This window comes from Pan paniscus, chromosome 6 (genome assembly GCF_029289425.2).
Source record: "Pan paniscus chromosome 6, NHGRI_mPanPan1-v2.0_pri, whole genome shotgun sequence".
Lineage (NCBI taxonomy): Eukaryota > Metazoa > Chordata > Mammalia > Primates > Hominidae > Pan > Pan paniscus.
This window is the reverse complement of record NC_073255.2, coordinates 155,030,766-155,174,944: the sequence shown is the minus strand read 5'-3', so window position 1 is coordinate 155,174,944 and position 144,179 is coordinate 155,030,766. Positions and strand designations below refer to the sequence as shown.

Genomic DNA, 144,179 nt, shown 5'->3' with positions numbered 1-144,179 from the left:
CAGTGCATGTATACAATAAAGTATTATTCAGCCTCAAAAAATAATTGAGAATTAGACTTGTCAATTGCCACAACATGAATAAGCCTGAAAGATATGCTAAATAAAATAAGCCAGACACAGAAAGAAACATATTGCATGATCTCTCTTATATGTAGAATCTAAAAAAAGACAAAAGCATTCAAGTATACAGAGATAGATAATAAAGCAGTGGTTACCAGGGGTGGAACAGGAAATGGAGAGATACAGTTCAGTGGATACAAAGTAGCAGATATGTAGGAGAAACAAGTCTAGAGATCTAATGTACAACATGAGGACTATAGATAATATAATTTCACTGTACATGGGATTCAAACTAAATGAAAATTTAGCTGCTCTTGCCACAAAAAAACACAAAAGATGAGTAAGTATGTGAGATGATGGGTATGTTGATTTGCTATACTACAGTAACTTTTTACTATCCACATATATCCCATAATATCATATTGTATGCCTTAAATCTACACAATAAATTCATTTACTATAATAAAAAAAGAAATGAGCTAATACATGTGAGGTACTTAGAATAGGACGTGACATAGAGTAATAATTCAGTAGATGTTAAGCAATAGCATTCATTAGTATTATTAAAGTCGTTCTTCATCACCTAGTGGGTAAAAACCAAATTTTTAAATCTGCTATTCAAATCCTTTTTTGATCTGTCCCACTTGTCTTTTAGCCTTTCTTTCTGCTATTTCATTATATTCAGCTTGGCTTCTAATCAAAATGTCACATCCAGTAAATATCTCATAAATAGCAGGCTCCGTACCTTTGATAAAATTGTCTCCTTTGCTGGTAATGCCTCCTATCATCGCCACATCTAGATTCTGCTCAAGTCAAGATCAAATTTTACCTTCACTGCAAACCAAGAAAGGAACTGTCATGCCCCTTACTCTGATGGCTTGCCCTCTGAATCTGTTTTTGGAAAACCCAATCTTATTTAATAGTTATGTGTATGTATACCTTATACCTTTTACATAATTGTCCTATACACCATAGTATATCTTATACACTGTGAAGATAATCAGTAAACATGTTCTAAATTAATAAATCATATTTTAATATAAAGACATTGGCTTTGCAGAGTTCAGCCCCTTACTCTATTAAGTGACATAGGCTATTTGCAATTGTACCTTCTATGATATTTACTATCTTTATATGAGTTTAAAATTTACTCTTTAATATACATGTGAATGCTAAGGAGAAAATTTGTTTTTCCAATAAGAAAAAAAAAAGGAGCTCAAAGCAAGTTATTGGATCAACAGAATATTAAAATCCAATAAACCGTGTTAATATAAACACACATTTAACTTTTAGAAAGTATCTTGAACCCCCATCTTCAAATGATTGTTTCTAACAAATTTTATTCTGAGATAGAAATAAAAGTAAAAACAGTATTCTTCTTTGATATAAATTATCACAGAAATTTGGGTATACTTTCTGCCTGTTTTAAATGCTGGTCATCAAATGACAGAGGGAAAATGACAAGAACATTTTCAGTCTGAATGAGCATAGAATGTAATTTCATGAATGTAAAACACTTTAAAAAATTTAAAAAGTCAATACACTAATTAAAAGTGCAGTTGGGCATGAGTAATCCAGATAGCTAGCAATATTTATAGATGCAATCTTTACATTGGACAAGCCAAATAATATATCCAATGTACCAGAACTTTTTTATTGTTAAAGATTAATAGGAATTTTCAACTCCTTTTAGAATGCATTCAACATTTGTGAATGGAACAAAATAATCATTTTCCAAGAGGGCTTTAAAATCTCTTAAGGATGAACATCCCACTATAACTTTACTATGACAGTGATAGGTAGTAAGAGCTCAATCATTGATATAAAGATGTTAATAATGGTAATAATTCATAATGTAGGTATGTTTCTACTGTTTAAATCAGCTCTTTGTTTTACACATTTTGTTGCCAGAAAGCTGAACAGTTTAAAACCATTTAGAATTTTCATCTCCATATATATTAAATTCAGAAGGAAAATGGGTAATTAAAATTGATTAAAGATGTGCTCTAGATATGATATCAAAAAAAGATTAGAGAGACAGAGACAGATGCATTTATCTGAATTACTAAGATAAATAATTTCATATGCAAATTTGTCATTGCCTCAAACTATCATTTACTACTTAATGCAAAACAGTTTAATCAAAAGCCATCCTTTGCTTTTCTCCTGTCCCATCAAAGCTTTTCCTCTTCTTGGGCAAACACCTCAGGTAGTTGTTGAAGTGAAAAACAACAACAACAACAAACCCATGTTTTTATGCATTGAGCTGAAATGTATATTAAGTCCTACCCTAAATAAAATTGCGAAGTGAAACTTGGCACCCTTCAAATTTTCTAATGCTAAATGACTCTCCTCCATCAGAAACACCAACATCACACTGAACACAATTTAAACTCCGTGTTTGAATTTTAAAAAAGAAAGAAAAACTTCTAATACTCCACTGAGTACTTAATTTGGGTGGGCTTAATTTAAAAGATTTAGAAAAAAATATATATTTAGCCAACTTCATGAGACATATAAAAGGAGAGAGATGTGTAACTATAATATATATAAGAAATATTACTTTATGGCTATGGATATTTTAATATGACTTACAGAATCCATTTTTATAACTTTAATCTTTACAATTACTACTATATATAATTTGGAGTAAAAAATGTGCGTGATGTGGTTCTGTTGGGACACACATCAACTCTTTTTTTAATAAAAAGAAATTATTATAATTAAACTTTATTAATTTTCTCTTCCACAAAGTTGGTATAAATTCTGAGACTGTACTCAATTGTATAGTTTACAAAGTATTTATCTGAGGAAAATAACTGCATATTTGTTTTCCTTGCAGAGTTTAATTTTTAGAAAAACATCACTTACACAACAGTAAGTGATGCTAGAGGTTACATAACCCAGAAAAATGATAGTAAATGCCAGATACCATAGGATTTGGGGAGGTGGAGTTGGCTGACATACACACAGCAGACTTCCAGGGAGAAGAGAGCTATGCAGAAAAAGAGCTCCAGACATCTGCATAGGCATCCTCCTCATTATTTGCTGAGTAATGACAGGGCATACACACAGTTAAACTCCCAAAGTGGGGCAAAGAAAAACAGAGGAGTCTTAAACTCAACAATTTCCACACATTATATCTCCAACTGCCCAGTATGGAGAGTTTTCAGTCATTCTCCAAGACATTCAAACATTCAGTGGGATCCCCAGAATGATCAAAGACTATAAATATGTAGAGGCCGGGGGCTGGGAAGGTATATGCATATATATAAATACACATTTTATCATAGAACATATTCATGATATATATGTGTGTATGTGTGTATATATATTATGTATATCTATATGTAAACATTTTATATACATATATACAGAAAGAGAAAGAACGAATAAGCAGTTATCTATTTAATAATCCAAACTCCAAAAAAAATTATTCTCTAGGTTACTGAAATTCTTCCTAAGCTGCTATTTATTCAATCACTGTTGTGTTTATAGGCTTTTTTTCCTTTCAAATGAAAACAGTCCTGGTAAGCATAATTAAGCCATTAACACCTTGGCCTAGTTGAGTTTCTGAGATCACAGAAGAAAAGCCTTTATGAGACGCTGAATAGAGGTAAGTATTTTACCCTGACAATCAGGGAGGACCAAGTCTCCTGGTTCCAGACTATCTATCTATCCAAAGGCATAGTTTTAGCTCTGCAAATGTGATTAGATTACACTCTCTACTAATGAAGAGAGCTTAAGAATTGCAATGTGCCACATAATCAATTGCTAATTTCTAAATGGAATTTTAACAGCATGTGGTCATTAAGTTTTTATAATCCTTAAATTAGTTGAAAAGTGAACAAGTCAGTTCCTGACCATTTTTTTTATGTCTACATGCCAATCAGCCATACAAATGAATTTTGAAACAGAACTAACCATTTTTTGGTTTCCTACTAATCAGGATATCATATCTCATCCCATCTAGTCTAATCATCCTGCCTTCCTTCATATCTGAGACTATTTTCTGTGAATCAGTTTTTGTATGCCAAAAAACTCATAAACGCCCCCTCCAAAATTTTAAAAGGATATTATACAAAGAAAAAAATTACACAGCATTGCTTGAAAAGTCCATAACTATTTACAATTGAATAATTTAATAAACAATATTATTTATTGGGTATGTGCTAGGTGTATGGCACAATTCTGACTTGCCTGATTCACATACAAACCTATAGGGAAGGCACTATTATTTTAATACACACTTTGTCAACCAGGAAACTGTGATGAGGCAATTTTAAATAACATTAACTAAGGTTATTTTTGTATTTAATAGCCAAGTAGATACAGTCATTCTATCTAAATTTCCCAGTGTTCGAAGTATTATTTTGACAGAAAAACCCTCTCAAAATAGAAACTGATAACTGCTAATACTGTAAGAAGTTGAAATAGTAATTATCCCACAGCTAATCAAATTTGAAAGTGGAGACTGCAGCACAGTGGGTTTTTTCAATCTGCTTGCTAAAAATCAAGCCCAGGCTCATTTTAACCTTTAGGAAACCTACAATCCATGGTGTCCATCAACACTGTCAAAACAAACTTTCCCAGCAGAGTAACGGAACTCTGACCAATTCTATCAGCTCTTCATCACTCAGGAAGGATTGCTTTCACAAGTGTAGTCTGATCTCTGCCCCACCAGTAAGAATATCAGACCATATTTATGCCAGAAGATCTTTAAATAATTTTGATGAGAAACATTTTCACCAACTGCAGTCTGATATCTAATCTTTGGCACATTTCCTTATAGATAAATATCAGCATAATGTTGAAAAAATAATTTTGCAAACAATTTAGTAATTTTTACCTATTGAAAGTTCTAATCTATTTGAAAAATGATCCCATGGATTGTACTTTTAAAAGGGCTAAGAATGCAGAACTTATGGATGCTGTAGATAATTTGTTTTTGTGTTTGTCTTTTATATTCTTCAAACTCTGGGATCATTATCTGTTTGCCTCAACATTGCAGAACAGTGAGCTAACTCAACATAGACCAAAATTAGAAGTGCTACTATACAAAAATTGCAGTTTCAAATGTAAACAAATATAAAACATTTTGAGCAACACCTATGTGGCAACTTCAATTCTGTATGCTCTTTGGTACTTTACCTAGGTTTTTAGTTTTGTTTCCTAAATACTGATAGCCCCAGATTGCAGACCATTTCTCTTAAGCAAGCTCAAGATAATCTACAGTACAATAAAACTTACATATAAAGAAAGTTTCTGGATATTACCATGAAACTTTTTATAATTGGATTTTAGCTGCTACTTAAATTATTGGGTATAAATTCTTCTTTTACTAGAATGAAAATTGGACAGTTATTATCTGTAATTCTCAGTCACTCAGGTTCCAGGACAGGACTCAGGCTGATTCAGAAAAGCCAATAACTCTGCTCTCATGGCAAACACTGTTCAACTCTGAGGAAAATTACTCTCCTTATCACTTGACCGTGTATCTTCAAAACAAAAGACAACTGAGTTTAAACGCCATAAAAGTTTAAGAATTGTACTATTGCTAACACAGGTGATTAGAATTGTTGAGAAGATTTGAGTGTTGAAACATTTAGGAAAGAGGACAGACAAATTTGTTAACGTCAAATCCTTCCTCACAAAAAGCATGAATGAAATGAATTCTTGCATGCGATATTTTCTGATAGTGCCAAGTGTCCATTTTCTTGCTTCTCATTTTGTTTCGGAAAATTGTTTGGGTTATCTCATTGTCAGGAAACAATTGTGTTTCTAGAGATAGTCACAAATTACAGCAGTATTTGCAACATTTATACATGGCAGCTGGAAAATATTTTGCAATTGAAACAATTCATATTACTATTTAAGTTGTATATATGTAAAACTCTCAATAAATTAGGTATTGATGGGACATATTTCAAAATAATAAGAGCTATTTATGACAAACAGACAACCAATATCATACTGAATGGGTAAAAACTGGAAACATTCCCTTTGAAAACTGGCACAAGACAGGGATGCCCTCTCTCACCACTCCTATTCAACATAGTGTTAGAAGTTCTGGCCAGGGCAATCAGGCAGGAGAAGGAAATAAAGGGTATTCAATTAGGAAAAGAGGAAGTCAAATTGTCCCTGTTTGTAGATGACATGATTGTATATCTAGAAAACCCCATTGTCTCAGCCCAAAATCTCCTTAAGCTGATAAGCAACTTCAGCAAAGTCTCAGGATACAAAATCAATGTACAAAAATCACAAGCATTCTTACCCACCAATAACAGACAAACAGAGAGCCAAATCATGAGTGAACTCCCATTCACAACTGCTTCAAAGAGAATATAATACCTAGGAATCCAACTTACAAGGAATGCGAAGGACCTCTTCAAGGAGAACTACAAACCACTGCTCAAGGAAATAAAAGAGGATACAAACAAATGGAAGAACATTCCATGCTCATGGGTAGGAAGAATCAATATCGTGAAAATGGCCATACTGCCCAAGGTAATTTACAGATTCAATGCCATCCCCATCAAGCTACCAATGACTTTCTTCACAGAATTGGAAAAAACTACTTTAAAGTTCATATGGAAACAAAAAAGAGCCCGCATCGCCAAGTCAATCCTAAACCAAAAGAACAAAGCTGGAGGCATCATGCTACCTGACTTCAAACTATACTACAAGGCTACAGTAACCAAAACAGCATGGTACTGGTACCAAAACAGAGATATAGATCAATGGAACAGAACAGAGCCCTCAGAAATAATGCCGCATATCTACAACTATCTGATCTTTGACAAACCTGAGAAAAACAAGCAATGGGGAAAGGATTCCCTATTTAATAAATGGTGCTGGGAAAACTGGCTAGCCATATGTAGAAAGCTGAAACTGGATCCCTTCCTTACACCTTATACAAAAATTAATTCAAGATGGATTAAAGACTTAAACATTTGACCTAAAACCATAAAAACCCTAGAAGAAAACCTAGGCATTACCATTCAGGACATAGGCATGGTCAAGGACTTCATGTCTAAAACACCAAAAGCAATGGCAACAAAAGACAAAATTGACAAATGGGATCTAATTAAACTAAAGAGCTTCTGCACAGCAAAAGAAACTACCATCAGAGTGGACAGGCATCCTACAAAATGGGAGAAAATTTTCGCAACCTGCTCATCTGACAAACGGCTAATATCCAGAATCTACAATGAACTCAAACAAATTTACAAGAAAAAAACAAACAACCCCATCAAAAAGTGGGCAAAGGACATGAACAGACACTTCTCAAAAGAAGACATATATGCAGCCAAAAAACACATGAAAAAATGCTCACCATCACTGGCCATCAGAGAAATGCAAATCAAAACCACAATGAGATACCATCTCACACCAGTTAGAATGGCGATCATTAAAAAGTCAGGAAACAACAGGTCCTGGAGAGGATGTGGAGAAATAGGAACACTTTTACACCATTGGTGGGACTGTAAACTAGTTCAACCATTGTGGAAGTCAGGGTGGCGATTCCTCAGGGATCTAGAACTAGAAATACCATTTGAACCAGCCATCCCATTACTGGGTATATACCCAAAGGACTATAAATCATGCTGCTATAAAGACACATGCATACGTATGTTTATTGTGGCATTATTCACAATAGCAAAGACTTTGAACCAACCCAAATGTCCAACAATGATAGACTGGATTAAGAAAATGTGGCACATATACACCATGGAATACTATGCGGCCATAAAAAATGATGAGTTCATGTCCTTTGTAGGGACATGGATGAAATTGGAAATCATCATTCTCAGTAAACTATTGCAAGAACAAAAAAACCAAACACCGCATATTCTCACTCATAGGTGGGAATTGAACAATAAGAACACATGGACACAGGAAGGGGAACATCACACTCTGGGGCCTGTTGTGGGGTGGGGGGAGGGGGGAGGGATAGCATTGGGAGAGATACCTAATGCTAGATGACGAGTTAGTGGGTGCAGCGCACCAGCATGGCACGTGTATACATATGTAACTAACCTGCACATTGTGCACATGTACCCTAAAACTTAAAGTATAATAATAATAATAATAATAATAAAGAAAAAAAGAAAAAAGAAAAAAAAGAAAATTATAAAAAAAAGAAAACGGAACATGCATGGATCTATATATTTTAGTCTTGATGGGCATTGAATGAGCCTTCCCAATTCTCCACATCCTTGTCAATAATTGTGAGTCTTTTGAATTTTAGCCTTTTGGTAATGGCTTAATTTCAAAAATGTATACCTTTCCTTTTAATGGTAAAGGGAAAGGTGTAAAATAAGAATTTGGCCTCAAATATGGAAGGATTCATGGCACGAAAAGAATGTTTCCAAATTTAAGACAAAATTAGTCTGAATTTGTTACTAGATGAAATTGTCTTAACAATAGCTAGAGCTCTGATATTCATTGGAGCAACTCAAAGACAGAATATGATATTTTATGGCTCTACCTGAAGATGAAAAAATCTTTAGTGAATATCAAATTTGAGCTCATAACAACTTGCAGACATAGAAAAAGAATGTCAACTACCCATTGTGTCTAGGAAGTAACTAACTCTTCAATAAATGGTGCTGGGAAAACTGGATACCTGTATAAGTCCATGCTCACACTGCTAATACAGACATACTCAAGACTGGTTAATTTATAAAGAAAAGAGGTTTAATTGACTCACAGTTTCACATGGCTAGGGAGGCCTCAGGAAACGTATAACCATGGCAGAAAGGGAAGCAAACACATCCTTCTTCACATGGTGGCAGGAAGGAGAAGTGCAGAGCAAAAGGGGGAAAAGCCCCTTATAAAACCATCAGATCTCATGAGAACTCACTCACTATCACAAGAACAGCATGAGGGTAACCCCCCCATGACTAAATTACCTCCCACCAGGCCCCACCCATAGCACATGGGGATTATAGGAACTACAATTCAAGATGAGATTTAGGTGGGGACACAGTCAAACCATATCAATATCCATTTGCGAAGAATGAAACTAGTACACTATATCTCAACATATACAAAAATCAAATCGAAATGGATCAAAGACATAAATCTAAGACCTCAAACTATGAAACTACAAGAGGAAAACATTGGTGAAAATCTCCAGGACATTGGTCTGGGCAAAAGCATCGTGATCAATACCCCACAAGCACAGGCAACCAAAGCAAAAGACAAATAGGATCACATCAAGTTAAAGAGTTTCTTTGGAGCAAAGAAAATAATAAACAAAGTGAAGAGAAAACCCGCAGAATGGGAGAAAATATTTGCAAACTTCCCATCTGACAAAGGACTAATAACCAGAATATATAAGGAGCTCAAACAACTCTATTGGAAAAAAAAATCTAATAATCTGATAAAAAAATTGGCAAAAATTTGAATAGACATTTCTCAAAAAAGACATATAAGTGGCAAATAGGCATATGAAAAGGTGCTCACCATCATAGATCATCAGAGAAATGCAAATAAAAACTACAGTGAGATATCATCTCACCCCAGTTAAAATGGCTTATATCCAAAAGACAATAACAAATACTGGTAAGAAAGTGGAGGTAAAGGAATCCTCATACACAGTTGGTGGGAATGTAAATTAGTATGACCACTATAGAGAACAATTCGAAGGTTCCTCAAAAAACTAAAACTAGAGCTACTAGTTGATGTAGCAATCCCACTGCTGGGTATATACCTATATTATTCTGTTTTCACACTGCTGACAAAGACATACCTGAGACTGGGAAGAAAAAGAGGTTTAATTGGACTTACAGTTTCACATGGCTGGGGAGGCCTCAGAAACATGGCAGGAGGTGAAAGGCACTTATTACATGATGGCAGCAAGAAAAAAATGAGGAAAAAGCAAAAGTAGAAACCCCTGATAAACCCATCAGATCTTGTGAGACTTATTCACTATCATGAGAATAGCATGGGAATGACTGGCCCCCATGATTCAATTACCTCCCCCTGAATCCCTCCCACAACACGTGGGAATTCTGGGAGATACAATTCAACTTGAGATTCAGGTGGGGACACAGCCAAACCATATCATTCCACCCCTGTCCCCTCCAAATCTCATGTCCTCAAATTTCAAAACAAATCATGCCTTCCCAACAGTCCCCCAAAGTCTCATTTCAGCATTAACCCAAAAATCCACTGTCCAAAGTCACATCTGAGACAAGGCAAGTCCCTTCTGCCTATGAGCCTGGAAAATCAAAAGCAAGCTATTTACTTCCTAGATACAATGGAGGTACAGGTATTGGGTAAATACAGGCATTCCAAATGGGAGAAGTTGGCTAAAACAAAGGGCTTACAGGACCTATGCAAGTCCAAAATCCAGCACAGCAGTCAAATTTTAAAGCTCCAAAATGACCTACTTTGACTCCATGTCTCATATCCAGGTCATGCTGATGCAAAAGGTGGGTTCCTATGGTCTTGGGCAGCTCCACCCCTGTGGCTTTGCAGGGTACAGTCTCCCTCCCAGCTGCTTTCACAGGCTGGCATTGAGTGTCTGTGGCTTTTCCAGGTGCATGGTGCAAGCTGTCGATGGATCTACCATTCTGGGGTCTGGAGGATGGTGGTCTTCTTCTCACAGCTCCACTAGGCAGTGCCCCAGGAGGGACTCTGTGTAAAGGCTCCAATCCCACATTTCCCTTTCTCACTGCCCTAGCAGAGGTTCTCCATGAGGACCCCGCCTCCTCGGCAAATTTCTGCCTGGGCATCCAGGCATTTCCATACATCTTCCGAAATCTAGGAGGAGGTTCCCAAACCTCAATTCTTGACTTCTGTGCACCTGCAGGCTCAACACCACATGGAAGCTGTGAAGGCTTGGGGCTTCCACCTTCTGAAGCCACAGCCCAAGCTGTACATTGGCCCCTTTCAGCCATGGCTGGAGTGGCTGGAACACAGGGTTCCTAAGCTGCACACAGCACAAGGACCCTGAGCCCAGCCCATGAAACCACTTTTTCCTCCTGGGCCTCTGGACTTGTGATGGGAGGGGCTGCTGTGAAGGTCTCTGACATGGCCTGGAGCCATTTTCCCCAAGGTCTTGGGGATTAACATTAGGCTCCTTGCTACTTATGCAAATTTATGCAGCCAGTTTGAACTTCTCCCCAAAAAATGGGTTTTTCTTTTCTATCACATTGTCAGACTGCAAATTTTCCAAACTTTTTTGCTCTGTTTCCCTTTGAAAACTAAATGCTTTTAACACACCCAAGTCACATCTTGAATGCTTGGCTGCTTAGGAACCTTTCCCACCAGATACACTAAATCATCTCTCTTAAGTTCAAAGTTACACAAATCTCTAGGGCAGGGGCAAAATGCCACCAGTCTTTTTGCTAAACATAACAGGAGTCATCTTTGCTCCAGTTCCCAAAAAGTTTCTCATCTCCATATGAGAACACCTCAGCCTGGACCTTATTGTTAATATCACTATCAGCATTTTTGTCAAAGCCATTCAAAAAGTCTCTAGGAAGTTCCAAACTTCCCGCATTTTTCAGTCTTCTTCTGAGCCCTCCAAACTGTTCCAACTGCTGCCTACTACCCAGTTCCAAAGTCACTTCCACATTTTCGGGTATCTTTTCAGCAACTCCCCACTCTACTGGTACCAATTTACTGTACTAGTCCATTTTCATGCTGCTGACAAAGACATATGTAAGACTGGGAAGAAAAAGAGGTTTAATTGGACTTATATTTCCACATGGCTAGAGAGACCTCAGAATCATGGTGGGAGGTGAAAGACACTTCTTACATGGCAGTGGCAAGAGAAAATGAGGAAGAAGCAAAAGTGGAAACCCCTCAGATCTTGGGAGACTTATTCACCATCAGGAGAACAGCATGGGAAAGAGCTGCTCCCATGATTCAATTACCTCCACCTGGATCCCTCCCACAACATGTGGGAATTCTGGGAGAGACAATTCAAGTTGAGATTTGGGTGGGGGCATAGTCAAACCATATCAATACCCAAAAGAAAGGAAAGCAGTATATTGAAGAGATATCTGCACTCCCATATTTGTTGCAGCACTGTTCACAATAGCCAAGATTTGGAAGCAACCTAAGTGTCCATCATCAGATAAATGGATAAAGAAAATGTGGTACATATACACAATGGTTTACTATTCAGCCATAAAAAAGAATGAGATCCTGTCATTTGCAAAAGCATAGATGGAACTGGAGATCATTATGTGGAGTGAAATAATCCAGTCACAGAAAGACAAACATTGCATATTCTCACTTATTTGTGGGATCTAAAAATTAGAACAACTGAGCTCACGGACACAGAGAGTAGAAGGATGGTTACCATAGGCTGGGAAAGGTAGTGAGGGACTCTGGGGGAGGTGGGTTTATGAGTACAAAAACAAATAGAAAGAATGAATAAGACCTACTATTTGATAGCAAAACAGGGTGACTATAGTCAATAATAACTTAATTGTACATTTTAAAATAACTAAAGGAGTGTAATTAGATTGTAACATGAGGGATAAATGCTTATGGGGATGGATCCCCATTTTCCATAATGTGATTATTTCACATTGCATGCCTGTATCAAAACATCTCATGTACCCCACAAATGCATACACCTACTCTATATTCACAAAAATTAAAAAGAAAATAGAAGAAAAACAGAACTAATAATATCACAAGTTCAATTATACAAAAGGGAAAAAGAGAGAGAATTAAAGGTGAGGGGAGAATTGGACAGAAGGAAAAGAATTCTGGAAGTCCTAGATAGTAGTTCACAAACTTTAGTGTGCATCAAAATCACTTGGAGGCACTAATTACTGGGTTATATTCCCAAATTTCTGAATTAGCACATCAGGGATGGAGCCAAGAATGTTCATTTCCAACAAGTTCCCAGATACTGTTGATGCTTCTGCCCAAGGACCTCACGTAGAAAACCCCATAGGCTTAAGGAAGTGAGCTGTGAGTAGGGGGAAGACAAAGGAAATGGATAACACCAGGAAAATTATAATTGCCCTCCTAAAAAGGCATTACATTAATATTCCATCAAAAAAACTGATAAAAGGCTGTGACTGGTAACTTACAATATATTGGTAAAGTTTGATTGTTATTACTGTTTTAAGTAAGTAGAATTAAGATGACCATATATCTAGGCTTGTCTGAGAGAGTCTTAATTTTCTCCAATTTCCCAGCATAACAATTAGCAGCACTCCCTTTCTTTCTTGAGAGTAACCCAATTGAAACAATAAATTATATAGTTACCTTCCTTTTTCATAAGAATGAAATACAAAATATATGGAAGCTGTAAGGATGCTTCTTCTCTGTCTGCCTGGGCAAGAAATTAAATGAGCTGGTGCAAAGAAGCAACAAAGATCTTTATCTACTTAATGCCCTTTCAAAGGATCTTTGAAAAATACTGAGTAGCAGACACTGCTCAAGATAAAGAGACAGTACTGTGTACACCAAGCAGAGAAAAAACAATGAGTACCAGACTTGGAGCCAGGATGATTAATAGCTAGGTATTTCTTAGCCCAGAGAAAAGGTATGCCTTTTGGTGGCTGGGCCTTCTCAGGACACTCTTATAGGCAGGAAATAGCTATTAATCTCCAGATATTCTGACTCTGGGCATCTGAGAGTCAGAAAAGAATCTTGTTTTTCTACCAACAACTCAGGGAATTCAGATGTATGGAATCCATTGACCATAGTTTGAAGAGCACTTCAATCAACTTCATCAAAGTTTGATGTGTTACTCTCCCCAGTAGAAATGACATTTTAAAAGCTTAACCCAAAGGAATGAATTTATAACAAAAGAAATCCAGAAATCAACTAAATGTATACCAGAAGAGCACACAGGCACTCCTTTTCTCCACATAGAGAGGCCTATGTTAGGCCCAAGATCTCAATTCCATCCTTCCAGTACCAAAATAGAAGGGCAGGCTGGAAGAAGAAGGTCATCACAGTGGATAGAACCTGGAATTAGAGCATCTGTAACTACCTCGCCTCCTTCATGAAATTAGAAGTTCTCTAGTACTATCAGTAAATCATGGTGGAAGAATCCTTTAATTACTTCCATAAAATTCCTCAGGTCCCAGAACATCAAGCATTGTAATTTGGGTTGGAGGAGTCCTCCACAGTTGTCATGGGAGATATGATAGCATATTATAATCTGAAGGCACCTTGAGTGCTATAACCTGAAATTTCCTTTATTCAGTAGAATTTTAATCAAGTTTTCTCTGACTTGATTTCTTTTTTTTTTTCTCTGTAATGTAACCCTTGGGCAAGATTCAATTCTGACATCTTAAGGTCTGAATAAATATGCATTTTCCATTGAATTGATGATATAGCTATGCTGAGTGTATCCTTGACATTGTATCACCTTCTTGGTCATACATTGACATTATAATGTTATTTACTACAAAATTACATTGACAGCATCTTAGGAAAACTGAGAGAGCATTTTAGTTGCAATCAAAGAGAATATTGAAGCACATTTTGACAAAAACGACTTGGAGGGAAAAAAATAACACTACCAAACAGTGCTTCAACAAAATCGTCACAGATTTCAGAAAACAATTTAACTATATGAATGCTAGTTAGCAGTTTATTCTGGATCAATGACAGATAAGTGATTGAACTTTATTGAGAAAGACTTCCTCAAGAAATATAAAAGAGAATTTTGGCTGTCTCAGGAAGCAAAACAGAATTGAGAATCCTCTGCTTTTATTTTCAAGTACAAGGTAATATGATCACCTTCTCTTCACAGATTTTGCCAGATAACTATAAAAATTATAATCCACATCATAATGAATATTTTGTAAGTACGCATCTAGAAACATATATTTTAGTATAGAGGTAAGCCACAGAAGTATAGCATTTTGTTATTTTAATTTTAGAATAGGCCGGCAACCTATTTAATCCGAGAGCTTCATTTTGGACACATTGTTCAGGCTTATATTGTCAATATTTCCTCTTAGATCTGCATGTCTATTTCTCTCACATTACATCCCACTAAGTATTTTGGGCAGTGGAAGGAAAAACGAAAAAGTAAAATCATAGTAACTAGCATTCACAAAATGCCACCTATACACCAAACACCATACTAACCAAGCACATTACATGTAAAATCTCATTTACTCATGACAAGAACCTTATGAAGAAATACAATTATTATTCACACTCTACAGATAAAGAAAGTAACCACTGCAAAGGACAAACACTTCTCTATAGACACATACCTAGTAAGCAATGGAGTTGGGATTTGAACATGTCTGGCTCCAGCTATCACTCCTCTTGGAAAGAAAAGAAATGGAAAAAGTGAGGCCAGAGCGTGTGGATGGTGGAAAGGAGTCAAATACATCTACAAATGCTCCCAGCCCATCCTCATGGTTGCCATTCCTCTTTCCAGTTGGAAATCTGGTGGAATGGAAAGGTCTCTGACCCAAAGCCATGATGAGTGAAGCCAGAGGGAGATTTACTAGACCTTTATTGAGAGATGTTGCTGAAGTTCATCACCCAAGCAGTGATCTTCAGGGCAAGGAAATACAGTGATCCCACCAGAAATCTAGTGGACAGTCTGAGGGAGAGCCAAAAAAGTTTCCAACCTGTAGACAGCTGGGCAGGAGTCTCTCTGGTCTCTCTGAATAAACATCAGAGACAGCAGCAGCTGGGCTTCAGAGATTGGCTCACAACCAGTAAATTATGCAGATCCATTAATGTTCCATCATTGGTAGCCATATTACTTTAAGAACTTAGATGAGGGGTGTTTTTAGTTCCAAATTCTTCTTTCTTACTGTTAACTAAAATATTTGTCAAGATCTTCTGTCCATAGTGAAATCCTGTCAAGTAGCGTCCAAATTCAGTTCTGAACATCATTGACTTCTTTCCTAAAAATATCATTTGCTGAGTGACCAAGAAAATGTGAACAGTATTTGACCTGAAACTATTTAGGATAAAAATTATGTAAACTGCTTTCTTAATCAATTATTCAATACTATAACGTAAATTAACTTTTTTGTTGATATGAGTGCATAGTATACCAAAATAATCACACTCTCAGCCTCGATGTCAAATGATCCCAACATTTGTTCACTAGAATCTACTTCTAAAAGAATCACTCATTTGCATTATTTTTCAATTATAAACTTATGAAGGTTCAATAAAACAAGTGATTTTCAAGGGACTTTCAATTAAATGAACTTGCTTAGTTGTGTTCAATTAAGCACTAGACATGGAAGATGGGTGATTTTCAATATAAGAAAATATGCTACCAATGTGTTGCTTTGAGTCTAGGTGAAAAAAGTCATTTCTTAAATAATTAACTTGAATACAGCTATCACTTGAATCCCTGAATCTATTGCTAGAAATAATTACTGGTGAATTAGCTTTATATTTGATAATTTATAATATGGAATGTATATTATTCCATTTCATATATATGTGTGTGTATATATATGTACATTTATACATATATGTGTATGTATACCTACACATATATATGAAAGAAAAGAGAATACACACACACACACCTGTTTTAATGGCTCTAATAGGTTATAACTATATTGACAGAACATTTCAAAAAATATAATAACATGGAAATATGTGGTTAAAGGTCATGAAAAGATCATAGAAAGAACTACAAGTTACTGTCTCAAACTTCCCCTTTCCTTAATTATCCAATTCACATTCTTCATCATTTTTTCAAACTTTTCTTTATCTTTTCTAGTTCTTTAGGTGGTTAACTTCTCTTTCCTAAACAGTTTTGTATCTAAATTTTATTGTGTAGTTGGCTTTCATATATAGGCTATTGAGTTTCTAATATGATAAATAAGGATGATCTTCCCCATACTCTTTCATCTACTTCTTCTGCTAATATTGTTTTGTCACTGCTCTGACTAATTGAGTATGCAAATTCAAACAAGATATGTAAACCTACATTTCTTATTCTGAAAACCACAACCCCTTGACTTCTCATTTGATAAGCTGATGTTGCCAGCAAGGGTCAGTCAGGTGGAGATTGATAGGTACATAAATTTTCTCCCTATCAAAGAAAAGTGCTAAAATTATATTTCCTACTATATAGGTCCAAGACTATGACACCTGTGCTCCACAAAAGAGAAAGTTTTAGCATGAAGTTTAAATAGATTATCCTTGTCTTATGTCTTTATCATCTCTGAATTTTTTTCTAAGCTCTCAATCATTCTATATTCTATTAAATCTCCTTTTATCCCTGGAGAACTCTCTACCCAGATCTTCTGATCTCCTAATTGGGTCTGAGTTTCCTGGTACTTGTATTAACTCATCTAGTTATTTCCCAGAAAGCTTATAGTCCTTTTCAAGTTTTAAAAATTTTGACAGCTCTTTTAAGGTATAATTGACATGCAATTTTACATGCAATTAGATTTTTATATTTAAATATTTTAGACTTAGAAAAGAGTTGCAAATATAGTGCAGAGTTCCCATATATCCTTCACCTATAATCCTCTAATGTTAGCATTTTACATAATCCCATGCAATGATAAAAATTTTAAAATTGACATTGGTACAATACTGTATTACTCAGGGTTCTCCAGAGAAGCAGAACCAATAGGATATGTAGAGTTATGTAAGAGGGGACTTATGGGAATTGGCTCACGTGAGTATGGATGCTGACAAGTCTTACAAAATGCCACCTGCAAGCTGGAGAACCAGAAATGCCAGTGGCATAATTCAGTCTAAATCCAAAATCCTGAGAACCAGGGGAGGCAATAGTGTAACTCTCAGTCCGAGGCAGTAGGTCTGATAAATCTGCTGATGCAGGTCCCAGGGTTCAAAGGTGTAAGGACCAGTTCAGCTGTCCATGGGCAGGAGAACATGGATATCCCAGCTCAAAAAGAGAGAGGATTCACCCTTCCTCTCTGCCTTTGGGTTTCATTTGGACCTTCAATGGTTTGAGAGATGACTGCCCACATCGATGATGGTGGATCTTTACTTGGTACACTGACTCAACCCAGAAATGTTTTTACCAGCTATCTGAACATTCCTTAGCCCAGTTTAACCATCACAACTGCATAAAACTACTCAGGTGATGGATGCATTAAAATATCAGAAGCAAAGATTCCTGTACCCATACAGTTATTTTTTTAAATTAACCATTATGAACAGTATTTACTAAATTGTGGATTTTATTTAGATTTCACCAGTTTTCCCACTAACATTCTTTTTCTGTTCCAGTATCCAGAATCCAGCATTGCTTTCAGTTTCCATAGTTCTCTTTTAACCTATTATAGCTCCTAAGGCTTCCTTGTATTTTATAACTTTGACTTACTTAAAGCTTAACTGTCAGGTATTTTGTAAAAAGTTCCTCAGTTTGGGTTTTATCACATATATATCTACATGTGTGTGCCTCATCATGTATATGCTTTGATTTTAAAATACAGAACCAGTCTTGCATCTATTGGATGAACTGCCCTTGGTTGTATCTCTTTTTCATATTGCTGGATTCTATCTGATAATATTTTGTTGAAGATTTCTCTGTCTACAATCTAATCTTTTTGATGTATCATTTGATGCCTATCATTAATAGGCTTTTTTTTAAAACCCAGCCAGTAGTTCTTCAAATATCATTTTTTCTTGTTCTCTTTCTCTATTTTCCTTCTCAAATTCTAATCATGTATATAGTAGGTCATTTGATACTGTCCGAACTTACAGGAATGCTGTTTGGAGTTTTGGGTTTAGTTTTTTTGCTTCTTTCCACATTTTATGTTTGTGTTTGAATAACTTTTTATAGGCCTAATTTCAAGTTCACTGATTCTTTCCTTGTCTGTCTTGATTTTCCTAATGAACCTTTAAAAGACATTCTTCATCTCCTTACTGTTTTTCATTTCTAGCATTTCTATTATTTCTTCTAGTTTTCATTTCTCTACTGAAATTAATCACCTGATAATTGATATAACACCATCATTACAGTGTTTAACATATTAATTATAGTTATTTTAAATTTTCTTTAAAATAATCCAAATATCTGTATCACATCTGAGTTCAATTTTTACAGTGGTTTTCTTTCTTCTGATGCAATTTTTTTCTTGTTTTTTCATAAGCTTTGCAAATTTGTCAGGTATCTTATGCAGGACAGTAGAGACTGAGGTAACCAACTTTTTATCCCTGAAACTGGGCACATTTTTTCCTCTGCTATGCCTTTAATGCCAGAGCTTCAGGTAATCTAATTAGGAGATGGACTGTTTGAAGTTTGTTTCTGCAATGGTTACCGTCATTGCACACAGTCTTTAAATTTTTCTAGAAATATCTTTTAAAAAACAGCGTCTAATTTGTTTGGTTTTGTTTTTCAATGTCTGGCTCACCCTCAGCTATTAGTCATCACTCTGCTCACCTCAGAGTGTATCATACAAACTAATTGCTATTTAACACTTCTTAGCCTGGTGGTAAGGAGTTCAAGGTAGTCTTTTTTGTTAAGAATAAACTTGTTTTATCCAGATGCAATGTCCCTTACCTCAATATGTTTGCCCTGTTGGTAATTTAAGTATTTCCCTGCCCCTTCACCAGAGACAGGTTTTTCTAGTTCTCTTCCCCAACTGCAATCTGTTTTCACAAGTGTCTTAATAGCAAAAGTGTTTTATTTTCCCTGTCCCCATAGATTAAGGCTCCTGTCCTACAGAGTTCGAAGAAAAGTGCTCTGATAGAGTTTAGTGCCCCTTCTACATAGTATCTACTCTTCCCCACCCAGATTTTTACCATAAGGGAGACTTTTTAAAGTTGTCCAAATCTTTGCTTTGAGTCCCAGCAGGATTCATGGAGTGAAAAAAAAACATGCAATAGGATGAAATGTCCTCTCTCATTAGTACAGCCTTGATTAGCCCCCAGCATTTTACCACTCTTTCTAGTTAAACTCTTCTTTCCTATATCTGGCTATATCTTTCCCAGTAAACCAATGCTCATGAATTTTCCATCCCTGAAGTCAGGAGTGTCTCTTTAAATTGTCAGGCAGTTGGTTTCTCTGTAATCTCAGCACTCCAAAGTCATAAACTTACTGTTTGTCCATTGGAAGATGATGGTGGTGATGATTAAAAAGATAGTAGGAACACTTTTTTCATCTCTCTATATCTCCAAGTGGAAAACTGATTGTGGTACTTTTTGATTTATAATTGTGTTTGCCAGAGTTCATACTCAGTAACTTAAAGAAAGAAGGGGAGGACTGTATGGTGTGTAAGTATTCCAAATACTTAGATGTCTGAGTATAATTGTGTTCTTTATTCACATTTGATTGCAGTTTTGCTAGGCTTAAAATTCTAAGTTAAAAATTATTTTCCCTCTAAACTCTGAAAGACTTTCTCAGTTGTCTTCAGCATCTAGTGTTGCTAATGACAAATCTGATCCCATTCCAGTATGTATTTCTTTGGTAGTGGCCTAATTTGGCCTTCTAGAAAATCAATAGTCTTCTATTCATCCTTAGAACTCTGAAATTTAAGAAAAATAGCTTCAGATTTGCATTTTTTTTATCCACTGTGCTTAGCATTTTTTCAGTAGTTTCTTCAATTTTTGGCTGCTTTTTTTCAGAGCTGTAAGTTATAATCCTTGATTTCTTGTTTGTCTTTTTATAAAATTAGTTTATGCTTATGGAGTACAATGTGATGTTTTGATCTATGTGTACATTGTAGAAATATTCTGTCATACTGACATATCCATCACCTAACCAAATTTTTTTATGGTGAAAATGTTAAAAATCTATTCTTTTAGCAATTTTGAAATATACAATACATTTTTATTAACTTTCGGTTAACATGCAGTGCAATCGATTAGTAAAATGTATTCCTCCAGTCCAACTGAAAGTTTGTACTCTTTGATCTACATCCCGCCATCCTCACCCCTCCCTGATTCATTCCTCCACTTTATTATCTGATTCTATGAGTGACTTTTTGGATCCCACATGAGAGAGACAGGAAGCAGCCAAATGCGTACGCAGATAGGGGTGGGTCTGTAGTGAAACCCTACCTCCAAGCTGAAGACAGTTTAAAGCCTGAAAGCCCAGCTACAAGTTAAATCCTCAGACCAGATTGAGAAGTTTTCTTCCCGTTTGGCATGCTTTCCTCTGATTGTTCCCCATCCTTCACCTATTTTACGTACACCTACCCTTTCCTAATTGGTTTTCTACACTGCCATGCCCACCTTTGAGCAGTGTCTTCGCTTCAATCTTTTTTCCATACTCACAATCCAGTCAGCACACACTCCCCATTCTAAGCCCATAAGAGGCCCCGGCCACACAGGAAAAGCCTTCCTGCCTTCGGGTAGGGGAACCACCCCCTGTATCCCCGCTCTGCTGAGAGTTTTCCTTTAACTTAATAAATTCTACTCCACTCACTCTCCAGTGTCCATGTGCCTAATTCTTCCTGTTCATGAGAAAAGAACTTGGACCTAGCTGAGCTAAGGAGCAGAAAGACTGTATCACACGTGTAAGTGACAAAATACAGTATTTCTTCTATGCATAGTTTATTTTACTAAGAATATTACTAAGGAGAGTGTCCTACAGCTCCATCTATGTTCCTGCAAATGACAGTCTTTCCTTCTTTTTTAAGGTTGCATAGTATCCCACTGTGTGTATGTAAGACAACATCTTTATTCAGTCATCCATTGATGGATACTAACATTTCTTCCATATCTTGGCTATTGTGAATAATGCAGAAATGAACATGGAGATGTCTTCAACATTTCTATTTCAGTTTTTTTGCATATATACCCAGAAGTCAAATTCTTGGATTATATGGTAATTCAGATTCTCCCTCTCTTGGTAATCTAAGCATGAGCTATAGAAGAACTTAAAGAGCTGATAAGAGGAGCTGAAAATATGCACACAAAGAGAGGTCATGAAATATCAGTATCATAGTGGGCCACAAGTAAAAATATGATTATGTGTATGTTAAAATTAAGCCAAAACTGAAATAGATAAAAGATGTTTTTATAATAGAGAGTGAAGCAAATGATTGTAGTAGAAGCAGAAATGAGGAAGAGTATATTCCTCAGTGCAGGAAATGGAAGCTCTCCTACTGATGAACGCTAAAGCTTCTTAGATTTTCTTGGAGCCTCAACTACTTTCTAGTGTCTATGATCTCTGGTTTATTTCTATACAACATTCTTGTCCTCATTCTCATATGCAATATAACCACAGTTTTACAATTCAAGATAAGCTGGGTCTGTTTCTAGCTACCAAAATAACCTAGCGCATTTCCTCAAGTAGACCATAAGTGGTTCAAGTGTCCAGTTCTTTGCATGCACCACAACATCTGAGGTTTAAACACCGGAGATTCTTGATGTGTTCATTCAATGGTTCTAGAAACTAGAAAAGAGATGATGCTCCAATCTAGAGATTAGAGAAGTGGTGAGTGTACCTACAATGTTTCATACTGCTATCAAGTATTAAAGTATTGCTCTTGATATACACACAACAAATTGGAGTTTACTTAAAGCACAAATTGTGACAGGCCATAACTTCTTTAGCTGGTTATCACAAAACCACCATACTCTGAGACCTTCTAAAACATCCCTGTGGTGAGTCAACAGAAGTCTATAAATCTAGTTAAGATGCTTGGATTTGTTCTCCCTCAGAAGACAGTAACACAAGACAAGCTGCAGCCTGAGGTCATCATGCATTTGATTCATGACGTTTTTCTTGTCAGGTTATATCTGCTAGGAATGAATAGTCTGAGAATTTCTTACACAAATGTAATGAAAAATATAAAGTGTTCATCATAGGAAAGAAATGGAAATGATGAAGAGAAAAAGAATTTCTACTCTAAGCTTGTGATGTCAAAATGTTTATAATAAAAAATAATTTATATGATGTTTTCTGGTATTTGGCTTAAACATAAATGTCTTATCTTTAATATTACTTTAAAATATAACACTAGTGCCAGTGAAGCTGGATTATCTATATATTCAAGTCTATTTTACCTTAATACATAAATATTTTATTTATTAAAATACTGTTTTGTTATTAATCACAAGTGAAAGCTCCTGAATATAGTCATAAGTTTTGCTTGCTTTTTCAATATTCCATATGTGTAAGAAGAAATTTACATAGACTATTTGTGGTTTCAAAGTAAAAAAACATTTTCTAATGAATATCACATTTTATTAATTTTTAGTTCAATATTCAGGATTGATTTTTAGTTTTCAAAGTGATGAGTGGGTTTTTTTCTTATTATTACAATCCACTAATAATAGAACCCATCTGTTTCTTAAATAGGTTATGTAGGAAATCAACTATCTTTACTTCAAGTATTATTAAGACAAAAATACAATGACTTAATATATACTTATAAAGGCGAATTAATAAAAATTTTCAGCTGGTCTAACAAATTGTTTTAATAGTGATAGTTTGACTATAGCATGTTTTTTTCTCCAAGGACATGTTCTTTACCTTAGACCTTGAAATTGAGAGAAATTCACTATGAATTAAGAACACTTGTCATGAGGAACACAGAAATAGTATTGATTGAATTGTTATGTGGTAAACATTTCTATAGGCTTTCTCACAAACTATAAAGAGAATTTCCAAAATAATATTGTGACATCTTTCCTTGGAAAAAAAAGAAATTGAGTCATATTTAATATCTTTACATTTTGATGTTAACTTTTGATACTACTAGAGGAAACTAAAGATAAATCCATACTGCTCCACCAAAAAAAAAGTGTCAGTTAAGAATATTACTAAGTCTAGACTGCATAAGTAAGATAAAACAGCCAAGTCAATAACAGATCTCTTCTTCTTTAAGAAAAAAAAATATTCAGTAAAAGGTTTCACTTCTCACATAACTTTGAGGGAGATGCATTATCTTTCAGAGTCATAACACCAAGGGAGCAAGGAGCCTAAATGTAGGAGCCTGGTGGTGAATTGAGACTAGAGCTGTTAGCACACTCTTCCTATTTGGAAGAAACCTAAGACCACACAAGCCAAGCCATTTGGTCTTCTAATGTTTAGCCCTAGAGCGGGAGCAAGCCCTATATTCATGATCCCAAGAAACATCAATCATATACAAGCCACTCCTATCTGGAGGACAAGCAGACCATGAGGCTATTCCGCTTTTAATAAAGGATGAGAATTGTATTGAATGAAGCAAAGGATTAGTGCAAGTCACTCTCTCTAGAGCATTCAATAAACCTTTCTCCTGCCTTTTTAAAATTAATCCATTTAAGTGAGATAGAGTTGATTAAAATAAGATCTTTCCCAGAACTCTTTAATCTTGCTTCTAATTTCAGGGACTCCATATACCAACAACTTCTGAAACATTACTTACAACTATCTAATATTGATAGTAGCAGGACACAGAAAAATCCCTAGGCAGATGGGGCAGGTCCCCAGTGAAATCACACCTTCAAACCAAGGACAGTTTAAAGCCTGTAGCCAAGCGATAGAGACTTGTATGGACTGGATTGAGAACCTCTCTTCCCATTTGGCATGCTTTCCTCTGATTGATCCCTACACTTCACCTATTTTGCATACACCTCCCCTTCCCTAATTGGTTTTTTAACATTATCATGCCCACATTTGAGGGGTGCCTTTTAGGTTTTTTTTTGTATACTCACAAACCAGTCACCATGCACTCACCCATTCTGAACTCATAAAAGCCCCAGACCCAGCCACAATAAGAGAGGGACTGCCTGACTTTGGGTAGGGAGGACTACCCACCTTCAAATGGAGGACTACTGCTTCGAGTCCCCTCTACACTGACAGCTGTTCCATTGCTCAATAAAACTTTTCTCCATCCTTCTCACCCTTCGGTTGTCAGTGTAACCTCATTCCTCTTGGAGGCAGGACAAGAACTTGGAACCCACCAAACACGAGTACAAAAAAGTCTGTAACACTGTGACCCTCTGCCCTCTGCTGGCATGGGGTAGCTGACCCATGTAACAGGAAGCAGTGATGGCACTGGACCAGCCCTGGAGCCACAGGCCAGAGTGGGGCAGTAGGACTGAATGAGCTGTAACAGAGGAGGGCTGGCAAACACCGAGCCCAGCTGCAGGCTGAGCATGAGATCCAGGCCAGGGCACAAGTTACACACAGCCTGCATAGCCAAGTGGGCGGGGTACCTCCAGCAGCAAGTCAAGGGCCGAGCAGGGCTTGGGCAGGGATATCATGGGCCACAGAGGTCTCCAGCTGGTGAAGCGGCACCAAAAATATCCTGCATCAATATGGTTAGTACACTGATACAAAAATTGAAATAATTTGCCCAAGATGACACTCAGGAAATGGCAAGAAAGAGGACTGGAACTCTCAGCAGCCTAATTCCAAAGTTCTTGCTCTAACCCCTTGCTGAGTTTTAGTACCACAGCATTAACTATAATTATGTGGAGACAATGTAGAGAGGGAAGAAATTTCTCACCTTCTCCTGCAATTTCAATAAGTTATTTGAATTCTTTGTGGATCCTCCTCTTGACTTCAAAGTATTGGGGTTGATTTGTGTGTTTTACACCTGTATGCACATGCAAACAGACGCAAACGTGTGTGTGTGTGTTTCTGTGTGAGTATTTACAAATACATGCCATTTATTGAAACTATTCAGTATGGACACATTCTCTCAGCATTACTTTGAGTTGAGAGCAATTGAGGAGTAGAAACAAAGAAAATCTGCTTTTCCTCCCCTCTCTATCAGAAAAAGCAAGAGTATTCTTAATCACTGGAGACAGTTCTAAACTCGTTAGACTAGAGAAAGCACCAGTGGAATCTATGCAGCAAACCTTGCTAAAATAACCTTCTTTCATTGGTTTCTACCATATACTTGCCTTCTCACAGCTGCTGTCTCTAAAAACCAGAAGCATTTTTCTTTCCCTTGTAATTCCTCTACAAATGTATTTTTCTTTTGTTAAGATGCTTCATATTCCCCAAGTCCTAACCCCTTCTTTGGGTTACTCATCCACTGAGTACCCCCAGTTGCATAATGCCCGCTAATAAGCTTCTTATTAGCTTTATTTGCTGTTGTTTTTCTCTTGTTAATTTGACTTTTGTCTGTCTAATTTTCAGAGTCCTAGTCAATGAACCCAAGATGAGTAGAGGAAAAACTCCTCAACACTTACATTTCTTTCTGAAGTCCTCTTGAGTCTTAAACAGAAGAGAGGGCTCGTATGCATGAGCAAAAGGATTTTTTAAATCTTAGAATAAGGATTTAAAAAAATAAACATTTCCACTTTCAAATAAACATCCCTCCAAAAACCTTCAAAGTATTAAATCATGGATACATTAGATATTGCATAGGATAAAAAAGATGAACCCTTTATGATTAATCATTCATCACAGTATTAAAAAATGAGATGCTATAAATATGCTCACAAGGTTATGCATTCTAATACTACATACTGAATGCTTTTCCAGAGAAAAGTAAGAAAAGTGAAGCATTAAGCAATAAAAAAAGAAAACTATAAGAGCAGAGATGGGAGTATTAATAATAACCAAAGATATGTCAATCTTTTGGAAGTCTTGGATAATACAATTTTATAGTAAATCTCTATCTATATCTAGTAAACAATCTTGGTTTTCAATTTAAAACCCTATGTTTATGCCAACAGAACTGACAAGTCCTACCAAGATTAAAAGAAAATTATTTGTCATTGAAGACCTCTCATCTTGCTAAGGAAACAGAAATATTAAAGATAACTTACTAAAAGTTATATTCAGAAACACCATCTATTTAACAATATTGCATTTGGTTAAGAAAAAAATTACAAACTTTGAGATCTTCAAAAATAAAAAATAAGAAAAAATCATTTCTTCTGATTCACTTAAAGCTACTTTCTGCCATTCTGCTTTCAGAGTTTCAACAAATGCATAGGCTGGGTGTTCTGGCTTACACCTATAATCCCAACATTTTAGAAGGCCAAGGCAGGGAGATCACTTGAGTCCAGGAGTTTGAGACCAGTCTGGGCAACATGGCAAGACTCTGTCTTTACAAGAAATTAAAACTTACCCAGATGTCGTGGCACACACCTGTAGTCCCAGCTACTTGGGATGCTGAGGTGGGAGGATTGATTTAACCTAGAAGGTTAAGGCTGCAATGATCCATGATTGTACCTCTGCACTCAGCCTGGGTTACCAGAGTGAGACTCTGCCTCAAAATAAATAAATAAATAAATAAATAAATAAACAAACAAACAAAAACATAAACTAAATACATAAATAACATCATCAATATCTGCATACAATCAAATAGTTTTACTATTTAATTATAAATTCAAAAACATGAATTAAATATTTAAGTACCTTCTAAATGTGAAGAATGTAAGGCTCCAAGAGCCTGGTACCTATGGAGAAAACAGAAAATGGCTGTCAGAAACAAATCCCAGGAACACTCAACAGAGACTACACTGAAAGTACTAGAAATGTACATGAACACAGAACACCCCCAAGAAAACTATATAAAATCAATTAAGAAAAACAAAAAATCTAGCTGGGCTTACAGTAAAATCAGCAGTAATTATTAAGCCAGCTTGCTCTTTGGCGCACTTTCTTATAGGTAGTTGCTGTTTATTATGTACCCCTTGTCACAGGATATTGTGTTTTTTTGTTTGTTTGTTTGTTTGTTTTATAGGTAAAATCTAAAACAAATAAAATAATAAACTTTAAATGTTCCCTTTAGATTTTGCATATTAATAAAAGTTGCTTGTCTGAAGGGCCCAGCAAGGAACTGACTCACGGAAGAATGCAATATCCACATTCTGATGATTTTATCCCCCTTTCCTCGACCAATCAACAACCTCAACTTTCCAGCCCCTCATCTTCCACAATCCTCTTAAAGATCCTTGAGCAGCATCCCTTGAGGAGACAGATTTGAGGCTTGAGGATTCCTCCCATCTCCTTGCTTTTTGGTCTTGCTATTATTAAACTCTTTCTTTGCTGCAATCTCCAATGTCTCAGTATGTTGATATGTTTCTGCAGAGCGGGCATATAAACCTGACAGTTCTGTAACAAACGTATAATCTGAACCTCTAGCCTATGAAGAAACACTTTTCTTAGCCATTCTACAAAGTCCAGAGTGTGATGTTTTAATATTAATTTAGACAATAAGCTGGCAATCTCGTAAGCATGTAACATCTATTGACTTCCTATTATGAATGAGGTTCAATGCATAGCTCTGAGGATTCAGACATAAGTATGGAATGAATACTGCCTTATAGGAGGAGATAATCTAGTAGGAAAACAAACTCATGGAAAAGATAATATTGAAATCATAATGCAAAAGACGCTATAGCAATCATAATTACTGATAATAGAAAATGGCATCATTGTAATTGAAACATTTATTACATGTTTACAATGTGCAAGGCACAATGTCAAAGCAATTTACAAGTATTAACTCACTGAATCCTCTATGAGACAAGTACTATTATTATAAATACCTTATTTTACTGATAAGGAATGGGAGGTTGAAGAAGTTAAGGTTATCCAGAAAGTAAAGGACAGACTATAGAATCAAACCCAGTCTGAGGCCTGGACTATCAAACATGCTGTTGTTGCCAATGAGTAAGAAGTCTATGGAAGCCTAGGGCAATGGAAGGGGAGAAAAAAATATATGCAATTTCTTTTCTCAATTCTCATAAGTTCTTAGCTGGGATACCTCTGTAACAAAAGACAGATTAGTGGAAAGGAAAGGTTTACAAATTTATTAACGGGCTTATGGACATGGGAGCCATACTACAAGGTATGAGGCTCAAGGGAGGGGTCAAATAACTGAAGTTTTCATTACACCCTCAGGTTACAGAAAGAATGCAGCTTGGAGGTCCTGGGGACAGGGAAAGGTGGTATCACAGGTTATGAGAGAGTAAAAGGAAGAAAGTATGTCAAGCAAAGGCTGTCTTGTTACGCACACGAAAATATTTCAGGTAATCTCAGAGCTGCCCTCAAAAAGAATAGATGGTAGCTTTTGTAAGGCTTCTCTGTCAGACCTTTAGAAGTATGAGACTTTGAGTCTCTTTTTTCTGTGAGTTAACCTTTCCTAGATCCAAGGGGGACCTCAGAGAAAGCCTGTTTTCATCTGTTGCTTACTTCATTTCACTAACGTAGATTTCCTCTACAGATGCAAATGTCCCACAAACCAGGCTATGTTTCAGGACTATGTTTATGTTTTGCAGCCCCTCTGAATAGCCATATTAAAACAGGCCAAAGAAGTATATTGTGGGGTAAAATATTCTGGTTTTCGTCACAAGGGTACTTAGAATCAACTGGAGTATGGGAAAGGTTTTCTGGGAAGAGGGTATTCTGGGAAGTAGGAACAGGGAGCAAGAGTGTGGAGGTATGAAGTAGTCCTAGAGGTATCTGTCTCATTAATATAGCATGAACTATGAGGTAGCTGGTGAGCTGAGTGAGGTTGGGGGCCTAGATGGATCAGGGGTGGTTTGGATGTTTTATCTTTTTCTTGTAGGCTACAGAGAGCCTATAACAAAATTTCTAATAGGGGAGTAAATAATATATTTGCATTAAGAGAGATCTGCTCAGTAGCTATGTGTTAGCAGCATGGGGAACAGTTTGAAGTAGGCAAGACTGGAAGTGTCACAGGTGTTTGAACCAGAGCAACTCCATCTTCAATAGGTGCTGGGTAAAATAAGGCTAAAAACCTACTGGTCTGCATTCCTAGATGGTTAAGACATTCCAAGTTGCAGGATGATGGCACAAGATACAGGCCATAAAGACCTTGCTGATAAAACAGGTTGTAGTAAAGAAGCTGGCTAAAACCCACCAGAACCAAGGTGGCAATGAGAGTTAGCTCTGGACATCCTCACTAATACACTCCCACCAGCACCATGACAGTTTACAAATGTCATGGCAATGTCAGGAAGTTACCCTATATGATCTAAAAAGGGGAGGAATGAATAATCCACCCCTTGTTTATCATATAATCAAGAAATAAACATAAAAATGGGCAACCAGAGTCTCTGTCTATGGAGTAGCCATTCTTTCATTCCTTTACTTTTCTAATAAACTTGCTTTCACTTTACTCTATGGACTCACCCTGAATTATTTATTATGCAAGATCCAAGAACCCTCCCTTAGGGTCTGCATCCAGACCCCTTTCCAGTCACAGAAGGGTAAGATGACAGCTGAATAGAACCAACAGCAGAAGGCAGTGTTATTAACTTTGGGTTTTATAGCCTAACACATCATAAGTGCTAAGGCTATGTTAAACTTTCACACTTCTCCTTCAGATAGCCCAGCCCTTAACTGATATGCCATTAGTCTAAATATCATGCATTTCCTCCCCCTTCCCCCAATCAACATAACATAAATCTAGCATAGGGATTAGATAATTCTTTCAAATAAGCAAAAGATATTAGATATGTCTTTTATCATATTTCCAGACCAAAGAGAAAAGAAGAAAGTTCAGATGCCCAACACCCCAGTCCATTTTCTCAATGCTGGTGCCTGCCTCCCCAGCAAGAAACAAAGCTCCTAAACTCATGGGCACCGGGATGCTGGGGAAATGACTAACATGAAAGGGAGTTGGAAACTTAAAGTGCTAGATAAATATTAACACAAATGATTACATAAAATTCTGCATATTAAATATTTATATTTACCATCTGTTTGATCATTCAAGTTGTTGCTTACGAGATTGGCAGAAAAATGGAAAAACTAATTCTTTAATCAGTATGTGAACATCATAACACAGGCCTTGGAATTAAAAATACAAAAATGCTGCAGTCAGAGAGTATCCCTTCATTCTTGAAATTCTAAAACTACTTAGATGTTAATAGCATCTCCTGACTCTATTAAAGGTCGAATAAAACTTGTGAAGAAAAGCTCTCTTTTATACATATATTTGTTTCCTTTTATTTATGACAGCAGAGTTTTCATTAGCAACACAAGAATGCGTTCTCAAGAGTGGATTCTTTTCACATAGTTTTGTTTTTTAAAGCATCTGCCTTAAGTAACTAAATATAATTTTTTAACTTTTTTATATGACACAATAAAAATCATCTAAGCTATTAACCTTTGGAAATATAATTTGACCTAAGTACCAACTGGTTTCTCATTACTTTAAAAGTATATTTTGGCCAAAAAGGTAATTACCACAACTGTGTTATTTTAGATAGTTCTATGGTCTGAATGTTGGTGTTTCCACAAATTCATAGGATGCAACCTAAAACCCAATGCAATAGTATTAAGAGGTGGGGCATTTGGGATGTGATTAAGTTATGAGGGCCCCACTCTCATAACTTTTTGGTACTCCAATAAAAGAGGCTCAAGGTATCTCCCTTGCCCCTTCTACCGTGTGAACTCACAGTTAGAAGGCGGCATCTTATGAGGCAGACAGCAAACGCTCATCAAACACGAAATCTGCTGGAACTTAATCTTGGACTTCCCTGCCTCTAGGACTGTGAGCAATAATTTTCTGTTCCTTATAAATTACATAGTCTAAGGTATTTTCTTATATAGTAGCTCAAGTGGACTAAGAGAGATTTTCTAACGTATATCTATCTTTATTGTTTGTCTTAAATTACTATTCCTGTTTGTTATATATAACTCCTTCCACTAAGATTCTTTAATATTTTTTGTCACTGGATGATAACATGCCAAATAAAATGTGTACTAGTTTAATGTTTTCACGTGGTTAACAAAATAGGTTATGTTTAATGCTTGACACCAAAGTATCCACATATTGATAATTCCCTACATATATCAGGTTTCTGTGACAAAAAATCCAGTTGATGGGCTATGATTTTTATTTTTTAGTTAAAATATTATTCTATGTCACATATACAACATGTTCACTAGCTCCAAATCAAGGACAGGACAGCCTCAGTGAATAATTATTGATAAATATACTGAATCTGATTTCAGTGAAGCACTAGGTAAAATATTCCTGTCGTCTTTCTGTGTGTTTATTACTCTTTACGGAAATACAACCTGTCAAATCCTAGAAGCAGCAGTAGAAAAACAATAGGAATCCCCTCCTCTCTGGGCAGGGCATCTCTGAAAAAAAGGCAGCAGCCCCAGTCAGGGGCTTATAGATAAAACTCCCATCTCCCTGGGACAGAGCATCTTGGGGAGGGGGCAGCTGTGAGCACAGCTTCAGCAGACTTAAACGTTTCTGCCTGCTGGCTCTGAAGAGAGCAGTGGATCTCCCAGCACAGTGCTCGAGCTCTGCTAAGGGACAGACTGCCTGCTCAAGTGGGTTCCTGACCCCTGTGCCTCTTGATGGGGAGACACGACCCAGCAGGGGTTGACAGACACCTCATACAGGAGAGTTCCAGCTGGCATCTGGTGGGTGCCCTTCTGGGACGAAGCTTCCAGAGGAAGGAGCAGGCAGCAATCTTTGCTGTTCTGCAGCCTCCACTGGTGATACCCAGGCAAACAGGGTCTGGAGTGGACCTCCAGCAAACTCCAGAAGACCTGCAGAAGAGGGGCTTGACTATTAGAAGGAGAACAAACAAAAAGAAAGCAATAGCATCAACATCAACAAAAAGGATGACCATGCAAAAACCACATCCAAAGGTCACCAACATCAAAGACCAAAGGTAGACAAATCCATGAAGATGAGGAAAAACCAGTGAAAAAAGGCTGAAAATTCCAAAAACCAGAATGCCTCTTTTCCTCCAAAGGATCACAACTCCTTGCCAGCAAGGGAACAAAACTGGACAGAGAATGAGTTTGACAAATTGACAGAAGTAGACTTCAGAAGGTGGGTAATAACAAACTCCTCCAAGCTAAAGGAGTAAATTCTAACCCAACACAAAGAAGCTAAGAACCTTGATAAAAGGTTACAGGAACTGCTAACTAGAATAACCAGTTTAGAGAAGAACATAAATGACCTGATGGAGCTGAAAAACACAGCACGAGAACTTCATGAAGCATACACAAGTATCGATAGCTGAATTTATCAAGCGGAAGAAAGGATATCAGAGATTGAAGATAAATCTAATGAAATAAAGCATGAAGACAAGATTAGAAAAGAAAAATGAAAAGGAATGAACAAAGCCTCCAAGAAATATGGGACTATGTGAAGAGACCAAATCTACATTTGATAGGTGTACCTGAAAGTGACGGGGAGAATGGAAAGACACAGACTGGCAAATTGGATGAAGAGTCAAGACCCAACAGTGCACTGTATTCAGGAGACCCATCTCATGTGCAAAGACACGCATGGGCTCAAAATAAAGGGATGGAGGAATATTTACCAAACAAATGGAAAGCACAAAAAAGCAGGGGTTGCAATCCTAGTCTCTGATAAAACAGACTTTAAACCAACAAAGATCAAAAGAGACAAAGAAGGGCATTACATAATGGTAAATGGATCAATGCAACAAGAAAAGCTAACTATCCTAAATACATCTGCACCCAGTACAGGAGCACCCACATTCATAAAGCAAGTTTTTAGAGACCTACAAAGAGACTTAGACTCCCACAAACAATAGTAGTGGGAGACTTTAACACCCCACTGTCAATATTAGACGGATCAATGAGACAGAAAATCAACAAGGATATCCAGGACTTGAACTCAGCTCTGGACCAAGCAGACATAATAGACATCTACAGAACTCTCCACCCCAAATCAACAGAATATACATTCTTCTCAGCACATCATACTTATTCTGAAATTGACCACATAATTGGAAGTAAAGCAGTCCTTAGCAAATGTAAAGGAACAGAAATCATAACAAACAGTCTCTCAGACCACACTACAATCAAATTAGAACTCAAGGTTAAGAAACTCACTCAAAACCGCACAACTACATGGAAACTGAACAACCTCCTCCTGAATGACTACTGGGTAAATAACGAAAAGCAGGCAGAAATAAAGATGTTCTTTGAAACAAGTGAGAACAAAGACACAATGTACCAGAATCTCTGGGACATTTTATGAGGACAGCATCATCCTGATAGCAAAACCTGGCAGAGACACAACAAAAAAGGAAAATTTCAGGCCAATATCCTGGATGAACATCAATGCGAAAATCCTCAATAAAATACTGGCAAACTGAATCCAAGAGCACATCAAAAGTCTTATCCACAACGACCAAGTCGGCTTCATCCCTGAGATGCAAGGCTGGTTCAACATATGCAAATCAATAAACGTAATCCATCAGATAAACAGAATCAATGACAAAAGCCACATGATTATCTCAATAGATGCAGAAAAAGCCTTCAACAAAATTCAACAGCCTTTCTCATGCTAAAAATTCTCAATAAACTAGGCATTGATGGAACATATCTCAAAATAATAAGAGCTGTTTATGAAAAACCCATAGCCAATATCATACTGAATGGGCAAAAACTGGAAGCATTCCCTTTGACAAATGGCACAAGACAAGGCTGCCCTCTCTCACCACTCCTGTTCAACATAGTAGTGGAAGTTCTGGTCAGGGCAATCAGGCAAGAGAAAGAAATAAAGGGTATTCACATAGTTAAGAGAGGAAGTCAAATTGACTCTGTTTGCAGATGACATGATTGCATATTTAGAAAACCCCATCATGGCTGGGCGTGGTGGCTCACACCTGAAATCCCAGCACTTTGGGAGGCCAAGGTGGGCAGATCACGAGGTCAGGAGATCGAGACCATCCTGCCTAACACGGTGAAACCCCATCTCTACTAAAAATAAAAAAAAATTAGCTGGATGTGGTGGTGGGTGCCTGCAGTCCCAGCTACTCCAGAGGCTGAGACAGGAGAATGGTGTGAACCCGGGAGGTGGAGCTTGCAGTGAGCCAAGATTGCACCACTGCACTCCAGCCTGGGCAACAGAGCGAGACTCCATCTCAAAAAAAAAAAAAAAAAGAAAGAAAGAAAAAAGAAAACCCCATCGTCTTAACCCAAAATCTCCTTAAGCTGATAAGCAACTTCAGCAAGTCTCTGGATACAAAATCAATGTGCAAAAATCACACGCATTCCTATATACCAACAACAGACAAATAGAGAGCCAAATCATGAGTGAACTCCCATTCATAATTGCTACAAAGAGAATAAAATACCTAGGAATACAACTTACAAGTGATGTGGAGGACCTCTTCAGGGAGAACTACAAACCACTGCTCAAGGAAATAAGAGATGACATAAACAAATGGAAAAATATCCCATGTTTATGGATAGGAAGAATCAGTATCATGAAAATGGCCATACTGCCCAAGGTAATTTATAGATTCAATGCTATTCCCATCAAGCTACCATTGACTTTCTTCGCAAAATTAGAAAAAACTACTTTAAATTTCATATGAAACCAAAAAAGAGCCCATGTAGCCAAGACAATCCTAAGGAAAAAGAACCAAGCTGGACACATCATGCTACCTGACTTCAAACTATACTACAAGCCTACAGTAACCAAAACAGCTTGGTACTGGTTCCAAAACAGATATATAGACCAATGCAACAGAACAGAGCCCTCAGAAATAACACCACACATCTACAACCATCTGATCTTTGACAAACCTGACAAAAACAAGCAATGGGAAAGGATTCCCTATTTAATAAATGGTGTTGGGAAATCTGGCTAGCCATATGCAGAAAACAAACTGAACCCCTTCCTTACAACTTATACAAAAATTAACTCAAGATAGATTAAAGATTTAAATGTAAGACCTAAAACCATAAAAACCCTAGAAGAAAACCTAGGCAATACCATTCAGAACATAGGCATGGGCAAAGACTTCATGACTAAAACACCAAAAGCAATGGCAACAAAAGCCAAAATAGACAAATGAGATCTAATTAAACTAAAGAGCTTCTGCACAGCAAAAGAAACTATCATCAGAGTGAACAGGCAACTTACAGAATGGGAGAAAACCTTTGCAATCTATCCATCTTACAAAGGGCTAATATCCAGAATCTACAAGGAACTTAAACAAATTTACAAGAAAAAAACAACCCCATCAAAAAGTGGCAGAAGATATGAACAGACACTTCTCCAAAGAAGACATTTATGTGTCCAATAAACATATGAAAAAAAGCTCATCATCACTGATCATCAGAGAAATGCAAATCAAAACCACAATGAGATACCATCTCATGCCAGTTAGAATGGCAATCACTAAAAAGTCAGGAAACAGCAGATGCTGGAGAGGATGTGGAGAAATAGGAACACTTTTACACTGTTGGTGAGAGTGTAAATTAGTTCAACCATTATGGAAGACAGTGTGGCAATTCCTCAAGGATCTAGAACTAGAAATACCACTTGACCCAGCCATCCCATTACTGGGTATATACCCAAAGGATTATAACTATAAAGACACATGCACATGTGTGTTTATCACAGAGCTGTTCACAATAGCAAAGACTAAGAACCAACCCAAATGCCCATCAATGATAGACTGGATAAAGAAAATGTGGCACATATACACCATGGAATACTATGCAACCATAAAAAAGGATGAGTTCATGTCCTTTGCAGGCACATGGATGAAGCTGGAAACCATCATTCTCAGCAAACTAACACAGGAACAGAAAACCAAACACCGCATGTTCTCACTCGTAAGTGGGATTTGAACAATGCGAACATATGGGCACAGGGAGGGGAACATCACACACCAGGGCCTGTAGGGGGTTGAGGGGCAAGGGGAGGGATAGCATTAAGAGAAATACTGAATGTATACGATGGGTTGATGTGTGCAGCAACCACCATGGCACATGGGTACCTACGTAACAAATTTGCATGTCCTGCACATGTATCCCAGAACTTAAAGTATAATAAAAATAAAACACACAAAAATAAAAGAAAAAGAAAAACAGTAGGAATCAATGACCTGAAGTGTCAGGAAATTAAAAAATAAAAAAGTAAAAGAAAAAGAAAAAGAAAAACAGTAGGAATCAATGACCTGAAGTGTCAGGAAATTACATCTACAACTGTTGAATACTCACCATATGCGTCAGCCTGTTAAGACCACAAGACTACATGGAAATTTTAAGTGGGGAAACCCAGATTTCAGAGCCTAGAAACCACCAAGTATGTTGTAGTGACTCAGAAGACAATGCCCCAAAATGAAGGCCTCAGAAGCAAAATTTTCTCTGACCTTCCCCTGTCCTCCTCTCAGTCCCATGCTCCCCCAAGCCTAGCCATAGAAACTAGAATCCTCTTCCCAAGGTGGGTCATAGAACACAGACCCCTTTTCCACAAAGCCAGCGATAAAAGCTAAAAATATTATTCTAACTTTCCTTCCACCTTCATGTGTACAAACTGACCATAGAAAAATTATCTGATCTGCCTTGTTTTACTATAGTTACAAGAACCCCATTCCAGAGAGGGTTCTACCTCACACCCAGAAGGAAGAAATGCATGCTCAGGGAGGCCAAGAAGAATCTTGCTGGGTTTCCCCAAAGAGTCTATTAGCATTTTTGCTCAATCATATTTCTACCCAGCTATCTATACTTTGTTAAACCTATATATAAAAATGGACAATTTCCCCTGTATCTTTGGGTCTTTATTCTGCAGGCTCCTGTGTCATGTAAAACTATGATCAAATAAATGTATATGCCTTTTCTCCTATTAATCTGCCTCTTGTCAATGATTTTCAGCAAAACTTCGAAGGGCAAAAGGGAAGTTTTCTTTTGGCCCTGACAATGGCTTCAGAGTAAATTTGAATCACAAACAAAGCAAGCGAATCCCCATCAAATGCAACAACTGAAAGTCAGCAGAAAGAACTGGGTTATTACCAGGAAGATGAGCAGAAAGGAAACCAGGGAAAGTGATCAAATGTCTTGTAAACTCCCCAAGAACAGGAGTACATGGAGCAACTCTACTAGCAATTTCAAGCAGATGGGAAGGTGAAGAAAATGTCAGACACACTAACAAGAGTAATGCTTATTTAGAGATGATTGTTTAACCCAACTGGCAGCACCAGAGGCAGAACATTCAGAGAGCTTGGCCTTTCGATTTCCTGCCCCAGCCTTTTCAGAAAGTTCTTGTCCATGGCTCTCTTAAGTAAATTCATAACAAATTTAACATTTTACTCATGTCTGTATCTAAAAAAGAAAAAATACCAACTTAATAGATAACTTACTGTCATCTTAGCTGAGTAATATAAAAACATAGTAAAACCGACTAATGTAGCAAAAAACACTCACTACAAAGGCTGAAAATATCCTGAAAATGTATTCAAATTTGCATAAGCATTATTATTTTTTCTGCAGCCCTCATGAAAAACTTTTTTTCATTACCTATGTAAAAACCTTACAAGCAATGGTAAAAGAAAATTCAAGCTTATTGTTCCCCTACTAAATGCCAGAAACTGTTCAAGGTTCTTTACATATGTTATCCCATTTAAGTGTTCTTACAACTATGAGGAGCCTTTCTCTCACTACACTGAATCTAGGAAGCAATATTTTGCAACAGTTTATGGTGCAAGAGAGACTGGAGGTCATAATTACTGTAGACACCTTTATTTGGCAATAGACAACTCATACTCATTTCCTGTTTCAGTTGCAAGTTATTCTCTTGCTTTGTTTAACTGTTACTCCCTATGGTTTTGGCAAGATGATGCAAAACTAAGTAATATCATTAATCTCAATCCATGACAAGTTATTTCAACCTAAACTAGTAAGACTATTTTACATTTATCTGATAAGAAACGATAGCTTCTAAACACTTCAGAAACAAGAGTAAGGAGTTAGTTAATAATGCACAGTTTGCCAGGATTTGGACAACAGAAGATATATAAATACAGAGAAAGTTCACCCATCGGTTAACTGATCCACATGACACAACCCACCTGTGAAGGAAGAAGACTTTCATTCTTCACTACTTAGGTTCAATGGGTTGGCTATGAACATACTATGTAATTCTTTGCTGTAATAAAAATAGCCCCTTATGTTTTCTCCATTCTTCAGAGAATGAACTTTCCTAGAGATAAAAAGAGTGAATCAGAAACCAGAGTTGACTGACCTTATTTATCAACTCATAAGATATATGGATGAGAGTCATTTCACTACTTAGCATTCTTGTTTATTTAATTGTAAAATGTGAACAATGACACCTCCCATTCACAATGGGCAAAAAATTCTAATTTTTTTTAACCAGACATTGATTTTCTACTGCATACAGATTCTGCATAAATTGTTCCTCAAGTAAGAAGGCAGGACAATTAAAGAGAGTTGCTCATAAGCCATAAACTTCAAAACATTCAAAACCAACTCTTTGTAAGTCTCGTGTGGTCCTGTACGTAGCTTATCTCTACTTCCCAAATGCCTTGTGTTAATATTAGAGTTCCATTTTATTCTGATTCTTTAATGTAAATTTTCTTCCTTCACCCATGCAGATCATAAAGCACAGGGAGACAGCTCAGAACATTCCCTTAGGGTAAATGCTCGGGAGAACACTTACCAGTTCCTAGGTTGTCAAAAAGGCATTGTTGTCAGCAAAATGTACAGTAGAGTCTGAAGATAAGTTCAAGGTTCAGTTACTACAGTGGCTTTACAAGATTTTAGGAAAATGTCAATACTAATATGAGGTGATGCTTTCTCTTATCTACTTTGATGGACCTCTTTGAGCTTGAAAGATAACTACTTTATTTATAACTCTAATACTTCCCAGATTGTGGTTTGGAAAGAGAGGATAAAACAAAGAAAAACCTAAAATGTTCTATATAACTAAGAAAGAAAAATGTGACATTTTTAAGAATAGTACAAGAGAAACGGGATCATAGGAAAACAAAACAAGGCCCCACAATATCATGGGAGGACACGGGCATCCAAAGGGACATGGCAAGTGAGAAAGCCATGCATTAACTGATGGTAGGAAGTTTCTAAGAACAGTGACGATATTTAAGTTGAACAGTGATTAATATTTTAGTTTTTTTCCAGGCTCTCTGCAGTCACCAAAACTTCAATGAAAGATTGCCAGATGCAACAATCACATAGTGGAACTACAGAAAAGTGAAGGAAGAGAGATGTAGTCCAGCATGAGATGAAGCCAAGCAAGAAAAAAAGACAGCAGCAGCAAATTCTCAGAGTAACAGCTAAGACAAGAGAATTGGCATTGACTGAAATAGACAGGAGGTGATATGATTAGGCTTTGTCCTGCTGCAAAGATACAGAAAATGTGGAAGTGACTTTGAAATGGGTAACAGGCAGAGGGTTGTACTTCCTAGAGACTTGGAGAGCTCAGAAGACAGGAAGATGTGGGAAAGTTTGGAACTTCCTAGAGACTTGTTGAATGGCTTTGACCAAAATGCTGATAGTGATATGGACAATAAAGTTCAGGCTGAAGCGATCTCAATGGAGATAAAGAACTTGTTGGGAACTGGAATAAAGGTGATTCTTGCTATGCTTTAGCAAAGGTAACCTCTTCTCCCCATTACCCAGGAATTAGCAAAGGGTCATTTTGCCCCTGCCCTAGAGATCTGTGGAGCTTTGAACTCGAGGGAGATGATTTAGGGTATATGGCAGAAGAAATTTCTAAGCAACAAAGCATTCAAGATGTGACTTAGGTGCTCTTAAAAGCATTCAGTTTTATGTATTAACAAAAATATGATTTCGAATTGGAACTTATGTTTAAGGGGGAAGCAGAACATAAAAGTTTAGAAAATTTGCAGCCAGACAATGCAATAGAAAAGAAAAACCCATTTTCTGAGGAGAAATTCAAGCCAGCTGCAGAAATTTGCATAAGTAATGAGGAGTCAAATGTTAATTTCCAAGACAATGGGAAAAATGCCTCCAAGGCATGTCAGAAAACTTCATAGCAGATCCTCCCATCGCAGGACCAGAGGTTCAGGAGGAAAAAATAGTTTCATGGGCTGTGGCCAGGGCCTTGCTGCTTTGTGCAGTTTTGAGACTTGGCGTCACACATCCCAGCTGTGGCTAAAAGGGGCCAAGATACAGGTCAGGTTTCAGAGGGTGCAAACCCTAACCCTTGACATTTCCACATGGTGTTGAGCCTGCAGGTACACAGAAGTCAAGAAATAAGATTTGGGAACTTCACCTAGATTTCAGAGGATGTAAGGAAATGCCTGAATATTGAGGCAGAAGTTTTCTGCAGGGGTGGAGCCCTCATGGAGAACCTCTGCTAGGGCAGTACAGAAGGAAATGTGAGATCAAAGCCCCCACACAGAATCCACACTGGTGCACTGCCTAGTGGAGCTGTGAGAAGATGGCCACCATCCTCTAGACCCCAGAATGGTAGATCCACCAACAGCTTGCACTGTGTGCCTGGAAAAGATGCAGATACTCAATGCCAGCTCATGAAAGCAGCCAGGAAAGGGGCTGTATCTTGAAAAGCCATAGAGGTGGAACTGCCCAAGGCCACGGGAGCCCACATTTTGCATCAGCATGACCTGGATGTGAGACATGGAGTCAAAGGAGATCATTTCAGAGCTTTAAGATTTGACTGTCCTGCTGGATTTCAGACTTGCATGGGTCCTGTAGCCCCTTTGTTTTGGCCAATTTCACCCATTTGGAATGTGTGTATTTACCAAACGCCTGTACCACCATTGTATCTAGGAAGTAACTACCTTACTTTCGATTTTACAGGATCATAGGCAGAAGGGACTTGCCTTGTCTCACATAAGACTTTGGACTTGGACTTTTGGGTTAATGCTGGAATGAGTTAAGAATTTGGGGGACTGTTGGGAGGCATGGCTGATTTTAAAATATGAAAGGGACATGAAATTTTGAAGGGGCCAGAGCAGAATGATATGGTTAGGCTTTGTGTCCCTACCCAAATCTCATCTTGAATTGGAATCCCCATAATTCCCACGTGTCAAGGGAGAGACGAAGTGGAGGTAATTGAATCATGGGGGTGGTGTCCCCAGTGCTTTTCTCATGATAGTGAGTGAGTTCTCACAAGATCTGATGGTTTTATAAGGGGCTCTTCCCCCTTCACTTGGCACTTCTCCTTTCTGCCACCTTATGAAGAAGGTGCCTTGCTTCCCCTTCACCTTCCATCGTGATTGTAAGTTTCCTGAGGCCTCCCAGCCATGCTGAACTGTGAGTCAATTAAACCTCTTTCCTTTATAAATTATCCAGTCTTGGGTATGTCTTCATTAGCAGTGTGGGAATGGACTAATACAGAAGGTAACCTCTTCTCCCCATTACCCAGGAATTAGCAAACATATTAAGGAGAGCACCAGTGGGCTCCTCCAGGTAGGTAGTATGGATGTCACTATACTCTTTTTGGATTTTAAAATAAAGTCAGCCCAAGAAAACTAGAGGACAGGGAGGTAGCAGGGTACTCCAGCCTGATACCATTCAAACATAGTTTACAGTTTATTTCTCCAGCAGCCATTACATACTGGTATGAACAAATTAGATTCATGAGCCATTTAATTGAAAAAAAAAATCACTTTAGATAATATACTTTCGCTGCATTCCCTTCATCACATTAATTGTCCTCCAAAAAATGGGTGTTATTCTGTAGATGATGGTTATACTAATGAATTCCAAGTATAATTATGATAAAATCATTTGTTCTAATTTAATACATTTAGAATACATGGTAATTAAAAGAAGAAATGAGCTAAGTTTATCATATCAATATTAAAGAGTCACCAAGAAATTGGTAATAAAAATATAGATATAGCAAATTTTATTTCTTTGTTTGTTTTGAGACTGGGTCTCCCTCTGTCACCGATGCTGGAGTGCAGTGGCAAAATCATAGCTCACTGCAGCCTCAACCTCTCAGGTTTAATCAATCCTCTCATCTTTGCCTCCTGAGTACCTGGAACTATAGGCACACACCACCATGTCCAGCTAACTTTTGTATTTTTTGTAGAGACAAGGTTTCACCATGTTGCCCAGGTTAGTCTCGAACTCCTGGGCTCAAGTGACCCACCCACCTTGGTCTCCCAAAGTGCTGGAATTACAGGCCAAATTTTGTTTCTTAAAAAACAATTCCAAGCCTTGCAGATGTATTGCAAACAACTCATTAGTGTGTGTGCCAGGTGTAGCTAATTGTCTGGGCTGGTGGTTTACTGTATTAATTATACTGGGTTGAATAGTGTTCCCCAAAATTCAGATCCATTCAGAACCTCAGAATGTGACCTTATTTGTAAATAGGGTCTTCACAGATGTAATTAGTTAAGATGTCATACTGGACTAGGGTGGGCCCTAAGCCAATGAGTCATGTCCTTATACAGAAGAGAGAAATTTGAACACAGGGAGATACATGGAGAGAATGTCATATGAAAACAGAAGCAGAGATTAGAGTGACACATCTAGACGACAGAACACCGAAGATTGCTGGCAAATACCAGCAGCTGTGAGTCATGAAACAGATTCTATCTCAAGGTCTTCAGAAGGAACCAACCTGCCAGCTCTTGATTTCAGACTTCTAGTCTCTAGAACCATGAGAGAATACATTTCTGTTGTTTTAAGCCACACAGTTTGTGGTACTTCGTTACAGAAGTCCTAGGAAGCTAACCAATCACGAATTATTTCCACTTGATATAAAGGACATTTAATAACAACATATTTTATTAAGCTTATTTGTATAACTATAAATTTAGAATGAACTAACTTTCTTTGAATAAATTTTGCAATTCAGTGTTTTCATTCATTCAGATCAATGTTCTATCAATTATCCACGTTAGTAAGTAAGGTTCTATTAATATTTTCAGTTTTGAGATATCTTTTTTTTCTAAAGAAATGGCACCCTGTTGTTTCAACTCTTGCCTACTGCCTTTCAGATGAATTTTCAGATAATGGAGATCTAGAAATCAAAGCAAGAGACTGTCACTTACTTATCTTTCTAGGACTATTTTATTTCTGGTTTAATTATTATGGAAGTCACCCTTTAAATCCCTGATTCAGTAATCAAATGAGTTTCTCAGAATAACAGATTTTGTACATGGTATTCAGGTCACCTACTCATTACATCTAATTTGATGGCATTGGAGTGGAGGAGTCATTCCCTAATAGTGTTCAGTCACTTGCTTTCCCTGTGAAGTTGACTGAATTTTAAAACTGTTGGTCAGGAGCAATTTTTTAGTCAATTCTTTAAGAAAGCAAAGAAAAAAAAAAGGTTCATTGCCTTTTTTTGCTGTTGTTAGTCTTTTTCCCAGAGGGCATCAGTGTAAAGTGGCAATCACACAATTCTTAAAGGCTAAAATAAAAATTGTTTTTAATATTAGCATTGTCTAGCCAGTACTTTCCACCTTGCTTACAATGCAGCACACATAGAAAAGAATTGCATTCATACAGCACAACAGGGTAACTGGAAAAGGATGTAACTGACCCGTTCACAGCACAGTGTTGTACAGTGAATCACCAGATAGGCAGGAAGCTCTGACCAGGGTTTCTATTAAAGTATTGAGAAACACATTGCTTTCTGTGTATGCTTTTTACTGTGGGCTTATTTAAATCTCTCAAATAAGATAACTAAAAGACAATTCCCCTATTCCTTAAATTCAGCAGGGTTTGCTTATTTAATAGCATTATCTGCATACTTATGACATACATCAAATATAAATATCTTCATATAATTTATTTACCTTTTCTTCTCTTTTAACTCAGCGCATGTAAGACCTTTTTTACCCTACATTTGATGAAGGGTGAAGTGACAAATCCAATGCAGGACTACAAATCTTGCATAATAGTCATGTAGACTCTAAATCAATCTTGCATTAAAATCATAAATCTTTACAAAGGTGCAGCCATTATAGGAATGATCCAAAACAGTTGTAAAATGTTCATTCCAAGCACTTGTGCTAATAGCTATGTGATATAATTTATCCTGCTCTTCTTATAAGCAAGGTATCATCCTTATATTTCGTTTAGAAAATATTACGAATTAACTTTCCCTCAACCACACCAAGTTTGCATCCCCACAGAGGTCAGATAACTCACTAATTTACCTAATTTATTTATTTTTTCTGACTATATTGACTGGTTCTTATTTTGTCTTCATGACACCATGCTCGAGAGCTAGCAATGGGGGAGAAAAAAAGAGGAGGATTTGAGGTACGAAGAGAGAAAGGAGAGACAGATTAGATTCAAGAATAAAATCAAAATTAAACTTGAAATTCCTAATATTCTAAAATATTTATGAGTTATATATTCCTATTCTTAAGAAAAATATATTCATAACAATCTAGTCTCCTAAAGATAAATTCTGCTTATATATATATAAATTTAAATGAATACATTCATGAAGAATATATCCATATATAGAATATATTCATGAATAATATATTGCTAAGAATTTTTTATAATCAAAAACATGTCTTTATGCCTGTCAGTCTTTCCCTCCCTCTGGCCCTTGGTCTTCAGCTGCAGTAGAAACAAAAAGAACATTATTTAGTAAACTGGGGGAGAAGCAAATTGATCATTATTTTAAAAGCTATCATGAAGACAAAATGAAAACCAGTTAACTAAAATTAATATAGTTAAAAGAAACAAGGTCATTTGGCCAATTGGCCACTTGATGAATTGACTTTTGGCTTATTGACCTAGAGCTCATTTCTACATAAGCCTGGCTCTTCTAAAGTGACATTAGCCAAACTTTTAATAGAAATTGGTGGGAGCCAGGTTATGCTTCGTTTATGTAGATAATGGTCTTCTCATCTGGCCCCTATTAGAGCATGTTTTGATATAATCCTCATTTGAGATCCGTTTATTCTTGACATCTTTCTCTCTCCACCCAGTTATTATCTTATCACCTAGTTTTTTTTTTTCTGTTCATTGAGAACAGATTTACAGAGAGAATCACAATAAATAACCTTCTATCCAAATGATAGGTGCAAGAAGCAGATAAAAAGGAGGGTCCGTGGAGCATCCTCAACCCACCAGCACACTGGGAGAATGGGGTGGAGCTAAGGGAAGTTCATGCCTTGTGCAGTGGGGAGGAGCCTGGCCTCTTCAGCTCAAGAGTGGTGGCTTGGAATTCAGTATGTGAGATGGCAGCCTGCTTGCAGGATCCCCTCTCATTTTGCTGACAGTTTTTTGTTCCTTTTTTCCTTTTCACCCAATAAATTCTTCTCTACTCAATCTTCAAGGTGTCTGCATGCCTAATCTTTCCTGATTGTGTGACAAGAACCCAGTTTTAGCTGAATGGAGGAGCAAAGTTTTGCATCACAAATAGCCTAATACCTCCAAAGTCCCCAGAGAAATTATATTACACTTCACCTATTTTCTTTGAGGGTGACAGGATCCAACCATTTGGCATGTAGATCTTTGTTAACAGAACTAACATTTGTTTGCTTTTGGCATTCATCTGATCTTTGACAAACCTGACAAAAACAAGAAATGGGGAAAGGATTCCCCTATTTAATAAATGGTGCTGGGAAAACTGGCTAGTCATATGTAGAAAGCTGAAACTGGATCCTTTCCTTACACCTTATACAAAAATTAATTCAAGATGGATTAAAGACTTACATGTTAGACCTAAAACCATAAAAACCCTAGAAGAAAACCTAGGCAATACCATTCAGGACATAGGCATGGGCAAGGACTTCATGACTAAAACACCAAAAGCAATGGCAACAAAAGCCAAAATTGACAAATGGGATCTAATTAAACTAAAGAGCTTCTGCACAGCAAAAGAAGCTATCATCAGAGTGAACAGGCAACCTACAGAATGGGAGAAAATTTTTACAATCTACCCATCTGACAAAGGGCTAATATCCAGAATCTACAAAGAACTTAAACAAATTTACAAGAAAAAAATCAAACAACCCCATCAAAAAGTGGGCAAAGGATATGAACAGACACTTCTCAAAAGAAGACATTTATGCAGCCAACAGATACATGAAAAAATGCTCATCACCATTAGCCATCAGAGAAATGCAAATCAAAACCACAATGAGATACCATCTCACACCAGTAAGAATGGCGATCATTAAAAAGTCAGGAAACAACAGGTGCTGGAGAGGATGTGGAGAAATAGGAACACTTTTACACTGTTGGTGGGACTGTAAACTAGTTCAACCATTATGGGAGACAGTGTGGCGATTCCTCAAGGATCTAGAACTAGAAATACCATTTGACCCAGCCATCCCATTACTTGGTATATACCCAAAGTATTATAAATCATGCTGCTATAAAGACACATGCACACATATGGTTATTGCGGCACTATTCACAATAGCAAAGACTTAGAACCAACCCAAATGTCCATCAATGTTAGACTGGATTAAGAAAAAGTGGCACATATACACTGTGGAATACTATGCAGCCATAAGAAAGGATGAGTTCACGTCCTTTGTAGGGACACGGATGAAGCTGGAAACCATCATTCTCGGCAAACTATCGCAAGGACAGAAAACCAAACACTTCATGTTCTCACTCATAGGTGGGAAGTGAACAATGAGAACACTTAGACACAGAGTGGGGAACATCACACAACAGGGCCTGTGGTGGGGTGTGGGGGAGGGGGAGGGATAGCATTAGGAGATATACCTAATGTAAATGTCGAGTTAACGGGTGCAGCACACCAACATGGCACATGTATACATATGTAACAAACCTGCACATTGTGCACATGTACCCTAGAACTTAAAGTATAATAAAAAAGAGAAAGAAAAAATAATAAATAAATAAATAAATAAAATTTGTCCACTTTTATTTCTTATCAAAATATTTAACCAAAAACAAATGCACTATAGCAAATTCCACACTTTTATTTAGGCCTCAAAACTATTTTACTCATAGAAATAAGTTGTTATTTAATTTTTATTTCTCAGCTTTTGGCCTATGTTTGTATATGTGGGTCATTTTACTATTTTTAATAAGCTTATTGATAAAAATTAGAAAAAAAAGTTCCTCATAATCAATTTTCTATTTTGTTTGCTGAAATTTTGCTTTTTAATGGCCCATTTATTTTCTTATTTTTTTTTAAGTAGAAATGCTGGTCTCAAACTCCTGGGCTCAAGTGATCCTGTCGCCTCAGGCTCCCAAAATGCTGGGATTACAGGCATGAGTCATCACACCCAGCCTTAATGTCTCATTTGGTTTTTAAGCAAAAGTCCTGCTGATTCTTCATTATAACATCCTATTATAGTTTTTGGAGTGGACATATCCACCTTCATTCTCTCATCTCTGACAATCTGATAAATATAATTGCCCTAATGAGAATCTTTGTGGTGCAGAAGAATCCTTCCCCAAAGCTGATCCTTATATGCTTAAGTTACATCAATGATAACATGTTTTCCGAGTTCTCTAATTTTATAATAATCAGTTGTATTTCTCTAACATTCCGGGACTCATATTTCAAAAGCAAATTTTAAATTTATATAAAGTATTTACTATCTTTTCTTTTCTTTTTTTTTTTTTTTTTGAGAAAGAGTCTAATGCTGTGACCCAGGCTGGAGTGCAGTGGGGTGATCATAGCTCACTGCAGCATCAACCTCCCAGGCTAAAGTGGTCCTCCCACCTCAGCCTCCTAAGTAGCTGGGAATACAGACACACAAAACCATGCCCAGATTTTTGGTTTTTTTTTAGAGATGGGGTTCCATTATGTTGGCCAGGCTGGTCTCAAACTCCTGTCTTGGCCTCCCAAAAGGCTGAGATTAGAAGTGTGAGCCACTGTGTCCAGCCTATACACCATCTTTTAAAAACATATGCATTAAAATGTTTTATAACACATCTCAATTTTCAAATCAAGATGATAAATTGTAAAATGTAATTTCACAGTAGCAGAAAAAAGTAGTAATATCTATTTTAAAAATGAATTCTGCATTTGCACCTAAAATAAATAAATGACATCAATAAAATATGTAAATAAAAGATTTTCTATTAAATATTTCTATTATTCTAGTAAATATATTTTCAACTTACCATTTGATGTGTAGAAGTTTTAACATTTGCAATCATAAAGACAAAATAAAAACTGGTTAACCAAAATTAATATACCTAAAAGAAGCAAGGTCATCTGGCAAACTGGCCATTTGGTAAATTGGCTCCCACAGTTTTTATTGTGAGGTGCTTGTAAGATTTGAAATATCACCAAAGCAGAATAAATAGCTTCTTTATCTAATCACAACAGGCAGAGCAGCTGTTTATAAAAATGCATTTCAAAATGTTCTACCACCTCTTTCTCAGAATTTTGCAAACTGAACTAGCATTTTTTGCCTCTTTTTTAACAGACAAAAGTGGCAGTATTTTAAATTTTAATATGTTTTTAGATTTAATGCTAAAATGATATGTTGTTCTTAGTTATATATATTTATAACTTCTATATATAAAACAAAACATTGAATTTTTTTAATACTCAACTTTCATCTAATACCAGAATCGAAAGGGGAAAGGCCAGTACAAAGAGCTATTCTTGGGTCTGGAGTAGAAAAGACTTGGTTCCAACTGTGGAACTATTTATGAGTCATGTTTTTATAATCTATCCCATAAAAATATTGTACTTATGAATATAAGATGCTGACATTCCTCTGTCCACAATAACAGAAAGGGAGAACCAAGGAGAGAAATTAGATCAGGATTATGGTTTAAGTGAGGTGTTTATTGAAGACAGGTCTAGGCCTAGAGTAGTAAGACTTTTGGACAGGCAATCATCCAAATAAATATTCTTTAAAAATGTACTTGATTTTTATTCATCGGAGCAGTTTTAGTTAATTGAGTACTACTCTAGTTGATAGGTGTGAAAGAAATCCAAGTAGAAGTATGTTAAAAAATAAAGAAAAAGATATTTGATATGATTTCAATCTTCTTAAATTTGTTAAGACTTGTTTTTTGGCCTAACATACGAGCTATAGTGGAGAACACTGTGCTTGAGAAGAACTTGTGTTCTGTTGCTGCTGGATGGAATGTTCTATGTATGTCTGTTAGTCTTTAACTTTTGACAATTTAATTATAATGTGTGACAGTATGAATCACTTTGGAGTCATCCTATTTGTTCTCTGGGCTTCCTGAATTTGTATTTCTATTTCCCTCCCCAGGCTTGAGAAGAAGATGGGAAAGTGCAGCCAGGGTACAAAAATGCCTCTTAAAACAAGTTGGACTATGCTAAAGAGCAGAGGAAAGGATAGTAAATGGTGAAAGATGTGTGGCCTGAGCTCTGTTTGTGCTAGCGGTAGTATTATACTAATGCATGAGAGAAAGAAAACAAGGTTTTTCTACCCCATCTTTGCATGCAACTTGAAAGAGACAAGAATAGAATATTGAAAAGAAAGGTTTGAGGTCCATGATGAGCAAGGTGATTAGAAGAGAGAATCCAGCTTCAAATTCCCAGGGAGAGGTACACCATAATTCAGAGTGCTAAAAGAATTTATCATCAAAATGCCATATTGTTGACACCAATTCTTAAAAACATACAAATACCCAAAGAGGAAATCTGGGAAAATGTTCTTTCAATTGTCCAGAGTCAAAGATGGATTCTGCCGAGCCGTGAGCTCAAAATCGATGACATGCAAAATGCTAGCCTAGATCATTGAAAGCAAGGTGTGTAAATGTTTTCAAAAGGAATACAAAATCATCAAGCCCCAGCCTGTGGTCACTTAGAGTAAATTGTAGATTGTGTAAATTTTACTTTAATTCATTCTTTGATAGAACACTAGACTAGCAAGTCAAAAAACTGGGTTACACGCTGACGAGTTTGATAAACTACACTCCACAGGCAAAATTCAGCTGGCTGCTGATTTCTGTTTAAATCAAGTGTTATCAGAATAAAGCCATACTTATTTGTTTACACTTATTTAAGACAGTGTGGTTCTGTTCTGTCTCTCTCTTTCTCTCTCTCTCTCCTCTTTTGGTTATGGACTGAATGTTCGTGTCTCCCCCAAATGCATATGTTCAAGCCCTAACCATTAATGTGGCTATATTTGGAAATGGGGCCTCTTAAGGAAGAAATTAAAGTTAAATGAAGTCATATGCGTGGTGCTCTGATCCAATAGGATTAGTGTCCTTAAAAGAAGAGACACCAGAGAGCTTGCTTGCTATGTTCCCTCACACTCACAAACCAAGAAACGCCATGAGGACATAGCAAGCAGGTCTACAAGCCAGGAAGAGGCCTCACCAGGAATCTAACAGACTGGCACCTCAATCTGAGACTCCAAAACTGTCAGGAAATACATTTCTGTTTTGTAAGCCAGTCAGTCTGTGGTACCTTGTTGCCATAGCCCAAGCCAACTAATTCATTCTTTCTCAACCAATGAGGAACTGAGGCCTCCAACCAGATTCTCAAGCCCCAGACAAGCATTCAGCTGACTGAACGCCTAGCCAACATTTGGCCTGAAACCTCATGAAAGACCCTGAGCCAGACTACCCCAACTAAACCCCTCCCAGGTTCCTGCCCCTCAGAAACTGTGTGAGAGAAGATTTTTTTGTTTAAGCTATTAAGTTTTTATTTCTTATGAATCATGTTTATGAAACCTACAAATAAATCCAAGACTAGCTCTTTTGTATGTCTACTCTTTCTCCCAAATCACTTGTAAATCTCAAGTTGTTGAGAATAAAAATATTTAGGGACATAAATTTTAAAATGCTTCAAGTCTCTTTTTCCTCCACTTTATCTTCCACGCTGTCAGCAGTTTTTTTTTTTTTACAATACAAATTTTGCCCCCATTGCATTCCTACTTAAAATCCTCTGATAGCTCTCTATTATCTACAGTTGAAAACCCAGATTTTCAGAAGCACACACTACATTCCTGCACGGCCTAACTCCACATTTTTCCCATGCATCATTCCTCCTGGCCATAACATTTCCAGGTTCCCATTTTGCTTGATAATAAGCTCTCTAAGCAAAGGGACATAGTCTCATTCATTATTGTTTTTCCATGGCCCAGTATAGTGCCTGGCATAGGGTTGATGCTAAATAAATTTTTCTGCTCAGCCAAAAATGGTCCATCTTGCTTCCTCCAAATGTTTTTCCTGTCTCCATCTACCAAAAAGCTATTATCCAATCATCACCTTTTGACGTCAGTGTCATCTCTCCTCTTGATTCCTAATCTCATATAAATAGGAAAAGGTGTTCTCTACATAATATTTACAGCATTTATATCATATTTTAACATTTTGTTTACATTCAAGTCTTCCCCAGTGGACCTAGGGTGGTTGTCATCATTCATTTTTCTTGGCCGTAAGGATTGTTGAATCAAACTGAAATCCTTAGCCCTACACCTTGAAGCTTTGGATTCAAAGATCCAAGTCACATTGTTTCCTGAGTCTCCTTATATCAGCCCTCTAGACCTCACTGAAGGGAAACTCTCCAATTTAAATTTCTTATTTTCTCCCTGATTTGGGCTACACTATAAGATTGTGCTTCTCCAGGTGGCATAACTCCTTAGTTTTGACTAGTTACCTTCTGTGGCTCCCCTATAAGATCATAATCCTGACTTAAATATCAACCTAGAGAACACAAGCCCCACTTATATTTTTCATTCACACTATCCCTCCTCCCAGGTTAGAGAGCCACAGAGAGAATCAGAGAGCCCACCGCCCATTCCCCTGGCTCCCAAGAACTGACCACTGCTTGACTTTCAGCTCACTCACTGTGGTCTACCCACCAAATTTAATATGAGATACCAGTTGTAGCTGCATTAAAACTGAGCCTGTTAGTACCTTGAACAATAGGGATGTCTGGCCTTGTTCTGTGGAGAAGTCAACCATTATAGTCAGGACTGCTTATGTTCAGCTCTAAAGACAAGAAACAAAGCCATTTCCTCTCCTTTTTTCTTTCTATCCACCAATTCTGAGCTGCAAAAAAGCACAGAGGATCGATCATGCTTCACACGAAGTTATCTCAAAATTTGGCAAACAAGTCTCAGCGAGGCATTTGACAAAGCCTTTTCTGGCATTATCAGACAAACAAAAAAGGCAGAGATATAAGTTATATGCAGGAACAATCAAGTGGACAAATATATAGTTAAGTATTCATACCCAAAGGTACTGAACAATGTGCTATGTGTCAATCTGGAGTTTTCTAGTCACATGTCACATAGCTCAGTCTTCAGTCTTTCCCCATTCAATGTTGTAATTCCTACTGAGAATAACATTACAAACTTTATTACTTTTGTTCACATAGCCAAGTCATTGTAAATGCATTAGAGAATGGGATCATGATTCCATAAAATCTCAGAATGTTAAAATAATATACCATATATTTTCAAGATAAAATTTAATTAGAAAAATGTAAAATCCTACACTTGGATAAATGTTAATGCATTATTACAAGTTAGAGACTATGATTTAATGACAGACCTTATGAAAAGAGTAAAGGGCTTTCATTATATACAATTCCCTAATATGTAAATACTTTTGTTTGGCTCATGATTTCATTTGCATAGAAGAGACTCCAGTACATAGCAGGCATTCAATAAATATTGCTTGAATGAAGGAGTCAGGTACAAGTTCCAGCTACTACAAAAAGCCATTAAAATCTTAGGCTGCATTAATAGAAATACAAACAATAGAACAAGGGAGGAGACAGTCCTGTTCTGCTCTCTATAGCCAGACCACAGCTATATTAGGTTTATGTCCAGTTCTAAACAGCATACTTTAGAGTGGATGTAAAAAGGCAGATTACCCAGAGGAAAGTTGCCAAAGTGACAATGACACTCATTTTGCAGCAGGAATCCCAAAAAAACATGACTCCAGGTGAGGCACAGGGTGACCGTCTTTAAATGTACAAAGATCCATTTATGGGGAGGAAGGGTTAGCTTCACATTGGTGGTGCCAATGGGGAGAACTGACAAAAGTGACGGGAAGAAAGAATTCAGAACAACATAAAGAAAAGATTTTCTAAAACTAAGACCTACTTAAAGATGCTGGAGATGTCTTAAGAACTAGTGAGTTCCTACATTTGGAAGTGGTAATAGACAGCCATTAGTCAAAAATGTTAGAAGGGGGAATAAGAACAACATGACTTATCAGCCTAGGAAATATTTAAGATACCTCCAATTCCTTGTTCTTTAAATGATTTCAAAATAAGATAATATCAAAGATGAAATAATGTTCTTCTAACTCACAGAAACCATGGAAAAGTAAAGCAAAAAATACAAGTTCATGTATCAGTAAGTCATACGTATCTTAAGAATATGGGCCTGAAGAAATGTAATGAATTAGAACAATATAGTGATATGAATGTACTTGATGTTCAGCTGAAGTTTTCTCTAAATATACTTATAAAGAAATAGACAAACATTTAAAATACTTTATTGTAATGATTTATTAATCTACCAATAAAAATGGTAATGAAAATGATAAATTTATAAAATATTTATGTAAAAAGTGACCTTGGCTGTTAAGACATAATTTAACCCAATTTGTTTTTGTTTTTGTTTTTGTTTTTGGTTTTTGTTTTTTGTTTTTGAGACAGGGTCTTATTCTCACCCCGGCTGGAGTGCAATGGCATGATCACAGCTCAATGCAGCTTAGACCTCCTGGGCTCAATCAGTCCACCCACCTCAGCCTCCTAAGTAGCTGGGACTACAGGCATGTGCCACCATGCCCTGGTAATTTTTGTATTTTTTGTAGAGACAGGGTTTTGCCATGTTGCCTAGGCTGGCCTTGATCCACCTGCCTCAGCCTCCCAAATTGCTGGAATTACAAGTGCGAGCCACCATGCTCAGCCTAAGCTAATTTGTTATTAAAACTCTCCAAAGTGTCTGTCTAGACTCTGACTAAACACCTACAGTGTTGAGATATTTATAACCTCAATCCATTTTGAAATCAGTTATAATTGTTGGAATTATTTTTTGTTATCATCCACCTATTCATCCTACTCCTGTCCTCCAGAGCTTCACAAAACTAGTCCAAACCTTGCCACACATTACCTTCTTGCAAATAATCACAGATAGCAAGTCCCTAATTCATTCATTCTCCAAGTAAAATATCTTCAATTCTATCATGGCTGTCCCCAGACAGTGGCCCAAAAACACACTCACTGCCTAGCCATATGCACTCTTCAATTTGATTAAAGAACCTCCTGAGGTGAGTTTTCCAGAACAGAACACAATACCCTGGAGAGTCCTTTCCAGGATGAAGTTGAGAAGCTCTGTTCCAGTCTTCACCAACGATATTCAACTTCTATTGTGGAGATCACAAAAAAACCCTGACATATTGCGTATATTTTCAACTCTAACTAAAATACCTCTCACTAATAATATAAATCATCATATTACCTGGTAGTGATCAACACAAGGAGTTATATTAGTGCAAAAGGTCCCCAACATATTGTTTTTGAAAACATGGGAAGTATAACTGAGTCAGTCAATAATGTGTTGGAGGCAAATAATATTATCCCCATTTACAGATGAGACACAGATTGAAGGGCTTACTCAAGGTTACATAGTCAAGAAGAAACAGAAATGAGTCTAGAATTATCTAAATCTACTGTGCCACATTTTTCACTTCACCAAGCTTCCTGTATGTTTTTCATGACCTCTATCTATAGCATAATTTGTAACAAATAAAATTATCCATAGAGTAGTATAGAATTAGAGTAAAAAATAAGTCTACTTTTTATGTATTTATTTATTTTTTGAGAAAGGGTCTCACTGTTATCATCCAGGCTGTAGGGCAGCGGCACAACACAACTCACTGCAACGTTGACCTCCTGGACTCAAGTGATCTTCCCACCTCAGCCTCCTAAGTAGCTGGGATCACAGGCAGAGCGCCACAACATTCAATTAAATTTTTTGTTTGTTTGTTTCACTTTGTAGCGATAAGTTCTTGCCATGTTGGTCTCTAACTCCTGGGCTCAAAGCAACGGGTTTACAGGCACCATGCCCAGCCAAGAAATAGGTTTACACATATAACTCTATTGCTTGCTTTTTACCCTTCTGCATACATCTTAAAAATATTTGAAGAAAAGATTTGGGGCTTGTTTAGTACTTCCCAAGAACAAGATTCTTCTTATAATATTTAAAAAGGAAATTATAATTAATTCAAGCTGACAGGTGATTTTTCTTAAGGGTCTAGAATGATGAGAGTAGCATTTTATGCTAAGGCTTTAACATGACAAACAAAATAAGAATAATTATGTGGTTGAACTAAAAATTATGAACTACAGATTCAAAATTTATTAGCATTGACCTAAAAGCCATTTAAAAGATTGAAAGTGATACCAGCTTTCACCAGGTTTTCAGTTCCTTTCCAGAAGGGAATCGACAGATCCCTTAGAGCCATAAACCTATGTAAGCAGAGAGGATTCAAGTGGGATCCTGCTTGACACAGATTGCGCCTGTTGCCTGGAAAGTAAGAGGAAGGTCCCTGAACTACAGAACTCAAGGAACTTCATGTGTGTAATTTATACACCACCCAATGGCCCCAAAAGTCCTATTTTCTCATAAGCTCGGAGACATGTAGGTGCATCTGCAATGATTTTTATTCATTTCTGAGATATGTTGTGGGATTATGTCACAAAGTTCACTTGATAGAAAACCATATTCCCTCTGAATTCACTGAGATATCTGGATCTGGTTCTGTTGCAAATTTATAGAGGAAAAAAAGTGCAAATCTGTCATTTCCACATAGTAAGTATCCCCCAAGATGGGGGACTCTAGTCGGGTATGTCAGGGTGACTATCATGGTTAGGAAAAGATGCTTATTTTATAATACAATTAGCTAGAATAGCTCAACATCTCACCTTCCCGGCTGATGACACAATCCATGGTCATCTGAAGGTCTGGCATTTTACCTTGTCATGTTTTACTGCATTCTCTTTCATTCTGTTCTCAGGAGCCTCATTTGGCCCTATTTGGCCTTGATTCACAGTGCACAACCTGAAAACAATTTCTCATATAAAATATTTATTTGGCTGTGGAAGAAAATTTTTCTTTATAGTTTTATTCTCTCAAACACAATCAAAGAAGATGCACTCTTGTTCCTGAAGTATTTAATCACTGTTCCTCTAAAGATGGGTAGCTTGCAACAACCACAGCAATTGATTTCCCCCAATTTATTTTGGAATACTTTGAAATCATAAAAAGAGCATTGTATTTAAAATTAGAATGTGTGACCTTGAATCCAGTCTCTGCCACTAGCTTGCTAAAAGTACCTTCACTTCTCTGCTCTGAGTCTGGGTTTTGTTCTCTTTTGGGTATGAAAACAATACCCATTTTAGAGCTATTGTGATGATAAAATTAGACAAATTACATTAAAACAAGGAGGCATTCATAATGTGTGAATTTTCTACCTAGAGATATAATTTTTGTGAATAAGGCTATTGACTTTGTAAATCCTCAGAATTCCAAACATACTGTATGTGTTCATCCAAGAAAAATTATTATCCAGGGAAGTAAAAGCCAATATAGTAACAGATAGTGATAAAATCTCTATTGAGTATATTGTTTTTATTAGTATTATTTATTTGGCAGATCATAATTGTGTACATTTAAGGTGTACAATGTTATGTTTTGATATATGTATGCAATGTGACATGACTAAATCAAGCTAATTAATATATCCTTCACTTCACTTATATTTTGTGGGGAGATATTTGAAATTTACTCAGCCATTTTGAAATACACAATATATGATTATTCACTATAGTCACCTTGCTCTCCAATAGATCTCAAAGCTTAATGCCCGTGCCTAAAAAAAAAAAAAAAAATTGTACCTCTTGACCAGCAACCACTCAACTATTCATTTTGTTGAATATTTTTGCATCTAGGTTCATCAGGTATATTGGACTATAATTTTCTTTTCTTGTAGTGTCATGGTCTGGTTTTGGTATCAGACCAATGCTGGCCTTGCAAAATGAGTTTTGAAGTATTCCTTCAACTTTAGTTTTTTGAAAGAGTTTGGGAAGGATTGGTATTAGTTTTTTTAATGTTGGTAGAATTTAGCAGTGAGGCCTTTAGGTCCAGGGCTTTTCTTTGTTGGGAAATTTTTGATTACTGATTTAATCTCCTCACTTCTTATTGATCTGTTCAGATTTTCCATGCCTTCATTATTCAGTCTTGGCAGGCTGTATGTGTCTAGAAATTTAGCCATTTCCTCTGGGTTATGAAATTTGGGGCATTTAGTTGTTCAAAATATTCTTTTACGACCACTTGTATTTCTGTTTCAACATTTTCATGTCTCTTTTTCTCACTTCTTTTTCATTTCATTTGTGAATCATTGTTTTCTTAGTCTAGCTAAAGGTTTGACAATTTTATCTTTTAAAAAATCAAATATTAGTGTTGTTGATTCTCTTATTCTTTCTGTAGTTTTTATTTATGTATTAGTACATTCTCATGCTGTTATAAAGAAATACCCAAGATTGGGTAATTTATAAAGAAAAGAAGTTTAATTGACTCACAGTTCCACATGGCTGGAGAGGCCTCAGGAAACTTACAATCATGGCACAAGGCACCTCTTCATAGGGCAGCAGGAGAGGGAATGAGTGCAAGCAGGGGAAATGTGAGATGCTTATAAAATCACAACTCATGAGAACTCACTCACTATCATGAGAACAGCATGGAGGAACAACCCCCATGATTCAGTTACCTCCCACTGAGTCCCTCCCACACGGGGATTATGGAGATTACAATTCAAGATGAGATTTGGGTGGGGACACAGCCAAACAATGACATTTTGTCCCAGCCCCTCCCAAATCTCATGTTCTCACATTTCAAAACACAATCATGTCTTCCCAACAGTCCTCTAAAGTCTTAACTCATTCTAGCATCAACCCAAAAGTCCAAGTCGAAAGTCTCATGTGAAGTAAGGCAAGTCCCTTCTGCCTATGATCCTGTAAAATCAAAAGCAAATTAGTTACTTCCTAGATACAATGGGGGTACAGGCATTTGGTAAATACACCCATACCAAATGGGAGAAATTGGCCAAAACAAAGGGGCTACAGGCAGCAAGGCAGTCAAATCTTAAAGCTCTGAAATCCAGCAGGGCAGTCAAATCTTAAAGCTCTGAAATGATCTCCTTTGACACCATGTCTCATATCCAGGTCATGCTGATGCAAGAGGTAGGTTCCCATGGTCTTGGGCAGCTCCACCCCTGTGGATTTTCAGGGAAGAGGCCCCCTCCCAGCTGCTTTCATGAGCTGGTGTTGAATGTCTGCAGCTTTTCCAGATGCATGGTACAAGCTGTTGGTGGATCTACCATTCTGGGGTCTGGAGGACAAGCAGCCCTCTTCTCACAGCTCCACTAGGCAGTCCCTCAGTGGGGAACTCTGTTTGAGGGCTCCAACCCCACATTTCCCATCCTAACTGCACTAGCAGAGGTTCTCTCTGAGAGCTCCACCCCTGCAGCAGACTTCTGCCTGGATATCCAGGTATTTCCATACATCCTCTGAAATTTAGGCAGAGGTTCCCAAACCTCAATTCTTGTCTTCTGAGCAACCACAGGAACAACAACACGTGGAAGTTGCCAAGGCTTAGGGCTTGCACCCTCTGAAGCAACAGCTTGAGCTGTACCTTGGGCCCTTTTAGCTACTGTTAGAGCTGAAGCAGCTGGGAAGCAGATCACCATGTCCCGAGGCTGCATAGAGCAGGTGGGCCCTAGGCCTGGTCCACAAAACCACTTTTCCCCTCCTAGGCCTCCAGGCCTGTGACAGGAGGGGATGCTGTCAAGTCTCTGACATGCCCTGGAGACTTGTTCCCTATTTTCTTGGTAATTAACATTTGGATCCTCATTACTTATGCAAATTTCTGCAGCAGGCTTGAATTTTTCCCCAGAAAATGGGTTTTCCTTTTCTATCTCACCATCAGTCTGCAAATTTTCCACTCTTTTATGCTCTAATTTCTCTTGAGTGCTTTGCTGCTTAGAAATTTCTCCTGCCAGGTACTCCAAATCATCTCTCAAGTTCAGTGTTTCACGGATCTCTAGTGCAGGGGCAAAAATGCCACCAGTCTCTTTGTCAAAGCATAGCAAGAGTGACCTTTACTCCAGTTCCCAACAAGTTCCTCATCTCCATCTGAGACCACTTCAACCTGGACTTCATTATCCATATCACTATTAGCATTTTAGTCAAAGCCATTCGACAAGTCTCTAGGAAGCTCCAAACTTTCCCACATCTTCCTGTCTTCTGAGCCCTCTAAGTACCTAAGAAGTTCCAACCTCTGCCTGTTACCCAGTTCCAAAGTTGCCTCCACATTTTTGGGAATCTTTTTTTTTTCTCAAGACAGAGTCTTGCTTTTTCACCCAGGCTGGAGTGCAGTGGCTGGATCTTGGCTCATTTCAACCTCTGCCTCCCGGGTTCAGTGATTCTCCTGCCTCAGCCTCCTGAGTAGCTGGGATTACAGGCACATGCCACTGCGCTCAGCTAATTTTTTTGTATTTTTGGTAGAGATGGAGTTTCACCATGTTAGCCAGGCTGGTCTTGAATTCCTGACCTCATGATCTGCCCACCTCGGCCTCCCGAAGTGCTGGGATTACAGGCATGAGCCACCATGCCCAGACATTTTCAGGTATCTTCATAGCAGTTCCCCACTCCCTCACTACCAATTTACTGTATTAGTCTGTATTCACATTGCTATGAAAAAATACCCAAGACAGGGTAATTCATAAGCAAAAGAGGTTTAATTGACTCACAGTTTCACGTGGCTGGTGAGGCCTCAGGAAACTTATAATCATGGCAGAAGGCATCACAGGGCAACAGGAGAGAGAATGAGTACAAGTAGGGGAAATGCCAGACACTTATAAAACCACCAGGTCTTGTGAGAACTCACTCACTATCACAAGAACAGCATGGGGGAAACTGCCCCCATGATTCAATTACCTCTCAATGGGTCCCTCCCACAACATGTGGGGATTATGGGGATTGCAATTCAAGATGAGATTCAGTTGGGGACACAGGCAAATCATATCAATTTTATTTATTTATGGTGTAATCTTTGTTATTTCCTTTCCTCTAATAACTATGGGCTTATTTTGTTCTTTTTTTAGTTCCTTGAGTTATAATATTAGATTCTATATTAGAAATATCTCTTCTTTTTGAGGTAGGCATTTTTTGAGATAAGCTTTTTTGATATAAGCATAAAGTTGAAAATTTTCTCTTTGGACTGCTTTTGCTCCATCTCTTAGGTTTTGTTATGTTGGATTTTCATTTTCATTTATCTCAAAGCATTTTTTAAATTTCCCTTTTTATTTCTTCTCTCATCCATTGGTTGTTCAAGAACATGTTGTTTTATTTTCATATGTTTCAAAATGTTCAAAGATTTCTCTGATTATTGATTTCTAATTTCAGGCCACTGTGATAAGAAAAGATACATGATATGATTCCAATCTTCTTAAATTTTTAAAGACTTTTTGTGGCCTAACATATGCTCTATCTTGGAGAATGTCCTATGTACACTTGAGAGCAATATACCAGTTGTGGCTGATGAATGGATGAATGGAATGTTTTGTATATGTCTGTTATGTCCATTTGATTTAAAGTTTAATTCAAGTTCAATGTTTTCTTATGGATTTTCTGTCTAAATGAATTGTCCATTGTTGAAAATGGAGTAGTAAGGTCCCTTACTGTTATTGTATTGCACTTTACTCACCCTTTAAATTACTTAATAACTGCTATATGAATTTAGGTGTTCTAATGGTAAATACATATACAATTACTATATCCCCTTAATAAATTGATCAATTTTTCATTATATAATAACCTACTTTGTCTTTTTAAATATTATTTAACTTTAAGTCAATTTTGTCTGACATAGGTATGGCTACCCCTACTCTCTTTTAGTTTCCATTGGTGTGGAATTCCTTTTTCCGTCCCTTCACTTCCAGTCTATATGTGTCCTTACTGATAAGATGAGTCTATATTAGGCAGCACATGGTTGGATAGTGTATTTTTATCCATTAAGCCACGCTATGTTTTTTGATTGGAGAATTTATCCACGAACATTTAATGAAAGTATTAATAAGTAAGGACTTGCAGCTGTCATTTAGTAATTGGTGTTCTGGTTGTTTTTTAGAGCCTTGGTTTCTTTCTTCCTCTCTTCTGTCTTCCTTTGTGGTCTTCCTTTGTGGTTTAATGGCTTCCTGTTATGGTATGATTTGAATCCTGTGGGGTTTTTTTATATTCTGTGCAACTACTATAAGTTTTTGCTTTGTGATTACCATGAGGCTTACATAAACATTCTATGCTTAAAAACAGGCTATTTTAAGCTAATAACAACTTAACTCACAAACAAAAACACCACACTTTCATTCCATCCCCCTACCTTGTTACCTTTTTGTATCCCTGAGCAATTAATTACAGATACAATTGTTTCATCCTTTAACCCTCATAGTTTAGATAAAAATGCTGTACACACTACCCTTATGGTACTAGAGTATTCAAAATATGACTACTTATTATTATACTATTGATGTTTTTACTTTCATATGTTTTATGTTATTAATTAGGAGCCTCTTGTTTCTGCTTACAGAACTCTGTTTAGCAATACCTGTACAGCAAGCCTAGTGAGGATGAACTCTCATGGTTTTTGTTTGTCTAAGAAAATGATTATTTCTCCCTCATTTCTAAAGAACATCTTGGTTGGGGAAAGTATTTTTGCTTGGCAGGTATACTTCCTTCTACATTTTGAATATATTATCTCACTCTCTCTTGCTTTGTAGGTCCTACTGAGAAATCTGCTGGTAGCCATAATGGGATCCCCTTGAATGTAATGTTTCTTATCTCTTGCTGCTTTCTGTATTTTTTCTTTTCCTTTGATTTTTGTTAATCTGATTATGATGTGCACTCCTCTTTTGAGTGCATTCAGCTGGAAATCTCTGCACTTCCTATTTCTGGATATTGTCATCTTTCCCAAAATTTAGGAAATTTTCAACCATTATTTCCCTAATTATGCTTTCTAGGTGTTTTTCCCTCTCTCTCTTCTCTTTCAGAACTCTTATTTTATGGAACTAGGTCTCTTGATGGTATCCCATAATTCCTATAGGCTTTCTTTACTCTCTCATTCTTTTTTCTTCTTCTTCTCTGAATGGACAATTCCAAATGTTCTATTCATGAGTTCACTGATTATTTCTTCTGCTTATTCAAATCTGCTGTTGAAGATCTCTGTTGAGATTTTTAGTCAGGTATTGTATACTTTGTCTCTAGGATTTCTATTTTTTTAATTATTTCTATCTACTTGTCAAATTTCTCATATTGTTTAGGAACTGTTTTCCAAATTCTATTTAATTTTCTATTCATATTTTCTTTTTCTCTCCTAAATCTCATTTAGAGGATTATTCTAAATTCTCATCAGCCCTTAAATAGGTCTTTTCTTCAGGGTCCATTATTAGAACTTAATTAGTTGCTTTGGGTTATGTCATATTTTCCTCATTTCTAAATAATCTTTTTGTCTTTGTGTTGTTGCCTGTGCATTTGAGGAAACACCCACACATTCTGGCCTTTGCAGGTAGTTTCATGGCAGTGATAAACCTTCACTATCTAGTCTAGCCTTGGACTCTGGGTGTGCCAGCTGGTAGTAACCTTGGCTAGGCAGACCTTGCTGTCAGGCTCTCTGGTTGTGCTGGGCTGCTACCTGTGCTCTGGGATCAAGTGGAACTGTTGGCTGTGCCGTGAAGTCCAGTGAGACCACTAACTAGACTCTGGAGTCAGGCAGAGGGGCTGGATAGGTTCTGCAATTGCCTCTGATCATGTAGTGTGCAGAATGTCTTCCCTGGCTAGATAGTCAGGCATAGCCATTTGATGGGCTCAGAGGCTGGGTGAGGTCTCTGGAGTAGTGGCTCAACCACTCAGGGTGAACAGGGACAGAGGCTATGCTCCACAGTTATTTATTAAAATGGGCTTGCCTCCCAGCCTAGTGAGGACAAGCAGAGTACTGAGGCTGAGTGGGGTCACTGCTTGGCCACTTGAATTGGGCAAAATCAAATGTTCCCTTCCACAGATATTTACTGACCTACTCTTGCCTCCCAGCCTGGGGAGGGCTGAAAGAGAGAACTGGAGCTTGACTGAGTCACTGCTCAGCTGCAAGGCCTAGATGGGGCCAGATGCTCCCTCTGCAGATAATCATCAACCTGCCCTTGACTTCTGACCTGGGGAAGGTTTAAGGAGACCACTGGGATGTGGCTAGCTCACTGCTTGGCTGCTAAGCCTGTGGAGTGCCAGATGCTGCTTCTGTGGATAATCACTGGCATGCTCCTGCTTCCTGGTCTGGGTAAGGCTCAAGGAGGGCACTGAGGCTGGGTGGAAAAGCTGATGGGGAACTCAAGCCTGGAAGACCTGTTGATTGTGCTTCCTGCAGAGCAATGCTGTTGGCTGGCTTCTCTGGTGGGGAACCTCTGTTGGCTGAAGTGCAGAGCCGACACCAAGATCCTTTCACTGGCAACTGACAGCCCCACCCGTGTTTCTTGTTTCTAACCAATAACAGCTTGTCTAGCCTGCCAGTATCCTCAGTGTTTCCAGTGGGGCACAGAGTACCTCCTGCGAAGGGTCCCAGAATGGTGTGAAGACTGAATGTCTACCTCCAACTCTCTCTTCCTATTGTAATACCATGAAATTTACTTGAAAAAATACTTTTAAAGTTCTTGCTTCCTTCCCTCTGCCTCATTTTTTTTTTACTTTTAAATCTCATCAGAATTACTTCCTGATGGATATATGATGGTATGAATCAAATTTTTGGTGATGAATTGGCTATATATTTTATTTACTTATTTATTTATATTTAGAGACAGGGTCTCACTCAGTCACCCAGGCTGGAATGCAGTGTCATGATAATAGCTCACTGTAACCACAAACTTCTGAGCTCAAGCAATCCTCCCACCTCCATCTCCTGAGTAGCTGGGACTACAGGCATATGCCACCACACCAGCTAATTTTTATTTTTATTTTTGTAGACACAGGGTCTCTACATGTTTCCCAGGATAGTCTTGAACTCTTGGTTTGAAGTAATCCTCCTGCTATGGATTCCCAAACTGCAGAGATTACAGGTGTGCACCACTGTGTCTAGCCTATATATTTTAAATATAGATATAAAATGTTCTTGATATAAGAGATGTCTGCTTTATCTTTTTTTTTAAATTATACTTTAAGTTTTAGGGTACATGTGCACAACGTGCAGGCTTGTTACATATGTATACATGTGCCATGATGGTGTGCTGCACCCATTAACTCGTCATTTACATTAGGTGTATCTCCTAATGCTATCCCTCCCCACTCCCCCCACCCCACAACAGGCCCCGGTGTGTGATGTTCCCCTTCCTGTGTACAAGTGTTCTCATTGTTCAATTCCCACCTATGAGTGAGAACATGAGGTGTTTGGTTTTCTGTTCCTGTGTTAGTTTGCTGAGAATGATGGTTTCCAGCTTCATCCATGTCCCTACAAAGGACATGAACTCATCATTTTTTATGGCTGCATAGTATTCCATGGTGTATATATGCCACATTTTCTTAATCCAGTCTATCATTGTTGGACATTTGGGTTGGTTCCAAGACTTTGCTATTGTGAGTAGTGCCACAATAAACATACGTGTGCATGTGTCTTTATAGCAGCATGAGTTATAATCCTTTGGGTATATACCCAGTAATGGGATGGCTGGGTCAAATGGTATTTTTATCTTTTTTAAAGAGAAGCAAGGGTTCCTGCAACTATGCCCCTAGGAAAATTGGTGGAGAAAGATTTGGATGACTCTAATTTATTCACTAAATTAAGAAAGCTTCTGTTACAACATGTTGGTCACTACTTATAAGGAATGTAGCCATGAGCTTGTTTTTATTAAATATATAAAAATATTTACTTTAGAATCTCTATAACATTGTTAAGAAAGAAAGTCTATTTTCCATGGAAAATCCTAGATTGGGCAATTCTTAAGTCTGGTTGTGTCAATCCTCAGAGAAATCATGGCCCTTAAGAGTGGCCTGCTTAATGGGGCTAAGAGGGGCATTAAAGACCTCATGAGTAAAATTTAAATAATGGAATATTTGCTCAGAAATATTTTAGGGCATGCCTGTATTTATAAAATAAATATATTGGCTGCAGAAGGGAAAATGTTCTCATTAATAATATAAACTATCTTGTTCCCAAGGAATAAGTAATAAAGCTACTGAAGATTTTCAGATCTCTAAATAGGCATACAGTGAGTTGAATGCTTACTTGGGTTCAAATTAAAAAGAGAGCAGCTAAAGTTTTCAAAAAGAAACACTTTTTTATATTGACAAGAAGGATCAAGAGACTAAAACACTAAGGTAATGTGGAATAGAAGTATCTGTGAGGTATGTATCCAATACAGATTTTGTTTTATTATTATCCTAGTCTTTTCAGCCACCTCGCTGTCTCGTGAGGTCCCCAGTATATTAAACATGCAGCGATAAACAAAATTACCATTAATCCACTTGAACTGAAGTTTTTCTTCAAATGTGAAGATAATTGCTCACTCTCTTCCCTAAAGAAATTTAGTACAACTTATATTTACTCCAATTGGTAGAGTTATATCACTTACCTATCAAATAATATAGAGAAGGCTCTACAAGCTGGTAACACTTGACTTGGACAGATACTCTCTATGTTCATGTTATTTTGGCAGCTATTCACCAAGAATAATGATTTTCCTTATTTCTATTTTTCCTAATGTATGTTATTTTATAATGAATCTCCATTTAGTCTTCCTTCTTATCCAATGCACATATAATTATATTCAGTTATTAGTTGTCTACATTTACCTCATGTGCTATTTTTATTTTAAATTTTAATACTGTTTTAGTCTGTTCTCACACTGCTAATAAAGACATACCCAAGACTGGGTAACTTATAAAGGAAAAAGGTTTAATTGACTCACAGTTCTATATGGCTGGGGAGGCCTCACAATCATGGTGGAAGGTGAATGAGGAGCAAAATCACGTCTTACACGGCAGCAGGCAAGAGAGCATGTCCAGGGGAAAACCCCCTTACAAAACCATCAACTCTCATGAGACGTATTCACTATCACAAGAATAGCATGTGAAAGATCTGCCCCCATCTTTCAATTAGCTCCCACCAGGTACCTCCCACGACATGTGGGAATTATGGGAGCTACAATTCAAGATGAGATTTGGGTGGCAACACAGCCAAACCATGTCAAATCTATATAGCTTTTTTCCATTGAACACTGGCAAAATACTCACAATAAAGCATGCCATCATAGTTCTCGTATATTCAAAGAAACTGAGTTACTTGGTATGATTTACTTTATGTGAACTGTTGTTTGAATCTGAATATTAATTTTGCTATTTCTGTCGACATAGTAATTTTTATACTATATTTTATCTGTATTAAAATCTTTAGCAAGAGAATTGATTTGAAACTATTTCTGTCCCTATTAAAGCTCTGTTAGGAAAATCAATAAGTGTGTTCCATATCTTTTCTAACCTTTCAAAGACAAATCCAACTCATTTAAAATCCTTCATCAGAAATTGAGTTATTTCAACCAGAGAGCATGATTTCTAGAAGCATGAGAATTTTTTTTCAATTTCCTAAATAGTCTTCTTTGGGGATATGTCAATATGGCAGTTTCATTTCTTATGTGCTACCTCATCTAATAAAATGTAGCACATCATAACAAATCATATGAAATTAGAAAAGTTGTCAAATGTATGACAATACATTTTCCTCTCTAAATATGTGAAGCTCAGATCTGGGAAATCTATATCTACTTTAAGAATATGCCTTAAATAACAAAAACCAATTTTGTTTGGCAATGGGGTAGGAGATGGCCAAGAACAGAAAAACGTTCATTTATAAGTGTGCCAAATTTAAGGCTAATGAATCAACCTAGTTGTCTATATATGGATAATAAGTGACAATTAACAATTTCTTTATATTTGAATACTTCTTGGAAAATTTATACTATGCAATTTCCCATGATTTGTCAAAGAACTCTTAATACAACAATAGACTTAGGGGAGACAGAACAGGGCACAACAGTGATATTTTGCAGTTTTCCTTTGGCCTGTCAAGCAGTCAAGCAATTCCTAAGCAGCAGCACAAGGACTTCTGCTAGGCTGGCTTGGAATACTTCCATAAATTTGGCCAGTAAGGAGATCACCACTCCAAAAGGATATTTTTTCAATCAATACATAAAAATTGTATACACCAAGTATACAAACTTAGACCCACAGCAGATCTCAAAACAGCCCTGAATCTCAGCCCCAGCCCCTCTCATCTATGATTGAAGAATAGTTCTGCCCAGCCAGGATCATGCTAGGAGACTTGCCTATCTCCGTTCCCATGGCAGGCTTGCCAATATCAGTCCCGCAGCAAGTCCCAAAACAGCCCTGAATCCAAGTGGATGTAAATAGTTTATTACTTATGGCACAGCAAGCAGCATGAGCTTTATGTTTGCTCATGCTGCTTGCTGTGCCCCCACCAGCTTCACAGGGCAACGAAGAGGCAGACCCAGGTGACTGACTAATGCACACATAAAGAATCTGTGACACAACTAGGGAACATTGAGCTTAGGAAATGTGCAATCTGCCATTCAAGCTCCATCCAGCTGTGGGGATTTAAGACCAACAACCAATAAATGTAGGTCTACCCAGGGCCTTAAACTGATGCTCCTTCACAAGGTGCCACAAAATCTAAGAAAGACTCATTCTCTTAATGAAGTTTAAAATTTATTTTCTTGCTCCAAACCTGGTGTGCTTAAGGACAACCCCAAAACAATTTTATTCAAAAAGTTAAAATAAGCTACTATATAAAAATTATCCAACACATGGTATGTATCTCAGCAGCCTTAGTTTTCTCCTTCATACCAGTGTGATTTTTTCACCGTTTTTCTTATGATAATTTTGTCTTAACAAATTTGACTATACTCCAATTTCCCCTGTAAAACAAAGCAAACAACAAACTCTGGTGAGACTGTCTGAACCCCAGTCCATTTGACTAATACTTACTTACTTCCTGTCAGCTCCACAGGCTTAGATTCCAACCTCTGCTCGCTATAATCTTATTATAGCTCACATAAATTCCAGGTTTGAAACATCATCATATAGCTAACTATAGCCACCATCTTTTCCTAAGATGCTTCTTAACCACCATACAGCCTTGAATCAGTCCCACTATGAGACCATCAGCCAATCCTGAACACAGATTGCAACTCATGCTTGGATGCAATGATTTAGATTTCTGACTATTCTATAGGGAGCTAAAATATAAGATTAAAAACCTTTTCCAACCTTAACTACGCCCTTTTCCTACCTACCTTTTCTCTTCTTGCCAAGTTGTAGCATATCTCAAGTAATGAAGTTTTATTAACTCTAAAGCAATGAGATAAAGGGAAGACACTAATTTTGCTAAATCTCCTACTTGTTTCCTTCATCAATTTAGAGAAAATATCCCTTTCAGGAACTGCTGGTGTAGCATTTATATTTCTTAATAAGCTTCTATTTGATCAGCCTTCCTGCAGATAGCTATAAACATCAGAGAGGGGAATACTTGAAGGCACTGCACAGAGAACATTCACAGAGAGTCAGCACATAGAAGAAGGAAGTTCACAGGGTGAATTTTCTATTGCTGTAACTGCCAGACTAAAGACAAGCAACCATTGGCAGCTAGCGATAAATGCATATTCTTTCTGACTCAAAGAACCAGAAGGCAGAGTTTGGAGAAAAAGACAAAACAAAAAAGCTGGTATAAAGTGAGTGATAACCCAAGAAAAGAGAAAGCAAGAGAGTGAGCTGAAAGTCTGAGTAAACTGTTTGACTACTGAAATCTCTTGCTGAATCTTAACCATACATGAGTAGGACAAATTCAGAGTAGGCTAGATAAAGAGAACTAATCTGAGATTTGAACTTTGAACTGATGCTAAAAATACAAAGTTTACAGTTTGAGTACATCCAAGTTAATTGCTTGCTTTGAAAAAAATCAACAGACTTTAGAAGAACATAATAGAACTAGAGCATCTGTGATACCACATTCAAAATACCTTGAATGTATGCCAAAATTTCTCAATATATGGAGAAACAAGAAAATGAGACTCTTTACAGCAGGTGCCTGGACTAGGCTTGGGCAAGCTAGAACATAAAATTTAGAGGCACTTACTTACAGGGTCCTGCAAGTGTGGGTCAGCACCTGAGAGTAAGGATATCCTTAAAATTTGTGTTCCAGGTGTCTTGTTTGCCTCATGCAAGTTCCAGCCCTAATCAACAGATAGCATTCAGTGATAAACCATGTTGTAATTAGCAGACAAGGATTTTAAAGCAGTTATTACAAGTAGGCTTAGTATCCCAAAGGAAACTAAAATCATAATTTTTGAAAAGGTAGAAAATTTCAGGAGAAACATAGAAAATGTAAAAAAGAACCAAATGGATCTTTTAGAATTGATAACACACATATGAAATAAGCAATTCATTGGATGGGATTAAGAGCAGAATATTGATGACAGAGGCAAGAATTAGTGAACCCTGAAGACAGATTGATAAAGACTATTGAATCTGAAGAGCAAAAAAGAAATGTGACCCTGCACTTGCAGGATCCTCTGATTAAGTACCTCTAAATTTTTATGAGGCACTCAATAAAAGAAGAAAGGGGAGACTTTCTCAGTGAACTCAACACAAATACTAAAGCCTCAGAGGTATGTGTGACCATGACATGTTTGCTGGACACTAATGCCCTTTGCTGGTTCCAAATCTTTTGTCTCTTTTCAGTGGGATGGGTGTAGGAGGTCTTTAGTGGGTACTTCCCCTGCAAGAGAGTGTCGCATAATTTGTGGAGGATGAATAGTTTGAGGAAACACATCTTCCAAAGACTCCAATTTAAGTTTAAAACTATGAGATCATATAAATTATAAGATGGTTCAATGACTTAAACTATAATGTTAGAATATTTCATTTATAAGATCAAGAAGTGGGGCTTCAATTGTTTAGCAAGAGTGATACTACAACAATCAAAGAGGGAGAATATAATCTGTAATTTTTCAAGAAACTTCAATGTGTAAGGCATTCTGCTAGAATCTGTACACTATATTTTATTGAACTTCCCCAAACAAGTTAGGAAATAGATATTTTACCCCGATTTTACAGATGAAAAATAGTCTCTGTCAGGTAATGTTACTTGCCCAAGTGATAAAGTGTAGATTCAAACACAAGTCTACCTGATGTTTTCCAAACTACAAATGTTTTATTCCACCAGCCTCCTTTTTACCCTAACAGCTTTTAACTCAAGGTCTTTTTCTTTTTTATTTGCTGTTTTAAGTATATATATATATATATGTATATACACATATAATTATAGGGATATGGACATACAGGTAAGAAGATAAAAATTAGCTTGTTACTCATATTTTTTTAAGTTAAGTGACCTGTAACTTCAGTTGATTATCTGCAACAGAATATTGCAGATAATTGTTTCCTTCGAGCCCTAACATATAGGACATATTTTACTGTTGAAATGATCTCTGGAGTTTACAAAGCACTAAGTCACATAATAGAATATAATAGTTGTTTATCACATTTCATTGTCTATCACCTCTCATTATTTTTTATTTTATAACATATTGTTTTTCATAAATTATTTGATATCACTAATTATAACACAATTCCACAAGGAGAAATGCTCTTCTCTTTAGAAATGTCTGCTTCACATTATGGTTTCCCAAAGAATATCGGAGTAAAAAGTGCAGGGGCTGAACACAATTTAATTTCAGAAAACATCTGGAAAATAAATGTGATAACCAGCATTAAATTTCTCAAAGACAGTTCCTTCTGAAAGCCATGTAAGTTTCTTTATTTCTATGTGTGCAGCTGCTGCTATCCTTTAAGTATGGTATATATCTTTGTCCTTGGGACAGCACTCAGAAATGGTATTGCCATCTCTCGAAACACTCATAGCCACAATCTGCCACTTGTGCATATTTCTTTTTTACCACCTGGTTGTCCTTTTTTTCCACCACCTTCATAAATGCCTTCTCATTCACTGCCCTCTCTACAGATTATTTTATGCTTGTCTCCCAGATCCTTTAACATCAACTACCCATATGAGTTCAAAGTGATTTATGATTTAATTCTTTTTCCAATTCCCATTCCCTTCTCTGGTCTCTATTAATATGTTCAGCCTTTAGACAACCAGGAAATAACGTCTCCCTCTTTTCCATATATTTTATGAATAATGGCATTTTGGTTGATCACTTCTGTGACCTGGTTTTCCGCATCTAAAGCTCTCCAAATGCCAGGGCTCATGCTCAGATGCTCTTATATTTTAAATGTGTGCAGTAGCCCTATAAAGGCAATGACCTCTTTCTTCCCCTGCTAAAATTTTACATCAAATATCTTACTCCTATTTTTTCATGAATATAATCTAGCTGGCCCATATTTAGGCATCTTTTCAGCTTTCATATTATTTTACATTATTGTTCTAGCCATGTTATAGTGTTCTAATTATTGTTTCATTTCAAAACAAAATGTAATCCTGTCTGGCTTCAGAAAATTACCATTCAGTTTCCCTAACATTCTCTTTTTTGTTTCAGGCAAACACTTTCTACTATAATTCAAGAATCAACTTTCTATATTCTGGATACATGATGATTTGCAAGTATTTTTCCTAGTTTGCAACTTATCTTTGCATTCTTTTAACTGTTCTTTCCAGAACAGTTAATTTCTGTTTAGAAATTCAGAACATGTTTTTAATTTCTACATGTAGATGAATGTTTAAATCAGCACTATTTATAATTGCCCCCAACTGGAAATACCCCAAATATGCTTTAGTTGGTTAATGAGTAAATGGGTACATCTATGTAAAGGCATTCTACTCAACAATAAAAATGAATGAATTCTAGAACACAGCCTGAACCTCAAAGGCATTTTCCTGCATAAAAGAAGTAAGTCCCAAAAGGTTACATACCATATGATTCCATAATATGATATTCCAGAAGAACACAAACAAATAAACAAAAAGACTGGAACAGAGAATAAATCAGTTGTTGCCAGTAGTTAAGAGTAGGGAAAAGGGTCTGCTTAAAAGCGTCAATATGAGGGAGTTCTTTGGCATGTTGCAATTGTTCTGTATCCAGGTGAGATAAGGGTAACAAAAATCTATGCATACATTAAAACTTGAAGAACTCTGTGCCAAAAGCAGTGAATACTACTGTATATACATTTTTTAAAAGAGTAAAATAATAAAAGTTAAAATGAAATTAACTTTGATATTACTCACAGGCATTAGGCAATCTTCATTGTGTCTGCATGGTAGTAAATTCCAAGAGAGGATGCAATGCTCTCTTTACCAGCTAAACCAGCAGTACCCAACCTTTTTGGCACCAGGTTCTGGGGAAGGCAATTTTTCCACAGAGGAGGTGGGGGTTGCGGGGGAAATGGATGAAACTGTTTCACCTCATATCATTAGATTCTTATAAGGAGCTCGCAACCTAGATCACTCACATGCATGTGCAGTTCACAATAGGGTTCGTGCTCCTATGAGAATCTAATGCCACTGCTAATCTGACAGGAGGCAGAGCTCAGGCCTTAATGTTGGCTTGTCTGTCACTCACTTCCTGCTGTGTGGCCAGGTTCCTAACAGGCCACAGACCAGTAAAAGACCAGGCCTGGGGATTGGAGACCCCTGAACTAAACAATTTTTGCATTTTTAATTAAATAAAATATCCTTGCAATTGCAATTATGCTTAATTACCAAAAGTCATTCCAATCGAAAAACAAATGCTCATTATTATCATGATTATATAAAATTCACATTAGAAACAATATTACTATTTGGCCAATTTAGGATGGTATCCACATAAATCATTATTTTTTAAGTCTTTGGCCTTCCATCAACAGATTTATCCTTTGTATCTTATACTAACTTCCCTTATTCAGCTTGTTTCATCTGACTTCATTGTTATTTCCCTTGTGCATATTCCCAAATTCAATGATTTTTATTTATGTTATTTCTTTCCACTAAATTATCAACTAATTCAGAGAATAAATAAGGGCTCTTCCTACCTGTCCTTCTTTTGAATCAGGAAGTAAAGTTCCATATGGCCAAACTTTTTATTTAGAAAAAGGTAGAGGGTGTTAATTGAAAAGTAGCACAGAAGATAAGTGATAATTATTTACCCTTAGCAATATGAACCCAATAGTCTAACGATGGAATACCATATATTTACTTCTTGTGTGCAATACTGGAGAATGGTTATCGTGTCTTAGGGATGCTAACACATAGCTTGGTAATTTGGGAAGAAGCATGATTTAACTGGACAGTACTTAACATGACAAAATATGGGGCAGTCACTCTTAGCTCTCCAAGGCGAGAAAAGATTAGGCAGAAGCTACATTCTAATGGACAGTCAATATGTGCAGAAATAGTTTCAGACACTTTCTAAATGGGAAATATTTCACCATATATTTCTGTGAGTTACTAACACATTTTAAATTAAGAAAAATAGGCTGTAAGCAATAGAAGATTATAAGCAAAATAATTATTATGCTCTTTTTCATTTCTACTGGTACAGACAACTTGTACTAAAGAGATCAATGCTGTTTAAATTTCTCTCATGTGCCAAAGAAATGCATGTTAAGTTACAACTCTGGTTGTCTCACTGATGAAAAGATTACTAATGCCTTTTTAGGTACAAACATGTTTAATTATTCTGGTTATGAAATTATATTCCCATATTGAAGTAACTAATCTCTTAATGATGAAGTTCATTATTTCTATAAGGAAGTTTGAAGGAAACATATTGGTATTTCTAACCTAAAAATAAATAGAAAAGTATCCACATGTGTAAACTTTAATTGATTAATTAAATTGCAAGGAATAGCATAAACTGTGCTCTACTCCAAATAACATGCTCTTAATCAATATTTTTGAAGGTATTAAGAATAGGAAGTAGGGGACTTTTTTTTCCCAGATCAGACTACCAGGAATATAAGGTAGAATTAGAGCAGTAAATATTATAACATTTCCTAGTACTCACTCCCCCAAAAAGGGCTTTCTAAAATCAGAAATATTCAACAAAATAATATGTTTGAATTTTTGTGGGGGCTGGGAGAACAGGTCTCACTCTGTCATCCAGGCTGGGGTGCAGTGGTGCAATCATGGCTCACTGCAGTCTCAATCTCCTGGGCTCAAGCAATCCTCCCACCTCTGTCTCCCGAGCAGCTGGGATTACCGGCATATGCCACTATGTCCAGCTAATTTATGTATTTTTTGTAGAGATGAGGTTTCTCCATGTTGTCCAGGCTGATCTTGAATTCCTGAGCTCAAGGAATCCACCTGCCTCAGCCTCCCAAAGTGCTGGGATTACAGGTATGAGCTGCCATGCCTGACCAAAACTTGTTTACATAAAGAAGACCTTGTGAAATTTAGAAAAATGCAAGGTATAATCAGGATAGAGATGAATCAAAATCTTAGAAATTTTAAAGAAATTTTATTAAACATAGACAAGGAATCTCTATTACCACACTTCATAGTGGTAAGAGTTGAGAGAGAGAATTGAGGATCATAGAGCATTGTATGCAGCTAGCCAGCAGGGTTCCCTCTTGAATTACCGGTGTTCAAAGGGGACCAAGCAAAAGCAAGAGATGGAAATCTTATTCAAATAAATAACTGAGTCTTCCAAAACATGGTTTCCAAAAGTTGAGAAAGATATAAGCATCCAAGTACAGGAAAGTCTAAGAAAACAAAACAGATTTAACCCAAATAAAACTACCCCAAGGAATATAATAATCAAACTCTCAAAGGTCAAGGACAAAGAGAAGATACTAAAAGCAGTGAGAGATAAGCAAATAACATATAAAGGAGTTTGAATTCAACTGGCAACACACTTCTCAACAGAAATCATACAGGCCAGGAGGGAGTGATACAACATTTTCAAAGTGCTCAAAGAACAAAATTGTAACCCAAGAATAGTGTATCTAGCATAATTGTCATTCAGATTTGAATGAAAGATAAAGTCTTCCTCAGACAAATAAAAGCTGAGAAAATTCAACACCAGACCCACCTTGCAAAAAATACTAAAGGGAGTTCTTCAATCTGAAAAAAAAAAAAAACACATAAAAGTGCAAAAGAAAACTTTTTGAGGTATAAAACCTACTAGTAAAATTAAGTGTATGGACAAATCCAGAATAACCTATTATTAAATTTGTGGTTTGCAATACATGCATAACTCTAATACGAAGTCCCAAAGACAAATCTATCAAAAACTACAATAGCCACAGCAACCCATTAAGAATTAGGTAATATAAAATATTAAATTGAGACAACTAAAAGTCAAAATGCTGGGGGATGGAGTTAAAGTGTAGAATTTTATGTGTGTTTTTCTTATATTTATTTCTATTCTTTTATTTGTGATCTAAGATAAGTCATCCCCTCTGCAAAAATAACTTATTATATCTATGATATGTATTTTGTAAGCCTCATGGTAACCAAAGTATAAAAACCTATAGCAGATTCCCTAAAAATAAAAAGCAACATACTACCAGAGATAATCACGTAATCACAAAGGAAGACAGTAAGAAAGAAAAAAAAAAGAAGAGAGGAGCTTCAAAACAATGAGAAAACAAACCACAAAAATGACAATAATAAGCTCTTTCTTATCAATAATAACACCAAATGTAAATGGTCTCAATTCTCCAATTAAAAGGCATAGAGTGGCTGAATGAATAAATAAACCCAACCATATGCTGCTTTCAGAAAACTCACTTCACCTGTAAACACACATAGACTAAAAATTCAGGGATGAAAAAAGACATTCCATGCAACTGGAAACCAAAAAAAAAAAAAAAGAACCCAGCAAGAATAGCTATACCTACATCAAATAAAACAGACTATAAATCAAAGGCTGTAAAAAATTTTAAGGGGAAGGACTAGGTTGCAGCTACAACTTGGACAGACAGAGCAGTGTTTGGAGGCTCACATAGTGAATTTTAGCTCCAGAACAACTTCAGGAATAAATCAGCAAACCCAAGAGGACCTAGAAACACTCTGAAGGAAGCAGATTGCTCCTGCAGGACCCAGGACACACCCCAAATACTGTGTGGTATCCACGGCTGAGAGACCGATAGATGGTTCACATCACAAGACTCTGTGCAGACAACCCCCAGTACCAGCCTGGAGCCTGGTAGACTTGCTGAGTAGCTAGACCCAGAAGAGAGACAACAATCACTACAGCTCAGCTCTCAGGAAGCCACGTCCTTTAGGAAAAAGGGGATAGTACTATATCAAGGGAACACCCAGTGGGACAAAAGAATCTGAACAACAGCCTTCACCCCTAGACTTTCCCTCTGACAGAGACTACCCAAATGAGAAGGAACCAGAAAACCAACTCTGGTAATATGACAAAACAAGGCTCTTTAACACCCACCAAAAATCACACTAGCTCACCATCAATTGATCCAAATGAAGAAGAAATCCCTGATTTGTCTGAAAAACAATTCAGGAAGTTAGATATTAAGCTAATCAGGGAGGCACCAGAGAAAGGCAAAGCCAATGCAAGGAAATTCAAAAAAGATACAAGAAGTGAAGGGAGAAATATTCAATGAAATACATAGGATAAATAAAAAACCATCAAAACTTCAGGAAACATTGGACACACTTACAGAAATGCAAAATACTCTGGAAAGTCTCAGCAATAGAATTGAACAAGTAGAAGAAAGAAATTCAGAGCTCGAAGACTAGGTCTTTGAATTAACCCAATCCAACAAAGACAAAGAAAAAAGAATAAGAAAATACGAACAAAACCTCCAAGAAGTCTGGGATTATGCTAAACGACCAAACCTAAGAATAATTGGTGTTCCTGAGGAAGAAGAGAAATCTAAGTTTGGAAAACATATTTGGGAGAATAATCGAGGAAAACTTCCCCAACCTTGCTAGAGACCTAGACATCCAAATACAAGAAGCACAAAGAATACCTGGGAAATTAATTGCAAAAAGATCATTGCCTAGGCACATTGTCATCAGGTTATCTAAAGTTAAGACAAAGAAAAGAATCTTAAGAGCTGTGAGACAGAAGCACCAGGTAACCTACAAAGGAAAATCTATCCAATTAACAGCAGATTTCTCAACAGAAATCCTACAACTAGAAGGGATTAGGGCCCTATCGTCAGCCTCCTCAAACAAAACAATTATCAGCCAAGAATGTTGTATCCTGTGAAACTAAGCATCATATATGAAGGAAAGATACAGTCTTTTTTCAGACAAACAAATGTTGAAAGAATTTGCTACTACCAAGCCACCACTACAAGAACTGCTAAAAGGAGCTTTAAATCTTGAAACAAATCCTGGAAACACATCAAAACAGAACCTCTTTAAAGCATAAATCTCACAGGACCTATAAAACAAAAATACAATCAAAAAAAAAAAACAAGATATACAGGCAAAAAATAATCACCATGAATGGAGTAGTACCTCACATCTTAATGCTAACATTGAAAGTAAATGACCTAAATGCTGTGCTTAAAAGATATAGAATTGCAGAATGGATAAGAATTCACCAAAAAACTATCTGCTGACTTCAAGAGACTCACCTAACACATAAGGACTCACATAAACTTCAGGTAAAGGGGCAGAAAAAGATATTCCATGTAAATGGACACCAAAGGCCAGGAGGAACAGCTATTCTTATATCAGACAAAACAAATTTTAAAGTAACAGCAGTTAAAAAAGACAAAGAGGGACATTATATAATGACAAAGGGCCTGTCCAACAGGAAAATATTCCAATTTTTAGTATATATGCGCCTAACACTGGAGCTCCCAAATTTATAAAACAATTACTCAAACCTAAGAAATGAGATAGCAACAGAGTAATAGCAGGGAACTTCAATACTCCACTGATAGCATTAGGCAGGTCATCAAGACAGAAATTCAACAAAGAAACAATGGGTTTAAACTACATCCCAGAACAAATGAATTTAACAGATGTTTACAAAACATTCTACCCAACAACTGCAGGATATGCATTGTATTCATTAGCACATGGAATGTTCTCCAAGATAGACCAATGATATGCCACAAGACAAGTCTCAATAAATTTAAGAAAATTGAAATTATATCAAGTAGTACTCTCTCAGACCACATTGAAATAAAACTGGAAATCAATTACAAAAGGAATCTTCAAAACCATGCAAATATATGGAAATTAAGTAACCTGCTCCTGAATGACCATTTGGTCAACAATGAAATCAAGATGGAAATTTAAAAATTCTTTGAACTGAACGACAATAGTGAACAACCTATCTAAACCTCTGGAATACAGCAAAGGCGACGCTAAGAGGAAAGTTCATAGCCGTAAATACCTACACCAAAAAGTCTGAGGGAGCACATATAGACAATCTAACGTCATAACTCAAGGAATGAGAGAAACAAGAACAAACCAAACCCAAACCTAGCAGAAGAAAGGAACTAACCAAGATTGGAGCAGAACTAAATAAAATTGAAACCAAAAAGAAAATACAAAAGATAAATGAAACAAAAAGCTTTCTGTTCTTTGAAAGGATAAATAAAATTGATGGCCCAATAGCAAGATTAACCAAGAAAAGAAGGGAAAATCCAAATAAGCTCAATTACAAATGAAACGGAAGATATTACAACTGACACCACAGAAATATAAAAGATTATTCAAGGCTACTATGCCTCCGCCCAAAAGCTACTTAAGCTGATAAGCAACTTCAGCAAAGTTTTAGGATACAAGATCAACGTGCAAAATTTGTTAGTATTCCTATACACCAGCAACAGATAAGCAGAGAGGCAAATCATGAACAAACTCCCATTCACAACTGCTACAAGGAGAATAAAATACCTAGTAATAGAGCTAACAAAAAAGTGAAAGACCTCTTCAAGAAGAACTAGAAACCACTGCTGAAAAAATTCAAGGAAGACAGACACAATCAAATAGAAAAGCATTACATGCTCATGGATAGGAAGAATCAATATCGTGAAAATGGCCATACTGCCCAAGGTAATTTATAGATTCAATGCTATTACCATTAAACTACCATTGACATTCTTCTGAACTGGAAAAAAAGTATTTTAAAATTCATATAGAACCAAAAAAGAGCTCATATAGCCAAGAGAATCCAAAGCAAAAAGAACAAAGCTGCAGGCATCACACTACCTGACTTCACATTATACTACAAGGCTACAGTAACCAAAGCAGCATGGTATCAGTACAAAAACACATTGACCAATGGAACAGAATAGAGAACCCAAAAATAAGAGCACACAGCTGCAACCATCTGATCTTTGACAAACCTGACAAAAACAAGCAATGGGAAAAGGATTTCCTATTTAATAAATGGTGTTGGGAAAACTGGCTAGCCATATGCAAAAAGTTGAAACTGGACCCCTTCCTTACACCTTATACAAAAATTAACTCAAGATTGATTAAAGACTTATATGTAAAACCCAAAATCATAAAAACCCTAGAAGAAAACCTAGGCAATATCATTCAGGACGTAGGCATGGACAAAGACTTCACAACGAAAACGCCAAAAGCAATGGCAACAAAAGCTAAAGTTGACAAATGGAATCTAATTAAACTAAAGAGTTTCTGCATCTCAAAAGAAATTATCATCAGAGTGAACAGACAACTTACAAAATGGAAGAAAACTTTTGCAACCTATCCATCTAAAAAAGGTCTAATATCCAGAGTCTACAAGGAACTTAAATAAATTTACAAGAAAAAAAATCATTAAAAAGTGGGCAAAGGACATGAACAGACACTTCTCAAGAGAAGACATTCACACGGCCAATAATCATATGGAAAACAGCTCAACATCACTGATCATCTGAGAAATGTAAATCAAAACCACAATGAGATACCATCTCATACCAGTCAGAATGGTGATTAGTAAAAAATCAAGAAACAACAAATGCTGGCAAGGATGTATAGAAAAAGGTACACTTTTGCACTGTTGGTGGGAATATAAATTAGTTCAACCATCGTGGAAGATGGAGTGGCGATTCATCAAAGATCTAGAAGCAGAAATATATTTGACCCGGCAATCCCATTACTGGGTATATACCCAAAGGAACATAAATCATTCTATTATAAAGATACATGTATATGTATGTTCATTGCAGCACTCTTCACAATAGCAAAGACATGAAATCAACCCAAATGTCCATCAGTGACAGACCAGATAAAGAAAATGTGGTAAGTATACACCATCAATATTATGCATTCATAAAAAGGAATGAGATCATGGTCCTTTGCAGGGACATGGGTGGAGCTGGAGGCCATTATCCTCAGCAAACTAGCACAGGAATGGAAAACCAAACACTAAATGTTCTCACTTATAAGTGGGAGCTGAACAATGAGAATACGTGGACACATGGTAGGAAACAACACACACTGGGGCCTGTTGGGGGCTGCAGGGAAAGGGAGAACATCAGGAAGAATATCTAATGGAGGCTGGGCTTAATATCTAGGTGATGGGTTGATCTGTGCAGCAAACCACCATGGCACACGTTTACCTAGGTAACAAACCTGCACATCCTGCACCTGTACCCTGGAAATTAAAATAGAAGTTGAAGCAAAGTAAATAAATAAATACATAGTTAAACTCCAGATTAGAAGAATTTATTTGCAAAATGAAAATATGACAAGGGGCTAATATATAGGATATATAAAGAATTCTCATAGCACAATAATGAAAGTAAATACATAAAAACATAAAATATATAAATAGCTCACAAAAGAAAACATATAAACGGCCAATGAGTGGATGAAAAAGTGATCACTACCATTAGTCATCAGGGAAATACAAGTAGAACCACTATTGGAAGCCTCTACAAGAACAAACCTCTACACGAAATAAAACACAAGAACGGCTAAAATTAAAAATATAGACAATACTAACTGATGGTGAGGATGTGGAGCAACTGAAATTTTCATACATGGTTGGTAGGAGTATAAAAAGGTAAAAACACACAGTTTCTTATTTAAAAATCAAAACAGGCTTGAACAGATACGATCATAGCAGTTTATTCATTAAACCTGAAAACTAGAAACTTCTCAGATCTTAATCGGAGAACAGATAAAATGTGGTAAATTCTATAGTGCAATACTATTCAACAAGACAAAGAAAATAAGTATTAACACATACAACATTGATGAATCTCAAAGCACTATGCAGAGTGAAAGTAGCTTTACCCAAAAGAGTAAATACCACAATTCAATTTATGTAAAATCCTAGAAAAGGCAAAACTACTCCAGCCAGAAAAAAAAAATTTTTTTTTGGTGGAGAAGGGGGATTGAATGGGAAAGCAAATGAAGGAATCCTTCTGAGCAAAGTTCTGTATCTTGATAGGGTTTTGAGTTACACAGTTACATGTATTTGTGCGTACTCATCTCATAGTATACTTAAGATTTGGACATTTCGTTTTATATAAATCTCACCTTAAAATATATAAACGTAAATATAAAAGTCTAGTTAATATGTGCTCTTAAATATTTGAGAGAAATTATTTGAGAGGAAATACTGATGTTTGTAACTTACTTTGAAATGCATTAATAGAAAGGACTGATGGGTGGATATAGGGCTGTATAGATGGGTAAGTATGTGATAATGCAATATATAGAATAGAAAAGCCTAGGTAGAGGGTAAATATAAATTCATTCAAATTTTCTTAATGTTCGAAAATTTTTTTCAAAAATAATGAGATAAAAAAGGCACTTACAGAAAATGTGATTTTTACGTGATTTTAAAATGTTTCAGTATGATATTTTAAAGGTGATGGGGATTTGGTCATAAATTTAGAAGAACTTAGGTTTAAGTGCCAACTCAACTACCTTCCATCTGTAATTTTATATGCAAGTTACTTTGCCTTCCTCAGCTGTGGTTTTCTATTCTATAAAATGAAGATACTAACACTTGAGCAACAGAGTTGTAAAGATATTTACCTAGGAGAGAATACTAGCCCTTTGATAACTACAGATTCCTCATCATTCCTCAGTGTTTCTTATAAAATGCCATTCTGGGGAACGCCATGCCCATGGGAAAGATTTTTGTTGTGAGTTAGAATATTTGACCTTGTGGACTTCCAATAATCTCTTTCAACTCTAGGATTTCATGTTTGGACATGTCAGTGAGTCCTAAGTGAATTTCTTACATTTTTATATAGGGTCTCTGCATTTATTTTTCTTAAGATATGGGCATTTCATTGTATATAAATATTACCTTAAAATAAATATGAAACTCTAGTTAACAATATGCATGCTTTAAGTATTCGAATATAAGCACTACTTACCAGGACATTATTGAATTTAATGTTATATACCCATTCCACTTCCTAATGATATGAAATGCTGCACACTGCTTTAAAAATCTGCAGTGAAATTGCAGCAGCCCCAAAAGAACGAAGTAAATATACTTATTAATCTTATACTTAATTTATAAACTTTCTTCTCAAGGCTATTTAAGCTATCAAAGGCACTTTGAGGAAAATATCATTGATAGAATGGAGGAAGCTTAAGCTCTGGAAAATGAATCCACCTATAAATCTCCACAACAAGAAAAAAACTCTAAGATTTATTGGCTGGTAAAAGGAAAAAAAAATGCTATCAGGTCCAAAATGAATGTTTACATATATATATATATATATGTATGTATAGTTTTTTTCATTCACCATAAAAACTTGACTCTGACACAGAAATGATTGCTCAAAACTCCTTTGAATGAGCTTACATGAGAAATACTCACTTCAGGCTTCATCATCATCATGGCTACCATCAATTATAGCTCATTACACTGACTCTAAAGAGAAAGAGCCTGGCTTGGAACACCAATGCAGCTGGGAAACACTGTGAAGATTTGGCATGCAGAACACAGACATAATTTTTGCTGCTTTCTATCAGAAGAGATTTTATAGCAAAAAGTAATGTAATCAATACACTTAACACAGTTGTAAAACAGGTTTAAATTTGAGTTTGCTTGTTTTTGGAATTAAGCCTTTTGGGAAATAATGAAGTACTCGTTTATTGTATGCCTTTTAGAAATTTCTTAAGAATGAAGAGTTTTTATTAGCAAATTAAATGTGTTGGATATAAAGTTTATTATCTTTGAACACAGGAAAATTCTGTTTGGACACATCTTTTAAAATATTACGTTTTGAGGAAATCTGTTTTCCCTGTATCTAAAACAAACTACTTCAAAATGCTGACATTTTGAATTTTACTACAATGTTATATTTTGGGTGTATGTGTGCTGAAAAACTAATGCAATTTTTCCATTTCTCCAGCCTTATTCTTTAAGCTAAGCTCCTCTAATTCATTTGAATTTCTATTCTCATATGTAATGGAACATTTATAGATGAACATATTCAAACAGAATATATCTACAAATAAGCTACATTTGTAGCATTTCTGCTTAATGTGAAGGTTGCCCTCTTAAGAGAGCCTCCCCCAACATTTGTATCTGTAGAGCTAAGAGAAATTGCTATAACACAAAACATCACCAATGCATTTTTACAATGCTGAATGGCTCCTCACAGAAACAAGAAAAAGAAAATTCAGAATATGAAACTTTTAATATGTGTTGTACATATTAAGAATATATGAAAAAAGAAATTTTACTAAGAGTTATCACATCAAGTTCTTCCAGAAAGGTGGTTCTCAACCAGAGGTGATGTTGTGCCCCAAGCAAACATTTGGCACAATCTAGAGACATTTTTGGTTGTCACGACCGGGAGAAAGGGATGCTTACAGGCATACAGTGGGTAGAGAATAAGAATGCTGCTAGACATCCTACAATGCACAGGACAGTTTCCCAAAACAAAGAATTATCCATCCTGAAGTGCCAATAATGTTGCAATTGAGAAACTCTGTTCTAGAGGCAGAAAATAAGTCAAATCACAAAGCCTATTTAATGCATAAAATATCAACAATAAAACAATTGATAAGAGTGGTAATATACATAACAACCTACACATTAAAACTGTGGTGACAGACAGCAATAAACCTTCCCCGCTTCACTTTAATTTTTAGGCTTCCCAGGCTGACACAACAGGGGGTTGAGTCATGTACATAGAAGATGTTAGTGTACCTTCCTTGTAAGGAAGACAGAAAGTCATCTGTGTGGCAGACTGCTTCCTCTGGTTCCATCACCACCAGCAGCACTACAACACTGTTCCAGCAAAAATTTCCCAGGCAATAAGGTGAGAAGTAGTAGAACTGCTGAGAATCAGTCATATAGTTGTAACCTACACTTCTCTGCTAACCTAGGCTCCATTGCTGGATTGACAGGCTATTTTCCCTTTATTTTTGCAGACTACCATTTGTTGCAGCCGTCTCTTTAACCATTATATTGAACTCCGTTGGTGAACAGAGATCAAAGACTTTTTTCCTGGGCTTCATGACCTCTATGTACATGAGGAGATGCAAATGGATATTTGAGTTTGAGGCACCACCCAAGCCCACTTACTAGAAGCATCTAGCCCCCACTATAAATCTTCACACCAGAAGCCACTGAGCCACATCACGGTAAGTTCTGATTTAAAAAACCTCTCCAAGTATTGTTAAATGTCCATGCCTTACAAGTAAGGCTCGAACTGGTGCCTAAGGTAGAAAAATTCGTAGTAGAAATAACCATCACACAGCCTATCTTAATAAGCTTATTGTTGCTAGAGTTTGCTGGTTATTCACATATTGTCCACCTACCATGCCCCAGATACATTTTCAGCCTTTCTCTGTACCCTTTCTCTATTCTTCAAGAGTCTGAACCCTACAGACTCCATCTTGCCAACTGGCTCCCATTTGTACTCAGCCAGTGGGAGGTGGCAGTGATCAGAGGGTAAGGAGAGAACGATGTCTGTGTATTCCTCACTCTCTATCTAAGATGTGTTTTCTGACAGTGCTTTTATCCCTCTGTTACAGCGGTTCCTGTCCTGCACCCGTTGTCCAAGGACTCCAGCTGTCATTGGACTACTAATGGCATCTCAATATTGCTAGTCTCTAAATTATCCAACTTCCTTGCTGGTTTCCTTAATCCTGACATAAGTCTCTAAATTCTATCTTCCTTTATGTCTCGTGTTATCTAAGTTTCATAGTTTCTTTCTGGGACTTTGATTGTTATAATGAATACTCTATATGTTACACATATTTACATGTGTTTTACCACTCTATTCATGTAATAACTTAGTTTCTTCAAGCTGCAATAGTAGGTGAAATTCTCCACAAAAAGCACCTATCAGAAGAGGACCAGTCAGGGAGGCAACTTACCGCCAGCCACCACCAAATATATTACAGTAGCTACAATTCAGTAGTTAAAAGATTAACTTCCATATTATCAAGATTAATAGGGGACATGAATAACAAGATCTCTTATGACTTTCTACAATATAAAACATTCACTAACACCAATAAAATTAAACTAATCTCAGCACTAGATCATTTTGCATGAACAATCATTTCTACTGATGATGTGTCTGTCAGATCACTGCGTTATTTTTAATATATAGTAGGACAGGAAATTTATTAGACAGTTTACAGTGCCAACAAGTTATGCTGATCTCAGCAGTGTTGCCAAGCAAAAAGAAATATTATATGACGGCAGCATTTGTTCTACACACACAAAAAAAATCTAAGCATATTTCTCCCTTATTTAAATTTGTTTATGGAAACCATTTTCTACAGATAAGTGAACAGTAAAAGTGTTCGCAATGTGCTACTTTATTCCTATCCAGAGCAGACAAAATGAGAACCATGTTTTCATAAATAAAAAGCAACAGACCATGTTATTGCCCTCCTCTTTGAGTCCTCTACCCATGAGTGTATGTGCAGTGGGGGAAGGTTCTGCTTCACACTGGACAATGGAACTCAATATTGATGAAATTTGCTGATGGTCAGTTTTTAGATAAAATGTTTCAGCACAGAACACAAAGGCCATGTTTCCTCTAAATACAGCAGGTTTAATTTGATTTGGCTAGTTAATAATAAATATAATGATTGCAAAAGTAAATCAACTAAGAAAAATACCACAGTACAAGGAACTTATGTACTACGTAATTTCCAACCATGTTCTCCCCAGTGAAGAGTTTAGTTAAAATCTTAGTGCACCAGAAGAGTTGCCAAACACCTTTGGTATGGAATTCAAATTTAAAATAATTTAGTATAGCTTGCTTATATAAAAAATATCTGGATACATTATTAAATCACTTGTAAATGCTTCGATAATTCACAGACAGTATAAACTTAGAGGTAAAAGGAAAAAAAGTTGAGGCATGATGAAGGCACCTAACATTTACCTGTATTCCCTACATAAGTCAAATTCATAGTAAATTCTGAAAGACTGTTTGAATAAGTGATTATGTTACTTCCATTGATATAGGAATTTTTTCCCTTATGTGTTAATTAGATGCAAATCTTAGGCAAAACATTTTCCTCACTACCTAGACTTGGCATACACAAATATATTTAAAAGATACCAGTCATCAAGTGGAAATACAGCTGGTGTCCTCCCTACTCTCTATTACAATGCACTGCATTTATGTAAAATAAATAACTCTTTATTAAATGGATTTGGCTACAGTAAATCCTTGAAGAGACTAAAAGGAAAAGCTAAAATAAAATATATGCATTGATGTGTACTTCAGAATTAATAAAAACCATTTTGTGGCTGGGCATGGTGGCTCACACCTGTAATCCCAGAACTTTGGGAGGCTGAGGCAGGCGGATCATAAGGTCAGGAGATCGAGATCATCCTGGCTAACACGGTGAAACCGCATCTCTACTAAACATACAAAAAATCAGCCAAGCATGGTGGCAGACACCTGTAGTCTCAGCTACTCGGGAGGCTGAGGCAGGAGAATGGCGTGAACCCAGGAGGCAGAGCTTGCAGTAAGCTGAGATTGCGCCAGTGCACTCCAGCCTGGGTGACAGAGCGAGACTCTGTCTTAAAAAAAAAAAAAAATTTTGGTAATCTAGATGTAGACTTTAAGAATTTATTTTTAGAGCTGGAAAGCCTAACTTTCCAACTCAAGATACTCATTGAGCATCTACTATGTAGTCAGATTACATATTAATCTGATTAATAGTGCTAGACACTCTTAGGGACACAAAAATATAAAGCATTACCACTCAAAAAGCTGTCCTTACAGAGATAAGATATACTCTCATAAAGTTATTAAATATTTGGTAGTATATGACTATTATATGATAGTACATTGCTGTAAGATGATGTCTTAGTTTAGGTTTTCAACCATGCATTCAAATTCTTGACTCAGTATTTTTTTTTTAAGATACAGAAAATTTTATTGTAATTCAGAGGACCTTGATTAGGCATGGAGATAATAAACAAATTAAGGATATAATTGGAGGAAGTGCCACCTTTACATAATGGCTCTGCAAAGATTATATTCAAATAATTATCCTTCATTTGTAGGCTGATAAAATAATTAAGATAACAAATATGACCCTAAAACTGTTTTAGAAAATTATTACTTTAACAACAGCAAAAATCATCCTATTTACAAACAAAAATAAAAATTATTATTACTCCTAGTACCACCATTTGTTGAGCACTTATTTGGGGCCACTCATTGCATCCATCAGGCAATATATACTTTATTCCATTTAATCCTCACCTCAGTACTATGATTTAAGAGATACTATCCTCATTATACAAATGTGGAGCAGTCCCTCTGTTTTCTTTTGTGGAACCACATCTCCTCTATTGTTTATCCGTATGGCTCAGGTAGGGACTTAGTATTAATAGCAGCAACACAATACACAAACACACACACTTCCCAGAGTACCAAAGCCCTTCCAACATTGTTCATTTCTCCTGAAGTCTGTCTTTACTTTCTGTCTAGTGAAAATAAACCCTCTTTGTGACTGCTTCTGTTTTTCCAAACTCCCACCTTGAAGATTTTATAGTAATATTTTGATCAAACAGGTAATACCTTTACATAAAGAACATTTCGGCCAGGCACGGTGGCTCACATCTGTAATCTCAGCACTTTGGGGAGGCCAAGACAGGCAGATCACCTGAGGTCAGGAGTTTGAGACCAGCCTGATAAACATGGCGAAACGCCGTCTCTACTAAAAATACAAAAATTAGCCAGGAGTGGTGGCACATGCCTGTAATCCCATCTATTCAGGAGGCTGAGGCAGGAGAATCGCTTGAACCCGGGAGGTGGAGGTTGCAGTGAGCCAAGATTGTGCCACTGCACTCCAACCTACGCAACAGAGTGAGACTCTGAGAAAGAAAGAAACAGAGAGAGAGAGAGAGAGAGAGAGAGAGAGAGAGAGAGAGAGAAAGAAAGAAAGAAAGAAAGAAAGAAAGAAAGAAAGAAACAGAGAGAGAGAAAGAAAGAAAGAAAGAAAGAAAGAAAGAAAGAAAAAGAGAAAGAGAAAGGAAGGAAACAAGGAAGGAAGGGAGGAAGGGAGGAAGGGAGGGAGAGAAGGAGGGAGGGAGGGGAGGAAAAGGGAGGAAGGAAGGAAGGAAGGAAGGGCATTTCTACTCTGTCTACTCTGAACACTAACTTTTGAAGTAAAAAAAAAAAAATGTTTTTTTCTGTTTTTAAAAATTTCCTGTAGCTTACATACAACTGCCAGCTATGCCAGCTAGGTATTACTCAAAATTTATATTTATTACTCTTTTGACAATAGCTTGAATTTATATATTGATTTAATTTTTAAATTTTTATTTTCTAATGAACAACAAAAAATAAATAAGGCCCCATTACAGAATGGATTACAAATGTAATATTTAACCTAAATTAATTCTCACAACAGATTATGTCGTCGATAAAAGTGAGCCTCAGATAGGTTTGAAAACTTAACCACAGCTTTAGAGTTCAAAAATGGCAGGGGATGAATCCAAATCCATTTTTTAAAGAGAAAACCTGGCATTGTTTCCACCACTCATTTGTTCAGAGTTCGGGCTTTTATCCTATTGAGCTAGGGAGATGAAGCCTGAGAGCCAGACCCAGGTAGTTACGGCAAAGCAGGCAGGTGGCTTTCGCCATAGGGTTGTGTGCTGGCAGGCCCCATAAAAGGATGAGAACAAAATATAAAGATATTCAGAGCCAGTATAACCTAGCGGTTCTTAGGAAAGAATAAACTCAATAGCTTTGAATATGTATGAGAGTTTATAGTCTTACAGCTAGGAAAAATAACACAAAAGGCTCCAGACTTTTCTTTTTTTAAAACTGATATAGAGGTATTCAATACCCGAAAACAATAGGAAATGATTAGTCTCACCTTGGGTTGTTGGTTCCTCAGGCTTAGAATAGTCCCCAAGAATAAGCTTCAAACTGTGAAAGGGAGGGGAACAAGAAAACATTTGGTGCCTGAGGTATAAAACAGTAGTCAAAGTTGACAGAGTCAAGAAGGTTGGTATTTCCAAATAATATAAGTTTTATTAGAAAATGAAGTTATGTATCATTCATATACTGAATACTTATATTAGATTTTTCTACACAGCTGAATAATGTGAAAGAAAATTAGAAAAATTAACATTTTACATGCATTAGAATTCACTAAATTTTAGTTAAAACTTCCAGTACAGATTCGAGAGTAAAAGTGTATTCTTATACAATGTATAAATTATAACATATTCAAAAAGATGTAACATTACGTTATGAAATCTATGGCATATTTTCATATTTTCCCTCAAAACTAGCAAAATTCCCAGTGTTAATTTTAGAAAAAAATTGTGTATTCTTTTAATTAATCAATACTTATAAATATAAACCATGATGAGTACTATGTAAACTAAATTTTAAATTAATTTGAAAAATACAACTGTATTTCCTGATATGAGCATGAATTATCAGTTTGTGAAACTCAGATGCCACCTATTGTTTGGAAAAATAAATACAACTTTTTTTGAGTTCTATTTTTGCTAACTTACATGTCTCTGGAAAAATATGAATATTGTACCCATAAAAAGTCTGGGCTCTCCAACCATATAGAATAGTTAATTTTCAAGGCCATACGCATATAAAGTAAAGTGCCCCTAAATTTATCTTAGGTTGGAAGAAATAAACTATCCTTAAGTACCCATATCTTCAGAGGAGCAGGTTTTAGCCTAGTAACTTTTTTCATATGTATATAATTTTTAATTAAAATTTTTTACATTAAATTATTGTTAATTTGCATTCAGTTATAAAAAAATACAGAGAAATCCCATTTACTCTTTACCCTGGTTTCACCCATGCAAAATGACTAAAATATCATCATTGACATAGTCAAGATATAGAACATTTTTGTAATCACAAGGATCCCATATGTTGCCTTTTTGTAGCCATCCCTACATCCTTCCTGCCCTGCACTACTTCCTTAACCCTTTGCAACCACTAATCTGTTCTCCATTTCTATAATTTTGTCATTTCAAGAATGTTCTATAGATGGAATCATACAATATAAGAACCTTTGGGTCTTGCTTTTTTCATTAAGTGTAAGTCTCTGGAAATTTACACAGGTCATGGTATGTACCAACAGTTTGTTCTGCTTTATTGCTAAGTAGTATTGTATGATATGGATGTACCACATCCATCTAGGTCATCTGACAACCTAGATGTCCATAAAGGGGTGTAGTAGTATTGTATGATATGGATGTACCACAGTTAAACAAACTTAGGAAAGGATCACAGTTAAACTGTGGCACATCCATATCATACAATACTGCTCCTCCCCTTTAAGGACATTTAGGTTGTTTCTAGATTGTGGATATTACAAATAAAGCTGTTATGAACATTGGTGTACAGTTTTAATTTCCATTTCCCTAATGGCTAATGATGTTGAACATCTTTTCATCTGCTTATTTGCCATATATATATCCTCCTTGGTGATGTGTCTTTTCATTGATTTTGTCCTTTTACTAATTGATTGTTCTTTAAGTTTTGAGTGTCCTCAATATAATTTACATACTAGTCTTTTATCAGATATGTAATTTGCAAATATTTTCTCCTTTAATAGATTGTAGCTTGAATTTTTATTCCCTATAACGACGTCTTTCACATAGCAAAAATTTCCAATTTTAATGCAGTCTAATTCACTGAATTTTCCTTTAATGGACCAGGCCTCTGGTGTCAGGTCTAAGATCTCTTGCTTAGCCCAAACCTAAAGATTTTCTCTATGATTTTTTTTTCTAAAAGTTTTACATTTTTATGCTTTATATTTAATTCCATGATCCATTTCTAGTTTATTTGCATACAAAGTGAGACTTAGCTCAAAGTTCATTTTTTGGCCTATGGATGTATGATAGCTCCAGCTCTCTGTTTGTAATCTGTCCTCTATTGAATTGCTTTTCTGTCTTCGTCAAAATTCAAGCATATTTGCATAGGTCTATTTCTGGGTTCTCTCTTCTGTTTCATTAATTTATGTATCTATCCCTCCACGAATACTACTACACAGACTTGCTTACTAGAGCCATATAATGTCTTTGAATCAGGTAGAATGATTCCTTCCACTTTATTCTTTTTTCAAAATTGTTTTAGCTATTCTAGTTCTTTTGCCTTTCCATATAAATTTTAGAATAATCTTGTCTATATCTACAAAATATCTTGCTGGGATATTGATGAGATTGCATTAAACCTACATATCTACTTGAAAAGAATTGTCATCTTCACCATGCTGAGTCTTCCAATCTACAAACACATTATGTCTCTCCATTTATTGAGATGCTGTGTTCCTCTCATCAGCATTTTGTAGTTTTCAGCATATAAGTCCTGTACATGTTTTCATTTACAACTATTTCATAGAAGTGTTTTCTTTATGAAAAAGTATTTTTAATTTTTATGCCCACAGGTTCATTGCTAGTATACAGAAATACAATTAATTTTGTATGTTTAGTTTGTATCTTGCGACTTTGACGAACTCACTTATTAATTCTAGTAGCTGGCTTTTGTTTGTTGGTTTAGGTTCCTTCGGATTTCATATGTAGACAATTATGTCATCTACAAATCAGAACAATTTTATTTTTTTCTTCACAATCTTTATGCCTTTTATTTTCTTTTCATGCCTTTATTATGCTGTCTAGAAATTATATGACCATGTTGACTAAGCGAAGCCATCTGAATCTCGAGTTCTCTTTGTGAAAAATATTTATCTACATTTCTTTAGTATGTAGAAGTCTATTTAGTTTATATGTTTCTTCACATGTAGCATAAGAATCTTCAAACAATATACTTCCATGTTTTCTTTCCTGCATTGTCCTTTATTTTTATGCATGTTACATCTCTATATTTACATATGTTATAAATTTTTAAAAGGTAAACTTCTTATTTACTCTCACATTTCCCATTTCTACAATCCTTTCTATTTATTTATTTGTTCTAATTTTTTTTTTTTTTTTTGAGACAGAGTTTCACTCTTGTTGCCCAGGCCGGAGTGCAATGGCACGATCTTGGCTCACCGCAACCTCCACCTTCCACCTTCCAGGTTCAAGTGATTCTCCTGCCTCAGCCTCCCAAGTAGCTGGGATTACAGGCATGGACCACATCGCCCGGCTAATTTTGTATTTATAGTAGAGACGGAGTTTCTCCATGTTGGTCAGGCTGGTCTGGAACTCCCGACCTCAGGTGATTCGCCCACCTCCGCCTCCCAAAGTGCTGGGATTACAGACATGAGCCACCGCACCTGGCCTCTACAATCCTTTCTTTGTTCATATCTAACTTTCTATCTCTTGTTATACTCCTGTCTAAAGAACTTCTTTTAACATTTCATGTCTGCTGGAAAGGAGTTATTTCTGCTTTTTGCTGTGTAAAAAAAGACTTTCACCTTCCTTTTTTAGGGATATTTTCACTGGGTATATAATTCTAGGGTTTACTTTTTTTCTTTCAAGCTGTATTATTAAGATGATGCCCTCTATTGTCTTCTGGATTGCATAGTTTCTAAAAAGAACTCTGTTGTAATTTCTTCCTTGGTTACTCTCTAAGTTAACTTTCTTTTTTCTTAGGCTGCCTTCTGCTACACATATAAACCAAGTTAAAAAAATATTTTTGATCTCTAAATTTTCACAAAAGTCAAGTATTCTTAATTATAACCATTCATAAATAGTTTTGACATTCCTGTCATTTCTGATACACAAATCCATTTGAAGTAAATAATTTACCACAGAAAATGTACATAAATATCATGTTCACAAAGGTGATGAATTCGTTTTACTCCTCTAAAGAAAATATGCCATTATTTTTAATATTTCTCTGTGTGAGAACATAAAGAATCACTGTACTTCCTGCCTGTTTTTTAAGATATTTCTTTAAATGTCAAACAAGTTGCTTTAAAGTGATAGAAACGGATTCCTTTGGTGGAATTAAGCTTTATTTTCTCACTGACTATACCTCTAAAATTAAGGAAGAACAAATACATTTATTCTTCTGATCCATACTTTTGATATCACACATACGAAGCTCAGGATAGTGTATAAGTCAAGATAGATTGTATTTTGCTATGGCTAAAGAAACTTCAGTGGCTTAAAACAACAAAGATTTATTTATGTCCATGCTAGATGTCCACTGCAGGTTGACTGAAGCTCTGCTCTGTGTCATCTACACTCCAAGATCCTGGTCACAGCAAGTGATCATACCAAACTTCACATCAAGGACATGGCAAGATATTTCTGAAACATACTGCATTCTACTACAGTTAGACATATTACATGTAGACAAAAACTCAAATTTTCAAGTCTGGGTCTTCTCACAGGTATTTAATATAGATTGGTCAATTCTGTGAGGTTTGGTATGTTTTTATATGTAATCATTGACAGTATTACTGTTAAAAGGCTCTTTCACTTGCAGCGTCTGAGATTTGGGAACAATGTAAACAAGACTGAGACAGATTCAGTTAACTGAATATCACAACGTATTTTTTTATCTTATTCTATCTATCAGCACTTAGGGAGCTTCTATGCCTGACTCAAAGGAGGAAACGTTCACAAAATTTGAAAAGTAAATGTGTATCTATACTATATACCAGCTGCAATTTCCTTATAATTCTATGCCTTCTATTACCATAACAATTCAGGCACTTTAATGTATAGATAGAATCACTATTAAGAGAGAGGCCAAAGGAAAGTGTTACTATTTTCCTTTTCTGGCGTATTACCCAAACTGTTGTTTTTTTCTCAGGAATTCTTGATATCCCATTATATATGGGAGCAATTAACTGATAAAATTCCAGTGGCCCGCTTAACTCCCACCTTCCAAGTTCCTATTCTTATACTTTGTCTTCCTTAAGATAATACTTTGATTCTTTAACTATAATAATAGAAATATTATAATACTTATAATTATGTATTTATAAATTACATATTTATATATTTATAATAGTTATAATTTATAAATTTATAATTAATACATATATTAATATATATGTAATTTATATATTTTTATAAATTATATATAAATTATACATTATAAATATATATTTATAAATATATAATTTTATAATTATATAAAAATTTATTTTATATATATATAATTTATAAAAATTATAATAATAGAAATATTCTATTCAGGGCATCAGAAGACCAACATTTCCCGTAAGGCTGCAGGGCTTCTGCTGGCATTTGGATTCTTCAACAATCCCAATAGTTTTGAGTCCCAGAGTAGGTGTGGTTCACTTGACTATGAAGGCTTTCAGTGTACAGCCAAGTCTTTTGAATAAAGTTGGATGATCCTTCTACCAAGTGTGTGCGTATGTGACTAAAAGAAGGGTAGGGTACAGATATCTAAACCCGAAGCAGAAATCAGAAATCCATCGTGACATTCTATCACATCTTAAATTTATCTTACTTAAATAGAAAGGAGAAGCTTCTTACTAACTTTTAAGAAACATAAAAATACACAAGGATGATTCATAAAACACATGTTCCCCTTCCTTATTGTCTCTGAATGGTCAATCTCCAGAAAGCAGGAAAGAATTCTTACAGTATCATACTTGTAAATAATAGATAATCACTGTAGTCTATTAATCTCATGTGCTTCTAATAAGAAGAAAAATTACACTTGATGTGGATGGCTCAGTTGCATTTTCTCCAGAATCTCCATTATGTATACATTCTTCTCAAAATCCAGCATTAATTCCTCAAATATTTTAGTTACATCGACTACATAGATTTTTATACATATAATTTTTACCTTATTTTTTATTTATGCCTGAATTATCAGGGACATAATCAACATTAAACAAACAAAAAGGAATGCAAACTGTCTCCAGATACACTTCTTGTTGACAATTGAGCAGGTTATTTCAAGGATAAAGGCAGACCTATTTTAATGTGGAGATGGGATCAGTAATCAAAAAGCGTCTCAACAAAGAAAAGCCCAGAGCCAGATGGCTTCACTAGTGAATTCTACTAAACATTTAAACAAGAGTTAGTGTCAGCCTTTCTCAAATTCTTCCCCAAAGTGAAGACGAAGGAGCACTTGAAAACTCATTAAGCCAGCATTCCCTGATATCAAAGACAAACAACACAAGAAAAGAAAACTACAGGTCAACATGTCTGATTAACATAGAGGCAAAAATTCTCCACAAAATACTAGTAAATTTAATTCAGCAGCACATTAAAAGATCATATATCATATCAAGTGGGATTTATTTCTAGGACGCAAGGGTGGTTCCATATCCAAAAATCAGTCAGTATAACCATGCCCATTAACAGAACTAAGAGTAAAACTCCCATGACCCTCATAATAGATACAGAAAAAAGCTTTTCACAAAATTCAACACCATTTCATGATGAAAACTCTCAACAAACTAGAAATATAAGGAAATTACCTAAATATAATAAAGGCCATATTTGAAAAGCCTATAGCTTACATCATTCCCACTGGTGAAAAACTGAAAGCTATTCCTGTAAGATCAGGATCAAGGAAAGGATTCCCACTTTCAGCACTTCTATTCAATCAAGTACTGAAATCCTTGACAGAGGAATTATACAATAAGAAAGAAAGAAAAGTCATCCAAATCAGAAAGGAGAAAGTAAAATTGTTTGTTTGCAGATGACATAATCTTCTAAATAGAAAACTCTAAAGACTGCAAAGAAACTTTGAATTAATAAATTCAGTGAAGGTGCAGGATGTGAAATCAATATACGAAAAGCAACTACACTTCTGTATACCAACAACCAGCTACCTGAAAAATAAATTAGGAAAACAATTTCTTTTATAACACCAAAAAGAACAAACTTAGCTAGGGAGGTGAAAGGCTTACTAAAAGCTATAAAACATTGATAAACTCAAAGTTTTATATGTCAGAGTCCTGGCACAAGGTGGTGGGCTGTCTGCTCAGGGTCTCAAATCAAGGTGTCCACAAGCTGCTTTCTCAGCTATTGCTCAGAGTTCTCTTCCAAGCTCATATAGGTGCAGAAAAAAAATTCAATAATTTGTATCTGCAGGTTTGAGGTCCCCATTTTCTTGCTAGCTATTGCTCATGGGATGCTCTCAGTTCCTAGAAACTACTCTCAGATCTCGCCACATGGCCCCCTTCATACTCAAAGCCAGCAAGAGAGTTTCCCTCACCTCAGATCTTTCTTATACTTGGATCTCTGACTTTTGTATCTGAACTCTGGACCTAGATTTAAAGGGCCCATGTGATTAGATCAGGCCCAAACAGGTTTATCTCCCTTTTGCCATTTAAGTAACATAATTACAGGAGTGACACTTCATCATATTCACAATTTCCAAACACACTCCAAAGAAGAATACATAATGGCATAGGTCACAGGGGGTCATTTTACAATTCTGCCTATCACACAGGGCATGGGGAACCATAAAAGCTAAAGCATAATTTCTCAAAGAAGAAGGTAAGGTAAGAGATTTTCAATGTGTTATCTCTCCAGTTAGCTAAAAAATCTTATAGACCATAAGATATTGTTTATCTTAGTACTGCCATGCATAATACATGCCTGACATGTAACAGAAACTCAGTATTTGTTGAATGGAACACTTGACTTCCCTTTGTGAATACAGACTTCTAAAGCATGCATTGATTAACCTTACTCTCCAGCACCTTCAATTGCCTTAATTGTTCAAGGCAATCAGGTGTCCTAGATTCCACTTGAAGTTCCCTGCTAGTTGAATACACCAGCAAAATCCCAAAGGAAATAGTTGCTAGTAAAAGCAGCATAGCTTCACTCACTATGTCCGTGAATTATGAAAACCCTGAATATGAAAAAATGCAAAAGTAGCAAATCAGTCAACACACATTCACATGTAGTCTAGATGCATAAATTGGTCATGTAACATAGACATTCTTTGGTAATATGTGAACAAGTCCTCTGACTTCTAGCCACTCTTTTTGCTAACTCTACTAAATAAAAATAATGAAGTATAAAAATTGTAAATGCTCCAACCACTGAAAGACATGTATAGTTCACTAAACATTTTATTCATTCATTCAACAAACATTCCATTCAACAAATATTTAATTTTAATAGGTGCCTACTAGGTGCTAAGAAATGTAGTAGATATGGGAGAGGATACAAGTTCATTCAAGATAACAATTCTTTTATATATAAATCAGAACTGATTTATAAATCCCTGTGTACTAAAATAGCTTAAAATTTGAAAACTTGGAAAAAAAGTTTTCTCCCTACAAGATATTGTGAAAAGATCAAATTGGAAACTTTATTTTGTAAAACTGAGCAGCATTTAGATTGTCCACTAGATGGCAAATAGTTACACAGGGAAATACCCAATAGAACAAATACTTCATAGAATTACAGATTTTGTGATAAAGAAAAGGCAGGGTTTTTTTAACAAATGAAGCAAATGCCAAATAAAATATTCTAAAAGCACCTTAAATCTTAATCTTATCCAGAATAAAATCCTTCGATATTCCTATTACCTTATCATTGCTTATGAATCAAAAACACGGCCAAAAAGAGAAAAAAGACAAGAAATGGAATGTTATATAAAGGAAATCTTTCTTAACTATAGGGATTAAATAAAAGGTGCACAATTATTTTTCAGTCAAATAGGTGTAAATAAGATAAAAATGTGCCATAAGCAACTCTGTGAGTAAAACAGTCTAGATTGTAAAAGACTGTAATCACTTATTAATAATAACTATGTCTAGAAGAGAAATAATCATATGAAGAGGACCTATTCAAATATGTGGTAGTTCAGTGAAGGATAAATATATTATTGGGGGTGGAGCTGATTGCTATAAGAAATCACTGAAAAAAATCTATTGAACCAAAGTTAAATCAACTACAAAGTACGTCATATGCAATAAATGCATATGAATGTGTATTTGTAGTCTTCATATTTTAAGTATTAATGAAGGTAATTAAGAAAAAACAGGAAACAGGAAAGGATAGGCCATGCATTTTATACTATTGTCCCAAAAGGAAATCAAATGGCTAATAAACATGAAGATGTTCCCCCACCACTAGTATCCAACTGGTAGACTCTGAAGATTGCTAATACCCAGTACTGCCAGATGAGAAGAGAGGCACAGGCAAGGTTGATGGGTAAGTCAAATTTATTGTCTTAATAAGTATATAAACTGATCCCAAGTTTGTATTTTCTAATGCATCAAAAGAAAATGACAAAATAAATGCAGTAAAGAACAGCAAAGAATCAGCAGAATCAAGATAGGATACTGGCCAACAAGCAAGAGGGCAAGAAACTTATTTATCATATTTAGCATTAGGAGATCATCTCACCCTAGAAGTCCAAGGCATCCTCTATGATTGAACACAAATGTGTTAATCTAAACTTTTGCTAATATTTAAATAAATCTGTGATGTACATCAGTGTATATAAATATTTGCCTTATTTTCTAGTCATTTTCTTAGAATATATTCCAAGATGTGGAATGGCCAGGTCCACTGACAATGATATCCTTTTAACAGTAGAGTTGCTGATTTACAATAGTCTTGAGTTATCCAATACAAAAGAGTTCATCTTTCCAAAAATAGATTCTTCCACAAAAATGTCCTTAGAATTATTTTTGAGATGTTATATCAAATATTAAAAGTTATCATGTTCAAAAATGTAGTGAGTTCTGAGGCAAACAGTGTTGCTAGCTTCTTAGGCAAGCTTTACAGCAAGAGTTTATGTGTTTACTGATTAGATACACTAATGTGGGGAAAATATTTGACTCAGGTTATAAGAGATCCTCTGACCTCTACGTCCACTGCTCCCACATACTGCCTGCCACAATGAACAATCCATATGTGACTTTCAAATGAATAGAACTGACAGCTGTTTTTTGTTAACAATGGTTATAGTCTCATTACAAAAAAAGGATTATTGTGCATCTTATATCATATGGATCCAGTCGTTTCCATTTAATCTCTTTATTTTTATAGCAGCATAGCCCTATAATACTGCTAATTAAGGTACCAAGTTAGAGTGAACATTGTTTTCATCCTGTGAAATGTCTATGTTTCAAAATATTTCATGTATGTGAGGATGGGGGAGTAAAATCTCAGCCAGATTTTTGAGCCCCTGTCTCTTCTCAATAACATTTTAGAATTTTAGGCATTTTTAGAAGATATAGTCTCTTTTTTAGTGTAAGTTTTATTTAAGTCCACATTAAAAATACATTGGCATGGTCTAAACTTTAAACAATTCAACAAGCTGACAGCCAAATCATGAATTAACTCCCATTCACAATTGCCCCCAAAAGAAAAAAATACCTGGGAATATAGCTAACAAGGGAAGTGAACGACATCTACAAAGAGAACTACAAACCACTGCTTGAAGAAATCAAGGATGACATAAACAAATGGAAAAACATTCTATGCTCATGGATAGGAAGAATCAACATCATGAACATGGCCATACTGTCCAAAGTAATTTATAGATTCAATGCTATTCCCATTAAACTACCATTGGCATTCTTCACAGAATTGGAAAAAACTATTTTAAAATGTATATGGAATCAAAAAAGAGCCCAAATAGCCAAGGCAATCCCAGGCAAAAAGAATGAAGCTGGAGGCATCACACTACCTGACTTTATACTAATAACTGAAAAAGCATGGTACTGGTACAAAAACAGACACATTGACCAATGGAACAGAATGGAGAACCCAGAAATAATACCACACACCTACAACTATCTGATCTTTGACAAACCTGACAAAAAGCAATGAGGAAAAGATTCCCTATTTAATAAATGGTGCTGGGATAACTGGCTAGCCATATGCAGAAAATTGAAACTGGACCCCTTCCTTACATCATATACAAAAATCAACTCCAGATGGATTAAAGACTTCAATGCAAAACCCAAAACTATAAAAACCATAGAAGAAAACCTAGGCAATACCATTTAGGACATAGGCACGGACAAAAATTTCATGACGAAGATGCCAAAAGTAACTGCAACAAAAGCAAAAACTGACAAATGGGATCTAATTAAACTAAAGAGTTTCTGCACAGCACCTCCCCCGCCCCCACAAAAAAAAACCTATCAAGAGTAAACAGACAATTTACAGAACAGGATAAAATTTTTGCAAACCATGTGTCTGACAAAAACCCAATATCTAGCATTTATAAAAAACTTAAACAATTTTATAAGAGAAAAAAAAACAACCACATTAAAAAGTAGGCAAAGGACATGAATAGATACTTCTCAAAAGAAGATATACATGCAGCCAACAATCACATGAAAAAAGCTCAATCAAAACCACAGTGAGATACCATCTCACACCAGTCAGAGTGATTATTATTAAAAAGTCAAAAAATAACAGATGCTGACAAGGTTGTGGAGAAAAAGGAATTCTTTCACACTGGTGTTGAGAGTATAAATTAGTTCAACCATTGTGGGAGACAGTGTGGTGACTCCTCAAAGACCTAAAGACAGAAATACTATTCAACCCCACAATCCCATTGCTGGGTATATACCCAAAGGAATATAAATCATTCTACTATAAAGACACATGCATGCATATGTTCATTGCAGTGCTATTCACAATAGGAGACATGGAATCAATCCAAATGCCCATCAATGACAGACTGGATAAAGAAAATGTGGTATATATACACCATGGAATATTACGTAGCCATAAAAAAGAACAAGATCATGTCCTTTGCAGTGACATGGATGGAGCTGGAGGCCATAATCTTTAGCAAACTAACCCAGGAACAGAAAACCAAATACTGCATGCCCTCACTTATAAGCAAGAGCTAAATTATGAGAATGCATGGACACATAGAGGGAAACAACACACACTGGGGCCTATCAGATGATGGATAATGGGAGGGAGAGGATCAGGAAAAATAACTAATGTGAACTAGGCTTTAAGAAATCTCTCAGAAAAAAAAATCCCTCAGAAAAATAAAACAGAAGCCAGAATTGCTAAATATATTCTCTAGAATGTCCAGTCTTTCACCAAAAAAAAAAAAAAATTAGACATGCAACTCTGAGAAAATTTGAGCATTAAATTAAGTTACACAATCCACTGAAATATGAAACTACGAATTCAAGTTCATATAAACGAATGGAAAATGTAATGAGGGTCAGGATCTTTACATTGTTTCAAAATACCTCTCCACAAGATACATATTATTACAAATAGAAAAAAAAAAAAAAAGAGCAACTTTACATTGCAGAAGCCTGGCTGACAATACCACCTTAATCCAGTGATCAAAGTAAACTGCAAATTGAAATGGTGTGGCACAAGAGAGGATGTAACAACACTTCTGAGATAATTTTACAAAACACCCATAACATGGATCCAATCATAAAGAATTACCAAACTCAAAATCAGAACATCCTATCAAACAACTGGCTTATAATTCCTAAAGTGTCAAGGTCATAAAAATGAATGAAATACCAAATATTTATTGAAAAATTAAGGAGAATCAAGAGACATGATAGAGGCAATATTTGATTATTTTGCTATAAAGAACATTATTGGATCATTTGGGAAAATATGAATGAAATCTGAGAAGTATATGTTAGTATTGTATCAATATTAACCATTCCCCAATTTAGATGGTTATATTGTGATTATGCAGAAGAATGTTCTTGTTCGAGGAAAATACACACAAAAGTCTTAGGGGTGATACAACATAAGGTCAGCAACTCACACAATGGTTCAGAAAAAAAAATTGTACCGAGAAGACAATTTTTCTCTAAGTTTGAGATTGTTTCAAAATTTAAAATAAAATCAGTAAGTAATCTCCAATCCACTCCACTGCACCTGTGGGTAGCAGAATAATGGCCTGTCAAAGATATCCATATCCTAATGCCCAGAACCTGGGAATATGTTATTTTAAAAGGCAAAAATGATGTAAAGATGTGATTAGATTAAGAGTTTCAAGATGGGAGGCAGGCTATCACGGATTTTCCAAGTGGACTGAATGTAATCACAAGCATCTTTATAAGTGAAAGGAGGAGGCAGGAAAGTCAGAGAAGATTTGAGGACAGAAGCAGAGGTCAGAGTGATATAATTGCTGGGGATCAGGAGCCAAGGATTGTGGGCAGCATTTAGATGCTACAAAAGGCAAGGAAACAAACTCTTCCCCCAGAGCCTCCAGAAAGGAACACATCCTGCCAACATCTTGTGGTTACCCCCCTAGATCCACTTTTTACTTCTGACCTCCAAAACTGTAAGATAATCCATTTGTGTTGTTTCAAGTCAATGCATTTGTGGTAGTTTGTTACAGCAACAATAGCAAACTAATAGAACTCCTTAGGAAAGAAATGTCAGGTATTTCTTTCAAAGCAAAAAAGTGATTATGTAAACGTATGATTCATTAAATCTCAGTAAAGACTGCAGAATAAAAGCATCATCTATGTAACACATGAAATGGTTTTCCTTGCAGCTAGTAAAAGAATCTTTTGTGGGGAGAGGCTTTATTTCTAGAGAATGAAAGTGTGTAAGCACATCACAAGTGAGATGCACACTGTTGATCTGACAAGCTGACCCCATGATTTCTGTTATCAGTCAACCTTTTCCTGGGGACAATAAACAGTCTCACAGTATCAGTGGTTTAAACGCCAAACATTTCTTTCTTTCTTTTGAGTACTGGCTGTGGCTCTGCTGAGCCCGGCAGGGTTCCTCTTATCAGCTGGGCTTAATTCAGACATGCCCCATGTGTGTCTCATTGGGAGACCAAGGCTGGAGAAGTAGCTGCTATCTAACATGCTCTCCTTGGGGAGGATGGCAAGAGTGCAAGAGGGTGATGGGCTTCTGATAAGAAAAAAAAAGGCAACGTGTCACTTCCACTTACCTTTGAAAAATTAGAAAAATGTGCCCTTTCTTTGACAGACTTGTGTCAAAGCACATGGTTTAGTCAGCATCACTCCCTCCACGAGGGTGCTCTAAATCTGCACAACTTTATGCCATAACTCTAAGTTGGTTAGGGGAAGAGATCATTCATGAAGAAATGTATTCCTCCTAGCTGTCCACATGAGTGAGAAAAGTAGTCTACTTATATGGTTGCTTAAAGGAAGTGTACATGTTTACCTAAAGTTGGGTATGTATTAAATAGTTGTTTTCTGTTGTTAAACTTCTTAAAGGAAAAGTAAATTTGTTCTGTTTTAGATATTACCAGGCACACTAAAAAGTAATTCACAATTTGACAATATTCTAAGAATTGAAATACTTGAGAGAATTCACAAAATTGTTCCTAGAGATGTAACAGTAATGGAGAAGCAGAGCTGGCAAAATCAGATCAAATATCTGTGCACTACATCTGCACTACAGCATACCATTTTAGAGTACACATTTTCCCCAAAGAGTAGTCAACACAAATTCTATTATAAAATACACAAAGTTCTTCATTCCACCTAATTTATTTTTTTTCTATTTTGTGACAAGGTCAGGCTGGAGTACAGTGGCAAAATCACAACTGATTGAGGCCTCAACCTTCTAGGCTCAAGCAATCGTCCCACTTCAGCAGGAGTCTCCTAAGTACGTGAGACTACCAGCATGTGCCACCATGCTTGGCTAATTTTTAAATTTTTTGTAGAGATGGGATGTCATTATGTTGCCCACGCTGGTCTCAAACTCCTGGGCTCCAGTGATCCTCCCACCTCAGCCACTCAAAGTGTTGGGATTACAGGTGTGAGCCAACGTGCCAAGCCTAATTTCTTATTAGAAGTACTATGTCAAAATTCCACCTACCCTTCAGAACATGGTTAAAATCTCATCTACCCCACCAATGTTAACCTTGTGGTAACTTCCTCTCTCCTCTGATTCTTGGGTGTTTAGCTTCTGCCTCTATTATGAACTTTTTATTATGGTTGACTAAGTTTTGATTGGGAGACCTAGAGAAACCCTACTTATTCTATGAGCCCAGCCAAAAAGTTCCTTTTTAGCTGAAATCACCCCTGACCCTCCCTAATCTACCCTAGGTTTACCACTCCCTCCTTTTCTGCTAATGGCGAAGGTACATTACACATGTTCTAACTCTCATAAAGACTGGGAGTGGGGAAACTAAACATTTGTGAGCTCATTTAAGGCAGAGTATATAAAAACATCTTTTTCACCTTTGGTCCCCAGCATATAATATAGAATCTAGATCAGAGTTCTCAGCCGTGAAACTGTTGACATTTGGGGCCAGACAATTACTTGTTGTGGGGACAGTCCCATGCATGATAGGATATTTAGCAGTATTGATTCTCAGTCTTGACAATCAAAAATCTCAGCAGACATTGCCAAATATCCCCTGGGGTCAAAATTGCTCCCAGTTAAGAATCACTGATTGAAACCATAGCAGAAATTAAACGTTTGTTGACTTGAAGTCAGGAATTGTCTGGTTTTTTTCCCCCTCCATTTTAGCTCTTCAATATCACCTAGTGCTAGAAATAAGTGAAACAAACATACTTAAATAAAAGAGTGGTTTAAACAAGTTTCAAATTCAAAGAAAATCTTCCTTCTGAGCCATTAAAAGTAGAGCTTACAAGGATGATATACATTCATTCATGAGAGAAATGACATGGCATATTGGTTTATGGTACAAATTCTGGCATGGGACTGGCTAGGTTCAAATCCAGAGAGCATGGGTTTATACACCAGCTCCCAGTGTTCTAGCTCAGTAACCTCAAGCAAGTCATTGAACCATGTTGCACCTCAATGTTCTCATCTTAAAATGAGGATATAAATACTTCCTACCTCAACAAAATTGTGCAAAGATCATGAGGTAAGACATGTAAAGTTACTGGAACAGGGCCTGACAAGTATCACTTATTATTCAGCAAATTGAATATCTACTATACATCAGGCATTTTACAAGTAGTAGGGAACAAAAAGTTCAAGCCCTCATGGAGTTTTAATTCCAAAATGCAAGAAGAGAGTAGTGCATTGTAAGTGACAGAATGACAGAGCAGTGACTGAGGTCCCATGAGGAGTTGTCCTAGGCAATAACTAAAGGAAAAAGGGTCTTATAGGGAACTGTTCTGAAGCCAGACCACACTTGATGTGTTTAAGCTATAGCAAAGAGCACAGTGAAAACTGTGGACAATGTATTGTGTTTTCAAGAAGAAAAATGTAAAATTGGAAATTCTCTTTGAGGAAAAAAAAACTAAGCAAATTTTAAAATACTACAAAACATGCCAAAAATTTAACAAATGTTTTGTTTGGGTAATGAGACTTTGAGTGATGCATTTTCTTTTTTCTTTTCTGTAATACCCAAGTTTTCTGAATATATATTATAGTACTGTAGTGTTTCTAAAAAATCAAAAAGGTTTTACCAGTGAAAATACTTGTAAATAAAACATAATTTTGATATATACAGGTTTATAATGTTTTCCTTCACTTTGTAGCTGAAATGTATTTTTATTTTATTTAAATGTTTTAATACATGCCTAACACAGTTTCCTCATTATTATTCCATTCAACATTTTGACACAAATTTTTTTCTGCCTATATATTGAACACAAATTTATCTTTTCAGCTGATGGTTCACAATATAGATGTTTATCTTTTAAAATTTATTCATGTCTTCTAACGTGAAAAAAAAAAATCCCATCCAATTAACAAACTTTTCTTCAACTGGGTAGTCAGCAAAAATATTATAATAGTTCACTTAACGGTTCTTTCAAAGTACATTTTTCCAATTCAAGGAAGCGGCAAAGAAATTGTAGAAATGAGTTCCATATCTAGGAAACAAATGATATTTATAATGTCTTCACTTACGTCTAAATATTTCCATTTCTACATGTATTTCTTAAATTATATGCCTCAGCTACAACACAATTATAATCTAGCATTTCTATATCTAATAGTAATTTTTAAATAATTAAGTAGTCTCTTTTGAATTTGACAGAAATATAACTTTTTATGTTCACCATTTTTGCAACATCTTTTGGTAATTTTCTTGACACAATAAATCTACGCTTTAAAACATTAATTAAGATTAACATTTCACTATGAACTGTGAACAAACTTGCCAAAATAAAATGAGTGAGCCTGGTTTTAAATGTCTACCCTCAAGAGGCACTCAAAATGTAGCAATGATTTTTCTGTAGTTTCTACTGCTTTAGTTCCCTTAAGAAACGAAGTGTAAATCACAGAAATTCTTCACTTCTTAGAGCTGCACAGACATTTAAAAGAGAGAGAGAGGTGCAGGAGAAGAGGAAATAGGAGTATACATTAAGAGTAATTCAGAGGGACAGGCACAGTGGCTCACGCATGTAATTATAGCACTTTGGGAGGCCGAGGCTGGCGGATCACCTGAGGTCAGGAGTTCGAGACCAGCCTGGCAAACATGGTGAAACCCCCATCTCTACTAAAAATACAAAAATTAGTTGGGCATGGTGGTGGAGCCTGTAATCCCAACTACTTGGGAGGCTGAGGCAGGAAAATCTCTTGAACCCGGGAGGCAGAAACTGGAGTGAGCTGAGATTGCATCACTGCACTCTGGCCTGGGTGACAGAGTGAGACTCCACCTCAAAAACAGAAAAAAGAAAAAAAAAAAAAAAAAAGGTAATTCAGAGAAATTCTCCCCTAAGTTTATTCACCTGGAATTGATAGGACCAAACATTGTTGTAAGCATTATCACTATAGATTTGTGGGGATGGGGGATGGAGAGGGCTTGAATAGTTGAGAATTTATATGATCTTCTATTGCCTCCACACTCCTTCTATGTCCTTTTTATTTTCTTCCATTTTACACTGGGGGTGAATTGTAGTGCAGGAGTCTGCTTGCTAGTGAATACAGAGGAGAGTTCTAAAAGTTTTTCTCTCATCCAACAAAAGTCAGTGTAAAACATACTTGTCAATAAAAGCTAATTTTTACAGACCTAAATAACTATATATTCTTGAAAATGAATAACAAAATTTTATTTTAGTTGATGCACAGTAAATTCAATTCTTTACAAATATTGTTACTTTCTTTAAAATTTTATATAATTAATTGGTATATCTTATATTAACTACTATCAACAGTGCTTAATGTATTTTTACAATAAAATTAAAATTTTTATGATAGTTTTTCATCTATTAAAATATATATGTGCAAAAATTTTGTTTTTTATAGCTAGACATGAGACAATGGGTTAAAAAATGATCTTAATCATTAAGCATATTTTTACATTGCATCTTTACATTTTCAGCCAACACAGTGTTAGAATATTTTAATCACAAATATTCACCATGGAATACTATGCAGCCATAAAAAATGATGAGTTCATGTCCTTTGTAGGGACACGGATGAAATTGGAAAACATCATTCTCAGTAAACTATCACAAGAACAAAAAACCAAACACCGCATATTCTCACTCATAGGTGGGAATTGAACAATGAGATCACATGGACACAGGAAGGGGAGTATCACACTCTGGGGACTGTTGTGAGGTGGGGGGAGGGATAGCACTGGGAGATATACCTAATGCTAGATGACGAGTTAGTGGGTGCAGTGCACCAGCATGGCACATGTATACATATGTAACTAACCTGCACAATGTGCACATGTACCCTAAAACTTAAAGTATAATAAATTAATTAATTAATTAATTAATTAAAAAGAATAGTTCTTAAAAATATTTGACATTTCAAAATAATACAAAATTTCCATTTTAAAATTAAATGTTACTTAAGAAAGTTGTTTCCTTTCCTAAAAAATTAACAAATAAAAAGCAACAAGAAAAAAACACTAATCCAGTTAGCAATCTTACCTTCCTTTAGTCACATGTAGTGCCAAGAATAAGGTGTCTATTTAGCATGTTTCTTCTTTCCATGGCTCGCAGTGAATTGTGGGTATCTATCTATAAAGGAAATTATGTGTGAATGCCAGCATGCATAGAAATTTAATTCCTAACATATAAGTATCAAATCAAAACCTTAGGTACCAGCCAATGCTGCCCCAAGAATGTAATGCACTTGAGGACAAGCTTCCTCTTGAGCCAACTCTGTCAACAGACACCACTTTTATTTCATGTACTCCCATTCTCTGGCACCTCTTTTCTTCCTGGTATCACAAATATGATTTTTTAAAAAGCCACTATCAAGATAGTAAAAATGGCTTTAATTTATAGTTGGTGTATTCATTTGCTAGAGGTGCCATAACAAAACACCACAAATGGGGCAGCTTAAACAGAAACTAATTTTCTCATGGTTCTGTCGGCTGCACATTTACTGAGGTGCCAGTGGGGTAGGCTTTCTCTGAGGTCCTTAAGGGAAAATCTGTCCCAGGCATTTATTTGCCTTTTAGATAACTGTTCTTTAGATTAGAGATCCCCAACCTTTTTGGCACCAGGGACTGACATTGTGGAAGGCAATTTTTCCACAGAAGTAGGGGGACAGGGGTGTTTCAGGATGAAACTGTTCCACCTGATATCATCAAGCACTAGTTACATTCTCATAAGGAGACCACAAACTAGATCCTTTGCAAAGCGGTTCACAAGAGGGTTCGTGCTCCTATGAGAACCCAAAGCCTCTGCTTATCTGACAGGAGGCGGAGCTCAGGCGGCATTGCTTGCTGGCCTGCAGCTCACCTCCTGCTGTGCTGCCCCGTTCCTAACAGGCCACGGACCAGGTCTGGGCCATGGCCCAGGGGTTAAGGACACCTGCTTTAGGTGACTGCCCTTTAGATGACTGGCCTTTTCATATAAGTCATCCCTCTGAGCATGAGCACCCCTGTGTCTCTCTGCATGTTCTAACCTCCCCTTTTTATAAGGACCAACCCTATTGGCCTCACTTTAACTTAATCACCCCTTTAAAGGCTCTATCTCCAAAAATGGTCACATTCACAGGTACTAGGCCACGGCTTTCACGTGTGAATTTTAGGGGGAAATTCAGCCCACAGCTCTCAGGTTTAATAGTAAATTAACAAAGTGAAGACAATTAACTCAGTCAGGGACTGAAACACACCCAGTGATGAATATACTTTTGCTCCATGACAGAAAAGAGCCATATGGATTCTGAATTTTAATGAGAGAAATGAAGAAATGCATGGGTTATGGCTAACCATAAAATAAATACTTAAATATAATTCCTTCATTTGGAAGTGTTTCACTAATTTTTTAAAACTATGAGGAATATTGTCTATGCTTCCACTTTACTAAGCCATAGAATCTACATAGAGAGCCAACAAATGATGTTATGAAGCAGCACATTCTTAAGTACGTTACATAGGCAACAGCTACTTGAGCAACAAAAGTCACAATTACAGAAAGCTTAGTTCCCACTGCAAAAGAGGGGCAAATACTGTGAAAGGACAAGGGGAATTAGATTGTAGTTTTGAAGAGTCACTTGCAATTTTTATTAAATGTTGATCATTTCCACATCCCAGAGGTAATTGCTTAATCATTAGGAAGTTGCTTTTCTTCCCTTTCACCTCTTTGAAAAAAAAGAAAAAAAATGTAATTCTCTTACAATTTTCGACATTGAAAATATGAATCTATTAAGAGGACAAAAACTTCATGGTCAATATGTTTGTATTTTAAAATTAATGATGGAGCAATCTACAAAAAGAATTTTCTGTTCTAAAAGCCATTTGGGGGAGATAAAGGAAGATTGTAAGATTTCCTTCTCATCAAACTATCCAATAATGCCTTCATGAGACTTGCTTACATATATGTAAATAAGTATTTTAAATATACAAGTTCTGTTTTTGACCAATAGATACATTACTAAACAGATACATGTGTCTTCTAGTTTCATATACCTAAGCTTTTTAAGTGATGGAAAACAATCATACATAAAAGAAACATTAGGGATCCCTTTTGTAGAGTGAAGAATCCTTTTATAGTTTGGATATTCACCAATAATTTACATGTTTATTTCATTAAGATTTTATGCATATGGTCTGCTTAAACCAAAGTAAAACAAAGTACACGTTCTGTATTACGAAGATGAAAATATTATATTTACTCAATTATGGTTCATGCATTTAATAGAATAAAAATTCTTTTGTGTCTAAAGTTAAATTAAGACTAAACATCTGTATGTATATGTGATTATTTTTCTTCCCTCCCACCTATGCTTTTCATATGGAATTAATGATTAAAAAGTATTCCTAAAATGTGAATAAAGCAGTGGAAGAAGAATAATAAAAACTGAAAAAATACGTACTTATAATTTTAAATTGCTCTTAAAATAAAATTATAGAGAAAATACCTTGTATGTTATTTAACTTCATTAAGCTGTAAATTAAGTTAGCTACAAATTATCTATAAGTTAAATTCATAAGCTATAAATTAAATTTTTGTACATCGTATCTAATTTTCTCATTAACTATTAAAAATCAGAACTTTGTATTCATACATGAAAATAGTTTTTCTTTTGGGTGTAAATAGAGTGTACTTTAGAATTCTGAACACTTACCAAACTAAGGTTAGCTAATGAAATGTTAACAATAATATTCAAAACATGAATACAATCCATATATTAATAATATCTAAAGGCAATGAAAGGCTTTGTGTGAATGAATCATCTTTTGTCTAACTCTATCACCTATATGTTTTATTAATGGCTATGTTACAAGTGTCTAAATCCCTGCCCTGGCACACTTCCAATGGTCCTGCCTCTGGTAGTTTATTTGCATATTCAGCCCATCTGTAGCCCTTATATTGATTGAACCCACAAACAGAGAAAATCAAGAATCCCTGCACAGATTTGTATGTGGTTACCCCTACTGTTGAGCCTATTCCAGCCTTGTACTTTGGGGCTTAGGCTTTGATCCCTATAATCAAACCCCATACAGTTGTTAAAAGACATGCAGTATCACTTACGCAGTAAAACCATGGAAATAAACATATTCCTCAGTTGTGAATCCACAATACCTTCGTAACATAATTCCACACCTTGCTGAAGAAGAAGCTTTACTAAACATGGTGGTTCACCACTGACAGCAAGAATAAGGGCTGTTCTGGAGCAAGAGATAGAAATGAATGCCTATGTAAAGATCTTAAACATGCCTAATTTTAAAAATTCAGTCTTCTCAATTTACTACTCAAATGTAGGACCTCTATCAGAAAGAGTCAAAGCAACAATGTAAAAAATACAGCAGATCTGCTCAAAAAAGTGTGCCAGTCACAGATCATATCATGGAGTCTAAACATGAACAGTACCTAGGAAGCAGCTAACTCAATCATTTTCAATCTCTTCTTCCTGGAAGCCTAGTGTTTTCAAAAATATGTCTCAAAATTCCATGAAGGAATGTGTCTTGGGACTTTGGGTCCCCTGACCCCATTTAACTACAATAGTTGGTCATCTATGTAAGAGTCTAATGTTAAATTCTAATAATAAATGATAAATAAATAATAATAATAACCAATTAATACCTGGCCCAACTGTTTGATTTTACAAAGGGAAAAATAAATCCTAAAAGTTTAGGTAATCTGTCCAAAAGCATGTGAGCATACATCCTACGGGTCTTATGGTTCTATATTTTCCCAATATCATATATATTGTGTTTTGTGGACACACACACACACACACACACACACACACATACGCACACACACAATCCTATTAGGTAGCTCTAGTTATGTGCTATCTTATTTATTAATTATACCTTTGATAATTATCTGAAGCATTCACATCAGCCCCTTTCTCCAGAAGAAATTTTACCATTTTTGGATTATTGTTAATAACAGCAACTAATAGTGGAGTATACCCATCCTGAAAAAAATATTTAAAAATGATTAAAATATTGTAGCAAATTTTCATGCTCTTTAGATTTAAGTTCAACTTAAAATATGTGTGCATAAGAGCTTCTGAATATACACTTTAACTCTTAAAAGATTTTAATACATAAAAAAATGTGATTTCAAAGACCAAGAAAAGAAATCAGGGTTGAGCCAGACAAAAAAATTAAAGTTTCTGTTTTAGGCTTAATTCAAATTGTAGGTAAGAGCAGCCTAGAATAAGTAAGTGATGAGCACCTAGCATTTAATGTAAGCATTGCATACCATCAATTCACATTTCATAATATTGTCACATTCAGATTTCCACTGGGTTTCACTTAAACTTCCAAGGCTGGCACTTATTTTGGCTGTGGACAAAATATCAGTTAAGTATCAATACGCTTTTTTTTTTTTTTTTTTTGAGACAGAGTCTTGCTCTGTTGCCCAGGCTGGAGTGCAGTGGCGCAATCTTAGCTCACTGCAAGCCCCGCCTCCCGGGTTCACGCCATTCTCCTGCCTCAGCCTCCCGAGCAGCTGGGACTACAGGCGCCTGCCACGACGCCCAGCTAATTTTTTGTATTTTTAGTAGAGACGGGGTTTTACCACATTAGCCAGGATGGTCTCGATCTCCTGACCTCGTGATCCACCCACCTCGGCCTCCCAAAGTGCTGGGATTACAGGCGTGAGCCACCACGCCCGGCTCAATACACTTTTTAAAAAAATTCATCGGCTATTCATAATGCCTCAGTAGAAGAGTTAGATTAATTTTAATATTGTGTCATTTGCTATTTCAACCCTGTTATTATTATTCATGAGTATATCAATAAAATAGAAAAAAGGTGGGTTTTATGATTTTTATCAATACCCAGTTATAAGAGAATTAAATATTCCTCATTTGTTATGGCCTGTTAAACAATTATAGTTGTTAAATATAGTGTTTCTTTGGAGGTCAGGATTACAATCTGCAATAAAATATAGAAAGAGTTCAAGAGAAGAAATATTTTATCAGTTTTTGATAATCTCTTCTCTTTCTCCCCAATTTTAGTTTGGAAAATTCATGCTTTATATAACATATATTTCAACATAGATGAATTATCTGAAATATGCTCTTCAGTTGCTTTCCAAAATATAGGATTTTTTTCTTTAATAGAAAACTACCTTATTTTTCGCTTCAAGATCAGCTTCGTATTCAAGCAGTTTTTCAACTAATGACAAACTTTGACCACAAACAGCATAGTGAAGAACAGTATTATAACGAATATCCCTCAGATCTGGGTCTGCACCAAAGTTTAGAAGAATAGTAGCACAATCCTCATTTTGACACTGTACTGCCTGTTAATGCAACAAGAGTAGATGAGTAACCAATTTACTACTTGGGATATGATAAATTAATGTTTGATACTATGTTTTAAAACATGAAAAATCAACAAAAGTTAACTAGGAGAACTCAAACACATTCCAATTGAAAAAGAAAAATTATGGTATACCTTAATCAATGGGGATTTGTTTTCACTATCCCGGACATTTATTTTGCATTGTTGCTCAATTAGGAAAAGTACAACATCTGTATGTCCATTAGCACAGGCTAGGTGCAAAGGTGTTCTATGTCAATAAAACAAAACACAAAGTTAGAGATAAGTCTTCGTTTGAGAAGTTACTTGTTTTACCCAAAAACAAGCCAGATTGTACATTGGTAAGGTACTTGCTTCATGCACATATTTCTATTTAAACAAATGTACATTAATTACAATTACATTTTATTGAACTTTCAGGGCTGCACAAGTGTGTTGAAGATTAAATATTTAACTGATTTCACTTCAAGGAAAACTTAACTATAATGAGATGAAAATAGATTTTTAAAAAAATACCAAAATGATGTCTGGGCCTTGGAAAAGATAATAAAGTTAGGTATCACCATAAAATTTAGAAATTATATTTAAAACCTGAAATACATCTAATAGGTAACAGGAGGAAAGGATATTACTTAATCAATGACATGCTATACCTAATTGTGTGTTTTTCTTTATTTACTCAGTGATTAAAGTTGGCATTTGTTTCTGAGAAGTAAAAGGTGAATGCCTAAGTACTCTCTAAGTTGTAGATCTTAACCCTATTTTAAGTTATTACACTAATTTCTACTTCTAAAGAACCCTATTCTAGGTAGCCTACCGGAAACCAGACACACATTCATGAATTATGACAGAAGACTAATTAGATCCATTTAAATTTTGCAGTTTTTAGCCTGGACTGGCCCTCAATAAACATTTATCTACTTCTAAGGTGATATCATTATAGCCTTGTTTTTAGATAATTTTATAATACCAAGGCCACATATAAATAATCCATGTTCCAAACAAGAAACTTAAATATATTTTCCTTGTTTCACTTTAGCTCCTCAGAAGTACTCTATGGGTACCTAAATAAACCTGCTATTGACACACAGGAGTAGCAAAAAGGTGAACCTCAAAAATAAGATAACTACTTAAAAATAAGGCAATTTTCAAAAAGATAAACAAACAAAACCTATACACAATAACTTATCATCTATGGCAATAAACCAAGAAAATATAAAAACAGTTCAAAAAATTGGAGAAAGCTAAAATTCTAATTAAGTTTACCTGAATGTAATCTCTGGAAGGCAAGACTATAATACAACTACAATATAAAAAGCCAAATTTTAACCAATTATATTATTATTTAGCTAAAGAGAGAGCACAGTCAGGAAGAAGACAGTCAGCTAACATAACAGAATAAAACCAGAAGTTATCCATAATTAATTAACATACTACATGGAAAAGACAATCTGAATTTAAGGAACGAACAAAGAAGTACTTTGTTGTAGGACAAAAATGATTCATCAAACAACATGGTCTAAATTATGTTTCCCTCAAAACTATCCACCTTTACTTTACTGTGATTCCATCCTTACCAAGCAAATTTCTGATGACTAATTTCTCAGTAATCCTGATACAATGAAGCACTAATTAAGCTTTCTGTTCACATTTACAGTTTGGCTTAAGGATGAAATTCCTTATGTAATAGGAGTTTTCAGAGCCCTCAATCCAAACATAACACAGGGCTAAATAGCTTTAAGCCCACCAAAGATAATCCCTTGCAGTAGATAGCAAATCCTGGCAAACATTTTGATGCGTCTCCCTCATCTGCTATTACACATATCTTGGGAATTTAGTTCCAAGGAACTTTGGTGGTTTCCACCCAATTTTTAGATCTGCCTCTCCCTCCAACTCCAATTTTTTACCTAATTTAAAATAAATGCATAAAATTACACACACACACACACACACACACACACACACACACACTGCTCTTACTAAGAGAAAGTAAATGGATTCCCAATAGGTCCTCCACAAATGGCTGCTGCACCCTGCTGTATACCTCGCTCTTCCACCAACTGAATCTAAAACCTTCAGTAACAAATCTCATAAAAAAATTTCATGGCTCATATTAAGCTCCAAGAACTTAGGAAATCAGCCACAAATTCAATAAAATAAAATAGCCATGAAAGATTCCACTTTCAAACGAGGTATTGAACAATACAGCCTGGGGTCATTTGTACAAAATCTGAAAACAAGAACTAATCTAGCTTTGAGCATGCACAAAACACTGAAAAGTTCACAATATTCACTCAAACCGTCAATCTTGCAAAGAAGATTTTCACTTAGAATATTTGTCATCCTTTTAAAGCAGTCATCTTAGTTTAAAAAAAAACAAAATGTTTTAAAAAACATACAGATTTAACATTTACATTCATTTTATTTTAAATTTTAGATTTAAGTGTCCTTAAATTTTAGAGCTCACAATTGGAGCAAGCAGCAAAAAAAAAAAAAAATTTGTTGTGGCCACTTATCTATATGTTTACACATATAATGTAAATGCTTCGAGGCCAATAGGAATGCTTTTCCACTTAATGTCAAAAACAGAGGCCATTCTATTTTTTGAAAGAGGTGAATGCAAAAAGTATATTTACAGATATCTTAGAGAAACATTTTAAAATCAATATTATTCCATTTGTCAAAAATCCTTAACTTTCATGAATACATTATACTCCCAATTTAAGACTTTAGTTTATATTGTTACTTCTTAACTCATGGTACTTAATCTAACCAGAAATCTAAATTCCTGTGAAGCTTAGTACTGGTTTCTAGGTTTTCAGGCTAACCGATGTCATTTTGTTTCATTCAAGTTCTATTTTCTCCCAGACTCTCACTCTCTCATATATCGATGGAAAAATTGTCAGCATAGACTGTGGACAGGTGATGAATGATCAGATACCAGAAATTTCAAATTGAACTTTAGCAAAAGGGATGACTCAGATGAGTGTCAAGGCTGAAAGATTACTTTGAAAGCTGAAGTGAAAAGTGTTATCTGCTAGACAGAGTACAGGGCCAGGGCATAGCTGTAGCCTTCAATTGAATCTCATGATGAGAATGCCCTTTTTAAGTGACATTCGTGGGCTCCTGATAACTTAGAGTTCAGGGTGAGTGAAGGAGAAGTAACCAAGGAAGCTAACTCACACTAGGTCATTTATTTTCATCTCTAGGCTGGGCACTTTCGATGTAATCTAGGTTTGAGTAGTATGGTTGAAGGTATTAATTTAGAATTGGGCCTCCACTCACCAAGTTATGTATAGATCTTAAGGGCTTTTTTATTAAAAACCATAAAAGTGATTTTATAGCAGGAGAGACATTAAACATCTCCAATTCATTTTCAAACTTATTAGGCACAGTGCTCTTGAAATAAAAACAAAAATAGAAGCTAACTACACAGAGCACATTAACAGGGAGCTATTCTGATTTAATAAGATGCCTGCAACAGAGCTTTGCAGATCTTTGTTTAAAAAACACTAATCGAGTAGTAGCTCTAGTTTGAAAGATGTGACTGAAGGTATCTCTGCATCATACAGATGTAGAGAAGCCCTCAAACTCAGATCTTGACTCTCAGAACAATGTTTTTCCTGCTAGGCCACTGTGGCTTCCTGAACAATCTGCTTATGCTATTTCCTCTGTCCCTTTTTTTCTTTTTTACCAGACATTCCAATTTTCAGTATCATTTTTTTTACTAGAAAACATATCTAAAAATATCACTTCCATTAGGCCATTAATATGCACATATGCTTACATGAGGTTTCAGAGACCTTAAGCACAATGCTTCCAAAATGAGTCTGTGAAACATTTGATAAAACATTGTAATTTACCTTATTAAAAATTCAAACAAAACAAATAGTTCCCAATGACCATCTCACTCTATCTACTTTCCTCTGCCCACATTTCATCTCTCTCGGAAATAGCAATTTAAGTATATGTCCTTTAATATTTTATCTTTCTCATTTCCAGTATCTCTCTCTCTCTACACACACACACACACACACACACACACACACACACACACACGTTCAAACAGAAATATACAATTTGAGATTTTTTTCATTCAGCTTTATCAAGTTGTAATTTATAATAAAATTAAAGTGTACAACTTTATGAATTTTGACTAGTCAATTTACAGTCAATTCTTTGCAGTCAATTCTTTCCCCTCCCCCCATATCTAAAACCACTGGTAACTATTAATTTACATTATGTCACTATCCTTTTTTTTTAGATTCGGGGTGTACATATGCAGGTTTGTTACATGGGTATCTTGCATAATGCTGTGCTTCTGCTGAACTCATTACCCAAATAGTGAACATAGCATCTAATAGGTAGTTTTTCAACTCTCATGCCCATCCCACCATTCCCCCATTTGGAGTCCCTAGTGTCTATTATTTCCACCTTTATGTCCATGTGATAGAGATAATTTCATATCCTCTTTGTCAATTTGGATGCCTTTTATTTCTTTTGCCTGATTTTTCTGGCTAGGATTTCCAGTACTATGTTGGATAGGAGTGGTGAGAGGAGACATCTTTGTCTTATTTCAGTTCTTAGGAGGAATGCTTTCAACTTTTCCACATTCAGTATGATGTTGGCTGTGTGTTTGTCATAGATGTCCCTTATTATTTTGAGGTATGTTCCTTTGATGCCTAGTTTGTTGAGGGTTTTTATCATGAAGGGATGTTGGATTTTATCAATGTTTTTCCTGCAACTATTGAGATGATCATCTGGTTTTTGCTTTTAATTGTTTATGTGGTGAATCACATTTATTGATTTGCATATGTTGAACCATCCTTGTATACCTGGAGTAAAACCCACTTGATTGTGTTGAATTATCGTTTTGATGTACTACTGGATTTGGTTTGCTAGTATTTTGTTGATGATTTCTGTGTCTATGTTCATAGGAATACTGGACTGTAGTTTTCTTTTTTTGTTGCTTCCTGTATGCTACAGTGCTTTTACCTTTTCTAGAATTTCATGTAAATGGAGTCATTTGTGTCTGGTTTCTTTCAGTTAGCATGACACTTTCAAGATTCACCCATATTTTTGCATATATCCATAATTCATTGCATTTATTGCTGAATAGTATCCTTAAGTTCTCCCATTTATACGTGTATATATGTATGTATTCATCCTTTCATTCATTTATTTTAAAAATATTAAGCCCTCACTATGGCTAGGCAGGGTTCTAGGTGATGAGGATATATCAGCAAACAAAACATATGTGAATACCTGCTTTTATAAATCATACATGTTAGTAGAAGAGGTAAACAACAAACAATTTAAAAGATAAAAAGTACATAAGACAATATTAAGTTCTAAAGAGAAAAGCAGGGAAGAAGGGTAGGAAATGTCAGTGAGGAGAAAGGGTACAACTGTAGGTAAAGAGTAGCCAGGGAAGGTCTCACTAGTAAGGTAACAGTTGAATAACACCTAAAGGAAGTGAAAGAGCAAGTCATATGACTATCTGAGGGAAAAGCACCCCAGGCAGAGGGACCAGCTAGTCCAAAAACCCTAAATGCATGTCTTGCATTTCTGTGGAACAGTAAGAAGGCCAGTGTAGCTGGAGGTAAATGAATGAAAGGAAGAGTTGTAGGAGGTAAGATCAGACAAGTAACAGGGTGAAGATGAAGATCATATAGGGTGGTATGAGACACTGGATGGATCCGGCTTTTACCCCTAGTAAGACAGAAAGTGATTGGAAGTTACGAAAACAAGGAATAATACCATTTGACATACATTACACAGGATCATTCTGACTGCTGTGTTGAGAATAAGCTGAAAAGGGAAAAGTGTAGTTAAGTGGCCACTGTAGTAATTCTAGGTAAGACATAATGGTGGCTTTGACTATGGTAGTACTTATAAAGGTGGCAAGAAATGCTTGGATGTTAGATTTATTTTGAAGGAGGAGCCAACAAGATTTGCTGTTTAATCAAATGGATGTGAAGGAATTAGAGGAATCAAAAATATTCTAGAATTTCAGCCTTAAGCAATTGAAAGACAACATTTGGCATTTATCAAAAAAGAAAAGGCAGGTCAGAAGTAGAATAACAGGATCTTAGTTTGGGAATGTTTGAGACCTCAGTTTGAGAAAGCTAAGTAGTGATGTGATGGAGCTAGTGGTTCTTACAAGCTAAATGTTAAATTTTCAGGAATTTTGCAAGCCAGTTGATATCCCATTGGTAGCTTAAAATTGGCCACAATTTATAAACTGTATGAATCAGGGTTTTCCCTCTTTCCCTCCCCTACCCATTAAGGGCCTGTTATTAAACATGTATTAGCACACCAGTGAATATTATATATCTAAGTATAAATATAGGCAGCAAGAGGTCTGGTTGGCTGGAGATTAAAAGTTGGAAGGCACTGGAATATATATATTTAAAGCTAATCTCTCTTCACCAGGAGAGTGAAGATAAAAGTAGAGAGAGAATCATTTCTGGTGGAATTCCTTACGTGTTTACAAGTCAGGAAGATGAAGAGAAACCAGCAAAGGAGTCTCAAAAGAAGTGTCCACAGAATTAGGAGAAATGCCAGATGGCCCCAGTGTTCTGAAAGACAATATTTCAAATACCACTGATATGGCAAACAAAATACTTTGCTGACATGCCAGCAAGGTAAGACTAAAAACTGACCCCTGAATGAAGTCACATTGAAGTTATCGATTACCTTATAAAAATCATTCAGCGGAGTGGTGTAGGATAAAAGCCATCTAGAAGATTGGACAACACTGTTTTTGTTAAAAAAAAAAAAAGACATAATACTATCAGTAAGCTAAATACAAATCCTTTTCCTAACTGTATAGTTTTCACTTACCCACCTGTGATGAAAGATGATGCTTTTCATACCCTATGACTTGAAAACTCCCAAAAATATTTTAAGGCAGCCACCGATAGTACATATTTACTGTTACTAATGCCAAACACCTAACTTTGTTTCTTAATATGTATTAATTTTCGCAGCAAGTGGTTGTTAATGGGTTTGTTTGAAGATATTATGTAATTGGGAGGAAATTTTTCATAAGTGATCCACATTAAAAAGATTAACCAGAGTGATGTCAGCAATATGACAGAGTAGGAAACCCTGAAGAACCCTTCCTCACAACAAACACACCAATTCAGCAACAGCGTAAGGACAAACTCCCTTTGTGAAAACTCAGAAACTAATTGAAAGTCTCCTGCACCCTGAGCGAATACAAAACCAGAGGCACTAGACCTAATAGAGAGATTCAGAACACCCTCTTGCTGAAGATTCTGCCTCCAACACAGTGCCATATGATAAGAAAGAGACCCACTACCTCCCAGCTTTACCCAAGAGAGCAAAGGAGGTGGCTTGCCAGCACCCCAGCTTCCCCATAAACAATATGAATACATGTTAATTATGACAACAACAAAGTTTGGGGGGAGATAAAATTTAGAATTTTTATATGCTATTGAACTTCAATTGTTAGCAACTTAAAATAAACTGCTATGAGCTATTTTATGTAAGTCCCAAAGTAACCACAAAAAAAAATCTGTAGAAGTTACACAAAAAAGAAAGAAAGGAACCAAAGCACATCAGTATCAAAGCACAAAATCAAGAAAATACAAAGGAAGACAGTAAGAAAGAAAAAGACAAAGGAACTATAAGAGTAACATGAAAGCTAACAAAATAGCAATAGTAAAACTTTCCCTATCTATAAATACTTTAAATGTAAATAGATTAAGCTCTGTAATCAAACAGTGGCTGAATAGATAAAACACAAGATGCAACTACAGTTGACTCTTGAACAGCAGGTGTTTGAACTGTGTAGGTTCACTTATACATAGATTTTTTTCAATAGCTATATAAGAAAAATTTTGGAAATTTGCAACAATTTGAAAAAACTAGCAGATGAAACATGTAGCCTAAAAATATTGAAAAATTAAGAAAAGGTTACGTATGCCATGAATGCATAAAATATACGTAGATATCAGTCTATTTTATCATTTACTACCAAAAAATACCAGAGACACTGTGATCAACCCCTCTTCTTCCTCCTCCTCCATCTACTCAATGTGAAGAAAACAGGATGAAGAACTTTATGATGATCCACTTCAACTTAACAGTAAATATATTTTCTCATCCTTATAATTTTCCTAATAACATTTTTTTCTTTTGCTAACTTTATTGTAAGAATACAGTGGATAATACATATTACATACAAAATATATGTTAACTGTTTATGCTGTTGGTAACACTTCCAATCAATAGTAGGCTATTTATAGTTAAGTTCTGGGGGAGTCAAAAGTTATTAGCAAATTTTTACTTCACAGGGGGTTGACTCCCCACCCCAACCCCTACATTGTTCAAGGGTTAAGTGTATATGCTCTCTATGAGAAACTCACTTTAGATTAAAGAAGAATTTGATTAAACAGCGAGTTCAAATGCCTGTTTTGAAGCAGCCATTGTGCTCTCAAGTATGCCAAGACAGAGCCTAAAACTACACTTGTTATAATAAAGCTAAACTGGGTATGAAGCTATCTGGGGAGTCCCTCTGCTTGTTAACCCCAGCTCAACAGCAACTCTGAGTTTGGAGATTCTCAAAGTCTCTTTTAAATTGTAACCAAAGTAAGGACAGTGGTTTAACAGAGTTCATATAGCTGATTGTGCTGCATCAAGGCCCCAGGGGGCTACAAGGGACCTTTGTGACTTCACAAGTTCAATGGTAATGAATGTGGTTAATGAATAGTACGGCTTATTCATCATATTATCCCAGAATCTGACACGTTTATACAGTTGTTACACATATTTGCAGCATATATTTGGTGAGAAAATGAAATCAGATTTAAGAAAATTGGTAATAAGTAATGGGTAGCAATGAAGGGAGAAAAAAAATCATCCTCTGTCCAAATAAGTTTGTTAAGTATCAATAAACTCAGCAAGCTTCTTTTTCAAAAAATTTAAAAGTTACTTGTTTTGATGTTTCCAAGTGTTAAAATCTAACTAACCAATGTTCCAGGGGGTCGTCTCTACTCTTTTCCTATTCTCCCATTAGCAAAATTGTACATCTTAGTGCCTGGGGACGATCTATTACCAGGAAGCAAAACAGTAAGGTGGGGAAAAGATGGACTGCCAGTGGAGACTAAGCCAGTCAGAGGAGAGGATGGATTCAGGAAGGGTAGAAAATATTCAAGCAAGCAATTTTTTTTTTTTTTTTTTTTTTTTTTTTTTTGAGATGAGTCTTGCTCTGTTACTCAGGCTGGAATGCAGTGGCCCGATCTCGGCTCACTGCAACCTCCGCCTTGCGGGTTCAAGTGATTCTCCTACCTCAGCCTCCTGAGTAGCTGGGATTACAGGCGTCCGCCACCACGCCCCACTAATTTTTGCATTTTTGGTTAGAGACGGGGTTTCGCCATGTTGGCCAGGCTGGTCTCAAACTCCTGACCTCAGGAGACCCACCCGCCTCGGCCTCCCAGAGTGCTAGGATTACAGACGTGAGCAACCACGCCCGGCCCAGCATTTTTTTTTTAATTAAATAAAAAGCCGAAAGTTGGAGTGGGACCCTCTGCCCATGGTTACCAGACAATCTCTCTTCTTTGGGAAAGCCGGAGTGACAATCAGTGTCAAACAGCCCCCACTTATTTCTGGTTGAACGACCCAGGCCCCAACCCGTCCTCCCGCGCTGGCTCTTCAGTCTGGTCACCTGTATTTTTTGTCCTGCATATTTACATCATATTTCTTGATCTGAAGGTATTCCTTCAGCTTCTTCAAATCCCCGACTGAAGCAGCTCTGTGAAGTTTCTTTAAATCCTTTTCTCGAAGGTTGTAGCCCTGGCTGCGGGTCTCATTCTTCCTCTTCCAGAAGCTGAAAAGCTTATTCATGGCGGTGCAGGCTGCAGTCTTTGCCTCAGACCAGGATGTTTCTTGAACTCCTAGCCGTCCGCCCTGCCCCTCTGCCCTGGCATCCGGCCGGCAGCCCTCTCCAGTACCTGACGAAAGTGGAAATGCTGGAAGGGCCTCGCGCAGCCGGCCGTTATGGCAGTTACGGCCGTTATGGCTGTTAAGGTCGTTATGGTCCGGTCCTAGGGGCTCGCAGACCTGCATTCTCACCTAGGACTTGGGCCTGACGGCCACACCTGCAGTCTTCCTATTAGATCATGAACCTTGGAATAGAAACTTACCAGCTTTCTTACAAATAGCCTCTTCTCCTTCAAAAGCAGATCTAAGGGCTTGAACTCTTGCAAACTAATGCCTACCTTCCTTGTGATGGGGATGGGGAGGGGTGGATCTCTTCCAGTGATCTTCCCTCCAACCTACTCCCAGCCTCTCACCTCCCTGGCCACATGCTACAAATTGTCTTTATAATAACTGCAATTCCTCAATAATCTCAATTTAATACACACTTTTTAACACCACTTCTCATATTCCAGCTCACTTTGTCTGGTCACAAAACTCCAAAAGTCCTTTGAAAATCTAACTCACTGCACCTACAGTCCATTAGTCTCATATCCTTTCCCTGGCCTGGACCCCCACACTGTGTGTCCTCACTTCACTACTTAACTAAATTCCACGGTCAATCGTCATAATCACTCCCATGCAGATACCTTCACTAAGTTTTTCCCCATTCATTTTCTTACCTATCTGTGCCTAAACCAAAACCCTCATTAAATCTAAACTCTTTGCTCTGCCCTAAGCCACGAAATGTGACCAAAGGAAAAAACACAGTCCTGCCATCATCTTTCATTTCCAGTTCAGGAAAATCCACCTCAAAAGGTCTGTTATTCTTCCTCTCTCTTCACACCTCCTTGGCTCATGGCCCTTTTTCCTGATCCATTGAGAAAAAGATCCAATCAAAAGAGAAACTGTACCAGCTCCCACGGTATCTACCCACTTACCTGTACCTTGAAAAAAAACAAAACAAAACAAAAAAAACTTTACCTTTCTCTTGTTCATGTAGATGATATGTTCATGTTCCTAGCAAAAGCCAGCACCATTCTTGCATGTACTAGACCCCATCCTCTCTAGCCTATCCAAAAACATTATTCAGTAAACCCTTCTTCCCTGCTTTCATATGTATCTTTAAAGTTTCCCTCTCTGTTAACCAATTCTTATTAGCTTAAATACATACTAGTATTTGCCTCCTACTAAGAAAACAAACAGGAAGATTGACCACATCTCCCCCTGAAACCATCACCGCATTTGCTCTCTTTTGTGGCAAAATTCCTCAGTAGGATTGTCTAAAATGTTATAATCTCTGCTACAATTTTTCTCCCCCTGTTCTCACTTAAAGCAGTTCCCATCATCACCTTTTTGCTCCCATCACTCAAATGACACTACTTTTAAGCCAGATTGATGATGATGTCTATCACATGAAAGCTAATGGTCATTTCTGAGTTTTCATGTAAATACAGCAGCATTTGACACAGCTGACCATTGCTAACTCCTTGAAACACTTTTTATTTTTTTGGTTTGGCTTCCAAGATACCACACTTGTCTCGTTTGATTCCTACCTCTTTAAACATTTTTTTCAATCCAATTTGTTGGCTCCTCTTTATCTTCAATTATTGGAGAGCCCCAGAATCAATCCACCAACAGCTTTTTTTATTCTTTATAAATCCTTGGAGGCATTCTCAAATTTTATCTTTTATACCTACATTTTGACAGCCAGCAAATTCTGTCAATTGTAAATACAAAATATATTCAGAATTTTTTTATTGTATCTGTATTCCCTGCTGGGTTATCACAGTCTTATGACTTTAAATGGCATCTATATGCTACTGACACTCAAATTGGGAGTTCTAGTCTGGTTCCTCTCCTGAACTCCCAACTGGTATGTCCACTTGCCTATTCAATACCTGAATTTGGGTTGTTTATATTATAGACTCAATAAACATCTCACCCTTAACATGTCTAAACTGGTCTCCTCACATTCCACTCTCTTACTGTCTTTCCTACTTGAGATCGAGTAACCCTATTCTTCCAGTAGATCAAGGCAAAAGCTTTGATGTCATCCTTGACTTTTCTCTTTCTCAAAGGCCACATCTAATCAGTTAGCAAACCCTGACTGCACTATTTCCAAAATATAAACAGAATTTGACCACTCCTGTCAATGTATCCCAGACCAACATCATCTGTCTCGTTTGCATTACCTTTCTTTAATATTTTACACTAGAATCCTGACTGATCTTCATGCTTCTGCCCTCATACACTGCCCTTGCCCTGGTCTATTCTCAACCTAGCCACCTGAATTATCCAGTTAACATACTGTCTGATGACGTTACTTATTTGCAAAAAACTCTCCAATCATTTCTCAAATTCCTAACAGTAAGAGCTAAATTTCTTATACTGATCCACATGGCACTATGCAATCTGCGACCCCAATCCCATATGCCCTGCCTCCACTTTTACTTTTCTGACCTCAAGTTCTTCTTACCCAAACTCAAATTGCTTCAGCCGCAGTGATTTATTTATTTCCCAGCACACTAGGGATGTTCCTGTCTCAGGGACCCTGACCTTATTGCTCCCCTTTCCTGGAATGCTGGTCCTGACACAATAATATAAGCTCTGAGAAGGCAGCCATTTTTGTATGCTTTACTCCAGGCTACTTCTCAACTCTCAGAACAGGGCTTGGCACATTAAGTGCTCAGTAAATGTATGTCAAATGAACGGATAAGTATATGAAAAATAACTTCTGTTTCTATTTGCCTTTTGAATTCTTGGATGCAATTTTGGGCACAGAACTTTTCCTATGCTGAAACTTTTCCTACTATGGAACAAAGCTAAAAACCAGGCTGTAGTATTTAATAAGAAACTTGAGGGTGCCAGATGCAATGAGACTACAGAACTTAATGTAAAACTGGCCCATCAAACATGCCTACTTTCCAAGACCCCAGACTCCAGTCCATCTCCATAAGCGCCTCCAGAAGGCAGCGTCCTGGCCATGGGAGCGTGCCAGTTCCTATTCTACCCTTAGGTGCTCCTGAGAGCAGGAATCTTTAAAGAGCAGTGCATAACACTCAAGTGATAAAAAAAAAAAACAAAAAACAGTGATCTGCTGGGTGGGGAAAAAAGTACCAGAACTTCTTCATACCTATTTTTACATCTTCCCTTGAAAATAATTTTATATACTCTAGAATAGACATGATATGTTAGTGTACCGACACATGAACTCATACAATTAGGATGTAAATCAAAAAAATACAATAACGTGCCTCATGATATTTCAGTCATCAAGGGACTGCATATACAATTACAGGCCCATATGATTGTAATGGAGCTGAAAAATTTCTGTGGCCTGCTGATGTCTTGGATGTCTTGATGATCCTGACCCTCTGTAGGCCTGGGCTAATGTGCACATTAACAAGAAAGTTAAAAAAAAAAATAGAAAAAAGCTTGTAGAATGAGGATGTAAAAAAAGAAAATATTTTTGTATGGCTGTACAATGTATATTTTAAGCTAAGTGTTATTACAAAACAGTCAAAATGTCAAAAAACTTAAGTTTATAAAGTAAAAAAATGACAGTATGCTAAGGTCAATTTATTACTGAAGAAAGAAAAATGTTTTTCTATAAATTTAGTGTAACCTAAGTGCACAGTGCTTATAATTCAATCCTTCATTTCCTCTTCCAGGATAAGTCTTTTATTTGGATAATTGCTTTTTAAAAATCCACTATGTTTAGGGCAATATACCCTCTGCCTGACAGAACAAGTCATCAGAACACAGCAGTCCAACATCCATATGAGGTATATAAAGACATATGGAAGGATTATTTCCCTCAGGAGCTCCCTTCCATCTATTCTATTTGGAAATAGTCTCTCCTATTTCTGCTACCTTAATTTAGTCTCTTTATCACTTGCCTAGGTTACTTCTGTGACCTTTTAAATAGCTTCTGTACCTTCACTTTAAATACCATTCAAACAGTGGTGGGCTGGAGGTGACTCATATCACACCCAGGGTCAGATTGCTAAATATACAAGAACTTTTGGAAGCTTACACTCAGAAATGGGAGTATTTACACAATGAAAACTGGCAGCCAGGCACGGTGGCTCACACCTGTCATCCCAGCACTTTGGGAGGCCGAGGTGGGCAGATCACGAGGTCAGGAGATGGAGGCTATCCTGGCTAACATGGTGAAACCCCATCTCTACTAAAAATAGAAAAAAATTAGCCAGGCATGGTGGCAGGTGCCTGTAATCCCAGCTACTTGGGAGGCTGAGGCAGGAGAATGGCGTGAACCGGGAGGCGGAGCTTGCAGTGAACTGAGATCATGCCACTGCACTCCAGCCTGGGCGACAGAACAAGACTCAGTCTCAAAAAAAAAAAAAAAAAAAAAACAAGAAAATTGGTAAGAACTACAAATCAGGGCTTAATTTCAATATCAACTGTTAGAGTATCCAAGCAAGAATTATGAAAAAAATAGATACTGAATAAAAGTGGCAATGAGGTATGTGTGTTTACAGTCATAAATGGCTGTTTTTCACATTTGTTTATGGTTACTATTTTTGTCTTTTTTCCATCAATTTTCCTACTTCTATAATTAACATTAATACTCATATACAAAATTTTCCTGAAAGTTTAGTATAAAGAAACTGTTCTTGGGAAGTACAGGAACAGAAATCTCATACACCTAAAGATTATATCTCTTTTGTTATAATATTAGTAGCTTTTTTGAATTACTTGAAAATGTATAATTCCTTTTTCAAATTAAAGAATGTGTTTTTAGTATACCCTGTAGATTTTGCGAAGATTAAAATTGAGTCCTACTTAAGAAAATTGAAAATTAAAAATAGCAAAATTGTGAGATATTTCTACACCAAAATTATTACCTTTCTTTCTGAATTTTCCTTAAAAATAGTCCTCCAAGGGCCTTTATCCATTAATTCTTTCATTCATACATACCTCAGAGGTGAATTGAGCCCTATTGTGACATTTACTCCCATTTCTCAGGACCATCCAGCTATAAACAATTTTTATCTACTTCTGGTCAGTGTGATTGAAAAATGTGAAAATATTAGTACTAAATGCCAATTGAAGGTTTCTCTGTTTCTCTTCAAAGTAGAGCATTTCTGAATAAAGGCTATTGTACTAGTCGATCTTTCAAAGCTCCATTTACAATATAATTAAATTCTAGGTGAGTCGTTGAAAATATCTGATGTGTGTATATTTTGTGAAATTTTTCCTCTACTGAGTTTAAATGTCACTTGGCTATAATGATAGTTCCCTGATCCACTGACACTTCCATCCTTGCGGATCACTATTTCTTATCTTCTCTATCTACCTATCTCCTACTCTGATGACTTTGTATTTCACTGACGCAAAAAAGCCAGCAGAAGGCAACTTACACAGGCTTCCTGGACCACACTGACCCTCTTGCCTGCACCTTGCCCATTGTTCCTTTTTTCCTCTTACTGTGGATGAAATGCTCCTGCTCCTAAGTAGGCCAACCCTTGGGAAACAGGTCATCAACTCTTAAGTTCTGAAGGATATTGCTCCACTAATTCTCCCTTTTCTGATTTCAATACGATGTTTTCTTTTTCCTTTATTCAATAGATACTATAATTTCTCAATGCTTTATAGTGTGCTTATGCACACACGCACACACACACACACACACAGACGCACAGCTGCTGCCTATATCTCATTTTCTCTTAGCACAAAAATTCCTTAATGGAGTTGTGTGGAATGATTTTTCTAGTTTTTCTCCTCACATTCTTTCTCAAACCTGCTTCCACCAGATGTCTGTTCCTTCTCCTTGGGAAGATAACACCTCTATCCTATAGGACCGCCCATCAGAACCTAGAGCCCAGGAGATCTACATTTATGTGAGAGGTACACAGACATATAGAAGGGTTATTGCCTTCTACCACTAATGAGCTGTTTTTTTATCTTTTCCCTTTTCCCCTTGTCTCCCATTCCTGTTGCCTTAGTCTAGGCTCTTCTTTGTTCCTTAAACTATTGCAAGAGACATCTAAATGATCACTGAGCCGCAACTTTTATGACTACTCTTGCCCATCCTCCACACTGCTGCCAGCATTAACTTTATTAAAAACTTTGGTGAAAACTTTCCAATAGATCTTCACTTCCTACAACTCAAAATATAAACATTAGCCTGATGTAACATAGAGCAATTGCGCCAAGCCCTGTAACACACGGCCTTGAAATAACACAGAAGAGATAGAGCTGGTTTGGAATATTTTTCAGATAATTTATTGAGCTCTTGATGTCTGCTTATCTTATAGGACCAGGCTGTGCCTAACTGAGAGAAGAAACCTTCTAGATAATTATTAAATAGACACTTCTTTCAAAACATGAATCAAATTGTGTCACTCTCCTTGCTTAAAACTCTACATTGTTTCTTCATGGAGAAAAATGAAACATTCTTAGCAAGTATATTTAAGCTTCTACATGATCTATGTTCTGAGTATATCTTTAAACCATTCTCCCTTGCTCATTTGTGCTCATGCCACAAACCATTTGTGATCTCAGGGGTCTCACACATGTTATTCTCTCTGCCTGGCACACATTTTAGCTTCAGTTTTGTACTATGAGTGTTTTCTCCTCCGTGGTTTAAAAGTGTACATGTAAGAAGCAGCAGCTTTTCCTGGAGGAGGAGAGAATTTTGATTTACATTATTCCATCCATAACAGCTGGCAGCAGTCAGTCTAAAGTGAGGACTAAAAATGAAATCCTAATCCCCACAACTGACTGAATGGACCCAAGGGGACCCCAGAAAAACCTTAAAAACTGGGCTCCCAGCCATGACAGTACAGGAGGCTCAACATGCCTCATTATACCGCCTCCCTTTTGTGGTGCAGACACAATAACTGATCAGCATTAATGTCAAAATAGAGATCATAAGAATGACATAATGGGTTATTTGTAGCAATAAGATATCAAATTGGATAAGATACCTAAGCAATAAGATATCTATGTCCTGTTTTTAATTGGGTATCTTATTGCTACAGAGTCATGCCAGGCAAGGGTTAAGTGACACACCCCTACACCTAAAGAATAACTCTGTTCTGTCATGAGGTTTTTTTTTCCTCTAGCAGCTAAACAAGCACTGACCTCAAGACAAGCAATATTCAAACAATTGCATTTCACCAGCCAACAGACACTGAATAACTGACCCCTCTGTTCCACAAGCCATAACCTCTGCTTTGATTGGACAAGAGACTGATTTCAGTAACTTTCTTCTGATAAGAGATCACTGACCATAGACTGGCTCTGGCCAGTTTACAGAGGCTGTGTGCTTGAGTGCCTTTATATCCCTGCTTCACCTTTTGACTTATGGGCCTAACTGTAATGCATTTAAATGCAAAGTGAATACGGAATGCATGCAGCATGCATGTATGCTCATCATTCATGTGACCTCTTTTATGATTATTCACAGCTCTTCCTATAACCTGTTAAATATGTAATCTTTAGCCAACCCATGCAACATAAAGTTCCTGCCCCAACACTTCCTCCTTCAAAGTGCCTGCTAACAGTCTTTGCTAAAGGCTAGGCTTCCCAGCCTGTCAGAATGGCCAGCCACCTTATAGGCTGCAACCTTTTATAAAAAATAAAGTCTCCTTTCTTAATTTATACATTTGTGATTCTCATGTTGACAAAAGTGATGCTTGGACACTTTGTACCTCAGGTACCCGATCTGATGGTTGACCTGCTCCAAACACAGATTCTACAACGTGCCCCACTCCCAATCCCCTGCCAGGTGGAAAATCAGAAACAGAACTCAAATTCAAGATCTCAGGACAAAAAAATTGACACCTCATCCAGTTTTTTTGGTGACCAAAAACAAAGTCTGTCCAAACAGGATGCCAGCCTGGTACATTCACTGGTCTGTGAGACCAGCTTAAATACCAGGCTTATAAAACACTGGATATGTTTTATCTTGTGATTCTCCTTCTCATGACAAACAACACTTTAGATAGCACAATGCAAAATGAAAGCCCAAAAATAGAGCAAGAAGGGACAAAAGAGAATGGCCTGATTTCACCAAAGATGCCAAACAAATGAGACTCAGTAGCAAAATCCAGATACCAAATTAAGAAACCAAGAAAATCGAAGAAAAAATAGTAGAGGAACTGAACACACACACATAAAGCATAATGCAGACTTGTGCTGACTTAGTCACATCAGCAAAGACCCAACAAGCCATGAAAAGCAAGGTGCAAGGAGTCTCCACGGGAACCACTGGTTGAAAGATGGGGTCTGCAGTAATAGGCGGTATAGACCAAATCTTGCTGTTGGTCTAGGGAAACTGTTCACATAAAGATAACCCAAATGAGAATAACCAGAACCTATTTTTTTCAGAGTTTGCATAGCAAGGGAGTCAGCCATCATTACTTGCATCTGACAGAGACTCAAAGGCAAAAAGGAAAATGAAAAAACTTTAATGGTGAAAAAAAGAAAAGGCTTCTGGTGTGCTCTGATTGGGGGTTGTTGGCTGACTAGAAATGGGGCAACTTATGTGATTGGTTTGAGGATCTATTTGGTTTTCTCTGGTTGGTTCTGGTTGGAGTGAGGCAAAATACTGGCAGTCACTGACCATTCTGGGCTGATGGCTGCAGAGGCTGTGGGTCAGAGTTCTACTTTCATACATGGTCTGGCCATTGTCTATTTGTAGATTCACTCTCTGACACATATTCTAATATTATATCTTTGCCTCCTGATTTTTAAGTTTTAAATCTTCAGAAAATGTGTCTATTTAATGAGTTATTATTAAAGCTTTTAAATTATTTTTTCTGTCGTGTACAAACATTATAAGAGAAAAATTCTCCATATTGTATGCCTCCTTAATATATTTACTACTTCCATTGATAATCTTAGTAACAGAATGAAAATGATGTAGTAGATTCAAATTCCTATTTAGCCACTTAGAAGCATGATAATTTTCAAGCTTCTTAACTGCTAGGGTTTGAATGCATCTCCTCCAAAGTTTATCTTGAAACTCACTTCCCAACCCAGCAGTATTAAGAGGAGGGGCCTTTTGGAGGTGATTAGGCTATGAATGAAGGCTCTGCCCTCATGGATGAGATTACTGCCTTATAGAAGGTCTGGAGATAACTATCTTGGCCCTTTTAACTCTTTCCTTCTGTCTGTCATGTGAGGATACAGTATTTGTCCCCTCTAGAGGACCCAGTGTTTAAGACATCATCTTGAAAGCAGACACTGGGCTCTCAGCAGACACCAAAACTGCTGGCACCTTGATCTTGGAATTCCCAGCCTCCAGAACTGTAAGAAATAAATTTCTATTGTTTATAAATTATCCAGTCTCAAGGAATTTTGTCATAGCAGCACAAACAGACTAAGACATTAACCATAGCTCCATTTCGTTCGATGTAATATAAAGATGATGTACTGGTCACTTCCCAGGACTGACCTCATAAAGGAGAACCTTTTCTCCTTTACCCTATGTGTATACTACTTCAGCATCCTTGGAACCATGTCTCTTTGATATAAATTGCATTCATTGGCTACAAATTTGATTTCTTCAAATCTTTTAAGTGTATCTCTATGATTGAATTCATGACACTCATTTGACATTAGGGTTAAAATTTAAAGGTAAGGTTTTATGGAATGAGACAGAGCCAGAAGAGGACAGGAGGAGTGATTCTGCTGAATACCTTTTTTTCTTTACATCTAGACTGCGTACTTTTCTTCTTTCTTGTAAGTTTCCCTTGGAGATGTGCTGCCACACTCTCTGAAAACACAGCTGGGACATGGGTTGCTGAATGGGCTCTCAATCATTAATCATCCCCTTTACCTTCGAGAAACATATGCGGAAGAGCCCAGAGGGAAGTGGGAAGAGAATATGCTCCGGAACTGAGGTAGCTGCTATTAAAGTGGGATAAGGAGACTCTTAAAAAAACAATTGTTAAGTGCAAGATACCAGGGGAAGCTTACTGGGACGAGACTTTCAGGGTCCTGGCGCCCTGGTCGGCACGGGCCAGATCCTGTGCGAGCCTGCTTGTCCACAGGCACCGCCTTCCTTTGAACGCCTCAGCATCTGCTCTACCTCCAGACCTAGCAAAGACCACCACCGCTAGAGCCGGCGTGCTTGGTCTGCGCATGCGCGCTGGGTCTGCGCCCACCAAAAGGACGCGCGCATGGGCAAACCTGCCATTTACGGAGTTGGGCGTGGCGTCCTTGCCCGCCTCAGAAGTCATGATTTGTAAGCCCCAGGGCTTTCCTGCGGCGGGGCCACGGCGAGACCTGCTTCTTTGACCCAGCGCTAATGTAAGGGTTCCTGCGAAAAGCAGAGAGGAGAGTTGTGCGTCTGGACTTGTCCGCGGTATCCTGAACCCTCTCCCCAGAGAGATGAAACGGTTTGTTCTCCCGTAGAATAAAGGGACAGTGGCCCCCGGCTCCTCTGGGGCTAGAGGAGAGGCCTCAGGGCGCTGGCTAGAGACGAGGGATGGGAACCGTGCCCCATGACAGAGCTCGGGAAAATCCACCGGGGTGCCGCGTGGGAAACGTGGCGAAAGTGCAGCACAGTGTTTTGCTGGGGATCTATGGGCTCAACCTAGGAGTCAAAAAGGACAGGTAACAGGACGGCGCAGACAGGCCCCGTGGAGCTGAGCCCAGGACGGATTCTAGGAGAGGCGCACTCCGACCTCGACTCCATCGCTGCGGAGCTGGTCAAGTCCTCAAGTTCTGAGAGGCCTGTTCTGTCCTTCTAAGGCTCCTTCAGTCAGGGACACCAAAGCACCTAAAACAGTAACTGCACAGAGTCCAGGCCAAGTGTGCCTGTCAGTCTTTCATGAATCAAATCTTTCAGAACAGCACAAGGGATTGGGGGCGGGTGGGGAACAGGGGGTTCGGGGGACAACACACCTTTATCTGGATCCTTGTCTTTTCACAACTCACCATTATAGGCCACTTGATTGACAACTTTAAAGTGGTTTCATTAAATATAAATAGCAATAGAAATAAAGTATATACACCATCATTTCCATTTTAGTAGACACATTTCTGATGATCAAATATTAGCATATTGTAGAAAAGTATGTAATAAGAGAAAAAACTCCCATAACATATTCACTTATGAATTAAAAATATTTTTGATGAAGTCAACATACCTTTTTTGTTTTTTTGTTTGTTTTGAGACTGAGCCTCAGTCTGTCGCCAGGCTGGGGTGCAGTGGTGCGATCTCGTCTCACTGCAACCTCCAACTCCTGGTTTCAAGGCTGAGGTTCTAGTGCCTCAGCCTCCTGAGTAGCTGGGATTACATGTACGCCCCATCACACCCAATTAATTTTTGTATTTTAAATAGAGATGGGGTTTCACCATGTTGGCCAGGATGGTCTCGATCTCCTGACCTCGTGATCCGCCCTCCTCGGCCTCCCAAAGTGCTGGGATTGCAGGCGTGAGCCACCGTGCCCAGCCAATAGACAATTTTTAAAGCAGTTTTAAATTCACAGCAAAATTGAAAAGAAGATACAAAGATTTTGCATATCCTGCTTGGTCTCACACATGCATAGCCTACCCTATTATCACCCCACCAGAGTTGTACATTTGTTAGTTGATTAACCTACATTGAGACATCACTATCACCCGAAAGCCCATAGTTTACATGAGGGTTCCTCTTGGTCTTGTACATTCTATGGGTTTGGACAAATGTGTAATGATGAGTCCCCCATTATTATAGTGTCATATAGAATAGTTTCACTGCCCTAAAAATTCTCTCTACTTTGCCCTTTAATCTCTCCCTCTCCAACCACTGGCAACCACTGATCTTACTGTCTCCAGGCCTTTGCCTTTTCCCGAATGTCATATACTGTAGTTGGAATCATACATTATGTAACCTTTCAAACTGGCTTCTTTCACTTAGTAATATGCATTGAAGTTTTCTCCATGTCTGTATTAGGCCGTTCTTGCACTGCTATAAAGAAATACCTGAGACTAGGTTATTTTAAGAAAAGGGGTTTAATTGGCTCACAGTTCTACAGGATTTACAGGGAGCATACCAGCATCTGCTTCTGGGGAGGCCTCAGGAAGCTTCCAGTCACGGCAGAAGGCAAAGGGGGAGTAGGCATATCACATGGCAAAAGCAGGAGCAAGAGAGAGAGAGAAGGGAGGTGCCACCCACTTTTAAACAACCAGGTCTCATGAGAACTCACTCACTGTCACCAGGATAGCACCAAGAGGATGGTGCTAAACCTTTCACGAGATATCCACCCTCATGATCTAATAACCTCCCACCAGGCCCCCCTTCCAGTACTGGGGATTACAATTCGACATGAGATTTGGGCAGGGACAAATATCCAAACTGTATCACTAGCCATGTTTTCATGGCTTGAGAGCTCATTTCTTTTTAGTAGTCAATAATATTCCATTATCTGGATGTGCCACAGCTTAAGTATACACTCATGTGTCAATGCACATTTTGGTCGCTTCCAAGTTTTGGCAATTGTGAATAAGGCTGCTATAGAAACCTGTGTGCATGAAATTATAAACCACAAACAATAGACTACCTAATAAGCAATGTTAGGATTTACAACATTTTGTGAAAACTGCAGAACTTTGAAATGATAAAACCTATGTTAAAATAGACAGTGGGTTTTATTTGGGATTCTAGAATAGTTTCAGTAATAAAGCTCAAGAGCAAATTCTTCTGTTACTTCACTATCTCACAAAATAGTAGTAAATGTTACCTCGTTAAATCCTTGCAACAACTGTTGTAAGTTAAGAAGGACAGATAAGATCCACACCTGATGGAAGACATTGAGCCTAAGAGAAAGTACTTAACCAAGAAAATACAGCTGTGTGTAACAGCCAGGGCAAGAACTACTAAACTCTTTTGACTTCAGGACTCTTTCCATCACATCATGCCACCTCCAGTTAAAGAGTTGTACCAACCTCAATTTAGGATTACTCAGCCATAATTTTTCAATTACATACTAATATAAAACTCATACAGCTCAGAAATTTGAAGTGGATAGATATATACTAATTTTATATAATTATTAATGTAGTTATGAGCTGCTATCTCTTCTACTGTCAGAAATGAGTATTATGTAATATGGTTGCTACTTTATATTAATATCAGTATTAAAACAGTAATGTTACTTATCACACTTTTTGTTTACTTAGCAATCACCAAGTAATTTCTCAGGAAAAATAAGAGACCCAAATGTTCTTTTTCTCAGATACAGCAATCTGGTTAAAACTTCTGATAGATTTTCTTTTGGTAGTCCTGCTAAAGAGGAAAGTAAGATTATGAAAGTTTTGACAATGAAAGAGCATTTTAAAAATCATTATGTAAATTTATTAGTTTCTCTGAAAATTGAAGAATTTTGGATTATTTAAGAAGTGATTTGTCAAATTATGAAATAATATCTGAAGCCAGACTTTCTTTTGTAATGGTTGAAGTGAGTATGCTTGGAAGATGGTACAACTTTTGTGCTTTTTGAGGGTTTTTTTTAGTTTTCAATTAACAAATTATAATTACATATATTTATGGGGTACAATGTGATGTTTTGATGCATGTATTTATGTGGAATGCTCAAATCAGGGTAATTAACATATCTGCCACCACAAATATTATCATTTATTTCTGGTGAGAACATTTAAAATCTTCTTTTAGCCATTTTGAAGTATAAAATACATTATTATTAACTATGGTCATGATACTGTGTAGAAGATTACCAGAATTTATTCCTCCTGTCCAACTGGAACTTTATACACTGACCAACATCTCCCCTTTTTCTCTCTACCTCCCAACCACCATGAGCATTTGGTAAGCACTATTCACCCTCTACTTCTGTGAGTTCCAATTTTTTACATGCCACTTATATGTGAGATCATACAATATTTGTCCCTTTGTGCCTAGCTTATCTCACTTAGCAAATGCCCTCTAGGTTGTTGCAAATGACATTTAATTTTTTAAACTATTTGTTATATTTATAAATAGTTTAAAATTATATTTATATTTCTAAATAGTTTTAAAAATTAATTTCCAGTGTTGTTTCCTGCTTTTTGAAGGCTGGATAGTATTCCGTTGTGTATATATACCACATTTAGGAGAAAGTTTTAAGTTCTAAAGTTCACTATGTTCAAGAAGCCCATATAGTACCGTTATATAAGTAAAAAGCAAATTAAGTATAATATTTGTTTTTACTTAAATTAAGTAAATTATTTTAAGTACATAGATACTTTAAAATAATTAAGTATATTATTTGTTTCTCTATACTTATAACATTGGATTTGTTACAAAATGGATCTACTGCTTTTACAATTGAATTATTGCTAATAACCATTAAATATGATATAATGATTTATTCATAATAAAAATGCTTGTCTATTTAAACTAGGACTGTAAACAAACAGAAGACAATATGAACTACAATAAGAAATGTCAGATTTAAAAAAAAAGACATGTCAGGTTTAGACAGTGTACACTAATACCAAATTATATTTTCAGTTTACTCTTGTGGATTCTTATAGAAATTAAAAGCATTTTTTTACTGAAAATCACAAGTTATTTTACACATGGTTGTATTAACAGTCTACCAATATCCTTTCCCTTTCATAAGTTGAAAGGAATGATATATGTTGACTCCCATTAGAACAAAATACTTTTATTTCATCTGTTGGCTAATTGTCATGATTTACTAATTTTGTTACAACAAAGATACTTTATTGGCATTAGCCAGAAGATTTGCATTTGTGTAATAAACATACGAAGAGACCATCGCTGGACTCTACTCAAAGTTTTAATAGATGTACAAAAATGCGTCACAAAAACAAAAATATAATAGTACAGTGAAAATTGTTTCCCTTTAGATGTGGTGACTTTTGTAGTGCATGACCTGAACAACTGCATGAGGCCACCATGAGTTTAGTCTACATTTAGTGAAACTTCTATGAGTCAGGAATTTTGCTAGATGCCAGAAATGCAAACATGAAATAGGTGTAGTTCTGATCTTCAAGGTACCCATACAGAACAGTTAATTTTAATGGTTTTTCAAAAATCTTTTCTAAGGAAAATATTAATTTCATTCACTTATTCATTCAACAAGTAATTATTGAGTATCTTTCAGGGGTACTAGGGTATGCCCTAATATTGGGAAATAAAACATATTTTCTTACCTAAATATACTTTTAAAATTACTTTATATGTTACATATGCTTCTACTTTGAGGGTGGTATCTATGGCCCCTTACTTAAATCTTTAATTATATTCAATTTTCAAGGCAGCTAAGTTTTGTTAGAATATACCATAATAGACTAATCAGCAAATAGCTTTTTAAATAGTTTAAAAAATTAAATGCCAATTTAATGGATTGTAGCCATTCGAGTTTGTTTGTTTGTTTTTTGGCATAGGTCTTGTCATAATGCTTGATAAAGCATGATTATGGAAAGGGTTAGAAAAGTGACATCCTATGATGCTAACTCTTTGAACCATCATGCTATAAGAAGTAGTCCAGACAGCTTCTCTGCCACCTAAAAGAGAGAATCCAAGGAGATCACCACGTAAAACAAGAATCACAAACCCTTTATTAGAAATAGAGTTCAGGGCTGGGTGTGGTGGCTCACACCTGTAATCCCAGCAGTTTGGGAGGCCAAGGCAGGCGGATGACCTGAGGTCAGGAGTTTGAGACCAGTCTGGCCAACATGACAAAGCCCCATCTCTACTAAAAATACAAAAATTAGCTGGGCATGGTGGTGCATGTCTGTAATCCCAGCTACTCGGGAGGCTGAGGCAGGAGAATCGCTTGAACCCTGGAGGCAGAGGTTTCAGTGAGCTGAGATCTCGCCATTGCACTCCAGCCTGGGCGACAAGAGCAGGACTCCATCTCAAAAAAAAAAAAAAAGAGACACTTTTGCTTACATGAGATGAACAAACTTTTATCCCACTGGAGAAAGGGACAACTGATGACACACTCTGGAAGCTTGAACATGTTGATATGAGTTGCATCTCCAGATGGTACCACTCTGGCACATGCCTCCACTTTCTCAGTGGTTCCTTTTCAACTTAATTCATTGAGTATAACCTCCAAGTCGTTCAGAATAGATGAATTCTTAACATGGAACTTTTTCGTTTGTTCTTTCCAAGAGAACAGAAATGGCCACGTTTGCAGGATTCAGTCAAAGGATAGATAAAATGGCTAGGGCTAAACGAATTTATTAGCATCTTCCTGAGAAGAAGAATAGGGAGAATAAGTAAGTACATTGGTCTCTCTTGCACATATCTCCCCTGGCAGCTTGAAAATTTTTGCAAGGGTCGTTATCTCTTACCTGTTTTCTATCATCTGCTATCTTGCAAAATACAGTGCCTCTAGGCCTTACAATGGATGCTTTGTGCTATACTCAATGGTGTCTACCAATATTCCCTCCTTGGACTAAAGGATTAAAGAGCAAAATAAGTATGCTCTCTGACCCTACTGGAATAAACTCAGAAACATCATGCTATTTAAATTTGTCATTCTCCAATTGTGACACCAATTCTGTTCATGATGATATTTTCTGTTAGTTTGATAGGGTCAAGTTAGGATTATGATAACTGTAATTCACTTTTAGGTGTCAAATTTTCATAAATCACATTCTCCCTTGCATATGATGATGTGCCATGTGAAATATTTTAATGCATTAATTGCCTACCAAGAGTATAATGACTATTCATTCTGAATATTGTTCAATTATGTTCCAAAGGGGTACTTTGTAGCAAAGCCTCAGAACATTATATTCTCAATGTTATTATATATTTGTCTATTGTTTAATTGAATTCCTTATACTTGTTAGTAATGGATGAGAATTCTGAAGAATAGTCTTTACGCTGGTAGAATTTTATGGTTCTTTTATTATCTTTTAAATAAGGGAGTTGGGAGAGATGGAACTAATGTTTATTCAGTGTTTTACTCTGGGTTAGACACCATATTATGTGCTGAGCATATCTTCTCTGCATAATTATAATGACTCTGCAAGGTTGCCATGCTGTCATTTTCTTGTTTTTACTAATCACAAAACTATGGTTCAGAGAGATTAATTGGCCCAGGATCCTACAGTTAAAAAAAGTGGTTAAACCATAATTTAACTCCAAGCCTGCCAGGCTCCCAAACGCATTCTCTTTCCTCTCCCCATAGTGTTTTTACAGCAATAGTATCAAAATGTGGGATCCAATAAGATCCACTTGAAGAAGTCAGATTTAGTTGTGTTTTCACTCCAGTTGAAATTTATTTTTGAGAAGACTCATTAGGCCTAGAGTTTCTTCTAGTTGAAGTAATAATACTTGTTTTCCTCATCAAGTGTTTGAAGGCAGATCTCAGTTAACCATGGCCTCAGGACCATAGATGAGTTGATTGGCTTCTTTATCTTCATGAAATTGACATAAGCAGTACCTACTCTGGCAGGTCTGTTCTTCTAGAAATTACTTTACAATACATATTTTGCAATACAATGTACAATGCAAATATGCTATGCATATGGACTATGTTATACTAATTAGATTCAGCATCTATTTAGAGAGTGTTTCTAATTGGTTTCTCTACTTGGGAAAATAAGTCGAGGGTAAGGAGTCTTACTGTGAATTTAAATCAAATTAATTGTAGCCTTTTATATCAGTTATGCCTAATAAAATGTTATTTTCTTGAATTAATTAATTACAGCAGTAATCATGAATTCTCCCTGGTACCTCTCAGTTCCAAAGCATATATATATATATATATATATATATATATATATATATATAATATGTAATAATATATAACCTAAAAATTATATATAATATATGTAATATTATATATAAACATATGTGTAATATATATAAAGCTAATATATATTAGTAATTATACATATATAGAGAGAGAACTCTGTGTATCTAAAGAGAGATAACTTTTTCTCTATCTTCATTACTAGTTCTATACTTCGAATGAACAAAATCTTAGAAATATTGGTTATCTTGTAAGACGAATTTAAATTATCTACCCCAGACCAATATTACAAAGGGATTTCACTATACTTCCTAAATATATTCATTAAGAGTGTGGTAAAAATTTTTCATCCAAATCCCAGAATGCATGCTCTCCTAAAATAATTCCAGAAGCAGTAGCTCTTGATAACCACAATCTAGAGCTTCCCAACCTCAGGAATTTTTGTTTTATTTTTATTCTTATACACATTTTATATCTCCTGCAGTATTATAAGCTGTTTGAGATCAGGGGTCATATTTGTAGATTTCCTGGAGCACCTAGAATAATGTCTAGCACATAAAAGGCATTAAAATGCAATGTTACAATAATGCAATCTGCATAATATGCCTAGCAATTAGTATTTTTGAATTTCTAAATGTATGGCATACATTTATAGTCCCTATTGATGTTTATGATGTGTAAGTTCAATTGAGTTATGTTAAAGAACTATAAATAAAAAAGAAGAACACAGTATGTTCTCTGATATCTTCTAATTGTAAGCTTATACAGGGAATTTTAGACCATAATTTCTCATTTTTTAACCCATGCCCATGTATTATTAAATATATATTTCAAACCATAAATAGAGAGAAGTATCAGATTTTATTAATTTATCTATTTTTGCACCTCTCTCTCTTCCTCTGTCCAGTAATCTACAGCTGTCGGGTAGTAGTAATAAGCATATTAAACTGCATGACAATTTATAGTTATAAAATTAAGCTATTAATATTTATTACAATAAGTGTTTATGAATAATTGTAAAATAATATACACGAATTTAATTATAAATGTCTATGAAAAAAGTTTCTGATATGTCTTTTCATAGACTTTACTATTCTTATCTTTTTCTCTTACTTCCTTGGCTTAAGCTCATACCTAATTGGTTTGTCCTGTCACACCTCTGTCTCTACCACTCCTTCCTTCCTCTTTTTCACTCACTTCTCTTGCTCCTCTTTCTCTCTCTCTTCTTTTTCTTTGATAATTATTACAAGCAAAATGTCCACCTTACAGAATCCATTTATTCAATGTCTAACTCTTTCAGTTCATCTCCTTTTTTTCATCTCCATTGTCACTGTATTTATTTACAGCTTTCTACTTAGTAGCTATGTGTAAGTGCAGACACTCTCCCATTGCCCCCACAGTGTATGTGTGTGCTATTTTTTTTTTCTTTTTCTCGGAAGGACCTGAACTTACACAATCATTTTTCTTTAGTTTTTTAAACAAACCAAAGCAACCTGTACCGTTTATAATTTCACTTATCTAAATGACCTGCTACTAATAATTACGTTTAACTAATTCTTTCCACAAAAGATCATTTGGATGGCATGAAACTGGCATTTCAATATATAATGAATTAGATTCATTTCCAAAAACTAATATTTGTCAATACTACTCTAGATGGTAACCTAATGAATACCCTATTCTATGTATAGTCATAAAATAGGGGGAAGGAATGTAATCTTTTGTAGATTATGTACATTTAATCTCATTTAATCCACACCCTAGCCTTATAAAAATGAGTTAGTAATATACAGAATGTGGAATTGATCTCAAATATGTCTGACCCCAAACCTGTACTCTTTGAATTAGATCACATAGCAAAGATGAATATTATTGTTATTTGGCCCAATTTGATACTCGTTATTCTTAATATTTTTCCAGAACATACCAAAACTAAGTTTAACAAATGAATAACTACTGTTCAGCTGTATAGGAAAATAAAGTATTTTAAATCTGTCAGTTGAGTTCTGTAATAATTTGAAATTTAAATTTTGTATCCTTTTTTTAAAATTTTAGATTCAGGGGATACATGTGCATGTTTATTACATGGGTATATTGTGTAAAGGTGGAGATGGGTTTCTAGTGTACCCATCACTCATAGAGTGAACATTACCCAATAGGTAATTTTTCAACCCTGAGCCTCCTCTTATACTCCCCCCATTGTAGTCCCAGGTGTCTATTATTTCCATTTTTGTGTCCATGTGTACACATTGTTTAGCTCCCACTGATAAGTGAGAAAATGTGATAGTTGATTTTCTCTTTCCAAGTTAGTTCACTTAGGATAATGGGCTGTAGCTCCATCCATGTTGCTGCAAAGGACATGATTTAATTCTTTTTTATGGCTTCATAGTATTCCATTATATATATATATAATGTTATATATTATATTATATATATTTAAATATTTTATATATTATATATCATGGAATGTGTGTATATATATACACACACATAATATATATACACTCTATATATACACTATATACAATGTGTAAAC

General features: G+C 36.4%; 1 protein-coding gene across 4 annotated transcripts; it reads right to left on the bottom strand.

Annotated features, from left to right (window-relative positions):
- Positions 1–25,861: 25,861 nt before the first annotated feature.
- Positions 25,862–124,518, bottom strand: ANKRD7 (ankyrin repeat domain 7). 4 transcript variants are annotated; one of them, XR_010112790.1, is made up of 11 exons: positions 123,691–124,094; positions 114,132–114,246; positions 113,803–113,976; positions 112,533–112,639; positions 111,799–111,884; positions 108,691–108,780; positions 89,869–89,921; positions 52,436–52,570; positions 38,710–38,840; positions 27,284–27,324; positions 25,895–27,128 (listed from the first exon to the last, which is right to left on the bottom strand). XR_010112790.1 is itself a non-coding variant. In XM_003808644.5 (7 exons), exons 1-6 carry the CDS (start codon positions 124,089–124,091, stop codon positions 108,728–108,730), a joined length of 987 nt encoding a protein of 328 aa, XP_003808692.3. In that variant the 5' UTR covers positions 124,092–124,390; the 3' UTR covers positions 104,354–106,674; positions 108,691–108,727. The 4 variants fall into 4 exon arrangements, 2 of the variants coding, with proteins under 2 accessions (XP_003808692.3, XP_063462433.1); XR_010112789.1 differs by lacking the exons at positions 38,710–38,840; positions 52,436–52,570 and having other exon boundaries at positions 25,862–27,132; positions 111,748–111,884; positions 123,691–124,518; XM_003808644.5 differs by lacking the exons at positions 25,895–27,128; positions 27,284–27,324; positions 38,710–38,840; positions 52,436–52,570; positions 89,869–89,921 and adding an exon at positions 104,354–106,674 and having other exon boundaries at positions 111,748–111,884; positions 123,691–124,390.
- Between the last annotated feature and the right edge of the window lie 19,661 nt (positions 124,519–144,179).

Excerpts from the sequence above, each read along its gene's own strand:
- ANKRD7 (XM_003808644.5), bottom strand. The coding sequence starts at position 124,091 with ATGCAGGTCTGCGAGCCCCTAGGACCGGACCATAACGACCTTAACAGC. Across the intron at positions 112,640-113,802 it reads ATCTTGAAGCGAAAAATAAG|GATGGGTATACTCCACTATT; the intron begins GTAGTTTTCTAT and ends TATTTTTTTCAG. Across the intron at positions 108,781-111,747 it reads TATTTCCATGGTTTTACTGC|ATAGATACCCACAATTCACT; the intron begins GTAAGTGATACT and ends TTTCCTTTATAG.